General features: G+C 35.3%; 2 protein-coding genes, 1 long non-coding RNA gene and 1 other non-coding gene across 5 annotated transcripts; 1 reads left to right on the top strand and 3 right to left on the bottom strand.

The window, feature by feature from the left end:
• Positions 1-28,027: 28,027 nt before the first annotated feature.
• On the bottom strand, positions 28,028-64,221 carry LOC136025360 (transmembrane protein 53-like; the record flags this gene model as incomplete). The annotated part of the gene is made up of 6 exons (XM_065701309.1): positions 28,028-28,317; positions 42,059-42,236; positions 43,825-43,982; positions 56,612-56,722; positions 62,402-62,595; positions 64,203-64,221. Coding segments are annotated over 6 exons (816 nt in total), but the record flags the coding sequence as incomplete, so codon positions are not given.
• Positions 64,222-81,618: 17,397 nt separating this feature from the next.
• LOC136025361 (uncharacterized) lies at positions 81,619-90,603 on the bottom strand. Its single transcript, XR_010617078.1, has 2 exons — positions 90,475-90,603; positions 81,619-81,758 (listed from the first exon to the last, which is right to left on the bottom strand). It is a non-coding gene; the product is annotated as an uncharacterized LOC136025361 (long non-coding RNA).
• Positions 90,604-97,357: 6,754 nt separating this feature from the next.
• LOC136025358 (peroxisomal membrane protein PEX16-like) lies at positions 97,358-143,944 on the top strand. Of its 2 annotated transcripts, none has more exons than XM_065701298.1 (6): positions 97,358-97,440; positions 105,621-105,828; positions 108,882-109,131; positions 137,284-137,530; positions 138,854-138,957; positions 143,523-143,944. In XM_065701298.1, exons 2-6 carry the CDS (start codon positions 105,729-105,731, stop codon positions 143,761-143,763), a joined length of 942 nt encoding a protein of 313 aa, XP_065557370.1. In that variant the 5' UTR covers positions 97,358-97,440; positions 105,621-105,728; the 3' UTR covers positions 143,764-143,944. The 2 variants fall into 2 exon arrangements, with proteins under 2 accessions (XP_065557370.1, XP_065557371.1); XM_065701299.1 differs by having other exon boundaries at positions 97,394-97,440; positions 105,719-105,828.
• Positions 113,736-113,808, bottom strand: Trnav-aac (transfer RNA valine (anticodon AAC)). The gene has a single exon. It is a non-coding gene; the product is annotated as a tRNA-Val (tRNA).
• Positions 143,945-144,179: the final 235 nt, after the last annotated feature.

Raw genomic sequence — 144,179 nt, 5'->3', positions numbered from 1 at the left:
GTCGTTTTCCCTGATTCGACCGTCTAGGGGGCTGAAGGGAGAGGAAAAATTAGAAAAACTGAGGTGTTTTTAACTTACGAGTGGGTGATCGGATCTAAATGAATTTTGATATTCAGAAGGACCTCATGACTCAGAGCTCTTATTTTAAATCCCAACCGGCATTAAGCCTCTGATTTTCCTTTTAAATCAATCTATTGATTCTTAGAAGTTTGCTAGAGCTCATACCATATGAGCTCTTGGCTCTTCCGACCTCGTCACAAGTGCCACATGAGCTCTTAGCTCTTGTTTTTTAATAACACTGGAAAATCCAGCTCCCTCTTTATGGAAATTCTCTTCCCACACGATAAACTCCTTCATGAAAAGATCCTCCCACGTAACATCCTCCCGCCGACCCCCCAGAACTAGAAAAAATCGCCCCTGAAAACGTCAGTATACTTCCCAATAACCAATACTATATGTAAACAATGGGATAAGTTCATAGCTTGCAGCCCTTCCCCCTGGGACTGTGGGAGATTAAGTTTTCCTCATAGACATAGTTATCAGATTTTCGACTATACGGAACAAATTAGCTATCTCAAAATTTTGATCCAGTGACTTTGGGAAAAATGAGCGTGGGAGGGGGCCTAGTTGCCCTCCAATTTTTTGTCATGCCAGAACTTTTGATTTCCACTAAAATGAGCCATTTTGCGACGTTATAGGATCACTAGGTCAATACGATCACCCCTGAAAAAAAAAAAAAAAAAAAAAAAAAAAAAAAAAAAAAAACACGCATCCATAATCTTTCTTCTGGCAAAAAATAAAAATTCCACATTTTTGCAGATAGGAGCTTGAAACTTCTACAGTAAGGTTCTTTGACACACTGAATCTGATGGTATAATTTTCAATAGTATTCAATGACAATTAGGTGGTGTTTCCCCCTTTTTCGAAAATAGGGCCAATTTTCGCAGGCTCGTAACTTAAGATGGGTTAGACTAAACTTGATGAAATGTATCAAGCAATTCGTGGTAACAAACTATAGTAAGGAGCGACCCTGCTCAATAGTAACCAAAACTCTAAAAAATGGAATTTTGATACCAATAGTTACACCAAAAGAATCTCATTTTAATGCTGATTTTAAATATATAAGTTTCATCAGGATCAGTTATACCCATCAAAAGTTAAGAGCCTGAGAAAATTTGCCTCATTTCAGAAAATAGGAGGAAACAGCCCCTAAAAGTCATGCAATCTTAACGACAGTCACGCCATCAGATTCAGCGTACTAGAGAACCTTATTGTAGATGTTTCAAGCTCCTACCTAAAAAAAATGTGGAATTTCGCATTTTTTTGCCAGAAGACAGATCATGGATGGGTGTTTATTTGTTGTTTTTTTTTCCAGGGTGATCGTATCGACTGAGTTGTCCTAGAATGTCGCGAGAGGGCTCATTTTAACGGAAATTAAAAGTTCTAGTGCCCTTTTTAAGTGACCGAAAAAATTGGAGGGCACGTAGGCCCCCTCCCACGCTCATTTTTCCAAAGTCACCGGATCAAAATTTTGAGATAGCTAATTTGTTCCGTATAGTCGAAAAATCTGATAACTATGTCTATGAGGACAACTTAATCTCCACAGTCCCAGGGGGAAGGGCTGCAAGCTATGACCTGATCAAAATTCTGAGATAGCCATTTTATTCACCATATTCGAAAAACCTAAATAACTATGTCTTAGGGACGACTTACTCCCCCGTAGTCCCCGTGGGAGGGGCTGCAAGTTACAAACTTGGACTTGTTTTTCCATATAGTAATGGTTACTGGGAAGTATACAGACGTTTTCAGGTTTTTTTTTGTTTAGGGGGAGATTTGAGGGGGTCGGGTTACGTAGGAGGATATTTCCATGGAGAAACTTGTCATAGGGGAAGAGAATTTCAATGAAGGGGGCGCAGGGTTTTCTAGCATTATTTGAAAAAAACAAGGAAAAAACAAATATGAAAAGTTTTTTCTACTGAAAGTAAGGAGCAGCATTAAAACTTAAAACGAACAAAAATTATTACGCATATGAGGGGTTAACCTCCTCGTTATACCTCACTCTTTAGGCTAAAGTAATTTTTAGTAATTTCAACTATTAATTCTACGACCTTTGTGATTCAGAGGTCATTCTTAAGGAATTGGGACAAGATTTAAGCTTTAGGGTAAAGAGCGAGGTATCGACGAGGGTTGAACCCCCTCATACACGCAATAAAAACATACGAATATAGAAGTTTGTTACGTAAATTGATTCGTAAGTTACATATATTTTTTACCAATGAAAACGTTTGTAAAAAATTAAAAGTTCTAGTTGCTTTTTAAGTAATCAAAAAATTGGAGGGCAATTAGGCCTCCTCCTTCGCTCCTTTTTTCTCAAAATCTTCCGATTAATTGCAATTAATTAATATGCACATTTCGTTTTAATTATTTATGTACGGAGAGCCAAGATCAAAACATGCATTAATCCAAAAGCTTCCAGAAATTAAATAAAAAAAACAAGTTTTTTTTAAATGAAAGTAAGGAGCAACATTAAAACTTAAAACGAACAGAAATTGTTCCGTATATGAAAGCGGCTTTTCCTCCTCAACGCCCCGCTCTTTACGCTAAAGTTTCTTACTGTTTTAAAAATAGAGTTAAGAGAAAGATTCACACTTTAGCGTAAAGAGAGGGGCGTTGAGGAGGAAAAACACCTTTCATATACGGAATAATTTCTGTTCGTTTTAAGTTTTAATGTTGCTCCTTAATTTCATTTAAAAAAAACTTGTTTTTTTATTTAATATATTTAGAATCAGCATAAAATTATGATTCTTTTGATGTATATATTGGTATCAAAATTCCGTCTTTTAGAGTTCCGGTTACTATTGAGCCTGGTCGCTTGGTCGCCTTACTACAGTTCGTTACCACGAACTGTTTGATATACATAACAGTTAAATAATTTTGAAAGTATGAATTCTATACTCTTTATAGACCTATCTTTCCCTGGTGTTACAAAGTGTGAATGGGAGAACATGACGCTAGACTTGTAGCATAAGAAGGTTGCTTCACTTGTTAAAACGTCTTAGAAAAACCTCACCTGCGCTAATTCATGTAACACTTTTGACAAACTTATATTTACAACCCTTCCCATTCAAAGGTGTTTCAGGGGGGAGGGGCGTTTACACCGTCTGTAGGAATTCCAGAGAGTGTAAAATTTCAAGGAAATAATCTGAAGGTTAGATTCATTTTGTAGTTTTTAAAAGTGTATTTTTATTAAAATAAAGTAGAAGATGCGGTTAACAAATGGAAATAATCAATTAATGACTAATGATTAAAATAATTATATTTAAATAACTAATCATAAATATATAATTCAAATAATAAATTAAAACAAAATAAAAAAAAATAAATTACTAATTAATTAATAGACTGAACATAATTATAATAATCAATGAGTGTTTTTTTGATTTGGGGTACACAAGATTTTGTCCCGGGGGGAAGGGAGGTCAGAACCCTACTGAGTCCATTAGGTCACTTAGGTTCCATCAATTGATTCAATCCACTTCCTCTAACCTTATTTAGACCCCAAGATACTTGAAACTTTCGATTTCTCTATTATGGGGTATATCTTCACTCACAGGAGAATAAAACTTTTGTCTTGAGTCTGTTTTTGTTATGTTTTTGATGCCTCAAAATACATTTTTTCTTCGAATTCTGCGAAATATAACCACCCTTTTTGGTGTGTCGCAGCCAAACTGGAGCCACAGGTTCGTCCAAGGTCATGATGGAGAGGTCCTGTTGTCATTGCTCACGGTAACTGGCGTGGGAAGCAACCAAATGTAACTAGGTCTTTTTTCCTAATCCCTGAATCAGCCTTGATCTGAGAAACATGTCTATTTACTCACCACAAAAAAAAAATACCTTTATATTACTCAGAAAAACTGCAAATTTACTTAATATAGGAATTGCCTCTTTCAGCAATTCAGTCTGGATTACTAGAATAACAAAATAAATCCCTCCCCCCGCAAAAAAATCATTTCAACGACAAACAATTCATTTCATATCGACATACCGAATTAAAAAGCGAAAATGTTTATTAATTCAAACATTTTGGGAAGAAATACGTTAAAATTCTATAGTCAGGTTAAAGGGGTCAATCCAGGAGGTCTTTTTTGGGATACCAGCCCCCTTACAGAACTATGAAAACTGTACTACTTACAACGGCCAAGAGACGAAAATGCCAATGGGAGAGCCACAGTTTCAATGGTTCACCCCCTCCCTCCCTGATGAACCCAAAATCTGCTCATGGTCAGGCAAAACTTATTTGAAGGATTTCATGTAAGATTCAAGTTCTAAAAAATACGAGTTATATGACACGTATAGAGAAATATTTACATTCACATACCCAGGATTTTTTTGGGGGGGGTAATAAAAAACTCAGTAAGGCGGGACAGTAAACAGCACATTTTACTTATTTGAATTATATTTGCACAGAAGTCCAATACAATTAGGATTTTTAAGAGGGGACGGGCCCTAAAGCCCTCCTGATTACGTCGCTAAATGCTGGAAATACCTTGACATTGCTGATGGGACTAAAACCCAAATGACACCCTAGTAAAGTGTCTGATTCGTCAATGTCTTCTTTTGTCAAATTAAATATTTCTATCCCCCCCGCCCTCCATAAACAACTATTGCAGCATTAACGTCTTACAAGATTAATGAATAATTCAAAGATCTTACCCAATACGGAGACTGAGGTTTGGACGGAAAATGATGCAAATGGAAATTCTCAATTTGCAAGTTATGCTGTACCACTTAAAATACTTCCACGTATCATCGAGTACGCGGAAATATTTGTAGAAATGAACCAATTAATAACTATCAAAACCGTTTGACAATAATGAGACACAAATTTCATCAGATACATCACCAATTTATGAAATACCTTAGCTAGATGAATTGTGAATTCATAACACACAGAATGAAGTATGCTTTGACGAAACATTTTTTTTCCAGGAAGAAATGAAGCAGTTTATTTAAATTTATTTTAAGTAACAACTTTACTGACAAAAACGAAAAATCCGTTACACATCAAGCAACATAAAAGCTAAGAATAGTAAAAATGTGGTTTAAACAGTGGACTTGCCCCCGCGCGGAAATTATAAAATTCCCACGTGGGCATTATAAAAGGTATGGTACTTACGTGTTATAGCGACCACATCCAAGAAGTGAACTAAAATTGCAACATTATCAGAAGGTCATATCAGGCAGGAGCGGATCCAGGATTTTCTTTTGCGGAGGGGGGGGGACATAATGGGTTGCTTCGATAAACTTGCGACCAAAGATATACAAGCAGTTCAAAAGGAACCTCGACAAATATGCGTCTTAGGTAGGTAGTGAAAATGGTCGTAAAATCCTAATTCTGATGAGGGTTAAAGTTCTAATAAATCTGTTTAAATTAAAATGTTATGAAAATATTGATACAAAAAAAATAGTAAATTATAAAAAATACACCCCGCCATAAGAAAAATAAAAAGCTGTTCACTATCTATAAAAAAAGTATAGTATTTAATATTTTCTGCATATTTTTTCGCCTTTGCACTTCTGACCGCTGTAGCGAGTGAGTAATGCCTTGTATTGTCACAAGAATTGGCCTTGAACCATCTTTTGGGGTAATGCACTCTTTGTGACCATTTGTACTGGTCAAACTATTTAATATGTCGCCCAATTATAGGGCATCATTTAGTAATTACGATGAAAACGAAGAGTAGGAAATGAGGATTAAGATACAACTGGTATATTCGTAAAAGATCTATTAAACATTAAATATCAGTTCTTTTAGAGGTGTAACAAGAAGATAGAACAAAGAGATAGAAATACATAGATGACATTAAAACGAGGGTTTTAAGTATAGGCAATAAAGCATTAACTAATCACTATTTCTTTTTAAAAACATAATTTTAATAAACAGTTTCAACTTTGACAAAATTCCAAAAATTACTAATGAAAATTTTACTTTTCATAACAATTTAGCGTATCTTTCCACTTTTTAAAGTTCGATATATTTCGCTTAAATTAGAGAATTCACAATTTTACAAGATACAGTCTATTTCTTAATTTCTACCCCCGCCATATCTATGTATTACACGGTCGATGTCTACCTTAATATTTCGGTGAACGTTTATAATAGCTAGTCCTATCAGTTCAGAGCTCTTCGTTAGTGTTTTCTCCTCTGTTTATCTTAAAATATTCGGATAAAGACCAACATCGTCAGAAAAATATGAACTCTAATAAAGGTGCATGTAGGTATGCGCTTCAAACTAAGTATATGGGTCGAAATACTCATTAAAAACAAATAATTATGTGTTTGTTATTTTTTTTTATTTGATACGTAAACTCTCAGGGTTTCAAGCTGTGGTAGATTTTTGCCGATTTTTTTTTTAATTTTGAGATTTTCAAATATTCAGTTCAAACGTTTAAATCTCGATATTTCTGTTGAACACATAAAATAAAAAAATTAAATTCGGCTCAGATTTAGCATTAAGTAAGAGAATTGTGATGTCAAAAATTTGATCTATAAACAACTAACCGTGGAAATATGATTGGGTATCAAAATAATGTATCAGAAATAAGTATCAAATAATGTATCAGAAATAAGTATCAAATAAGTATCATGTATCAAAATAAGTACAAAATTCCTCAACGGTATACATAGCAGTTTATACAATTTTATGGACAAATATATGCAGCCTCTATACAAAAACATAACTATATTTTGTGACTGGTTGGTATTGAGAAGGTGAGGAATTCTGAAGTAACATTGTAGTTGCATTCCATTTCCATGGTTAACTCAAGTGGTGTGAATTTCCACTTTTTTCCAACATTTCATTAGAAAATGTTTGAAAAAAATTGATGCCATTCCACTTGATTCAAACAGAGAATTCAAAGACCCATCTATACCGGCTAGATAAAAAAAAAACGATAGTTATATGCCTTCTTTATAAATAATTTTTAAGTCCGAAATGTAAATGCCTAAGTCCGAAACGTAAATTAATAATATGTTTACACTTCTCAACATTCTATAATACAAAATTTTCTAGAAAAAAAACAACAATATTGTAAAAACCACCTCACTTCGCAAAAAAAGCAAACCCAAATTTTATGACAGCCAAAAAAGTAATGATATCAATTTCTTTGCCTCTCCACCACAGCAAGACATGAAAAAAAAATTATTGACAGTAAAAAGAAGTTTAAATAATAATAAGAAGTTTTTCAACCCCGTTGTGACAGTACAATCCTGAAATACCATTTCGATAGCTTAGAGAGGTTCGGATCGTAAATTTCCCCTCCTTATTATTATGAAATGAAGATTGTCACCTCCCAGTTGGCTTTTGTGGTAATACAGACAGATTCCCATGATAAGTCTACATTTGATTAAATACTTTTAGGCGGTATGTGTCATCAGTAAAATCTAACACAAAGTAACTGAAACTTTGCGTCAAACTTGTTTGCAAGAAACAGTTTTAACAACAAAAAACTTATGAATAATTAAACTATTAAACACAATTACAAGAAAATAACTTTCATCCCAACCAGAACAAGCGGTCCCAACCCCAAATCCACCACTACGTTAAGGGGGGGGGGCACCTGGATCGGCCATTGATATTAGGTTGTTTGACGTTCTGACGATGTAATATGGGTAAAATGATAAATAATGATAAAGTTGGACATCGACTATACAAACTGATTCTAATACTGAAAATTATATTTAAGAACGTTGTCGATATGCTGAGTAACAGCCCCCTTTTTTAAATAAGAAGCCAGACCACACAAACTAATTCGGAGAATTAAATTCCATTTCAGATTGTTGTGAATATGCCGAAAACGTCAAGTAACGAATAATTTTCGCACCGTACAAGAAAGCAATTGAGTGAATGAATCAGTATTTTTATTACAATAAGATATAAGGGATAATACAAAAAGATATTTTGGGCACTTCGCGAAATTCATCGTAATTAGCAAAAAAAGGCACTTCAAATCACTTGAAAACAAAGCATCACTTCGATTGGAATTTGACAGGAAACAATATCTTTTGAATAATCATAAAAAAAAATAATAGCCTTTTTAACCATGAGCACATTTTTCGCTACAATTACATCTGGCAGTGCATGGTAGATCTGCTAGTAAACATTTGCACTTTTGAACACAACCTTTTTTACAATTGCACTTGCAGCTCCTTACGGGCAGAAGACGCCTCTAGTAAAAGACTCCAATGCGGAACCCAGTTTCCACCTTTGTCTCGTTTCCATCCCCATTCTGAAGGATCAAGTTTAAGTGAAAACGTCTAAGTGACTAGTTCCAGAATTTGGCCTGGGAAACAGCGCGTCGGATACGCTGAAGTGTGGCTGCTTTCAATAGACGAATTTGATCCATTGATTTACCTTGAATAAACAGGTTTTTGCGAGCCTCATTGATACCAGCATCACAACTCATGCGAACATATAGAAGGATTACGACTTATTCGAGCTTAACAACAACGTCCTTATCAATGTCTTTGTCACATTCAGTTGCACTAGTCATTGACGATGATGTCTCAGATTAGATATGCCATAGATTCCAGCCTGGAGCACGGCCAACGTTTGCAAATGAAGCAGTGGTGTCGCAGCCAATGAACGCATGTAGCATTGGCAGTGCTTTTTCATTTGGAAGTCCCAAGCTTCTCAGCGATGCACTGTCACACCAACTCCAAAGAACATCCACAATTCCTCGACCTTCAAGTCATGAAAAAATCCAACTAGCCAAACGAGAACATCCGTGTCTATCGATGATCCACCAGGAGCTTGTACCCATTATCACTCACCACCTTCGCGTGTAGGATAACGCGTGCATCCGCCTCTTCATGTGTACAGGGACTTAAATTTCCAGTATCGATCATTCGGTGAGAACACAACACAAGTTCTTTCTTCGCAGCAAATAGCTCTCGATCTTTGCGTTGGCCGATATTTTCCGATAAAATTTCAGAAAGGAAGTCTAACAGCTCTTGCTTACTCTCATCAACTCGCAAGAAGTCTTTCCACTGTGACTTGTGGGGTATCCTTGTTGTGGACAAAACACGAGTTCTGATTCCCTTTCTGCGCTTTCTTCTCGTTCCAGATTTCAGGCAATCTTCCACGTACACATTCCACATGAAATCAAGTCTTTTGCATCACATGAGCTGAGACTGAGTATACGGAATGAATACATCGACTCAGTAATCACCAAAACTTTTGGTTTCACCAGAGGTCAAAATATGTACAATGACCCAAATCCATGGATCATGGATCACAATGGATCCAAAATCCATTGCGAACTAAACGGAGCTAAAATAGATATTGGTAACTCTGAACATGTTTCTACATTTTGAAGCACCAGTGGAATAAGATCAGACTTTGAGCTCCTCTGGGGTTCAACTTTGCTTGAAAGCACGGGAGGAAATATCTGATTTTCATGGGAGAAAAAGTTTGTCAGGTCAGTAGATCTAATTGGGCAGCAATACAGAGACTAGAAAAGAGGTTTGCATTCTTCCTCGAGGCATCTGGTTGCTCTTCACCGGTGTATTTGCCGTATGTCCTCACTCTTTTTATTTATTTCGACATCATTTCGAGAGATTGGGCAGGACAGTGGTTGTTAACTCAAGGCAAAGCGGTTCATCACGAATTCCTTCTACTGCAGTTCTCATTTCTGATGTAGGACTGAAACAGGTCATTTTACCTAAGCAATTCGTCGACTATCTGAGACAAGCAATTCGTTGGACCCGTCTTTGGATGGGTTTCCAAATTTTTCCATGACATCAGCAAGGTTCTTCACATCAACTAAAACTGCTTCTGTGTATTTTTCATTTTCGTCCTGATGCGTAGTCGGACTGTTTTTCGTCCCAAAATACTGGAGCTCAAACTCTTCAATCAAACTTGCAATTTCTGGTCCAGCAACTAAAATTCGTCTGAGATCCTGCTCGGCAGAGGTCTAAGATTGTACTAGTATCATAGTAGTAGTGGTAGCAGTAGGAACAGTAGTAGTAGTGATAGTGTATTATTATGTATGAAAACAAGAAAGGAAATAATAAATGAAAACAGAAAAATCAAATAGGTGAAAAACGAAGATTTTGTCAGCCAGTAGCAAAATATGGAGATCAATATCAAGCAAATATTTCGACAGGGACCTGTGTATTTCTGTGATTTTTCATTTTCGTGTATTTTGGTGTTTCATTTTTCATTTTCTCTGTATTTTTCATTTTCGTCCTGATGCGTAGTCGGACTGTTTTTCGTCCCAAAATACTGGAGCTCATCTTCAATCAAACTTGCAATTTCTGGTCCAGCAACTAAAATTCGTCTGAGATCCTGCTCGTCAGAGGTCTAAGATTGTCATTTTCGTCCTCATGCGTAGTCGGACTGTTTTTCGTCCCAAAATACTGGAGCTCAAACTCTTCAATCAAACTTGCAATTTCTGGTCCAGCAACTAAAAGTCGTCTGAGATCCTACTCGCCAGAGGTCTAAGATTGTACTTGTATCATAGTAGTAGTGGTAGCAGTAGGAACAGTAGTAGCAGTGATAGTGCATTATTATGTATGAAAACAAGAAAGGAAATAATAAATGAAAAGAGAAAAATCAAATAGGTGAAAAACGAAGATTTTGTCAGCCAGTAGCAAAATATGAAGATCAAAATCAAGCAAATATTTCGACAGGGACCTGTGTATTTCTGTGATTTTTCATTTTCGTATATTTTCGTGTTTCATTTTTCATTTTCTGTGTATTTTTCATTTTCGTCCTGATGCGCAGTCGGACTGTTTTTCGTCCCAAAATACTGGAGCTCAAACTCTTCAATCAAACTTGCAATTTCTGGTCCAGCAACTAAAATTCGTCTGAGATCCTGCTCGGCAGAGGTCTAAGATTGTACTAGTATCATAGTAGTAGTGGTAGCAGTAGGAACAGTAGTAGTAGTGATAGTGTATTATTATGTATGAAAACAAGAAAGGAAATAATAAATGAAAACAGAAAAATCAAATAGGTGAAAAACGAAGATTTTGTCAGCCAGTAGCAAAATATGAAGATCAAAATCAAGCAAATATTTCGACAAGGACCTCCGCCAAGTCGTCCTCAGTGCTAAAAAAAAAAAAAAAAATAAGAAAGAGGAAAAAACAAAAAAAAGCAATACCAAAATCTAAATTTCTTAAGTGAACTCTGCGAGAGGAGTCTTTTGCCCTGAGGCCTCGGGGGAAGGAGGGTTGAGGTCCCCAAACGCGTAATTACTGAATATTTCAACAATGCTGAAAACACAGATGTCTCAAGACTTTGTTTGGATATTCGTGTTTGGGATACGAAGGGCGTGTGAGGGGGGCTGGTTGCTCTCAAATCACTTTTGATTATTAAAAAGGGCACTATACCTTCCAATTTCAAATCAAATGGGCCCCATCTGAAGTTTATATGACAACCCATTCCATAATAACCTTATACACCCCCAGACATAACTTACAATCCTTGCCCCAGGGCTCTATGGGGTCGTGTCAACCCTGGAGGCAATGTTATATGTTCTTTGGACTATTTCGTTTTACAATTTTAATCAGATGCGTTCTACGAGAGTGTTAGTTGGGGGGCAGTTGACCTCCATCACTTTTAACTCTTAAAGCGGAACTAGAACTTCCAATTTTCAAACAAATGAGCCACCTCTTAAGGTTTATACAACTATCCCTTCAATAAAAACCTGAAATACCCTCTGGGTATAATTTATAAGCCTTGTCTCCTGGCTCTAGTGGTTTGTAACAACCTCAAAAGCTTTGTTATATGGTCTTCGGACTATTTCGAATAAAAAGGCTATCTCACAAATTCAATTAGACGCGTTTGGTGAAAAGAGGGGTAATCGAGGGGGGGGGAGGGCCTAGTTACCCTCGATCACATTGACTCTTAAAAGGGAACTATAACTTCCTATTTTCAGCCAAATGAGACTGCTCTAAAGTTTATGCAACCATCCTTTCCATAAAAACCTCAAATACCCCCGGATCACAACTTACAACCCTTGCCCCCAGTGTCTGTTTCAACCCCAAAGGCTTTGTTATATTATTTTTGGACTATTTTGAACAAAATTATTATCTCAAAATTTCAATTGGGTGCATTTCGGGACATTACAACGTTTGCATGTGAGGGGGGGGGGGGGGATAGCTGCCCTCTGATCGCTGTCACTCGTACCATTACGCGGTTCTTGTCGATAAGGCAGATATGTCAGGGTATAGCCGATGCTTTGAGAAAGAACACAATACTTCAGTTGTACAGAACAGTTGCGATTGGAAATGCAATTCTTGGTTTTAAGAGAATTGCGACTCCGCTGTTCGCTAGGTAGACGTGGTTTTGATCTGACTTTGTCAAACGTAATTGTGAATGATAAGAAAAGTTTCTTCATGCAGTTTTGCATGCAAAATTTGGCAACCAAAATAGACTTGCCCTAGCGCTTATAGCTTTCGAACACTTTTTTTTTAGCTTTTCAGGCAAAAACAACAGTAAAAGAAAAATCCTTCACAAAATGGGGGGATATTTCTATCAAAATCAATTTTTTTTAGTGTTTGGGCCAAATTTTCTGCGAGGGTAGGGATTTTCTGCGGAGAAGATTTTCCAAGGAGACGAATTCTGCGAGGGGGCGTCTCCCGATCTAATTAGGCAGTAAAACTATCCGGCTATTTAGTTCAATCGTTTCGGGGAAAAAGTTCCGACATAAAAATTTAAGTTAAAAAATTCTTAGCTCATCAATGATTTTAAAAAAAAAGCAAAATAGATTAGATACAAAAAAAGGACTAAAAATAAACAGTTCTCTCGACACAGCTTTAACTCGTGCTGATGTGCTCAGAGTGCTTTAATCCACATATTGTTTAAATAAAAAGGACAACAGAAATAAATACCATATGGTTAGGTGAAAAACCATACAATATATAGATGGTTAGATTGGAAAACTTTGCTTGGTATTATTAATCAATAGTTGACCAAAAGCAAGCAATAAAAATGGCAAGCCCACAATACCAATAAACTTTGTATTTACTTCACCTATGTTAGATCTGGCCAGCAAAATCTTTACTGGCTAACAGACCTACATAATCTGGGCTATATATTTGCACAAAAGGGGGAGGGTTGTTATATATTTGCACAAAGGGGGGTTGTTAGGTATGACCGAACTCATTATGAAAACGCTTTTCCAGAGCCTATCAAAAGATAAATCTGAGGAAGTGTGATCAGAATATTTTTGTGCTCCGCTGAATAGCTGAAGAGTGGTCCTGGGTAAGGTCACTGGGTAATGGTAGTTACCATCATTCTGAAATATTTGCATTTGCTTTTTCCATCACTGACTGACGAGTCCCCTTGTTGTTTTTTTGTCTTCATTTTATCTTGTATAATCGTTGAGGCTTACACTTTACCTTTTACCTTATACATATTTTTTATACTTTTAATCTTTAAACCTTCTTCTTGAATAAAAAAACTTTTTTTAATGGAAGTAAGGGGCATCATTAAACCTCAAAACGAACAGAAATCATTCTGTATTTGAGGGGGGCTATCCCCTTCTCAATCCCTCGCTTTTTACGCTAAAGCTTGACTTTTTGTCCTAATTTTTTAAGAACGACTATTGAAACACGAGGACCGTTGGATTGGAGTAAATAGAGCCTTTTATAAACACTAATAAAAATTGCATAGTGAGTGAGGGATTGAGAAGGGCGCAGCCTCCCTCCTCAAGGAGGAATGCTGCCTTCTCAAAGAGAAGAATTTCTGTTCGTTTTAGTTTTCAATGTTGTTCCTTACTATCAGTTTAAAAAACCTACGTTTTTTTTTATTTAGTGCATACTCGGGCTTTGGCTAAATGTAGGGACTTGAGAGATTAGTTCCTCCCTCTCACCTCGTTCTATATTTATCTGAAGCCTCACGGAGAGTTACACAATTTGGTATTGAAATGCGTTCTTTTAGGTATCTGAACGTCTCCCCACATAAGCAACGATCCACCAACCTCCTTTCATACTAGCTGATGCGCAATTATACGTCCCTAAACATGATTTCATGAAACATGACTACTGAATCAACTTAGTTTTAAGTAAGCATTAAGATAAATCTCCGTATCAATTATTTAACCCGAATCTACTACGTGATTTTTCGGGAACGAATGTGCCGACATGTGGCAGTACTTCCCGTGCAACTGGGAAGCTCGGTATAGTTTTTTGATACTTTTGATTCGATTGGTTATTTCAGAATATTTAATCGATAGCAACTTGGTCCTCTTTGGGGCAAAATCGTACTGTGGTGACACAAAATGGTAGAAAACACCCCTTTCCCGTGGCCCAATCTTCGTAGCGTAACAAAAAAAACATACATCGGTGATCTCTCTTCTGGTAATAAATATAAAATTCCACATTTTGTAGACAGGAGCTTGAAAGAGAAGGGTTTTCTGATATGCTCACTCTGATAGTGTGGTTTTCATTAAGATCGCTTGAGTTTTTGGGGGTAAATAAAGTTTCCCAAACCAGCAATAAACAAGAGCTAAGAGCTCATATGGCATGAGCTCTAGAAAAATCCTAAGAATCATTAGATTGATTTAAAAGGAAAGTCAGAAGCTTAATGCCGTTCAAGATTTAGAATAAGAGCTCTGAGACACGAGGTCCTTCTACGTATCAATTTCATTAAGATCCGATCACCCATTCGTAAGTTAAAATACCTCATTTTTTTCAATTTTTCCTCTCCCTCCAGCCCTCCAGATGGTAGAATCGGGGAAACGACTGTTATCAAGTCAATTTATGCAGGTCCCTGACACGCCTACAAATTTTCATCGTCCTAGCGCGTCCAGAAACCCGAACTCGTCAAAGCACTGGAAATCCCCCACAACTCCTCCAAAGAGAGCATATCCGGTTCAGTTATCTCAATCACGTATCTAGAACATGTGCTTATTTTTCTCATTAAGTTTCATCCCGGTCTCTCCACTCTAAGCGTTTTCCAAGATTTATGGTTCCCCCAACTCCCCTCAATGACACTGGATCTGGTCAAGATTTAAAATAAGAGACCTGAGTTACGAGTTCCTTCTAAATATCAAATTTCACTAAGATCCGATCACTCTTTCGTAAGTTAAAAATACCTCATTTTTTCCAATTTTTCAGAATTGACCCCCCCCCAAATCCCCCAAAGAGAGCAGATCTGTTCCGGTTATGTCAATCGTGTATCTAGGACTTGTGCTTGTTTTTCCCACCAAGTTCCATCCCGATCCCTCCATTCTAAGCGTTTTCCAAGATTTCAGGTTTCCCCCTCCAATTCCCCCTAATGTCACCAGGTCCGGTCGGGATTTAAAATAAGAGCTCTGAGACACAATGTCCTTCTAAATATTAAATTTCATTTAGGTCCGATCACCCGTTCGTAAGTTACCTCATTTTTTCTATTTTTTTCAAATTAACCGTCCCCCAATCCCCCTCAGATGGTCGATTTGAAGAATTAATCTGGTCTGGTTCCTGATACGCCTGCCAAATTTCATCGTCCTAGCTTATCTGGAAGTACTCAAACTAGCAAAACTGGGACAGAGAGACAGACAGACCGACAGACAGACAGAAATTGCGATCGCTATATATCACTTGGTAAATACCAAGTGTTACAAAAAGCGACTTTTGCAAAAAAAAAAAATAAATTAGAGAAGATAGTTAAATCATAGTGTTCAAAGAATACAATTTCGATACATTTTTTGCACCCAAAGAGGGCAGCATAGACTCTGTACAATTTAATACCATGAAAACCTCATTAAAATTATTTTTTTAACTTCTTTTCTTAATGTTAGCAAACTCACTGCAAAGAAAAAGAGAATGAAACATTTTACATTCCCGGTTCTTACAACACGGTGATCATCGAAAGAAATTGATGAAAGACAATTTTTGCAGGTCATTTTGAAGTTTCTACCGTCTCAATGTAAACGTACAAGGCAATTCTAATGAAGCAACACTATTTTATTAAATGAACTGAAATAAAAACCTGAAAAATCAGGGACGAGCTACATAATGTATCTGTAGCCAGATACATAATAACAATGCGTGGTGGGTGGGAAAAACGACAGCTCGTGCACTCAAAGAAATGTTCCTCGATAGCAACTGGAATGAAATCAATCGAGGAACTTATTATTGCTATGGGCGAAAGCTGATTGAAGCCACATATCCAAGGAAACAAGAGAAATTATTTCATCAATCAAGTCTTCTCATTTCAGTAGCTAAAGAATGAGTAGGAGCATTCCAAATCGGGAAAACAAGTAAATAAATATCTACAGTTCCCAGTTGACGAGCGAGTTTATTAGGGGCCATACCGATAATACTAAAATTCCAAATAATACAAAGGAAGATAAAGACAAAATTTTGGCAAAAACAGCTTCGGGGTTGGAGGTCAGACATGAAACTCTGGAAGACCTTCTTCTCGTTTGGCCACAAATGACTGGCCAAAAAGCACAATGTTTGACGGTCTATCATCCTTTATCACCGGCAATGCTATATCATTGCCTACAGTAAATGACATAAGGCTACAATGTTTTATTATTTTTTTTATAGAGGCACTTCATATGGACCGGATGGTCATATACACTTTAGAGAAGATTCATTCGATTAGAAACCGGAAGTTCTAGAACCCTTTTCAAGAGTCCAAAGTGATTGGAGGACACTAGGCCGTAAAGCACTTTCTCCCTAATGCATCTGATAAAAATTTTGAGGTAGCCACTTTGTTAAAAATAGTTCAAAAATCATATAACAAAAACTACGGGGCCAAAAGAGCCCCCCCCAGAACCCAGGGGCAAGTGTTGCAAGTTATGCCCTGGGGACATATATAGTTTTCATGGAAGGGATGGTCATATAAACTTCAGAGGGGACTCATTCGATCGGAAATCGGATGCTATAGTGCTGAGTAAAAGTGATTGGAGGGCAACTAGCACCCCACGCACTTTCCCCAAATAGCTCTTATAAAATTTTGAGATAGCCATTTTGTTCAAAATAGTTCAAATATCATAAAGCGAAACTCCGGGGTCGACTACAATTCCTAGAGCCTAGGGACAGGCAGTTTAAGTTATGCTATGGGAGCATTATATGGTTTTTATAGGAGGGATGGTCATATAAACTGGAGAGGGGGTTCATTTGATTGGAAATTAAAAATTCTAGTGGTCTTTAAAGATCAAAAGTGGTCATAAGGCAACTAGTGCATCCCCCGGCCATTTTTCACCAATTACATCTGATCATAATTCTGATTTATCTATTTTGACAGTGTTATGCCCCGGGGACATATACAAATTTTATGGAAGGGGAGGTCGTATCCAGCAAAAACCTTCTACGAGATTTAACATTTTTTCGGAAACAATATATTCTCAGTGACAACATACAAAAGGCACTAATATAAATAAATCTTAAAACGAGTAGAACTTAAATTGAATGTACAAATCAAGCTTAAAACGAACAAAATCACTACAAACAATAGTTCGGCTATTGCTTCCTTCCCTAGCGGTAAAAGTATAAAGCCTATTACATCACTGGCGCTTTACTGAAAACTATTTGTGTCTTGAACAGTTATGAAAAGAACTAACCCAGTTGAATTTAATATTTGATATATAACGATATTAAATGCTAAAAGCTCAACAATTCAAGGTTTTATTACACTGTAATTTTCCTTTTATTTTCAATGTCGTTAAGAAAATATGTGTAATATAATTCATTTTCAGTAAAATCTCTAAATATACAGTAGGCTTTATGCTTTTACCGTTATGGAAACGAATTTTTATTTTTAATTCTATATTCTATAAAATCCTAAAACTACTATATTTATCTTGAACACTATGCTTTTGTTTTTCATAACATCGGCGAAAACCAAATGCACAAAAACTGTAATAATCAAGCTGACTGGAAACAACTAATAAAAATAAACTGAATACTAATATATAATGATATTAATTCCTGGAAAATCAGCAATTCAAAACGTTATTTCCCGTTATTTCTAATTTTACTGTTCACTATCGTAAATGTAAAAGAAAATAATTATAATATATTTAGTTTTTAGTAAAGTGCAAATGACGCAACAAGTTTTAGACTTTTACGGTTAGCGAAGGAGGAAAAGAGCAGAAGTCAAAATCCTGTTTTCAGTAATTTTTTTCGTTTTAGGCTTGACTTGAGCAGTCAGTTTAAGTTTTGCTCAATTTAAGATTATTTGATCATATATATTAGGAACCATTATCCCTAAGTTCTTATGATGGTTAATTTTAATTTATGCTCGCTTTGGGTTTAATTTCTTCTTTAATAGTAATTTCTGGCCATTTTGAGATGAAATTATTGCAGAAACTTATTTCTGCTGATTCTAAATTTAATATAGCTCTTTTCTTTTCTTTGAAAAACTTCTTTTCAGAATTTTTTTTTGTAATTATTTTCTGTTCGTTTTTGATTGTCAAAGCTTTGTTTTTGGTTAATATAATTGATATTTCCCCAGGTTTTCATGTCTCTGGTGTAAGAATTTAAACATCTAGTTTTAATTTCATAATTTTAAACAGTAGCTTTTGATTCATTTCAACACTTTCCTCAACATTCCCTGAAAATTTCATAGTCGTTCCTGGGATACTTGCGACACGCGGTTTTGACAGCCGAGATGCACATAGTATCTTTTGATTAAATATTCTTACCCTTAGCTGCTCCTGAGATATTGCAGATATATCCTTTTTATAGCCTGGATGCATATAGTGTCTTTAGATTTAGTTTAACATCCCCTGAGCATTCCCTGGAGGTTCAAGCACTGTTCAACATGCCCCGAAAGTTTCAACTTAATGTTCTCAGCCGTCACTGAGACATTGTTGATGCCCCCCCCTTTAAGAATAAACATGCACATATTGTGTTTTGATTTTGTTCAGCATCCCCCTAGCACTCCTTGAAAATAGTCACATGTAAATGGTACTAAATACAAGCACTCACAGTCGCAAATTGTCACAGTTGGAAGTAGTGACTGTCGCAGGCATAACCAGTCGCATTTGCAGCCGCGGTAGTAGTAGTAGTAATAGTGGCCTTGAAAGTTAGCTAATACCCTTACCCGTTCCTAAGATATTGCAGTTAAGAATTTTCGATAGCTCTGATAAAGATAGTATATTTTGCTTTAACTCAACATACCTCTTAATCACCGGAATTTCGCCTAAACATCCTTAGTCTTTCGGACACACCCAGGATCAAAAATCCCCCCTCCCCTTTCCAATTGACAGGTCCTGTATATTAAAAATGGAAAAATAGGATAATTTACAATCCGTGCCCAGAGGGCTGTGGGGGCATGGCATCCTTAGAGGCATAGCTATTAAATCGTGTCACTATTTTGAATACAATGGCTTTTTGATATTCTATCAGTGTAAATGGAATCATCTAAAAGGACCAAAGGACGAGGGCTAGTTACCCTATATTCTTTTTCCAACTTCCCTCACATGCTGATTTTAAAGTTCCAACTTAATCCCATAGCCATTTCTTAGATATTGCTATTGTAGCCTTTTGATAGCCCTCTTGCACATAGTGTGTTTAGATTTTGTTTGACATCCACCTCAACATTCTCTAAAGATTTTACCTCAATACCCTAGATGGCCCCAAAGGCAGAGTTATTTGAACTTCGGACTATTTTTGATAAAAGCCTCTCAGAATTTTGATCGGATGCATTTGAGATAAAAGAGCTAGGGGGGCCCAGGGTCTTTTTTTTCTTAAAAAGGGCACGAGAACTTCCGATTTCTAACCAAATGAGTCCTTTCCGAGGTTTACACGACAATCCTTTCCATATGAAGTGTTTCAGTACGGGAAGGATTGTATGGATCCAGAGGAAAGATAGCGCCCTTTAGGAAATGGTATTGAAAAATGAGAATTTTCCTCATATGCATTAATATAGCAGACTATTGGAACTGAAGACATTTCATATTTAGCAATGCATTTTGATTATCACCGTGTAATTCTACAGACTATTTTTCCACCTAAACTCTCCCATATTTTGTCTCTTCAAAATATTCTGCACATTTTTTTCGAATTTTTTTCCCAATTTCTTTCTTATTTTTTCTCTTTTTTCCAACTTGTACGTTTTTAAAGTTCATCTATAGCATTTTTTAAAGCCTCCGTTTAGTTTTTTTTGCCAATTATGCTTTTACAAATTAAGCTTTTTTCACACTTTTTATTGATTTCGTCCATATAAACCCCATCTAAAATTTCATAGTTTCATTTTTTAAGTCCTTTTTGAAACGATTATTAAATAATTAAAAACATATTTGTTGTAAATTAAAGTATTTCCTAAAATTGTATTTTCTAGCATAAAGCATACAGGATAGAAAAAGGCTTATTTTCACCCGCTCACAAACACACAAAAAGAAGCGGAGAGACGAAAACGGACAACAAAAAAGGAAAAGAAAAAACATGAACATCTTAAAAAAAAGCAAAATACAAATGAATCACAGACAAATTTGAAGTGGATGAGAAAAAGTTTTTTACACTTTTCTGGCCTTTTTTGTGCAGCATTTTCAGCAGAAGCAATATTTGTTTTTATTTCCCTTCTGTATTGCTTAGCCCAAGGTTTCATATAAGTTTCAGGTCAATCTAAAAATTCGGCCCTTCTTGAGCCCCCTTTGTTAAAGGAGGGGCCAGTTCTTAGTTTAATTTCTTGTACATTAGTCTCCTTGGCCCAAGGTCTTCCACTTATGCACTGGGACGTAAGACAACTCTGGCCCCAGGGACTTGGGTTGTATTACAACTTCTAAAACACTTGGGTTGTTTCACAACTTCACAAAAAATGCACATACAAGTTACACACATCGAACTTCACATAAATCGACATAAGATGAAAACTTCTTTGTAGAAGTATTGCGATATGCAAATATTCTATCGATTTCCTTTTCTTCTTCCTTTCTTTACTTCTCCTTTAAACTTTTTTTTTTTATATATATTAAATTCCGGAGCAATTTCATCATCTTCTGCTTCTTCTTCAAGATCCACCATACGTTCCAATTTCAAATTTGAATCTGTGAAAAGGTCGATTGTCCGCACAGTACCATTTTTGAACTGCGGAAGTAGCTTTTAAGGGTGCCGAGGCATCTCAAATTTTTACTTAAATATCAGAAAAATATGACTGGGGTAGTTTTTCTTTATATCATTTAACTATAAATCGCTAATATACTATTTAAACTCTTAAATCATAGGAAAAGTAGAATAGGAAAACTGATCACATTTAGGAGACAACCCCCCCCCCAGAAGAAAAGTCTCTAATTTACCTTTTTCCCGGGGTAAGGGAAAAAATATAGCTAAAAATATTTTTGCACATTTCTTTTACGGTTTTTCCCTCAAAGATCACTTAAATATTCAAAGTTCAGGAAAATTTTCAAAAAAGATAAAAATTCTAGTTCGTTTTGTTCACACATATTTGCTAATTAACCCACTCGTTTGAAAATGCAATTCTTGTATTTAATTACTCAGTTCGGTTAGCTACTCAGTGAATTGTACTGCGATATCGTTTATTGCGCATGACACTTGACTTTCGCTTGGTTTTCGGCAGGTAATGAGTGTCGGGTGGGAGCTCTGCACTTTTCCTTATTTTTTCTTTCTTTGTATATTCTCAGCATTAGAGCCTTGCAGAGGAAATATGATGACTTAATTACCTTTAATTTTTAATTCATTGTTGCGTTTTTTGTTGAATTAAATTAAAAAAACAAAATTTTTTAAATGAAAGTAAGGAGCAACATTAAAACTGAAAACGAACAGAGGGGGGCGTTGAGGAGGAAAAGCCCCTTTCATATACGGAGTGACTTCTGTTCGTTTTAAGTTTTAATGTTGCTCCTTACTTTCATTTAAAAAAAACTTGTTTTTTTTAAATTTAATTTCTGGACGTTTTTGAATTAATGCATGTTTTGATCTTGGCTCTCCGCACATAAATAATTAAAACAAAATTTGCATATTAATTAATTGCAATTAATCGGAAAATTTTGAGAAAAAGGAGCGAGGAAGGAGGACTAGTTGCCCTCCAATTTTTTGATTACTTAAAAAAAGAAACTAGAACTTTAAATTTTTTTCAACCGTTTTCATTGGTAAAAAATATACGTAACTTACGAATTTACTTACGTAACGAACTTCTATATTCGTATGTTTTTATTGCGTATATGAGGGGGTTCAACCCTCGTCGATACCTCGCTCTTTACATTAAAGCTTATATTTTGTCCCAATTCCTTAAGAATAACCTCTGAATCACAAAGGCCGTAGAATAAATAGTTAAAATCACTAAAACTACTTTAGCGTAAAGAGTGAGGTATAACGAGGAGGTAAACCCCTCATATGCGTAATAATTTTTGTTTGTTTTAAGTTTTAATGCTGCTCCTTACTTTCAGTAGAAAAAACTTTTCATATTTATTTTTTCATTATTTTTTCAAATAATGCTAGAAAATCCTGCGCCCCCTTCATTGAAATTATCTTCCCCCATGAGAAGTTTCTCCATGGAAATATCCTCCCACATAACCCCCCCCCCCTCAACTCTCTCCCCTAAACCAAAAAAATCCCCCTGAAAACTTCTGTACACTTCCCAGTAACCATTACAACATGTAAACACAGGTCAAAGTTTGTAACTTGCAGCCCCTCCCACGGGGACTGCGGGGGAGTAAGTCGTCCCTAAAGATATAGTTATTAGGTTTTTCGACTATGGTGAATAGAATGGCTATCTCAGAATTTGGATCCGGTGACTTTTGGAAAAATGAGCGTGGGAGGGGGCCTAGGTGCCCTCTAAATTTTTTGGTCACTTAAAAAGGGCACTAGAAATTTTAATTTCCGTTAGAATGAGCCCTCTCGCGACATTTTAGGACCACTCAATCGATACAATCACCCCTGAAAAAAAAAAAAAAGTATCCATGATCTGTCTTCTGGCAAAAAATGCGAAATTCCACTTTTTTGTAGATAGGAGCTTGAAACTTCTACAATAAGGTTCTCTGATACGCTGAATCTGATGGTGTGATTTTCGTTAAGATTGTATGACTTTTAGGGGTAGTCTCCCCATATTTTCTAAAATGAGGCAAATTTTCTCAGGCTCGTAACTTTAGATGGGTATAACTGATCTTGATGAAACTTGTATATTTAATATCAGCATTAAAATGCGATTCTCTTGATGTAATTATTGGTATCAAAATTCCATTTTTTAGAGTTTCGGTTACTATTGAGCCGGGTCGCTCCTTACTACAGTTCGTTACCACGAACTGTTTGATAAATCTATTAATCTTTATATTATTAAGCTATTTACCAAGTTTTTTTTTGTATTTCCATGTCGAAGCGAAAAAGTTCCATTTCATGATTACGAAGTTTTTGCCCACGGAAGCCCCGATGAAAAATCCAGCAAAGATTGACAAGATACAGCAAAAGGGCTAAACATTTATTCCACATTTGCAATATTCTCCAACAAGACGTAATTATGAATGCCTCAGTTATCGTTTTTTGCCAAATTATAAGAAAAATCCATAACTACAACACCCCTCCGAGCTTAACGCATTATTTGATTATGAAAGAAATCACTAGCAATATTATAAATTCACCAGCGCGTCATTCGGCTCTGGTCGAGACAAGTAGGGTGGTAAAAGAATGTAAGTAAAATCGAAAAGGTATTCTCAACAAAAGACAGATGTAATAATACAAAAAAGTTTAAAAAGATAAAAACCAAAAAGAAAACAAAACACAATAGTAACAAGAGGAGATTTTCATAATAAAAGCAGATTCCCCCCCCCCCAAAAAAACACATAAGATTTGGTCAGGTCGATTTTTGACATTTTGAATTGACGAACAAAGATTAGGCTTATCACTATTTCAACTCAGCAATATAAGTTGAAGATATTTCAATAAAATATTATATATCTTACATATAATATTATTTTGCCAACACATTCCACCTTCCCATATTTTTGGCTTCTCACGGCCCATATTTATTTTCGTGAAAATATATAATCATCTATTACGAAAAAGTGGAAAATTCAACCCTTAGTTTGGGAGAAAATTTCCAAGCAATTTCAGTCATAAACCTTATAGAGACTTCATTTGCCATCTTTGTAAATTACAACCTGATAAATTACTTTCACGCCAGTGAGTATATCTTGAGCACAAGAAGTTTTTGCTCAGCTTCGCAAACATATTCAGGTCCGTCGATAAAATAACTTGTGAACAATGATAAGCGTACACAAGTCAACAGTAAGGGCAGTCCTACTCTATGATGTTGAATCGTGGCCCGGCAAAGTGGCTCACAGACGTGCTCTAGAGGTGTTTGACCACCTTTGCCTACGTTCAATTTTGCGCTTCCGGACGTCAAACCAGACTTCGAACGACAATATTCGCCGATATTGCTTCAACATCGACAAAATCTCAAGCGTCACCAATTTCCGCCAGCTCTCCTAGCTTGGACGTTTTGTGTCGTTCGGCGACGTTTTGCGTCCCCTTTCGACGCCTCAATAAACATATACTTCTCGTTCAAACTTATCAACATGACATAGAAGAAAAGAAGGGCGATTGAAAAATAGGTGGTCGCTCGCAAGACAAGATCTGGAACCTGCCGAATGTTTCTGTATATTCGGCAACAAACGAACAAGCAATGACTGAAGTTCAACGATGAATTGGCAAAGACCGGCCATCATAGGAGACTCTCATTCAGAAGCTTAATTCGGATGCCGGTTGAGGTGGAAACGCCTGGACCTGACGCAAGTACAAGTAAGTAAATACTTGTCTCTCGTCAATCCATAGAAGTGTAGAATGTCAAATATGGCTGTTGCTGTCACTATAAGGAAATTATCTAACAATGGGCAAATTTTAGAATATACATGATTTGCGAACTTTCTCCAAAGCAAATAAATTTTTCCCAAATAGAAAGGGGCTTTTATACCCCTTTCCAGGGCTATTCCCTTGATCTACCCATTTCCTTCACTTCTAATTTCCCCAAAAAGGAATTGATCAGTATTCGATCAGAGGCTCCGTGTGAAACATTATAATTATTGAAGTTTCAATGATTAAATTATTTTAATTAGTACCTGCTTCCGTTTAAAGGTATCGTACGTGATGAGCATTGCATTATATTGCAAACGAAATAAGAATAAAATTTGCTCCGAAGGATTATTCCATGCTAGCTTAGACAGTAAGACTAAGAAGAAGCAGGAAACACATCTTGTAAATATCAGAAACTTCAAATCTGCTTTAAAGATGGTGAATCGCGCAATCCCCCACCCCTGATTCTAAACGACTGCATGAACATTTGACTCCACCCAATTTAACTTAGCTACTTCAAAGTTTTCAGTAGAAATATAAAAAAATGTATTCCTTATTTTGGCAAGAAAATATTTTGACTTACATATTTTTCAGTGTATATCTTCTCCTTAAATTTCAACGGATTCCTCTGCAACTGTAGCGATTAGATAAACAGATGCATATGCAATTACAGGAATTTTCAGAAAAGGTATATATTTTTCTTTTTCATGGCACTTGGTATTAAGCAAGTGACATATAGCAATCGCAAATCCTGTCAGTCTGTCTGTCCTGGTTTTGCTAGTTTAGGCACTTCCAGATAAGCTAGGACGATGAAATTTGGCAGGCATATCAGGGAACAGACCAGATTAAATTAGAAATAGTCGTTTCCCCGATTTGACCATCTGGGGGGTGGAGTGAGGGGACAGTTAATTCAGAAATATTAGATAAAATGAGGTATTTTTAACTTACGGACGGGTGATCGGATCTTAATGAAATTAGATATTTAGAAGGATATAATGTCTCAGAGCTCTTATTTGAAATCCCGACCAGATCTGGTGACATCGGGGGGAGTTGGCAGGGGAAACCGGAAATCCTCCGGGAGGGTTTGCAGCTGTTTAATAATATACCGTTAACATGGTATTAAATATTGCGGAAATTTGCGCAATTGTAGCGATTAGAAAAACAGCTGCGTATGCAATTATATACAGGAATTTTGCTAATACAACAATCCCCCATGGAATAAATAACAGCCCATGCCATATACATAAAATCTGCAAGGACAGTGATAACCCTCAAAAGGACCTGGAGCTAATGCCTTAAAACTTACCATGCATAGAGGTAATAAGCGTCATAATAATATTAATTATCTCGGAAATGAAAAAATATGGAATCAGCTTCCATGTTTCGATATTTTTAACCAGTACATTGACTTTTGTGTACTTTACGTTCGACATATGTTTATCTGATAAATCCTTCCAACAAACAATCAATCTATTTTTATTGCTACTATTTTTTGGTCTATTTTAGTTTTACGTGAATATTTCCTTTATTTTTTTTTCAACCTACAACAAGTTTATAAGAGAAAAAACTGTTTAGATTAATTTCACACTTCAGAAAAGAATAAAAGCATTTTAACACAACCAAAACCAAAGGACCTAGTTGAAATTTGAAAATAAAGTTTTGTACTTTATATAACTTATGCAAAAAAATAGTTTTATATATACAGAAATAGAATTATATAGTTAACAGAAATTTATTTTCTTATAATATATAGTTTACAGTAATACTAACTTTTTATGGATTTTTCTTTATTAGGGACTAAAAGAATATGTTAAAATTACATTAACCCTATATTTCTCTACGGTGGGTTGCATTAATGACGGTTTTACGGAAGAATTGGTAAATTGATAGACAGCATTCCGGACAATGTTTATGGAGATTTTTACGAACTTAAGAAGTTATTTACGGAATTTTACGAATTTACCAAGCTTACGAATTTACAAAGATTTAGTCTGAAGTGGGCGCAAAATTTATCAGACAAGTATTGTTCAATTGAACAGCTGCTAAATTTATTTAAAGCGTTTGAGTTGAAAATCGTCCGATTATAGTGAATATTAGAGGCTATAGTATTAACAGATATGTTGCCCTTTTCCCATTCTTTTTCTTTGGCTTGGTATATAATATAGATTGAATGTTAAAAAATATAGGGTAAATAATTATTTACCATAAGATAAGCCTTCTCTACCAATTTTGCAGCTGACACATCTTCAACCTGTGTTAAAACCCCAATGGAGGACTTTTACTGAGTAATATACATCATTTACACTTAATGGCGAGTTACACTCAGTTCGGCCATGAGCAGGATGATCTACTATCACGATAGGTATTAATCTCCTTGTGTCTATTCTTCGCTCTGGCTGTTAGTTTCCTTAACTGAACTTTCAAATTTGTTTGAAACGAAGCCTGTACGAACAGACTTTTAAGAAATTAAATTCTACCATTGAAAACACCCACCAGAGTATTCCATCCGAACTGTAGAATAAAAAAAAAGATTAAAAATGGAACTTTCTAGCACAATGAATAAGAAGTTAAAATGACGTAATTGGAAAAAGCTCTAGCATACCTCTAGCTGGACATGGCAAAATGGCCTGCGGCTAAGCAAAAACCATTGAAAGTTCAGCCCTTCTTTGTTTTCTTGTGTCAACAATTTACCTGACCAGTGCTCTATTTAATTGACTGTATGAAGGTATTTAAAGCTAAACCTGAATAGATCAACTTTTTGGAAGTTTAATTCTATAATTAAAAACTGCTACTGAAACAGATTTTTTCGACCTAACTTACGGACTTTAGTTTGGAGCAAATAGGCATCACACATACATGATAGGTTTCAAGCTCAAATACAACGATTGGAGTTAAGCTTATTCATAGCTGGTCATATAAAAAAAGACACATAAAATCAGATATAACATGGCAAAATGCCAAAAAAATGGCCGAACTATTGCTTCAGTTCCCCCTTCCTATTTGATCGAATAGTGCAACACGCAAAAATACCATATTCCTTTATCGATCAAGAAGAGAGACAGACGAAAAAAAGTTTACATTTTTTATGTGAAGAGGGAGACTGAAGAGATGAAGAACTTGTCCTGTTTCCAGTCCCAAAATTTGGGAAGAAAATATTTAGAAGAAATTGAATACGTGCCAATGATTATATATGATTAATTAAATGAGCTAAATATTTGTGCCTGCAGACACTTCCAGGCCTAAACAACTCACGACACGCCTAAACAATTATCTTAATCAAAATAAAGTTAAAATTTTTTATTTGAGACCGGGAAGAATCTGTTCATGATTATAGGCTCACGCTCCAAAGAAACGAAAAGAAGGAAAAGGCAAAAACTAGAAATTGACAAGGTACCCAATATTTCCAAGACGATTTTTTAGAGTTTTTCCTTCATCTTTGAGACACAAGTTTGGAAGTTCTGAGGAACAAGGCCACACTGGGCCAAAAAGCTAACCAGCTCTGTACTGTATTCCTCTGGATGGTGATAGAAGTGACTCACATGAGGAGACTTTTCGAAGCACTTTGTCTGGACCTGAAATAAAAGTTATGCTTCTGAAACTATCGATCATTGATCAAGGGATAATATTCTAAATAGTTCATTGAAAATTTTTATGAATTATCGATCTTCTCAATTGAATTTATTACTCATTAGCTTCAATAACTATTAATATTTATAATTTCTAAAATAAATATTAAACATTTATAAATTCTAATAAATGCGTTTTACTTTTTGTTACTAATACACCCTTAAAACTTCCAGTCGAGGTTCCAACTGATACCATAGTTTTTAAAATTGGTGATTATCATGTTTCCCAAATTAATAAGCTTTAATGGGAAATACATAATAAAATGTCTAGCCCAGGAACATCCATAGGATTGAGGGAGGTACCGGTTTTATCGGTATCAGTTTTACTGAAATCTCATGATTTGTCATGGTTCTCCCTATATTTTACTATTATTATCACGCAAGTTGTCAGCTTTTTGCATTACTGCCCCCCCCAAAAAAAAACAAAATAGAGCCTAAAAATCACAAGGTGGGACCACCATTAGATGTTGTATTTAACACGGAGACCTCAAGAAATCAAATTCTGCTTTCTGATGTTCTTTCTTTTTTTAAAATTCACAAAATGGACAGTACTTTCCATACTTTTTCACACCAAAAGAAATAATAAATGAAAAGATTGTAATATATAAATTTAAAGATTCTTAAGATGAATTTTAATGTGTTGCTAAATAAAAAAAAACAGATTTTTTCAGCCCAAAGTAAGAAGCAACACTAAAACTTAAAACGAGCAGAAATTATTACGTATTTGAGGGGGCTTTTCCCCTCCAGAACACCTCGCTCTTCGCGCAAAAGTTTTACGGCAATTTAAACAAAAAAAATACTTATTGTTCTACTTAAACAATCCTTGTGTTTCAGGAGCCGTTTTTTAAGAATTGGGACAAAATGTAAACTTTAGCTTGAAGAGCAAGGCACTGAAGAGAGGAAAACCCCCTCATATATGTAATAATTTCTGTTCGTTTTAAGTTTTAATGTTGCTTCTTACTTTGAGCTGAAAAAATCTGTTCTTTTTATTTTATTTCTGATCGTTTTTCAAATAACGCCAGAAAATCTGGCGGAAAAATCCCCCTCCCATGGAAATATCCTCTCGACAATTCAATCCTTGTGAAAATTTACACAAGACAATTACACTTAACATGTCCACGCTTAAAATTGAGTCGGTAAAGAGAAAGCAAGACATAAAGAGAAATTTCGTATAAGAATTCTGGCGAATTCCCCCAGTATAAAATTTCCTCTGAAAAGTTCACCCCCTGAAAACTTCCATTTCTTTGGTAAATTCTCCCCGTGTAAAATCCCCCCAGCGAAAAATTCGTCCTCTCCTCCCTACCTGAAAAATGCATGCATACTTTCCAATAGCAAATACTATACGTAAACAGTAGGCAAATTTTATAACTTAGACATTTTCCCAGGGTCTATGGGGGGTCGTGTTATCTCCAAAGACATAGTTATTGAGCCTTACAACTATGCTGAACAAAAATAGATATGTCAAAATTTTGATCATATGATTTGGGAACAAAGCGGCGTTGTAGGAGGCATAGTTGTTCTCCATTTTTTTGGTCACTTAAAAAGGGCACTAGAACTTTTAATTTCCATGAGAACCCGCCCTCTCTCGATGTTCTAGGCCCACTGGGTCCATATGATGACTCCTGGACAAAAACAAACAAACAAATAAGCAAGCATCCATGGTCTTTCTTCTTTCAACAAAAAATACAAAATTCCAACCTCTTGGAATTTGAAACCTATTTAGTAGGGTTCTCTAGTACGCTGAATCTGATAGTATGATTTTCATTCAGATTCTATGACTTTTAGTGGGTGTTTACCCCTTTTTTCGAAAATCAAGCAAACTTTCTCAAGCTCGTAACCCTTGATGGGTAAGACAAAACTTAATGAAACTTATATATTTGAAATCAACATAAAACTCCAATTCTTTTGATATATTTCTTGGTATCAAAATTTCGGTTACTATTGAGCCGGGTCGCTCCTTACTTACAGTTAGTTACCAAGAACTGTTTGATTGCCAAGGATAGTGGAATGTGTGATCGGCCTGGACTTTAAACTAAACTTGAAATCTGCTTAAAAATTGTCTGGCAAATTGAAAAGCCCGAATATATATATACATTAAACTATAAAAAAAGGTGACAGTTGAAGATGTAGGGGGAGGATATAGGACGTTTATTTTGAAACATCCTCGTTTAATGAGTGGGAGCATTAATAGGGACATAATCCTTTGCTCACTGGTGAAGAGTAAGAAAACAACTATATTTCGTCATCGATTGCAGCCTACAACACAGATAAAGAAACATACAAATCAGCTGCCGTAATACAAAAAGACGATATGTGACGATCTTTGTCAAGAAGAAGATGCGAAGTCCATCCCCTTAAACCAAATATGGTCTATCAAGTATTTAATGCATTTTATCTTGTTTTATATGATTCTGAAGATATTCATATATATATATATATATATATATATATATATATATATATATATATATATATATATATATATATATATATATATATATATATATATATATATATATATATATATATATATATATATATATATATATATATATATATATATATATATGTATGTATATTTTTTAATCTGTTATATACTCTTTTCTCACTCACAGGAACAGGTGTGACATGAAGTTTCTGATATCCAAGTTGTTTTTGGATACCTAGGATATCTACAAAAAGCTACGTTTACAAGAACTGAATCTTAATAAAGAAAAAAAGATATCCAGTTCTTCTGCTCTCCTGAAGAAATAATATTGGGTAACATAACTCTTTGTGAAATACCATAACAGAAGTCATGCACATCCAGCCATTTTATTACTTTTCTTTTTAAGAGTATACTTTTAGTAGCGATCATAGACTGCGCAATATCGCTGCCTAAGCAAAGAGCAATGTGGGCACAACGTATTTTTTTTTTTGTAGAAACTTCGATAGGGGCTCATTCGGTTGGAAATTGAAAGGGCTAGTGCCCTCTTTAATAGTCAAAAGTGATTTGAGGGCAACCAGCCCCCACGCCCATCATTTCACCAAACTCATCCAATCGAAATTTGAAGATAGTCATTCTGTTTAGCGTAGTTAAAAAATCAGAAAATTATGTCTTTGAGGATGACATCCGCCCCACAACCCTTAGGGCAAGGGTTGTTAGTTATACCATGGGGGCATATAAGGTTTTTATAAAATGGGTGGGCTTATAAATGTCGGAAAGGGTCATTGGATTGGTAATCAGAAGTTCTAGTGCCCCTTTTAAAAGTCAAAGTTACCACAGGTAACAACCTACCCCATTTCGTATTTTCCCGAAATACATCTCAGAGAAATTTTGAGATTACTATTTGTCCAAAAAATTCAAAGGTGACATAACAAGGCCTTTCGGGTTGACAAAACCTCCCAGTGTCTAGGAGCAAGGGTTATAAGTTATGCACTGGGGTCAAATAAGGTTTCTATGGAAAGGGTAGTTGTGTGACCTTTAGAGAAGGTTCATTTGATTGGAAATGTATAGCTCTAGTTCCATTTTAAGAGTCAAATTTTTCGGAGGGTAACTATCCCCCCACCTCCCTGACACCATGTTTTTCCCAAACGCACCCGGTCAAAATAGTGAGATTAGGTTGGACACAACCCTCAAGAGCCCAGGGGCAAGGGTTATGAGTTATGTACCGGGGCATATAAAGTTTTATGGAACGGGTGGTCGTATGGACTTCGGATGGGAGGGGGCTCATTTGATTGGAAGTTCGTAGATCTAGTGTCCTCTTTGACAGTCAAAAGTGAATGGAGGGCAACCATTCCTTCCCCCACAAAACTATCATACTCCAAAACACACCCCCTCAAAATTTTAAGAAAGCTATTTTATTCAGCATTGTTAAAAGGTTCAGTAATTATGTCTTTGGGGATGTCAACCTTCTTAAAGTCCTTAGCACAAGGGTTGTAAGTTAGGCAATCCGCTCATTGTTTACACACAGAATAAGTTATTGCAAATGGTTTGAACTTTACTTTCCAAAATGACGAAAGGCATTCAGGTGAGCCTTTCAAAGAATGTTAAGGGTAGTGTTAAACTAAGTCAAAATATGTTATATGTATACAAATTGTCAAAAGGGCGTAACTCATGAATGACTGTGTATATTGATTTGGAACTTTCAGAAAATGACAAGGGAGATGATCAAAAAGGAATATTTACATGCTACCTTTAATACTACAACAGCCACCACTACTACTGCTACAAAAGCTACTACTATTACCACACTACTCCATTTACGATATTGAGGGAAAATTTGAACTAAATAAAAAGACGCTATGTGTACGTACATTTTCAAAAGAGCGAATATCACGAATTGATTTGGGTATTAAATTGGAAAGATACAAATTATTTTTGTTCCAAATAAGACTATTTCAATAAAAACGAACAGAAATTAATTTTTATTTTTATTATTTTTCACACAACAAGTTTTTCAAAGAAAAGTAAAGAGCTCTATTAAACCAAAAATGAGCAGAAATAAAGTCAAACAATCTTTCAAGTGTATTTTAATGAAAAAAAAAACGAATAACCGTGGATTGTCAGTTTAATATACATTAACATATACAAAACATATAAGGATATTTATTCCTTAAAGTTTCAATAATTTTTTATTTATTAAAGCCAAAACAGTAAAAACGATTAAAATATTTTTTCAGTAAAGTGCAAATTATGTTCTGGTCTTGAGAAAACATGGGGGTTGTCAGCCCTGCTCGTGTTAATTTTTGCTCGTTTTCAGTTCGAATTGGTTATTTATTGTTATTTCTGTTCGTTTTGGGTTTCATTTATTTATTGATGCTGATTTGGGGTAGTTTGACGCTTGGAAGATTATTTGACTTTATTCCTGCTCATTTTTGTTTAATTGAGCTCTTTACTTTTCTTTGAAAAAGGTGTTTTGCGGATTTTTTTTTAATTAATCAGTTGAAGAGGCAGACTACACTTTGATTGGCCTTGAGAACATCACCCGCTGTTACGATTAGTCAATATTAAAATTAGTCCTCTCAATACATCCTGCATAGATTACTGATCTTTCATAAAAATACAAACAAAAACGCATTTGTTATTTATCTAGTATATTCCGTGTATTCCAGAATTATATTTCGTAATATAGATTCTTTGAACTACAGTAACCAAGGTCTCGCACTTCCTACTATTGTAATTATTTTTTTAATAGTCTGAACTATTCATCGGTTAATTGAAAGGACAAACTACACTTTGATTGGCGTTAAGAGAATGATCCCATGTTACGATTCGTCAGTATTCATTTGATCCCAGTACGCACTGCACACATTTTGTTCAGCCCACTCAAACAGACTTCCACTTTTCTTGATCTTTCCCAGAAGAAAATTAGGTTCTCATAAATATAAAAAAAAATTTAACGTTTATAAATATACAAACGTTATCACGAACAAATAGTTATAACGTTATTTTTAGGGAGATTTCAGAGATCTCAATTTCCTTTTTGGAGAAATTCAGGGCTAGTGGAAGTACCGCATTTAGACTACATGATGGAAATTTAGAAATGCACAACAAGAATTTAAGGTAGACACACAAGGCATTATCGAGAGCTAGATATATTTCCAGGTTCAGATATATTTAATTCCAGGTTCAAACAGTAATAAATCTTAAACCAAATTTGATATGCGTCATTAATACAAGGAAATCAAAACAAATTTGAGGAAAATGTAAAAGTGAATTGATACAGTTCCATATCTCAACAACACTTGAGTATGAAATAAGCATACAATGTTGACCAGGAAAAGCGAGCGTTGAAAGAGGATAAAAAAAGAAAACAAAATGGCAGAAGTCATCAATTTTGATTATATTTACTAAGACTATATTGAGTTTCCATTTGAAAACAAACAAAGAGAAACAAAGCCTGGTCAGATGTGGTTTTAGGGGAGGGACAGAGAGGGCAATTGCCCCGAGCACAGAAATTTTAGGGGGCACAAATTTCAAATAAATAATCTAACGGTTCTAATCATTTTGTAGTTTTTGAAATCTTTATTAAAATAAAGTAGAGGGAGCAGTTAGTAAATGAAAACAATTAATAAATCATTAACGAATTAATGGAATAAAAAAAACAAACAAATTAAAAATAATTTAGTTAAAATAATTAAATTAAAATAAATAATATTATTTAGATAATTTTATAATTCAAATAAAGTACTTCAATATAATTAAAACTTAAATTAATTAATTAATAAATTGAAAATAATTTTGTTAAATTTGGCCAGAAAATTTTGTGGGAGACAAGGGGGGAGGGAAACTAATCAAAACTTCCCACGGACGCAAGAGAGGCCAGAACAGCCACTGAACCTGGTAGATAACTTTCAATAAAGAGAATGAAAGTAATAGGCAAAAATACGCACCAAATCGAAAACGATATCAATAAACAGTAACTAATAGATAGCAATGGGCAACAAGAATTTCAAAATTACGTAGGGAGTCCTAAATTCAATAGAATATAAAAAAAAACGAGGAAAACTAAGTAGCCAAAAAACCGTAGAAAAAAAATTATATAACCTTCTATATAAACAAACTATAAATAGACTCTAAATCAAATAGCAGCTTATAGTGCAAAAGCGTATAGGTTGACTGGAGACAAACATATTCAGCCCCTCCTCCCAACACAAACTGTGAAGTCTCTGTGCTCTTCCCCTATCCCTCTCCTAAATACGTGAAAATTTCAACCTTATCCTCCAAGCCGTTCCCAAAATATTGCAGATATGATATCTTGATGGCATGGATGCAAATATTACCTTTTGATTTAATTGTACCCCCTCCTCCAAGTCTAGTTCAGAGTCCACTTTTAACACCCATAGAGCAAGAAGAGCCGTAAAGCAGACTGAAATGCTCTACTGGGCAAAAGATTATACACTATCAGTACGGTATATGTACATACTATATTGTATCAAATATGGTAACATTGTCTTTGTTGTGAATGTATAGAAAAATGGAGGAAATTATCAATACAGAACAATTACTTTGACCTAGGAATAAATAAACGTATTTTGAAAAAAAAAGAATTGATTTTCCTATTATTCAACATCAATGAAGCGTGTTGACTTCTTGAAGTAGTTAATTCGATTATTCCAGATTGGGCAGGCTTAATTCAGCCAGTTACGGTACATGTACATACTATATTTTATCAAATATGGTAACATTGTCTTTGTTGTGAATGTATAGAAAAATGGAGGAAATTATCAATACAAAACTATTACTTTGACCTAGGAATAAATAAACGTATTTTGAAAAAAAAGAATTGATTTTCCTATTATTCAACATCAATGAAGCGTGTTGACTTCTTGAAGTAGTTAATTCGATTATTCCAGATTGGGCAGGCTTAATTCAGCCAGTTACGGTACATGTACATACTACATTGTATCAAATATGGTAACATTGTCTTTTGTTGTGAATGTATAGAAAAATGGAGGAAATTATCAATACAAAACTATTACTTTGACCTAGGAATAAATAAACGTATTTTGAAAAAAAAGAATTGATTTTCCTATTATTCAACATCAATGAAGCGTGTTGACTTCTTGAAGTAGTTAATTCGATTATTCCAGATTGGGCAGGCTTAATTCAGCCAGTTACGGTACATGTACATACTACATTGTATCAAATATGGTAACATTGTCTTTGTTGTGAATGTATAGAAAAATGGAGGAAATTATCAATACAAAACTATTACTTTGACCTAGGAATAAATAAACGTATTTTGAAAAAAGAGAATTGATTTTCCTATTATTCAACATCAATGAAGCGTGTTGACTTCTTGAAGTAGTTAATTCGATTATTCCAGATTGGGCAGGTTTAATTCAGCCAGTTACGGTACATGTACATACTACATTGTATCAAATATGGTAACATTGTCTTTTGTTGTGAATGTATAGAAAAATGGAGGAAATTATCAATACAAAACTATCACTTTGACCTAGGAATAAATAAACGTATTTTGAAAAAAAAAAATTGATTTTCCTATTATTCAACATCAATGAAGCGTGTTGACTTCTTGAAGTAGTTAATTCGATTATTCCAGATTGGGCAGGCTTAATTCAGCCAGTTACGGTACATGTACATACTGCATTGTATCAAATATGGTAACATTGTCTTTGTTGTGAATGTATAGAAAAATGGAGGAAATTATCAATACAAAACTATTACTTTGACCTGGAATAAATAAACGTATTTTGAAAAAAAAAATTGATTTTCCTATTATTCAACATCAATGAAGCGTGTTGACTTCTTGAAGTAGTTAATTCGATTATTCCAGATTGGGCAGGCTTAATTCAGCCAGTTACGGTACATGTACATACTACATTGTATCAAATATGGTAACATTGTCTTTGTTGTGAATGTATAGAAAAATGGAGGAAATTATCAATACAAAACTATTACTTTGACCTGGGAATAAATAAACGTATTTTGAAAAAAAAAATTGATTTTCCTATTATTCAACATCAATGAAGCGTGTTGACTTCTTGAAGTAGTTAATTCGATTATTCCAGATTGGGCAGGCTTAATTCAGCCAATTACGGTACATGTACATACTACATTGTATCAAATATGGTAACATTGTCTTTTGTTGTGAATGTATAGAAAAATGGAGGAAATTATCAATACAAAACTATTACTTTGACCTGGGAATAAATAAACGTATTTTGAAAAAAAAAATTGATTTTCCTATTATTCAACATCAATGAAGCGTGTTGACTTCTTGAAGTAGTTAATTCGATTATTCCAGATTGGGCAGGCTTAATTCAGCCAGTTACGGTACATGTACATACTACATTGTATCAAATATGGTAACATTGTCTTTGTTGTGAATGTATAGAAAAATGGAGGAAATTATCAATACAAAACTATTACTTTGACCTAGGAATAAATAAACATATTTTGAAAAAAAAGAATTGATTTTCCTATTATTCAACATCAATGAAGCGTGTTGACTTCTTGAAGTAGTTAATTCGATTATTCCAGATTGGGCAGGTTTAATTCAGCCAGTTACGGTACATGTACATACTACATTGTATCAAATATGGTAACATTGTCTTTTGTTGTGAATGTATAGAAAAATGGAGGAAATTATCAATACAAAACTATCACTTTGACCTAGGAATAAATAAACGTATTTTGAAAAAAAAGAATTGATTTTCCTATTATTCAACATCAATGAAACGTGTTGACTTCTTGAAGTAGTTAATTCGATTATTCCAGATTCGGCAGGCTTAATTCAGCCAGTTTATTCATATAGAAAGTGCCTGCTTTAATAGCACTTTACTACTGCTGCTACTACTAACAACACACCACAGCATCAAGCCGCCTGAGGCCAACACAGCTCCGCACGCTCCTCCTCCATCCCCATCTATTCAAAGCCTCCTTCTTTACACCCTCCTAGGACGTTCCCATTACCTTAGATAGTTGCTTACGACTCCCACCCACCCCAACCGAGGATGACCAGCTTTCCGTTTAGCTCTAGATGGTTGGCCGAAAAGGACAATCATTGACAATCTGTCATTCTTCATCCGCTGAACATGCTTTAGCCCTCTCAACCTTTCTCTCACGAAAAATTAAGCAAGAAAAAAGGTTTTGATTTCAACAAAGCAGTGAAAAAAAAACAACAAACAAAACAAAACTTTTAATTTTTAAAATTCTCGCTTATCCAATCCAAAACTCCCTTTCTCAAATCCCTTCACAATCCCCCAGAAAATGTAACAGATTTTCATTTCTAATTTAGAAACTATATAAAATTTCCCGCAGTAAGAGGATATTCTAAAATATTCAATTTGGACATGCTTCGGTATTCGATATTTTTAAAAGATCGTTTTATATTACAAGCTTCTAATCGTAATGTCTCTTCTAGGATTCGGTCACTACAATATAAAATTTACCTACTAGAATTCCTGAATCCAAGAGTATAATAAAGGGTTCTCAAACCTCCTTAACAAGGGTCCTAAGCATAAGTAATAAAACCCCCATGTTCTGATATATTTGACAATAAGTCCACCGGTTTTTTGGGGATTTTGCTCTAAACCTGACCATCCGAGGCGGAAATTCACAAATTTGCTGAAAACTAAGAAGACTATGAATCCATAGAAAACCTCTTGGTGGCAAAAGGAAACAGTCCATGCCACTTTAGGCTCCTGAAGAATAATACTACTGAGTTGGTAAAGAGAGTAAGAGCCCAGCTGTGTGCAAGATGCTCGCTCTGTTCGCCAAGTCAGACTGTGAGACATGCAGGAGTGTTATTATTGTTTTGTTGTTGTTTTTCTATTGTTTTTATGAATTACAATGATCAAGTAAAGAATTTCTTAGACCATACTACATTTCCATTCACAGAATTCAACAAATGAAAATACAGAGACAAAAGTGGGTATAATATTTAAACAAAGCAGTGGACAAAAGAAAAAAGCTTTAAATAATAAAAATCCGAATATTTCGACTATACGTCCGGGAGCCTTTATCAACGGAATTATGAATTAGGCTAAATTAATGACGATATATAAAAAAATAATCGTCACATCTTATTAACTATCAAAATCACTGAACCAATATCAACATCACTTCCAATAGTCTGATGGTGTAGACAATAGAATGATTCGTGCTGCTTGCACTATCAGTCTACTGGAAGCGATATTGGAAGAACAGGCTTGTCCCCTTAGAGTCTCAGGCGGATTACTGTGTTTTAGGATTGACACATGACAGATAGGTCCCCTGGACTCGCAGGCGAACGGGGAGACCTATAGTTTTCCAAGTGGTTTGGTAAACGGCACGGACAAACGGCGGGAGTAGCCAAATTAGTAGCCAATTACACTCAAATTAGCCAAATTAGCCGGGAATAGCCAATTACGCTCAAATTAGACACATAGTTAGCCTTTGATGCCAGTTTTTTAGCTTCTTTTTTGCTTTTTTCACCCACGTTTTGTTTTAACTTGGCAAAGTTTCCAACGGTTTTGGAAGTTTTAAGATGTGAGGATTGTTTCTTTGTTTCTTTTTCTTTATACGTAATGTTTAAATTGGCTTAATTCATTTTTTCTGTTGAGAAAGGCCGGACGTGGTGTATACGGATCATAAATATTACACCAGCCTCGTCTTTTTCTCTCTACATTTCCATTTGTTAAATTTTGCCAATGATCAAGAGGGAGAGTTATGGCCAGGATATTCAAAGATTCAATAAACAAGTACCCATAGCGCCAGTCCATATGCCAGCGTCCATAGTGCCAGTATGTCTATAGTGCCAATGCCATATATGGCCAGGAGATTGAAAGATTCAACAGACAAGTGTCCATAGTGCTTTATACGCCAAGTCGGGCAGTAAGAAATGCAAGAGTAAGCATGCAGCTAACTCAAATAAATCATGTTGTTCAAATAACTCAATCCAAGTCCTGACCTGAATTAAGCCCTGAATTTAAGTCCATTCTCACTGATTTAGGTCTCACAACGCCCACCACTGTCGGCTTGTAACTTATGGGGCAATTTTTTTTCGCTGGTGGAGCTTATGAATGAATCTAGAAGACAAGCCCCATCTAGAACCCTTTCACGAATATACTTTTGTCTATCTGAAATATATGGGCAGGAACCTTGAGTTAAGGGGACAAATTTTTTGTACGGTTTATTTGGCTCCAGTTTGATGGTCAAAAAAGTGCAATTTTTGTTAGTCCTTCATTTTTAATCTATTAAAAGTGGCTCAATCCTCTTTACCTTTCCTCATTTATAGCCCATTGTCATTATAGTTCCCCTACATTGGGAGGGGAACTTCTTGGGCAGAATGTTTGAATAAATTGGGACAGGTGAGTAGCGTGTACAGCTGTGTAGGCATCAGGCGGCTTGGCGTTACAGTAAGTTAGCAGTAGCATTAGTAGCAGTTTAACTGACGGTATCACTGACGAAAATATGATACTAGTCTGAAAATGTCTTAATTTTGAAACAACCGAAAGGAAAAAAATCTTTTGAAATAGAATAAAACGGTTTTGCAGTATGAAATGACCTGAGATGGATCCAATGAGAAAAATGTTTTCATTTTGACGTCCTTAGTTCTTCAATAATGTGGGTATCGATATCGACAGAAAAAAAAGTAAGGTTTCTATTTTCTCCTAGAGAAAATACGGTGGCCAAATATTTTGCACCTCAAGCAAAATAACACTATGAAATTTGTAGGGGCGATAGACATTCCAACGAAACTTCCGAACTGAAGATACCAGGTGAGGCGGAGGGCAACTACTTCTGCTCCAAGGACAAGATAGAAATTGTCGCTTACAATGAGCTTTTGGCTCTAGAAAGACGGACTTACAGCTCAAAATTGTCCTGGGATTCGCTGAAATGCATATATGTGGATAAATATGGCCCATGATCGGTGAAAAGAACGACAAACTAATCAGAAAAATATATCTATTCTGCTAATTTCCAAATTCTAGAGCATTATCATCTTATCAAGCTCTATAACGCATAATTTTCAGTAGTTGTTCCGGAATTTTTTTCGGAAAGGGTACTATACTTTTTTTCTGAAAAATGGCGTACTATCATTTTACGAAGTGAAAAAACAATCCAGATAGGTCACAATTTCTGCAAATTCGCTTTCCCCTCCCAGCCCCCTTTACATTTTCCTAAACCATCTGCTGACTGAAATTAAAGATCCGTGAAGGTTGAAAGCGTCGAGCATAAGCAGAAGGAATTTCAAATTTTTTTTTTTTTTTTGTTGAAATATCAGTTGATTCAAAGCTTTTAGAGATATACATTCCTGTTTGATGGCTTTTAAGTGAGTCTCAGATTCCCAAATGTTTCGCATTAAAAGCTAAGCATTGCGGCACAAGAATTACAGTAATAATTTGTATGCCAGGGGACTGAGCTCCGCCCCATGAGCATTGTTCGCTTAATAAAATAGTTCGTAATAAGATAATTGTTCGTTTTCTAGTTTCGTACAAAAGCCACTTCAATAAAGACAACCCCTTTTATTTGACAGTGAAAGAACAGCAAAGATCTTTGGATAATTCGGTCGCATATACAGTGGCCGTCATCGACTGATAAACTAAAATGATACAAATAAAAGACCAACATTTATACAAAACAACAAACTAATTTACATATTGCTTAACGTTCTTATTTTCTTCAAAGCAGTTACAGATGCTAATCTCTTTGATTTCCAAGTATCTGATTGGATTTCCCAGTTCATTGATTCGATTTTCTGGCGTGAAAATATTCACTTTTTCGGTGGTAAAAAAAAAAAACCTATCAAAATTATGGAAAAATTTGTTTAGGGCCAGAATTAATTTTGGAAAAAAATATTGATTAGACGAATGACGTCACAAATACTCTAACGTCCAATAACCCTATGGTTTTGCGTTCTAGAACAAATAAAATTTACGATTCTTTGTTATTTTCACTTGTTTTGTTGTTTCAATGTGATTTTCATAAAGCGAGGCTCAATAAATGCGTTCATTGAAGGTTATTGCGGTTGAATTGCGTCTACTGAAAATGACCCTATCCTAGAAATGATATATTACGGAAAGAAAAATGACCAAACACGGAATACTGAGATTTATTTAAAATTGTCTATCTCAGATATAGTAAATTGCGTAAATGAAAAACCTCCGAATACGAAATATGGAAATTTGCTTAAAATGATCTTACCCATGAGCTAACGAATTACAGACATTACGTTTTTAAATACTCTATAATCACCTGAATTCCAGCGTTCTCCCAGGATTCTTTCAATCGTAGGTTTCCTTCTTCTGTTCCAATTGGGTCTGCTTTTGAATATATAAAAAGAGCAGGAGCCTTAACTATGGTACCATGAAAAGACATCGACGACTGCATGTAATGAGTTGTTGCCTTGTTTTGCATTACTTTCATATGATATCTAAAATAAAAACATATTAACATTACTTTTAAAAAGTTGTCACACGATTAAGCCACCTTTAACCGGACATTTTCAACCTCCATACCACCAATTTCGAATCTTCTGCTTTGGCAACCTCCTAGAAGATCCAGATCTACCAAGAGATCCATATCATTAGACCAAGAAAACCAAGAAATTTATAAATTTGTACATAAACATTTTACAGGTTGTCTCAGCCTTACCCGGAGGGAGGACGGAAGAGGGGTCAGCATTTCCCTTGTCATCTTCAGTGCTAGTTAGTGGTAATTATTTGTTGGCTACTAACTTCAGTATTTACAAGAGATTTATGTAGCTTATTTACGATTTCGCGTGGCATTTGACTGAATATTTCATTTTTGGGACATACTAGAAAGATTCACTGAAACAGGAAGTGTGATTCTTAAGAGATCACAAGCAACAATGCATGTCGCGCTGCGTTCCCAAGACCCCGCCAGCCCTTCGATGCAAGCGGCTACGCTGTGTAATGGACAGTTGCGACGGAGAAAAAAACCGTGGATAAATTTCGGGACAGACTTTGTGTAGTAAAAAATTAGCGTTTCTTAACTTGTTGAGGACAACATTGAAGCTTATTTCGAAAATTGATCTCAAAACGAAATAATGGTGAGCCTGCGTTTCTCCTCAAAAGGAGACAAAAAAATCTAACAGAAAAGGAATTTTGTAAATTTTCCCAAAATCTAAATAACGAAAAACAATAAAGGTTGGTAAGAAAAAAAATCCAAAAAATGAAGTTATTACCATAAAATGAGCAAAATGCTTTTCCAAATTTATTCGGGTTCGGCATGGTGTTCTCTGGAGGCAGACACATTCTTTTGTTTGAACTATTTTTTATTGGTTATATAAAAAAAAACAACATAGGACTAGGTCAGTATGAAGAATGACAAGCAGCAGACAGCCCACTCATATTTCTGTTGGCTACGGTTTTAGCGTACTCTTTACTTTCATTCAAAACTAACTGAACTAAATAAGCCTAGCCTGGCAAAAAATTAGCCTGAAAGTTTCAAATAGAAAACAGATTGCGTCGGCTCAGCGGCAATGTTGAGCCTAGTAGTATTTAGTGGAAATAGAACATAAACTTGTGAGAAATATACTTAAAATATAAAAGCATTATAAAAAACAACCAAACAACAAAAACATGTACCATGATATTAGGATATATATTCAATTACATATATTCATATATATATATATATATATATATATATATATATATATATATATATATATATATATATATATATATATATATATATATATATTCAATGACACTGTACAGATTTGACAAACATCAAGTACCCTCCATATCTTCTATTTTCAGAAAAATGATACATTTTGCCTGAACTTCTGACAAAAATCTCAAAGACAACTACGCCATCAAAAAGATATATTTTCTTAGGCCTTTTAAAGGCATATGCTTTTGGCTTATTTTCTGCTGATTTTTTTACTTTTTACTCAAGGTTTTTTTTTCTTTAATTTGGAACTCGCTTAGTTCGACCACCTCCCCCGATGCTTATTTAATTTTCTGGTCCCTGGGTATCTTAAAACAGCTTACCTAATATATGCCTCCATAGCAACCCTAAGCGGAACAAGCTTAGGAAACATTGCTCTTGATAGTCCAGCAGGAATGCCCTCAAAGTCAACTGCACTATCGAAAACTTGGGCTGAAATAGAATCCAAAACGGGCCGGAAAGAATTGGGTTGATTTCTAACCTATAAAACATGACATTCAAAACAGGCAATAAAAAAACAATATACTAAGCAAATTATGGGACATTATTGGATGATTCAATATTAAGGTGAATTAAGGTGATACGGTACCTTTAAAATCATTGCGTGTGCTTCAGCGTCAGCTGACCATCACAGAGACAAAATGTCCACTAGCGAATTTTCCCATGGGACTACCCATCGTTGAGAACAGTCAAGAATTTTTAGTTTTAAAATGAAATTTGACGAAAAAGACAGCAAGACTTTATGTTCCGTTTGTCAGCGAGCTTGTCAATCAAAGTACCCTCAAGCAGTTACCTCCAGATATATATACATATATATATATATATATATATATATATATATATATATATATATATATATATATATATATATAGAGAGAGAGAGAGAGAGAGAGAGAGAGAGAGAGAGAGAGAGATTTGTTGTCAACAACTAGTTTCCACTATTCTCCAGAATTTGAAATCATAAAGACTCTTAAATGATATTGATAAAAGGCTCTAATTAACAAGAGCTAAGAGCTCATATGGCACTTGTGACGAGGCGAGAAGATCTAAGAGCCAAGAGATCATATGGTATGAGCTCTAACAAAATTCTATGAATCAATAGATTGATTTAAAAAGGAAAATAAGAGGCTTAATGCCGGTCAGGATTTAAAATAAGAGCTCTGAGTCACGATGTCCTTCTACTTATCAAAATTCATGAAGATCCGATCACCCACTCGTAAGTTATAAACACCTAATTTTTTCTAATGTTTCCTCTCTCTTTAGTCCCCCAGATGGTCGAATTTGGGGAAAACGACTTTATCAAGTCAAATTGTGCAGCTCCCTGACACGCCTACCAATTTTCATCGTCCTAGCACGTCCAGAAGCACCAAACTCGCCAAATCACTGAACCCCCCCCCTAACTCCTCCAAAGAGAGCGAATCCAGTACGATTCTGTCAATCGCGTATCAAGAACATTTGTTTATTCTATCCACCAAGCTTCATCCCGATTCCTCCACTCCAAGTGTTTTTTCCAAGATTTCCCCCTCCAACGTCAAAAGATCTAGTCGGCATTCTATTCTTCCCATCCAGTTCCATCCTGATCTTACCGCTTTAAGTATTTTCTAAGATTTCCGGTCCCCTAACTGCCCCCCTCAAATTACGCTTGATCCGGTTGAGATTTAAAATAAGAGATCTGAGTTACGAGGTAGAGATATTTAGAAGTTACGAGGATCTTCTAAATATGAAGTTTCATGAAGATCCAATCACTCCTTCGTAAGTTAAAATACGTAATTTTTTCTGATTTTTTCAGAATTAGCCCCCCGCCCCAAGAGAGGATCCGTTCCAATTATTTAAATCACGTATGAAAGACTTCCGCTTATTTTTCCCAACAAGTTTCATCCCGATCCCTCCAATCTAAGCGTTTTCCATGATTTTAGGTTCCCCCACCCCAAACTTCCCCAATATTACCAGATCCGGTCAGGATTTAAAATCAGAGCTTTGAGACACAATATCCTTCTAAATATCAAATTTCATTGAGATCCGACCACTTTTCGTAAGTTAAAAATACCTCATTTTTTCTAATTTTTCAGAATTAACCCCTCCCCCAACTACCCCAAAGAGAGCTGATCCGTTCCGGTTATGTCAATCATGTATCTAGGACTTGTGCTTATCTTTCCCACCAAGTTTCATCCCGATCCCACTACTCTAAGTGTTTTCCAAGTTTTAGGTTTCCCCCTACCAAATCCCACCCCCAATGTCACCAGATCCGGTCAGGATTTAAAATAAGAGCTCTAAGACACGATATCCTTCTAACATCAAATTTCATTGAGATCCGATCACCCGTTCGTAGGTTAAAATACCTCATTTTTTCTAATTTTTCAGAATTGATAAAGGCCCTAATGATAGAAAGCTCTCTCCATCATTTTTCTTTTTTTGTATTAACATTTTTTTTCTCACTGTCACTATTAAAAGATACTCGTTTCAATTTTAAACTTAGAGCTAGACTCTTTCCAAAAATGTTCATAACTTCCCCATGGTTCCCTTATTTCTCTACCAGCGATTTCATGACGCCAAATTCCTTGATTGCCAACAAATGAATGAAGGAGAAGTTGGATTCTATGAACTTTTCTAACAGCTTCAAATAAAGGGGTTTTTCGCATGTATTTTCAAGATCAATTTACAGAGAAATGTGTTGGACGAAGATTCAAACCAAGCACCCCCCTCCCCCCATTGATGCAGTTGTGTTCATTTGAGAGACATCATGAGCAATAATCCCAAGTAATTTTTCCAAAATATCCTCCTGAACAATCATCCAAGGTCATTTTTTCAAAATTTGTTAGCAGTGTCACACTTTCAGCATAAAATTTTTCAACGTTTGCTAAAATTTTACGTAAATTTTTATGGCACTTGGTATTAACCAAGTATGGCACTTGGTATTAACGCAAATTCTGTCGGTCTGTCTGTCGGTCCCGGTTTTGCTACCTTAGACACTTCCAGGTAAGCTAGGAAAATGAAATTTGGCAAGCGTATCAGGACCAGACCAAATTAAAATAGAAATAGTCGTTTTCCCGATTTGACCATCTGGGGGGGGGGGAGTGGGGGACCGGTTAATTCGGGAAAAATAGAAAAAATGAAGTATTTTTAACGTATGAGCGGGTGATGGGATCTTAATGAAATTTGATGTTTGGAATAATATTGTGTCTCAGAGCTCTTATTTTAAATTCCGACCGAATCTGATGACATTGGGGGGAGTTGGAGTGGGGAACCTAAAATATTGGAAAACACTTAGGGTGGAGGGATCGGAATGAATCTTGGTGGGAAAAATAAGCACAAGTCCCATATACATGATTGACATCATCGGAAAGGATCCGCTCTCTTTGGGGTAGTTGGGGGGGGGGAAATTCTGAAAAATTAGAAAAAATGAGGTATTTTTAACTTACGAACGGGTGATCGGATCTCAATGAAATTTGATATTTAGAAGGATATCGTCTCTCAGAGCTCTTATTTTAAATCCCGACCGAATCTGGTGACATTGGGGGGGGGGAGTTGGGAGGGGGAAATCTAAAACTTAGAAAACATTTAGAGTGGAGGGATCGGGATGAAACTTGGTGAGAAAAATAAGCACAAGTCTAGATATATAATTGACATAACCAGAACGGATCCGCTCTTTTTGGGGTAATTGGGGGAGGGGTTAATTCTAAAAATTTGAAAATATGAGGTATTTTTAACTTACGAACGGGTGATCGGATCTCAATGAAATTTTATATTTAGAAGGATATCGTGTCTCAAAGCTCTTATTTTAAATCCTGACCGGATCTGTTGACATTGGGGGAAGTTTGGGGTGGGGTGAACCTAAATCATGGAAAACGCTTAGATTGGAGGGATCGGGATGAAACTAGGTGGGAAAAATAAGCATAAGTCTTACATAAGTGATTTTTATAATTGGAACGGACCCGCTTATTGGGGGGGAGTTGATTCTGAAAAATAAGAAAAAATGACTTATTTTTAACTTACGAAGGAGTGATCGGATCTTCATGGAACTTCATATTTAGAAGGACCTCGTAACTCAGATCTCTTATTTTAAATCTCAACCGGATCAAGCATAATTGGGGGGCAGTTGGGGGGACCGGAAACCTTAGAAAATACTTAAAGTGGTGAGATCAGGATGAAACTGGATGGGAAGAATAGAAACCTGTCTAAGATACGTGACTTACATAACCGAATCAGATCTGCTCTCTTTGGTGGAATTGATGGGGGGGGGATAATTTTGATAATTGAGGTATTTGTAACTTACGAAAGGGTGACCAGATCTTTTAATGAAATTTGATATTTAGAAGGATATTGTGCTTTAAAGTTCTAAATTTAAATTCCAACCAGATCCTGTGACATTGGGGGGAGTTGGAGGGGGAAACCGGAATTCTTGGAAAACGTGAAAATTGGGGTATTTTTATCTTATGAATAGATGATCAGATCTTAATGAAATTTGATTTTTAGAAGGAATCCATGTCTCAGAGCTCTTATTTCAAATCCCGACCAGATCTTTTGACATTGGGGGGAGTTGGAGGGGGATATCTTGGAAAAACACTTGGAGTGGAGGAATCGGGATGAAGTTTGGTGGATAGAATAAACAAATGTCCTTGATACGTGATTGACAGAATCGTACTGGATTCGCTCTCTTTGGAGGAGTTAGGGGGAGGGGTTCAGTGATTTGGCGAGTTTGGTGCTTCTGGACGTGCTAGGACGATGAAAATTGGTAGGCGTGTCAGGGAGCTGCACAATTTGACTTGATAAAGTCGTTTTCCCAAATTCGACCATCTGGGGGGCTAAAGGGAGAGGAAATATAAGAGAAAATTAGGTATTCATAACTTACGAGTGAGTGATCGGATCTTAATGAATTTTGATATTTAGAAGAACATCGTGACTCGGAGCTCTTATTTTAAATCCTGACCAGCATTAAGCCTCTTATTTTCCTTTTTAAATCAATGTATCGATTCATAGAATTTTGTCAGAGCTCATACCATATCATCTCTTGGCTCTTAGCTCTTCTCGCCTCGTCACAAGTGCCATATGAGCTCTTAGCTCTTGTTTTTTCCTAAAGTTGTCACTGCTTAGTCAGCTTCTCGATTGTTCGTGTTTTGTCTTGATTTGACCACAATTCCATAATTGCGCCCATTCAAACTCTCCAAATAAAAACCAATTATTATATTTACAATGTCAGTTATTTCACCGAGAGTAATAGAGGCTTTTATGTCTTTCATCAGAGTCTCCTCGTTGAGAACAACAAGGATAGGAGGAAATTATCTATTGCGCTATTCCAGTATTCCCGGGAAACACTTTCCCAGCGGAAAGATTTCATTCAAATTGACTAGTCGATATAAACAAGAAAAAGCTGCGAATAGAAAAGGTCTTTTGAGCAATACGTTTCATAGAATGTAATAAAAAACCTCCTTGAAAAAGAGACTAAAACAAATACAGGAGGTAAAAATAGAACAATTCCAGGTTAATAAAAATAAGAGAAAATCTTGTACTCAGGTTTTCAAGCAACAATTTCCAGGGATCATTTTTGGGAGAAAATCCTAGTCTCAAATAATAATTTCTATATTAAATAGTTAGATCCAGGTTGATATCACTAAATATAGTCTCATTGATCATTCCATTGATCATACCTTTTAATCTATTTAAAATATAACAGCTACCCCTGTAGATATACAATAAATTGTTACTTTATTAACATATTTCCTTTGCAAGCCAGAGGGTCTGTCCCATCTGGCGCCAACCACCCCCAAAACAACTTCGGACAATCATACTGCTCTGGCACCAGCATGTCCGTTAGTGGTCTTTAGCCAGTTTCAATTTGCCAACCACCCCCAAAACAACTTCGGACAACCATACTGCTCTGGCACCAGCAGGTCCGTTAGTGGTCTTTAGCCAATTTCGATTTGATTGATAGCTATGTCTCTGGAAAACTTTCTATAGCTTAATATCTTGTATATAGGTTTTAGTAATTTCTCCTCTGTTCACCTGGCTTCCAATTGCATGAAGCAGGTAGCTCACATGTCAGTATATCTGGACAAACCGTACCCTGTTATTTTTTTAATCAAAGAGTTTTCAACACATTCACCGTTAATCATAAAGTCACACCAGATTCCTCAGTAATCGCAAAGCAAAATCACATTGTTTGGTCATCGCAAAGCCAATCCCGTGTTCTTGCTTCTTCTTTGATGTTCTTGGCTGAAATGACTGATATGGAAGATGTCATGGAGGAAGCAGTCGTCCAATACTTTACGACTCTCAGGGGCCATGTTTTACATTGGCTCAACCTGACAGAAGCACTCAATCCTCCAGTCAGTCGACTTTGGGCAAACAAAGTACTTCAGGAAAATTGAGAGAATAAAATGTATAACTTATTGTTAAGTGCCAGACCTTTATCGCTGACTGCTCAGCTACCACTCTCTTAACAACTGGCTATTCAAACTCTCCAGTGGTTTGATCATATTCTCTGAATACCATCAGAAAATCTTGCAAAAATTGCACTGAATTTCGACCTTCCAGTCAACGAATGGAAGTGACCGCAAGGAGACCTCGGGCAAGATAACGGGACAGTTTCTGCATTTTTTTACTCGGGCGAACGTCGTCCCAGAATATGTCCCAACACTGGATTAAGACCGTCAAGCCTAAAGGGAGCTAGTACCGCCCATCTTTACGGTGGTCAATGGGTATAAACCTTAAATTAAAATTAAGTCATCTTGACTGAACGATTCCTTGACCTTAACTTTTGTCTTAATCCTGATAACAATTAAACGTTGTTGTCAGTCCTAATGTGCTGTCTTAATCATACTTCGAAATCTCTTATTGCATCTTGATTGTCGCTTTCAGTTATTCTGAGTAAAAACCAGGGCCATAAATGGAAGGGTTATCCGGTTGGAACCGGATACCCCGGAAGCAGGAACCGTTCTGGGAAATGAAAATTACTATAAAATAAGCAATCCTCATTTTTATTTCCAATTGGATCAGCCCCCCTAACTCATGCGTCAAAACCATAAGCAGGCACCAGATGGAAACATTCACCCTCTACGGAATTCCTGTCATTATTTCAGTTGGTAAATAAACCAAAGATACAAATCCGATATTTGGCCGAATTAAAACAAGTTGATAAGCAATTAGTGCTAAATTTTGTTTAGCAATTTTGCTTTATGATATAACAAATTAAAATTCGGCTTATCTGAGCGTATGGATAGCGACCATGGGTATGAAACCAGAAATCCTTAATCAAAATCTACTGCCCATCTCTGCTATTAATATTCTGCTGTTGATATTTTATCGCAAATAAGCCTTTATTGCCTTGTTGTGAGTAATAATTATTGATTGTATTCATAGGTTTGTCAATTCCAAAAATAATGGTTTAAAACTAAAACCTCAAGAAGGAGGGGGGGATGCTAATTCCCGTCCTTGGCACCCATCTAAGAACATTTTGTAGAAGTTATGTTAAAATGCGTGAGCTCATGATAATTACGGCTAAAATTGTAATGCCTCCCCCCCCCCTACCAACAAAGTTTTGGCTGGTTATCAAATGACATTGTATGAGGTTGATAAAACAATGAACCTGACGAGTACAAGTGAAAAGAAGAGACGCTGCCACATAAAATGCCTTTGAAAAGAGGAAACTTAAATAATTATTATCGTAAATAACACAACAACATCAATTCCAGGTCATTAAAATCATCGGGGGTCAAAGAGGATGAATTTACAACCAGCTATACATAATCAAAACATATGCTTAATATTTTTCTGGGTTTGCAGCATAAAGCTATGCTAAAAGAATGAAATAATGTATTCTAAACATGACAACGCTGCCTACTGGATGATGTACGTTAAAAACAAAAGAACAATGATTACACAATGAATTTTCACTATATCACTGGGATTCAAACAAAAACAAATAAATTTTATCTCTCCAATCGGTATGAGGTAACTGTCCAACTCTAACTGTGTTTTCCAAAAAAAAAATAATACAGATTATATAATAAAAATCGAAAAGGGGCGATATTATAAAACATTTTGAAAACTTTTGATGGACCTTTCGCATTCCTGTATAAGCAGTTACGGGACGGAGAAGAAACGAATATGATCTATGATTGGTCAGAAAAAAAAAACAGGATCTAAATTTTTTCACTTTAGCCACTGCAAAATTATCAATTATCTCATCCCAAATGATTGCTTCTAATTCTTAGCGTTCTATGTTCGTTAACGCTGAATCATTTAGTCACTCCTGGCCCACAGTCAATCTGAGGTACGTTAACATTAATTTAAGTTTACTAAATTATAAATAAACAATTACTAAAACAATTAATTACTAATATAAACATTACTGGTCACCGATGCTTCAATGGCTAATAGTGTTTGATAGACCATTCTTACGTTTGTGAATACCCCTTCATCTGCACAATCAATTCTAGCACATCTGTAGGTTTCTTTAACTAAATGTGTCGGTGGTGAATTATTTTTTTCATATCATGGAACATGGGGGTTCATGGAACAAATATACAGAATCTAATTCATCATATTTTTCACCAAGTTTGAGGCGATTCGCTTTGATATTATCAACATTCGTGCCATCTTAAAATGACTCTTTTGTAATTAGTATTTTGTATTTTTTTGTATTTATACATAAACCCAAAATTTGTGTTCAAATTTGAAAGTCTTTTGAAACGGTCATTGGCTTCTACAATTATTTGACCAATGCTGGTACCTATAGCTTTTTTAACCCAGTCTGTTGGATCGAGTCCTCTTGCAAAAGGTGATCTACTTTCAGTAGATCAGTCTACTTTTTTTATTTTCAAAGGAGTGGTTATAAAGATATGGGGAAAATGAAAATATTGGATTCATTTTACGTACACTTAACGAAAACTGCACCCTCTACTTTTTCAAAAATAAAAAATTCAAAAACTAGAAAATGATTACAACCGTTAGATTATTCATTTGAGATGAATGCGTCCCTAAAAATGTTGCGTCCCTAAAATTTCGGCACCAAGGGCAAGTATCATCTCTGACCCCCCCCCCCCCCCTCACAAAAAAATACTCTGAGCCAAATAGTCTAAAAAATTACATTTCCATAGTATAGCTAAGACTTGCCAAAATTATGTAGTTTTTCATAGAAGATAGTCTTTCATTTTATAACATATAAGCTAAGTTGATGATAAACAAAATTAAAAAAAAAAAAAAGAGTGAATAACCAAATGTCGGCAAACAGGGCTTGATAGCGTTTGGGATTCAGCGGATAATGAACTCAGTTTCATCGGTTATATAGTAATGTTATTAGATTTTAATCTCTCTTGAAATGTTTTATCACAAATACGTCAACGCCATCTAGCAAATCTAAGATATGGACAAATTGAACATAAAACAAAAAATAATTATTTCAAAATTAATTTAACTAAAATTAAAGCAGCAAAAAACTAAATTATTTAAAAGTGGCATTAGAATAGTCAACTTGTCATTAACAACTTTTAATTTAATTCAAGCGATTGCCAAAAACCGTTTTTGAAGAACGATAATTGTGTTCTCTGCCCTAGATGAATAGCATAAATCGGGCAACTCATAATTTTTGTCCCTTCGAATTCAAAAGATAAGCCTATTAAGCTACAATAAACGAATACACCACATCCACCTTAAAAAAAAAAGACCATCCAAATGCCAAGCAAGCCGTAATACTTTTTATTGTCAGTGTTCATAATCATTAACGACGTGTGTGTTCGTCTATTTTACTTGTTAAAAACGATGCACTTAGTCTGACTTTGGCCATAACTATAATTGTTTTGTTTTTTTAAATAAATACTTGCGCATTTTTGTTGTTGTTTTTTTTTTTTTTTTTTTTTTTTTTTATTCGTAAGTTCGTGGCACCAAGTACATTTAAACACCTGACTTGCCACTAGTAATTTTATATCGCTCTATCGCGATGTTTTAGCTGAGAGTTAAACCTTCTCTTGAAGGAATCTGCCACTAGTAATTTTATATCGCTCCATCACGATGTTTTAGCTGAAAGTTAAACCTTCTTTTGAGGGAATCCGCAGAGAAACGTTTAGGCGAAATGTCCCCCTGAAGATCGTTCCAAATTGGAGCGCAACGTCGAATCAAGCAGTTCTTCAAGAAATCTGTTCTTGGCGTCTCCACCTTAAGATATCAAGTTGTGTGCTTTGGCGTTAGTCTTGTTGGTTGGGCAGAGAAGGGCATAATACAATATAGCTCTAGAGAAGATTAACTAATGTTCTTGTAGAAAACAGCCATTGACGCTACTGAATCTGCCATCAACGCTACTGGAGCGACTGAATCTGTCCTATTCTGGATCTTTTGAAGTGGTGCCAAAAACGTTTTCAAATGAAAACTGCCATCGACGCTACTGGAGCGACTGAATCTGTCCTATTCTGGATCTTTTGAAGAGGTGCCAAAAAAACTTTTCAAATGAAAACTGCCATCGACGCTACTGTGACGACTGAGTTTGTCCTATTCTGGATCTTTTGAAATCGTGCCAAAAAAACTTTTCAAATGAAAACTGCCATCGGCGCTACTGGAACGACTGAATCTGTCCTATTCTGGATCTTTTGAATTGGTGCCAAAAACGTTTTCGGAGCACCAGCATACAGCGGGCATCCAAATTCAGCTATGGGTCTGATGCAACACTAGTGAAGTGGAGTGATTAAGCTTGGCAGTAGAAGGTCTTTGCAGTGAAAATCGATCCCCAGCTTTCTTGCACAGAGAGTTCTCCCCTAATAGAGGAGGATTTTTTAAGAAAGATCTATGGAGAAGTGTATATAGATGTATGAGTTGGATGTTGGAATTGGCCTAACAAACCAAAAGGCTCTGTGTTCTTGTCGTTTGTTTTTTACTTGTGTGTAGTAAATGATACTCCTTGAAAAAACTGATAATTATTCTGAGATCCTGCACTTATTTGCCCGGAAATCCATTAAAAAACAATTCAATTCAATGAAGGATCTCTAGTCTTACTTCTACGTTCTTCGGCAATTTCAGACAAACGCGTGAATAACATTAAAGTATCAACGCCACCCAGTTAAAAATATTTTTCCGTATGTATTGATTGTAACAATCTTGTCAGAAGTAAGGGATTACCCACTCTGCGCAACTCGGTGTACAGTTCAGAGCACTGCTTGTTCCGCCAGTTACGGCATACCTCTGCCATGTGGCACTTCTTCGTGTCCCACATGGTACACTTAGTGCATCTAAATATATATTTCCACAATCTGGTAAAGATTTTCCATTACTAATGGTAACACCATTAAGGCACACCATTAAATGTAAACAATTATTAGCAATTAATTATTTCAATTAATGTAAACAATTATTACACCATTATTAGCACACCATTTAATGTAAACAATTTTTGAAAGCAGGGCAGCCCCTCGGTCACGCTTTTTTTTCCTGTGTTCTATTTTGTTGAGTTTTTGTTTCGTATTTTTCGGCTGCAATATTTTACAGTAATCTCACCTTTTCATCTAAAAATAACTTACCTTATTTATTTCACCCATGAATTACTTATTGAAGTCAAAAACGAATTTTAATTTCGCAAGATAAAAAAATGACCAGGCTGTTTATGGTCAATTGTGCCATGGTCTAACTATCAATGTTCAGACAAAAGGCTTTTTTTTTTTAGGAAAAACATTTTTTATTCCTGACAACCACCATTCTCTAAAAATTTTCTTTTGCTGTTTCAAACTATGGAGATTTAGGGCAACATCATATTTTCCCAGTTTTGCTAGGAAATATTTCCCCAGTTAACTAGGGAAATAAAGAAGCAGAATTAATTTGAAATATGACAACGCTTGTCGTCCGTAAAAATTCAAACATAAATAGCCAAGTGCTTACCAAGACAACTACGCCTTCAAAAGAAAGTTATACCTTCTTGAAATGTTAAACGCCGTTTATTTTTAGCTTATTTTCCGCTGAGTTTTCATCCACTTTTTTCTTTTCTTTTTTTAATTTGGCATCAGCTATTACAAAAAACTTCGTAATTGCATAGAGGTGTTTTCTGTTTAGAAATGAATTCCAGATTTTTTCTAATTTTATAAGATATATGGATGCGTACGTTTCCACTTAGCAAATTCAAACCTTCAGATTTATTTTTCACAGTCCTTGGCTATTAAATCGGTAATTTTTCCTGAATTAGAAATTACAAGTTTCAAATTTTATTGTTTTAAAAGACATGATTCTATCTTCACTGTACTTAGTATATTCAGTGTAAAGAAGTCTTGTAAAACATTATTAGCACTAGAAAATTGAAATATTTTTGAGATACTTTAAAGTACTTCGAACAAGGCATCAATTTTGATGAAAATTACACTATCAAATTCAGAATATCCAGACTTTAAACACAAAATAACGGAAGTTTGTATTTTTTTTTCTTTCAAGAAAGCTGGTCAAGTACGCATGTTTATTTTTTCCTCAGGGTGCTGTTTGCAATCATTGATGGTAGTATGCTGCAAGTTGGTAATTTCCGGTAATTGTTAATTTGTTGATGCTGGTAAAAATTAGTAATTGATGATTTTCCAGCTTGGTAATCTTATGCTTCAAATTGAATTGGAAATTTGTCCTGGGTTTGTAAATCTACAAACCTATGTCTGTCTATACATATATAAACAGGCTTAGGTATATATATATATATATATATATATATATATATATATATATATATATATATATATATATATATATATATATATATATATATTTATATGCTTCGCTAGAATATATATTGAGTATAATAAGAAATGGAAAAAAAAACTGTAGGTAAAATTGATACGTTAAAGCCAAAGAGCCATGCAAAATGAAAGACTATCTTCTAATTAAATCAATCATGATTAGTTCTGTGAAGAATATTAAATGTGTTTAAATAACATGCTAAGACTGCTATGAAAATTACTGCTAACACTGATGAGATTTTCAGATTTCGACGAAGGGATTATTAATTTGATACTAAACGTGATTTTCATTAGGCTCATTGACAATCTTGAAATGCGAAAGCTAACGGCTATTATTTTTTTTTTCTTGTAGCAGTAGTAGTAGTTCTAAATAAGTTCTAAATAAGTAGTAGTTTAAATAAGCTCTAAAGGATAAACATACATGAGTTAAGACCTCTCCAAAAACATATCCACCAACTGAAAAGCCGTGAACCACCTTTGGCTTAAGTTCTTTGTTCGTATATAGAAATTTCAACAGATCTGCAGCAATGACCTGAAAGCAAAAAATATATAATAGAAAAAAACTACCCTAATATAGACTATAGGACACTCTAGTGGTATTTCCTGATATTGACTTTAGAACACTCGAGGAGTACATAGCCGTGGTATTTCCCTGTATAGATATTAGGATATTTAAGGGCTAGATAGACGTGGTATTTCCTTCTAGCGTTTTAACAGTGCATAAGTGCGAATGATAAGCAGGGTCTTCTATCCAAAAGGCAAACAGATGTTTTTAGAAAAACATTTTAAATTTGTAAGCCATCACCGCAACAAGCAGCATATTAAGCAAGATTGGCGGACCTTAATAGTCTTCCAAAATATTTTATTGAAAATATTCAGTTTTCCCATTACAAGCATTGTAATTTACAAGCCCATTACAAGCATAGCTTCTTGGGCCTATTGATTGATTTACTTTTGTAATAGTTTTCTTTAGTATTAACAAATTGATTGATTACTGAGTCAAACTCTCAAACGCAAATAAGTCAGTGTAAAAAAAAAAAGAAAGAAAAAAAAAAAAAAAAACAAAAAACAGAATAAGCGTAAATCGAGATGAAATTCTTACGTTATAAAACTGACGTTGGTAATGAATAAATGAGGCCTTTTTAAATTTAAAAATGCTACGTCTGCCCAGCATTGCAGATCGTTCGTCACCGGTGACAATAATTTTCAGAATCTACTTGGAGTTTTTTGCCGATCCAACCAAGACCAACAGAACACATCATAGGAAAACTAGAATGGTGCATCTAGCGAGCCAAACCAAAAAATATTGAGTCTATTCGTTCAAAGGTGAAAAGAACCTTTGATGACTAATTTTAAGTTTCAGTCACCAGTACATAAAAATACGGTTCTGATTTTCATATACAGCGCAATAGCGCTGCTTAAGTAACCTAAGTATATGGCTTCAATATTTACTGTAAATAAAATCAATCGTTCGTGGTTCATAAGCTGATTGTCTTACCGCGGACCAACTTATGTCTTGCCTCTAATATCACTGCTCAAAAAGAAGTAAATAGAAAGCTCTATTTCTTTGGCGATAGGACTGGTTAATTACCACGAGTATTTTAAGCATGTTTTTACTTTGGTTCAACTTCGATTTGAAACTGGTGCCTCCCTGCTTGCCTGCTAGAACAGAGTTATCTAGTCGAAAGCAAAAATATGGATCGATGGAAACGAAGCTTGGCTGCATAACTTTAGATGGTCATCTCCACTGTAAGTCTCCACTTCAACTCACACACTCTTGGCTCTTGCTCAATGAATAGCGAAAACTATCCTTTTTTTGGCTGTAGACGAAAATTGTGCGTAGCTTTCCAAAATTTAACGTCACATTCATCAATCCGGTCTGAAGTCATACTTTCTGTAAAAACCATGGAGGTCAAACCCTTAGCCCATTTTCGCTCCTGTAACGCCATAAGTAAAATGAATAAAGCGTCGTAAATCATTTTAGAAGAGCTTCATGTATTTCATTGTCAAAGATTAGACAAAACAAGAGCTAAGAGCTCATATGGCACTTGTGACGAGGTGAGAAGAGCTAAGAGCCAAGAGATCATATGGTGTGAGCTCTAACAAAAGTCTATGAATCAATAGATTGGTTTAAAAAGGAAAATAAGAGGCTTAATGCCGTTCAAGATTTAAAATAAGAGCTCTGAGTCCCTTTTGCCCCCCAGATGGTTGAATCTGGGAAAACGACTGGGAAAAGTCAAATTGTGCAGCTCCCTGACACACCTACCAATTTTCATCGCCCAAGCACGTCCAGAAGCACCGAACTCGCCAAATCACTGAAACCCTCCCCCCAACTCCCCCAAAGAGCGCGAATCCAGTACGATTCTGTCAATCACGTATCAAGGACATTTGTTTATTCTATCCACCAAGCTTCATCCCGATTCCTCCACTCCAAGTGTTTTTCCAAAATTTCCCCCTCCAACTCCCCCCAATGTCAAAAGATCTGGTCGGGATTTGAAATAAGAGCTCTGAGACATGAATTCCTTCTAAAAATCAAATTTCATTACGATCCGATCATCTACTCGTAAGATAAAAATAGCTCAATTTTCATGTTTTCCATGAATTCCGGTTTCCCCCTCCAACTCCCCCGAATGTTACAGGATCTGGTCGGAATTTGAAATTAAAACTTTAAAGCACAAGATCCTTCTAAATATCAAATTTCATTAAGATCTGGTCACCCTTTCGTAAGTTACAAATACCTCAATTTTCAAAATTACCCCCCCCCCAATCCCACCAAAGAGAGCAGATCCGGTCCAGTTATGTCAGTCACGTATCTTAGACAGGTTTCTATTCTTCCCATCCAGTTTCATCCTGATCTCACCGCTTTAAGTATTTTCCAAGATTTCCGGTCCCCCAACTGCCCCCCCCCCCCCAATTACGCTTGATCCTGTTGAGATTTAAAATAAGATATCTGAGTTACGAGGTCCTTCTAAATATGAAGTTTCATGAAGATCCGATCACTCCTTCGTAAGTTAAAAATACGTAATTTTTTCGTATTTTCCAGAATTATCCCCCCCCCCCAATTGAGCGGATCCGTTCCAATTATGTAAATCACGCATGCAAGAGTTCTGCTTATTTTTCCAACCAAGTTTCATCACAATCCCTCCAATCTAAGCGTTTTCCATCATTTTAGGTTTCCCCACCCCAAACTTCCCCCAATGTCACCAGATCCGGTCAGGATTTAAAATAAGAGCTTTGAGACACGATATCCTTCTTAATATCAAATATCATGGAGATCCAATCATCCGTTCATAAGTTAAAAATACCTCATTTTTTCTAATTTTTCAGAATTAACCCCCCCCCCCAACTACCCCAAAGAGAGCGGATCCAGTCTGGTTATGTCAATCATGTATCTAGAACTCGTGTTTTTTTCCCATCAAGTTTCATCCCGATCCCTCCACTCTAAGTGTTTTCCAAGTTTTAGGTTTCCTCCTCCATAATCCCCCCCCAATGTCACCAGATCCGGTCGGGTTTAAAATAAGAGCTCTGAGCCACGATATCCTTCTAAATATCAAATTTCATTGAGATCCGATCACCTGTTCATAAGTTAAAAATACCTCTTCTTTTAATTTTTCAGAAATACCAACCCCCCCCCCCCCCCAAACAACCCCAAAGAGAGCGGATCCGTTCCATTTATGTCAATCATCTATCTAGGACTTGTGTTTATTTTTCCCACCATGTTTCATCCCGATCCCTCCACTCTAATTATTTTACAAGTTTTAGGTTTCCCCCTCCCAACTCCCCGCCCCCATCACCAGGTCCACCCAGGATTTAAAATAAGAGCTCTAAGACACGATATCCTTCTAAACATCAAATTTCATTGAGATCCGATCACCCGTTCGTAAGTTGAAAATACCTCATTTTTTCTAATTTTTAAGAATTACCCCCCCCCCCAACTACCCCAAAGAGAGAAAATCAGTTCCGATTATGTCAATCATACATCTGGGACTTGCGCTTATTTTTCCCATCAAGTTTCATCCCTATCCCTCCACTCTAAGTGTTTTCCAAGATTTTAGGTCCCCCCCCCCTCCAACTCCCCTCAATTTCATCAGACCCGGTCGGGATTTAAAATAAGAGCTCTGAGACACAATATCATTCCAAATATCAAATTTCATTAAGATCCAATCACCCACTCATAAGTTAAAAATACTTCATTTTTTCTATTTTTTTCGAATTAACCGCCCCCCCACTCCCCCCCCCCAGATGACCAAATCGGGAAAACGACTATTTCTAATTTAATCTGGTCCGGTCCCTGATACGCTTGCCAAATTTCATCGTCCTAGCTTACCTGGAAGTGCCTAAAGTAACAAAACTGGGACTTTGGGTTTTTCCCCTCCAACTCCCCCAATTACATCAGATCCGGTCGGGATTTAAAATAATAGCTCTGAGACACAATATCATTCCAAACATCAAATTTCATTAAGATCCAATCACCCGCTCATAAGTTAAAAATACTTCATTTTTTCTATTATTTGCGAATTAACCGGGCCCCCGCTCCCCCGCAGATGGTCAAATCGGGAAAACGACTATTTCTAATTTAATCTGGTCCGGTCCCTGATACGCTTGCCAAATTTCATCGTCCTAGCTTACCTGGAAGTGCCTAAAGTAGCAAAACCGGGACCGACAGACAGACAGACAGACCGACAGGATTTGCGATTGCTATATGTCACTTGGTTAATACCAAGTGCCATAAAAAAAATAAACAACATATAATCATTGACTGTATATACTCAATTGGAGGCGTGTCGGAAAATCACGTCTTGGGAAAAGGGTGAAATAAGGGGAAATCTTTCTAGCCTTCCCTTTTTCAATACTACGTTGTTTGAAATACGAAAGTTAACCTCTTATTGGATTCTTAGTGTGGACGGTTATTCAGAAGATCAGAACAGGGGTTCAGTGTTGTTCAGAAGAATCATTCAATCAATCAACAAGTCAACCAAGGAAGTGAGACAAAACCAACTACTTGTGTGCTGTTCCAGGCCCATGACTAATCGTGGCGTTTGAGTCACCAGGATTTTTCATAGTTTCTTGAAACTTATTTGAATGCACTGTACCCTCTGTCGAGTTTTAGCCAAGCCGATCCTTGGTTAGCTAAGATCTAGAATTCCAAATCCTTCCCATTAATGAGGCCGTGTATTCGTAATTTTCAATCACCAATAGAGGCAAAGGCGGAATCTGAAGATTAAGGGTTCTGAGTGAAATACCATTCCTGAAACAGCGGAAATGAATTTCTTTATACAGTTTTGCCCAAACTAGCGTCAGAGAGCTTCAAAAAATTGCTAGTTTAGATGGTAGAGTCCCTATTATTTGGTACAAAAATGATTTCATTTTTTGGCTTAGTTTACTTGGCGTATATGCATGATCAAAAACAAATGTTCAAGAATGTTTTTAGGAAGCTTTTTTACGAGGATAGAAAGTCAAAAGCCTCAACCATGTTCTTTGATATAGAATCTCCTGAAGAAATCGATAAAGGTAAAAATAACTAAAATTAGGACACAACCCGACGTGCAAAAAGTGGGGTAGCAAAGTAGCAATGCTACTCGGCAGTTTAAAATTTTTTTGGCAGATTTGGTCTGAAATAGCATTTTTACCTGTTCATATAATACTTTTTGCTCACAGAAAAGCTGTCAAAACACATATTGTTCTGTTAAATTGTCGGCAGCTTTTGGAATCCTGTCGTATTCTGCTACTGGCAGCTTTGGAACGTTTTCCATACCTGAACACAACACTAACAAACTTATATTTTGCATGATAAAAAGGAGAGGTTAGTTTGACAGTAAACTTACCAGAAAGGAGAAGCTTATGTATACGCTCACGTTCACAATGTCAAAAGCAATTAAAGCCTTCCATATAGGAATTAATTTCATAAAACCATCCAAAAAAACGAAAGAAAATGAACAAACCTGACTACCAGTTACAGGAAAAAGCAGCTGCTTCGGGCTGACGTTTACATTGATAACGTCAAAACCATTGGAAACATAAAATTTTGAAAATTTGGCAACATGCCTTTCCTTGGCAAGCATCCAAGAAAGTACCAAAGCTACGGGTCTTTCATTTTCTGATGTAATCACTCTAACCTTGCTATGTCTCTGCGCCTCTGAAGGAACAATAAGTGTATGATACAAAAACAGTAAACAAAAAACACATATAACCATGGTTAAATATAACAAACCTGGCTGCCAGATACTGGAAAGAGTAGCTGCATCGGACTGATGCTTATATTGATCACATCATAGCCATTGGAAATGTAAAATTTTACAAACTTTGTGACATGCTTTTCCTTGGCAAGCATCCAAGAAAATATCAAAGCTATAGGTCTTTCATTTTCTGATGTAACCACTCTAACCTTGCTTTGTTTCTGCGCCTCTGAGGAAAGACGAACATTAATAAGCTTATACAATACAAATACAGGCCTAAAACACGACTACCTTGAAAAGTTTTATTAGAGTACCAAGGAAAGTGAAAAAAATTTCGACTGTTAGAACTGATTAAGTGGAAACTAACATAACCGTATATAAACCATAAAATTGGTAGTTCGCGGTTTTCAGGCACGCATAGAATTAACATAGGCAAAGGCGGCAAACATGTTTTTATTTTGATGTCCTTTGCGCTTCAGTAACTTACTGATTAAAAGCATCAGTCCTATCTTACGTTTACGACAGTAAATAGTTAATATTTTTGCTTTATTCCTCATTGAAACATCATTAAATGTCACCTTTTTTCCCGTAGTCTTATGATTTGATTTTTTTTTATTATTATTATTTTCGCCTGCATTGACCATTTTGATTGAATCTTAACCATCTTAGCTATATGAAACATGGCCACAAGCAACAGTCAAATGAGGTTTCAAACTCAAATGGACTAGATCGATTATCTCTTTATGCTCCGACAAATACTCGAGCACTTCAAAAAACAGAGTGATACCACTAGTGTCATCTTCATCGATCCCAAGACTAGTTTCGGCTTAATCACTGGATATGACATATGGGCTGTGATGCAGGAAGGCGGTATTCCAGCGAAGCTGACACCCCTCCTCCAGTGATATTATCACCGCGTTCGTGCCTGCGTACTAGTTGGTGAAAAATTATCCACTCTTCAACAACAATTTAGGGCGAGACAGGGGTGTGTTCTGTTCCCCATAATGTTCAAATTCATATTAATTAGATAATAATTTTTTCTTAGTCCTAAGACGTGTTGGTAAATGATATCCCTCTAGATGGTCCTCTTTTAAAAGTTGTCAAACAGTTTTAATATTTGGAATCTAATAGATATAACAGATAGTTAAGATCAGGCTCAATGAAGTCAGGACGGATCAGAACTTTCAGTTTTAAAATTCAATCTATATAGATAAAGAGTCTGATGAGTTTTTATTGGGATAAATTTTTATGCGAAAGCAATTTTTTATTTTCTTTTTTTTATGAATTGAGGTCTCCCTGGTCCAAGGAATTTCAGATGTATGCTCCAAGGCAATTGAAAAAAGTATTTGGCCCATTTTAGGGGGGCCACGCTACCAATATAAATATGTTTACGTTCATTAGGGTCCCCTTGATTCAGACACTTACGTGTGTAAATTTCCATCCGTTTGGAAGAATAAATTTCGAACCATATTTCGGAGTAGAAACTATTTTTTACATTTTATATTTTTACTGGTCGTTGAAGCCCTCTTCGTCTGAAGGACTTGAAATTTTTTTTTAGCTGATAACAAAAATAAAGATCTGCGAGTCTTTTAGGGTAAAACTAGTGGGAAATACCCTCTTTTCATTTCATTGTGCAGGCAAATAGCAATGTTTGCTTTTTTTCTTTCATATTGTGAAGCTTTGTTTTTTAATTCAAGTTCATCATCATAAGGAGGAGGCTTCAGTTCTCTATCTCAAGAATCAGTCATTCTTAAACTAAAAAGCGAATTGATCAAGTGGAAAAAAAGAGAAGGAAACAGACAAAAACAAAGAGAAATAGATAGATAAGGAACTTACCTATCACCAGGTGAGCTATAAAATTGAGTCAATACACTTTCTTTGTCAGCTAAGACAATAAGTCAAAATTCACTTGCAAAGACCATTAATCCTATGTCTAATAAATACTCTATCGGTTTGTTCCTCTTTTAAAAAGAAATGGATGAAGGATATGGAAAAGGATACGGATACGGATAAATGAAATGGAAAAGGATAAAATGCTCAATTAGGAATAAAAATTCTTTTGCAGAATCAAACAAAAATGAAAGCTAGAAAGAAAGTCACAGCCTATAGTTATCTGCAGTATCACCTCCTTGAGAGGCTAGTCAACCCTCCCCAAGAATCATCACAGGTAAATATTGCGAGAAATAAACCGAGCATGCACATTTTGGCATCACCCCAGATCCCATGTGTATAGGTTTTAAGTAATTTCGGTGGAAAGGTTAAGAACCAAAAATATTCATTTTATGGGCCAGTTATTTCAAAAAGTGGCTCCTTAGAGCTAGTTTTAGGGACCCCTACCCCATCCTTCATGCAGCATATATTGTGCTAAATCAAGGGGTCCTAAGGTCCCAAAGGGTATTTTAAGTCTTTTGTAGCTCTTTCCGTTGGTTTGCACATCATTAAAAAGACTTGATAACTTTTAAAATATAACTTTCAAAGAACATGAATTTACTTTTGAATGTCTACTGAGAAAATAGTACACGGGAGGAATGTAGCTCTCCAGATTGTCATATGTAAGAAATGTTGATGGTGGGAGTGATAAAGAGGTCTTTTCTACTTATTTATAAGCTTCAAACGAATGTATTGATCCAATTACGACTTTGTTCGTAATGTGCAGTATTGCCTGGTGTTGCACTAATTTTTAGGGGAGGGGCCAATGTATCTTTTTGTGGGGAGAGGGTTGCTAGAAGCCGCAGAAGTTCATTTTTAGGGCAAAGGCTGATGCAGTTTTATAGTTTTACTATATTAATTTAAATCTGTTAAATGAAAATTCGGAGGAAATGCCATGTTTATGTAGGAAATGTCCTTTCAAGGTTCAATTATTATGAACTTGCGATTAGTTTTGCTAAAAATCCGGTTCAAGGCAATGACCTTTGGAGGGAGGTTAAATTCGACAAACTTGCCTGGAAGCATCTGTACAATCTTCCTTAGAATTATCGAATTTAGTTTGGTTTCTTTGGCAACAAACACACACAAACATACAAGATGGACACAGAGACAGACACTCACACAGTCAAACACACAGGCACGGTGAGAGAGACAAAAACACACACAAACACACGAAAATACACAAAGAGACAGGCAAACACACTGTCAAACAAAGGCACGGCGAGAAAGACAAAAGCGCACACAAAAACCCAAAATCAAACACACAAATACACAAATACACAAAGATAGACACAAATACATGCAAACACAGAGTCAAATACACAGGCATGGTGAGAGTCAGACAAAAAAAACACAAACACACTGAGTCAGACACACAAATACACAGTCAAACACACAGGCACAATGAGAGAGACAAAAAACAAATACAAACACAAAGAGTCAGACAGACGAACACACAAAGAAAGGCAAAAATACAGTCAAACTCACAGGCACGGTGAGGGAGACAAACAAACACACTAAGATAAAATCAAAGGCAGGCAAACACACAGGCACGGTGAAAGAGAGACAAAAAACACCCAAAAACATAGTAAGTCACACAAACACAGAAATACAGACAGTTGACCACTAAATGTACTACCTCCCACAGCATGGGTACCTCCAACCCTCCTATAACTAACCCAGGTACCCGCAACCAACTTGTCGCACCCCGGATACCTGCAATCGATGTGTTTCAACTGATTGAAAAACATATGGTTCATACAGGTATTTCATACAAACTCACACCATTTTTTTAAGGATTCGGCCTTTTTCTTACATTCTACTACGCTCTTCCAGTAATTGATTTTCACTCCCACACGTCAAATATTCTTGGAATAGGAAACAAGTGATCCACAGATTATTTCAAAACGTTGCCGTTAGAGAGTATTCCCCGAATCATAATATTGAGAAGGTTTTACTTGTCCAGCTGTCTAGTGCACAGTTCCATTGGGGGAAAATCTTTTTTCGAATCCTAATGCGGACAAAAACCTTTGGATTGCAAAGATTCCCCAAGATGAAAAGGAAAAACACCTCGATAGAAAATAAAATCTCGAGGGGAGAAAACACATCGAAAAAATCTCTATTGGTATTATGTAACATCCACGCGTAAAACGCTATTACGTAACACTCAACGAATGTGTCCTCCTCAGTTACAAGCAGGCCCATGCTGAAATTGGTTGCTAGGCCCCCCGTGGAATTGACTACTACGGACCCGTTGTAATTGGTTGTTAGGACCCCCGTTAGAATTGGCTGCTAGAACCCCAGTGGAATTGGTTGCTAGGCCCCCCGATGGAATTTGTTGATAGCGGCCCCTGTGGAATTGACTGCTAGGGACCTGGTGGAATCGATTACTAGGGCCCATTGGTTGCTAGTATCCCATTGGAACTGGTTGCTAGGACACGACATCTTGAAGAAATCATTCCCTATTACGCAAGAACTACAGAAATCTTGAAGAACAACATTTTGAAGAAAAATTTTTTTAAAAACTTCTTGAAATATCTTGAAATGTCTTAAAAACGTCTTGGAATGTGTTGAAGGGTCTTAAAAAACGTCTTAAAGACTCTCTTCAAGAAAACACTCCCTATAATATAACGCCTACGTTTGCATCTTGATTTGGCGGTGCCCCCTGAAGGTTTTTCCTGACCCTGGTAGGCCTTTAAACAGTCATGGAAAAAACACGAAGTAGCATCTACGTTTGCAGCTTGATTTGACGGGGGCCTTCACGCAAGTCCTATTATGTAACAGCTAAATGAATCATGATTTTACGGGCCCTGAAGAAAAAACACCCCCTATTAAATTAACAAGTACCTGCATCTTTTAGATGAAATTCCCTATTACTCAACAAGCACCTGCATCTTGCAAAAAATAATTAAAACCTGGGTCTTGAGCGAACTGCCGTTAAGCTTCTTCGTAATCTTAAACCATTAAGGAAGAAAAGATTAGAGGCTATGGTCCCTTTAGAGTCATTGAGGGGAAACTATTTTTGTTGAACGCTTATAAAATGTACGTCTAATATGTTCCTTGCCAATTCTTACTTTGTATTATGTTAAATCCTAGCAGAGGAGTGAAACTCCCAATTCTTTAATAATATTATTAGATTCTTTCAAGCAGGAACATATTAGCCTCAACAACGAAATTTCCCTTATAGCCAATACAAGAACAAGAATTGATCAAGATTTCTGAGATTGTGAATAATAAATATTGAATTTTCAATCATAGTGAAATAACTGGTCAACTAAAATTATCTTCTTTGCAAATAGACTCTTAAGTTTCTCTATACCTGTATTGTCTTGTTTATTTCATTACGAAATTAGAGTTTTATCATGGGTTAATTAATTAGGGTGTGGTAGAGTCCCATGGCTAAGTCTGGACATTTGAGTAGTCGCCAATAATTCCCCCACATCTACCCCCCTCCCTACAACTAAAAATCTGTTGTACAAAAAAAGTCCTTAAAATTATAGTCAATACATTTGCTTTCAAAATTTAGCCTGTAAAATGTAATGGTAAGAACCCAAGTGAGAATTTCTTATTGAAAATCGAAGAAACTTTATCAGTTTGAAAATAAGTTCAAGCTACTAAAGTTCCATATAACAAAGTAGTAAAGCTAGTGTCCATAAGATAGGGGAAGATGAAAAATGGAGTCCGGTTGTATTACTGATTTCAGCATGAACTTATATATTATGCATTAAGATCAAAATAAAAAAGTATTGGAATCAAAATTTTAAAAAAATCAAAATTAAGTATTGGAATTTTTCTCTAAATGCAAGAAATTCAAAAATACTATAAAAAAAATTAAGAAAGGTTAATCGATGAAGAGTTTTAAAAGGTTTTTTGGCTAATTTTATGTAAGATAAACATAAATGGATCGATACAGTGTTGCCCTAAATATTAGGTAAGAGGTCACTGTGTTTTTTGTGGGTAGAAGGATGCCTGAGACCTGAAAAACAGATTTTTAGGCCTAAATTTGGTGTCCTTTACTTACATTTTATACAAATCTGCAAAGAATATAATTCTAACCCTTGGAAATTCTAGCCTAGAAAACTGTCGGGCTAAACAAAAGTCATCAAAAATCTGGCCAAATATACTAATATTCTAAATTTAGCCAGTTAGATGTAAAGGTCAAAATCCAAGTTTTTGTTTATTTTTAAGGCAAATTTGTTAGATTTAAAAACAGATGGGGGGTGTACTATCGAAATTACTAACGACTCAAGACCTTATTACGCACATCTGGCTCTTACACAATACTATAGTGCAACTGTAAAGGTATAGTACATCTGATTGTAACATAATGAGGCTTGTTTATTTATACAAATGTTTTGTTTGGATGTTTCGTATTAGGATTTGTAAGAGTTCAGGGGTCGATAGTCAAGCGGGGAAGTCAAAATTGTAAAAAAAACTGATCGTGGTCCAGTATTTACAGGTGAAGATGACGTGATCTCAAGGGACATTTTTTATTCTGAGAAACCTCTGTAATTCAGTAAAACTGGTTTTGAAGGTCAACGACATGTACCATGTTGCATATTAGGGTTCAATCAACTCAGTATTGAAAAATGAGTTTAGAGTGCCAACATCGAAGATATTATTTTTGGCATATTCTTTAGTAATGGATGCTTTTACACTATTGGATATTGAAGGCGCTAGCGATAGAAAAATGAATCCTAGAATGCCTATCTTAGCAGTAGAAATTACAAGGGGTGTTCGGCTAATCATAGAATGAAACGAGATACAATATCATTAAGCAAATTCAAGTCAGAAGAACAGTTATGCTTTGGGGCAAAAGTGAATATATTGCATATACTAAAATTAAAAGACGGATTGAATATATCAATGAAATATATTAAAGACAACAATCTGAATCAATCTATAAAAAAGAAGTGAGTTTCTTGGATATTTTACTAGCAAGAAAGAATCTTCATTCGTTGTTAGTCTATTATCGATAGTGAAAGTGTCAAGACTGAAAATGTTTGGCTTCGAAGAATAAAAATCAAACAGAATGTAATGACTGGAAAAGCATTTGATTCTAGAATAAGATTTTCAAGAGTTACTTCCTAAAAGGAAAATATTTTCTCAAAGAATACTTAACGATATAAAGAAAAATGATTATCTGCTTCTGGACAATTGTATGAAACTTTTACGTCATGGTCCAGATGAATTACTCAATTTACTGACATATTAATTGAAACATAACAAAATGATATTTTGGATTTACTTTTGAGCCCTAAATGGAAATTCGCAACAAATAATTCGACATTTTCTATATCATGTCTTAAAAAAAGTATAACTGATTTGATGTGTGACGTCACTTGATTACTCCTCGCCCTAGAAGACATTCATTTTATTGATAACGAGCCAGATTCTTTTTGGCAGTGAGACCATCAACATTGAAAAAATATTTTACACATGTCTATTATATTTGTTATATTGGGCAGCTAGTCAACCTGTGAGAATTGAACTATTGTTAATCACTATAACGAAAAGTGCAGAACTACGAACTCCATGTAAACTACATAGAGGATATGCAGTTCCAATAAAAGACTGTTATTCCTTTTTTGAAGACATTTTTCAGTCTAACACTAGAGGCTTTCTCTGTTCCAATGGCCAGTACGATAAATGTGATCAATGGAAAAATCCTCAACCTTGAATGATTACAAAAAAAAACGTGACTTTAATTTATTTTCAAGAGACTGGTATCGTCATGGTTTTAAATTGTTTTGGGAGGAAGAACCTGGACTAAGCTTAAATTGCTGCAATAATAAGAGAGTTTGGTTTTTACGACAACGCTGTAAAGATACTTGCTACTATGATTATACACCTACTGATTTTTATTTTGCTGTTACAGAAACTGATTCTTCATATGAGAAAATCGTACGTAACCTTGCTTCAAATAAGCAAATTGAAACACGAGAATAAAAATAATAAAATGAAGATAAAATTATATTGTAGAAAGAGAACTTGACTTTGCATGCCAAGATGAGTACAAGTTGAATCCGGACGAGCTGCCATTACTTGTCATCACCGATGGTTACCTACAAATGGCAGAAGAAATCTAAAGGACAGAGATTTTTTATTGTATATACATGTTTTTTAATATACAAATTCGCAGATATTTTTCAAGTATTTCACTCTTAGGGGCACTGCAATTTATATCCGACGCAGGGACCTTAGTAGTCAAAAAGCGTCGTTAATTCTTAAATAATAATAATAAGTGCAATTTACATTATAGGAAGTAAAGAGTATTTTCAACTAGAAAGTCGTTCAATCGATAATTGTCTGCATAATTGCTGAGAAATTGAATGCACATCCAAGGTACATCCGCAAAATCAAAAAAATTAAAAATAACAGCGCATGAAAACCACAGCTTTTGGTTGATAAATCTTGTACTTGGATCCTATTTTGAATAATAGTTTCCACTTCGCACAAGAAAGTTTTTAATGGAAGGCGTGTAGAATGCAGACGGCAAGCCAAGAAGATGGAAAAATTCAATACTGTTCGCTGTTTGAACGATACATAGCCAATGTCCCGTCTTTACAATTGATGGGCTACTATTCACAATGATAAGGGTATTAGTGACACTTTGAATATGGTCGAAGATATCCGAGTGTATACAATAAGAATTGTATTTGGATATGAGGGGATCCAAAATGAATAAATTGACAATTCAATTTGTGTTCATGATGCCAACTCTAAAAGAACCCTGTCATCAGGGGTAATTTCCCAATAGTTTTCAAACTAATTTAGCATATTAATGCTATACTCTCCTCCAGTGGTTCGGCAAAGGTACACTCTAAACGTAAAGTGCCCATTTGGACAATACTCAAATCTTGAGTACCGGACAAATTCCAATACAATAATACCAGGAGTTTCTTCAAACATCGGTTATACCAATTTCAAATAGTTGAGAATCTCGATCTAGAGATTGCATTTCCAATTATATAGGGTCCTATAGAATTTATCAAAATAAATTGTAGAGTGGAATTCTATCCACCTTACATACAAGAGATGAAAGTCCAAACATATCAGATTTATGGGGAGAATTTGTCTATAATCCTATGGAATTAGAACTTTTTACAAAAGCCAAAGCGAGTTTCGAAGGATTTCATCATTTATAAATGACGAATCGGTGTAGGTACGTCTACCCGTAGCGTCATGTCGTTGATTCGAAATTGTATGCGGAGCGAGCGGTTGGATATTATTTCCACTAGCTCTTACTTTTTCAATTACCAAAGCAACAAAGTTCTTAACATGTTGTTTTCGTACCTGTACAAAGTTCATGGTGAGAGACTGTTGTATCAGGTGCAGGAGCGACTAGTTTTCGCAAGATAAACTTGGACAGAGAAAGTCGTAGCTTTATATCGATCTTAACATTTGGAGGCATCCATTGAGGTATATTAAATATTTCCTAATTTTCCCAAACAACTGTAAATCTTTAGTTGTAATATTTCGAAGCATATTGCTAGCGTCAGTCTTCATTCTACATGCCTATTCAATAGCTAAGCCTCTCAATTTCTTAAAGGACATTGGAGTCATCAAAATGAATTGTATGTAACTTGAATAGTTAGAAAGATTATTGCCTGTGCTCACCAACGTTCCATTTATGTAGACACTAATTTGTCTAAACAGATTGTATAGAACACAATTTTCATAGAGTAGCCCCTCGGCTGCACTATATTTTGCATGTTTAAATATTTTGGAAATGTACAAATTTGGAAGTGAAATCTATAAAATAGTATTCATTGGAATAAATTTGAAAATGTTCGTTTTTACAGAGCGGTTGTAATGGATAAAATTGCTCAGAGTAACCATGTTTTACACTCCGATCAACAGTTTCTGTATTGGGAAGATTTAGAGATGAGGTGATGAAGGATGAGATTCTTTATGCGGCAGATATGCCATTTCTATGAAGAGAAATCCTTTTTTCAATTAAACAATTTTTACTAATGATTTCTTTTTCTTCTTTGACAAGTGATGTTTCACACTTCTGACCTGAGCTGAAACTGTTGAGTAATGAGGATTTTCTGGCCCTTTTAAAACCTTTTCTGCTTTGTTGGGATTGCAATTACCTGCCGATGGATCGCACGCCGGAACTGACATTTTGTGAAATGTTTTCTTTAAAATCCTTCCCAGATGCCCAATCCTGTAGTTTCTGTGAAGCAAAATCTGCGGCTACCGGAACAATATATTTTTTTAGAAAGGGGTAATGCAGAGCGAAACAACATAGCAAATCAATTGCCAAGACCTTAACCGGACATTAACGAACGACTCCTGAGATAATTCATTACATAACCCAATTGTTGTATTCACCCAATTTACTTCTTAATATTAACTGACAGAGTTCCAAATACGAGTTATTTACTGGAACATTTTGAAGGTGCTTTATACTATGGTAGTGAATGTGTTTGTGGGTGGTTTTTCATTTAAGAAAACGGAGCAGAGGGACATTGATATTACCGACTCTCGATGTCTCAATAAAGGGCGTATAAAGAAATATACGATTGTGTGATGAGAAGCCGCTTGGACAATCTCCAAAAATAGCACATTCCATCTCACTGATGGTACCAGGACCTTTACCATTGATTTTATTCTGTTTAAAACTTCAAGCATCTCTCAGATAATCTTTCATATGAACCATTTCATTCTCGATGGGAGATTTATCCTTAATATGTTCCAATGAATAGTTAAAGTGGAATGCATCATTCTTGCGAGCTGGATATTCTTTTAATTGCACGAAACAAATCAGTCATACTGCCATATTCTTTGTATTTCAGAGACATGTGGTTTGTCAGAGTTAAGTGATTTTATCCATTCGTCTTCCTCACCATATACCGGCCAATCGTTGGCTTTAACTTCTGTATCATTAGGAGGATCCTTTCTAAGGATATCATAGATATTTTTAAGAATGCAATTAACAGGAGCAACCTAATACTTCCCATCAAATTTGATGGTGGGGGAGATGTTTGTCCAAAAATCGCTTGCCTTAGTCAAATCTTCATGAATAAGGTCAGAGACATCGGATATGAGTGTTAAATAAACGGGAGTGTCACATTGTGAACGTCTTCAACAGCAATATAAGAATCAAAATCAGATTTGTATCCTAGCCAACGAACAAGCAACTGTCTCTTATCCTAACGAGTTTGACTTTTAAATATCTTTTCAGTTTGAAACATTCCGCTGGTTTTATCTTTTTGTAATTCATACTCGTAAGAACCGACAAGAATCTTGTCATCTTTCATCTCAAGGTAGGCGATAAGTCACAGGTAGGCGATAAGTCACAGGTTTAGTGTCTAAGACTTTTGACACTTTAAAAAATTCAGTAGACCACAAATAATTCCCTTTTTTCAAAAATATTACTTGTTCGATTGACTCGAACTGCACAACCAACATTAAATTTCTTCTTTTTCACTCGCCTCCGTTCATTGGGATGTTTTTTAGGAAAAATGTCACGTGTATTTGCTACTGTGGTGAACTTTAAGGGGACTAAGATTGAACAGGGATCGATGAGGGCGTTCATTATAAATCAAAATGATTTTATCTAGATCTTGAATAAATGCGGCAGTATTTTTAAATGTACAATATCTCGAGATTAAAAGACTAATTATTCTTATCAATCAATCAGCCACTGTCGCCTTTGATTTCGATGAAGAGTGTAGCTGGGTTCATTCTGTAAATACTCCGTCACTAGCTTCTTTTCAACTCCAGCAACTTGGGCAAGTATGGTAGGGGAACCTAATATTCCCGCTTCACCAATATTTTCATAAACACATTTCAAACCTTAAACCATTTTGAACGGAAACGAAGCGTTCGCTACCCTTTGGCAAACTAACAAGTGATGCACTGACATTAAGATGCATTCGTTTGATACCTTCTAAATATTCACCCCCACTTGGCACGCTAGTTTTTTCTGAAAACGATTTTAAAACATCTTTTGATATTTCTCCATATTCCCTTAACCGATTTAAAATACGTTTATTCCCAATAAGACTGTTTGGAAACTTTGATGACTATAAATTTTATACAAATGACAATCAAATGATTCAAATCTTTTACGATTTGCAATCAAATCTGATACTCAATCAATTAGACTGTAACTCTTGTCATTGATTATAACTTCACTCTTTTTCTCATCAATTTGTATATTTTCATTTTCAGCGAAATAGTTCAAGAGTCTTTTACTTTGCTCACGATATGAATGAGACATTAGGTCTACAACACTTGATAAAACTTCTTCTTCTTGTTAAGGCAGTTTCAAAGTTTCATAGCTTGGATGTTGAGGTTGATCAATAACATTTACTTTGAGTGGTCTTTCACGGTAAGGTTTATGCTTGTCGATACTTCAAAGGGCTTTTTGAAGCAGAACTAATTTTTCATCGTCGGCAGTTGTCTCATTGTTAATAAATTTATCAAGATTATCTTTAAAGTGCCCTTTGGTGAAAGAGCAAATTCTATTGGCGTTAATTTGTAAGGTTTAGCCATTTTTGAAGAATACTGTTTACAAGCCAAGTTACAAGCCATGTGATTATTGGCAGTAACAATGAAAAGAAACTACCACTCACTTGAACAAGCCGTTTTCTTTTAAAAATCTTTTCCCTTATTTTTGAAAGCTAGAGCACGTACAAGTGGACGATGTTTTGCTTTGTCTCTTGATTAACTACTTTTGGCAGTTAAAAATTTCCTTCAGCTGGATTTACACAAAGCTCAGATAGGTAAATATGGTAAATAGGTAAATATGATGTATGGTAAATGGATTGTAACCATAGAGTTTATTTGTAGCTTGATTGTACACCCAGAGTAAAAATTTCGGTTCACCGGGACATATTTGTCTGTTTAAAGTTATAAGAGAAGTTGAATCACGAACAACCGTATAGATGATATAGTAGGTTAAATTCAAAGCAAGTGTTCTCATACACTTGCTCTGATGAAACAGATTGTGTAGAACTAGGGCTACGAAAATCTGTTCATGATGAGCACGGATAGTGAACAGTTATAACATCTCCCGAGACCATTCATCAATGGATTCAGCTAAATAATCAATAATCAACCACGAGAATAAAAATGTAAAATCCAGGTATGAATTTTATGTCTGGCGCAATAGTCTTTATTTTAAAACTGGACTCTTGCCACAAATTGTAGTAATAATAGATATTTCTAGAATTTTCAGAAAACGTTTTATCACAATTTTGAATTATTTTACGTAACCACACGTAAATCCTCGGGCGTGTTTTGTGTGAGACCCAATACATTGTAACCATAGGGTCTATTTGTAGGGTGATCATATGCCAAGAGTAAAATTTCCGGTTCTCCAGGATATATTTGTCTATTTAAAGTTATAAGAGAACTTGAATTACAAACAACTCTATAGATGATATAGTAAGTACGATTCAAAGCAAGTGTTTTCATACATTTGCTTTGAAAAGGAATTGTAGAGATACAATGGCTACGGAAATTTTTTTCATGATGAAACCGTACCATGAACAACTGTAACATCTCTTGAGACCATTCTTCAAAGATTCAGCTAAATCATGCATAATCATCCACGAGTTTGGTGCAATGATATTAAACAGGTCAAATCCCGTATGAATTTTAGGTCTCGTGCAATGGTCTTTACTACATCATAGGACTCTTGCCACAAACGCCAGCAATAACAGATATTTCTAGGAATTTCTAAAAACATTTTACCATAATTTTGAATTGTATTGGTCAAAAGTTCTGTTTTGCCAGAACTTTAAGGTTCGCAAAGAAATGATCTGAATGGAGTTTTAATTTGATACGTATTAATCCTCTCCTAACTGTCAAAATACAACTAACCGAACCTAACATAAATCTGTTGAATAAACACTAAAAGATGAAAAATAAAATAAATGTTTTCTTTAATATAAATAAATGCACAACATATACATATAAGTAAAATAGGTACTTGAATATTTTTACAGGGACATTTTTAAACACTTGGAAATTTAAAAAAGCACTTGAAGTTGCCTCTCCCCAGAGACCAGAGCCACCAGCCAACAAGGTGGTCGGAAGGCCTGGTGCCCACTACTGTGACCGAAAGGCACAGTGTCTGCTGCGGGCCGGTCGGCACGAGGGCAAGAAAAAATAATAGTGTAATATTAAGCACTTTTTTTAAATGCATCGATTCCGCCTTGCGCCAAAAAAAAATAAATAAAACATTAAAAATACTAGATATAAAAAACACACTGTTGAGCTGAAAACTGCCGAGATGGAGACTGAGAAAAAACTAAGGATAAAAAATGGACCCTCCTCCAACCAACTCAAAACCAAGGTGATGTTTGTACTCTACAAATACATATCAATCTGAAGTCAGGTAATGACCATGTGGCAGTACTCGCACATCGTCCGCACATATAGACTTTGTCCGATATGGCTGACATGGCATATTTCTCAGCTCTAACTATGTAGTTTTTATATTCTTAAGAGCGAATCACCATGGCCTTCGCTCATGGAAGTAACTTATTTTCAACACAGCTTCTAGAAACACTTCGAATTTTTCTTTACATAGTGCGAAGGCACCCCTTGGCAGACTTTTTTCGATATCTTCATTGTGCCTTTGCACACAGTGTACCTTCGACCCTTCAAGCACACCATTGGATGTAAAAAAAAAGTCTGCGAAGGGATACGACATTTGCCCGAGTCGCTGGAGTTGGAAAGAAGTTAGCAACGGAGCATCTAAAGAATGAACTCAGCTACACTTTTCATAGATTTTTTTCAGTCGTATATATTACAAGCAGATCTTTTGAGTCTAGACGAGATTCAAAGACGCCACTATAGCCCGAACAAGTATATTTTACTTGCAATCAATTTTTTAGTCGCTACGCATATGACTTTCTATTGCGCTCAAAGAGAGGTGATGAAGTTGAAATAGCCCTTGAATCTATCTTTGAACATAATTCTTATAAAAAAATTCAGCGACCAGCGTATTGAATTTGTTAATCCAAATGTAAAAATAGTTTTATTGAAATATAATACATTACTCTATCATAGTCACAGTCCGGTAAAGGCGGTATTGGCTGACCAATTGGTAAGTACAATTCAACTTTTAGTTTCGAGATGTCGTATACTGAAAAATAATGTTGCTTTTATTCAAAATTTAGATAAAATCACGTTGATTTATAATCAACGCCCTCACCACTTCCTGTCAAATCATACTCCTCTTGAAGTTCATCATAGTAATAATACACTTGACACTTTTCGGAAACATTATTCCAATGAAGGGAGGCGCGTGAAAAAGAAGAAATTTAATGTTGGTGATACAGTTCGAATCAATCAAACAAATAATGTTTTAGAAAAGGAAGATCACTTGTGGTCCACTGAGCTTTTAAAGTGTCAAAAGTCTTAGACACTAATCCGTAACACGTACGTCTACGTGATACTACTGCTATTACTACTACCAATAACTTACTGCAGCACCAAGCCACCTGAGACCAACACAGCCATGCAAGCTCCTCTTCCAACCTAATCTATTCAAGGCCTCCCTCTTTACACCCTCTCAGGAAGTTTCCTTTTCCTTTAAATCTTTATTTATGGCATCCTCCCAACCCAAACGAGGACGACCTGCTTTCTGTGTAGCCCTTTCTGTTGTAACAATCTTTGGCAATCTGTCATCCTTCCTCCGCAGAGCGTGGCCTAGCCATCTAAAGCTTTCTTTCATTATAGCCCTAGAAAGTGGGATTGAATCACAATTTTCGTACAACCTACTGTTTGAAATACGGTCAGTCAGCCGGATACCCAGAACAATCCGTAGCCAATTTGTCTGGAAAATATTTAGTAAATTTTCGTCTGCTTTATAGAGCACCCATGCTTCAGAGCCATATTTGACCACTGTCATCACTGTAGCTTCCAATAATCTAATCTTGGTTTGCAGACTTATCTTCCTATTCTTCCAAACTTTTTTTTAACAGTAAAAAACACCCTGATCCTTCGCTATACTAATAGTACTACCAAGGTAATTGAAGCTGCCGACATGATCATTCTTTTCGTTACCCAACGTCATCTTTTCATCTTGACTTATTCCTACCCTTAGTGACTTGGTCTTCTTAACATTAATATTCAAGCCTATTCTAGCACCCTGAATTCACAAAACCTCTAAAGATTTGTTCATTTTGCTCACACTTTCATCTAATATGCCTAAATCATCAGCATAATCTAAGTCCACGAGCGTTTTTCCTCCCCATTTGATTCCGTGGTCCCAAATAGCCTTTCCTGTGCTCCTTAAGACAAAGTCCGTCAAAATGATCCATATAAAGGGGGATATAACACAACCCTGATGACTCCTGATTTAATACAAAACCAGTTGCTAACCTCATTTCCTACCTTAACCACAGCAGTATTATTCTCGTACACAGCACAAATCCCTTTAATGTATTTTTCTGGTATACCATATAAAGATAAAACCTTTACTACCGCTCTTCTATCATCAGAATCAAAAGCTTGCTCATAATCAATTAAACTGAAGACCAAAAACTTGGTCTACACATCCTCTACCTTTTCTAAAACCGCACTGTTCTTCCCTTAAAACATTATCTGCAGCATCTCTCAGTCTAAAAAGTAGCATATTACTAAGTAATTTTTTTACCAGACTATTGCATCAATAATTACGACACTCACTCTTGTCACCTTTCTTATAAAGTGGTTTAATTAAGGTTTTCCTAAAATCTTTAGGTACTTCCCCTTTTTCAAAAATCATATTCATAATCTTCAGTAGCTTATTTTTAACCTCAGAGCCACCATACTTAAGAAACTCATATATCACACTATCAGCAAGCACCAAGTTCCTTATTATTTTTCCATCCTTTTAGTACTGTCGCTAATTCTTACTCACAAAACAAATCTTCCTTGACATCCAAGGTATCACAAACTTTTTCATTTTCATCTGTATATTTTCCTGCAACTGAATCTCGGTTTAGCACAGTCTCAAAATGTTCCGCCCATCTTTCTTTAAGTTTTTCCTTATCAGTAATTGTGGTCCCATTCCTATCTTTAACTGGGATTAGTCTGGATTAACTACTCCCTATCAATTTATTAACATACCAGTATAATATTTTACTATTATGCCGTCTAGTTGCATCTTCCAGATCCTCAGCAATTTTAACCGTGGTAATTGTATCCGTCTACATGATATGAAAGATGACATGAATCTTGCGGTTTTTACGCGCATGAACTACAAAAAGTTAAAACCCGTGGAGTGCATCGAATTGAAAAGATATTAGAGTCAAACTCGCAAGGGTAAGAGACTGTTGCTTGTTCGTTGGCAAGGATACAACTCTGATTTTGATTCTCGGATTGCTGCTGAAGACGTTCAGAATGCCTAATGATTTCTATTTGACATTCATCTCCAATGCATCTGACCCCCTCTATGATGATTTGAATAAGACAAGCGACTTGTGTACTAAGCTCTCCCCCACCATCAAATTTGACGGAAAGTGTGAGGTTGCTCTTGGTTGTTGTATTCTCATATAGAGTGCCTAAATATAAGGCACTTTTACATAACTATTTACTTAAAGATTTAATTTGATAAAATCGTCAAATCGAAACGTATATGCCGACAATTTTCCTTGCAAAAGCAGATTTTAAAAACACCTCTTTTTGGGAATTAATTAGCGACTTATAATTACACTCGATCTATGCCCCCTTCCCCGTATAAACATTGACTAGTGAAACTAGATCTGGCTGAATTTCTTCATATGAAAATAGTAATCATAACCAGCTCCACCCTTCTCGCGAATAAAAAAAATAACTCATAAACTTGATGAGAAGAATATTTCTAAATTATGAACCGTTTGCCCAGGTTAAGCGCTAATAGAGTGGTTAATTTAGCAGTCAAAAGGGATGCCCTATGTAATAGTCTGCACCCGCCGTTTTTCGTTGTGTTCCCATCCATTTTAGAAAATTGACTTGTACGTTCCAGTTCTAATATAGGACTGAAGAAAATTTCCATTTAGTACCCAGTTTTATACCCCCGAGAACAAAGGAAATTACCCGGTTCTTCAAAAAGAATAACAAGAATCCTTTGTTCCTAAAAAAATAATAGAGGATCCCTCAACGCTTTGCTCCGTGCTCCTGGAAATTCCCCAAAAAATTCTTTGTTTGCCAAGAACAAAAGGCTCTGTGCGTGAAGCCGAAAAATATTGGGCTATGATCATTTGGACTATGTCCCTACTTGGGAGGACCCTGAAAATTTTTCCCTACACCTTAGGTTTTTAAACAAACAAAGAAAAATTATGATGCAACATCAGTGTTTGCGTCTTGACTTGGCAGGGACCGAGAAGGTTTGTCAGCCCTATATCCCTAAGTTTTAAACAATCATAGAGACTGTTACATAACGGGTATGTTTACATCTTGAATAACGGTCCCCGAAGGCATATTTCTGGCCCTCGCAGGTTTTTCAACAATTGAAGAAAAAAACAATGATGTAACGTCAACGTTTGCAGCTTGACTAGCAGAACTTGAACTCCAACAAGTGCTATTAAGTAAAAATCAAAGAAAAAACTTGCATAAGTAAACAAGCCCCTATTATGTAACAATTAGGTACTATTCCGTTACAGATGCGCTATAGTATTACGTAAGAGCCTGGTGCCTGTAATAATGTCTTGAGGGGCTAGTAGCTACAATAGCATACCCCTCATCTGGCCGATAGAAGGCATAGGTCCGTCACTAATATCCACCTATTTTTTTTTATTTATCTATTACCTAGTGTAGAACCATAATCTTTCCATTTAATGTTTGAAGATTGAACATCCTAATTTACATATAACAGAGATACCAATTGGGGGTATAGAAGTGTGGCTTATCCCCTTCCCTGATTTAGAAAAATTTATCTTCAAACCAAATTGGAAAAAAATCCATCACCTCCCCCCCCCCCAACATTTATACTAATTAGCTCAACTATCAATAAAAAGTTAGATATTTAATTATCACCTGACTTGTCTAACATTTATATTGTATCCAATATCAATAAATAAATACATAAGATGCGAAATATATATATACATATATATATATATATATATATATATATATATATATATATATATATATATATATATAATATATATATATATTATATATATATATATATATATATAGCTCTAATCTTACCTTCATTATTATACTCTAATCTTACCTTCATTATATACATATATATATATATATATATATATATATATATATATATATATATATATATATATATATATATATATTATATATATATATATATATATATATATATATATATATATATATATATATATATAGCTCTAATCTTACCTTCATATTTTTGGAAGGATCTTTCAGATATGGATTACATGCAGTTTTGAGAGGATTTTCAGAGGAGGTGACAAGCTTGATGTTATTTGTGACAGGGATATTCACCATGGTTAAATGTCTAGCTGACATCAAACAGCGCAGTGGGAACTAAAACAAAAAAAAACTATTCAAGTTGTTATTTAAGGATTTCTGAGGTAGTTGACCTTAAATTTCAGTCTAATGCTGCAATATGAAGACTAAAAACTAAAACAGGTTAAGTATACATTTCAAAAGCGGAACTTTCAACCAAACGTGGAATATAAAAATTGATTAGCTTGGATATAATAAGTCAAAAACAAATATTAGAACACGGAAGACCAAACTGAAAACCTATTAGTTAAATATTTGGAAACAGTGAACATGTTACTCTTTGCTAAAACTAGAGTGTTCTAATAGAATTAATAGAACTCATAAATCTATATACTAGGAGGGTCCAGGATCAGCGCCAATTTTCCCTTTCCCTTCTCCAAATCCCTTAGGAAAACTCATAAAGCAAGCCAAAGGAAAGGAAAGAAAAATAGGCTCTTAAGAAAGCCTTCAGATCAACGGCCTGTAATGTCCAACTCCCATAACAGTTCGGTTTTTGTCTTTAACCATAATAACAAATTACTTTATAATAACATAATAACAAATTGTTTAATTTAGCAATACCTGAGAAATAATTTAGCAACAACACTTGGCTAGATATTGTGGTACCCAATACTCTATATGATACTAAAAGTATTGACTCTCTGTGGTAAATTGTTAGTTGATCAGTCCTCTTGGATGAGTATCAATATTTCTGATACATATATTTCCACCTATGTCTGAAATATGGTTATACCTCTACTATTTAAACGTTAGATGAATCAGAGCCAAAAAGTGATCTTTTTTTGCTTAGATAATCCCTCCAGATCATTTTAATTTAATGCATGTTTGTAAATCCTTTTGACAACCAGCATGCACATGGTGTGTTTTGATTTTGTTCAATATCCCCCTGAACATCTCCTGAAATTAGTCACGAGTGGAAGTAGTTAAACTAATAGCCACGGGTAGTTTCGACAGCAAGAAGATTTAGTTGCAATTAATTGCAGTCACCATTGCAGTCGTAGCATTAGTACTGGCCCTGAGAGTTTCTAGTTCATACACTTGGTCACTCGAAGATGCTGCAGGTACGCCTTTTTGATAACCTGGATACACATAATGTCTTTTGACTAAGTTCAACATCCTTCTCAACATTCCCTGGCATTTTACCTTAATACCCTTATCTTTTTGGACACACCCAAGATCAAACATCCCTTCCTTCCTCAATGAATAAATCCTGAATGTAAACAACTGAATGTTGTGGGGGAAGTGGAATCCTGGATTCATAATTATTAAACCTTTTGATTATTTTGCTCAAAATGGCACTTTTAAAATTACAATTGTTGACAGGAGGCATATAAAAAGCAGGGTTGCCCTCTGATCACTCTTGAACATCCCCTCAACATGCCCTGAGGGTTTCAACCTAATACTCTTGCCCATTCCATAGATATTGCTGATACACCCTTTTGACAACCAGCATACACATAGTATGTTTTTATTTTGTTCGACATTTCCTGGAGGTTTCACCTTAATACACTGAGCCTTTTTGGAAACACGGGATCAAACATGTCCTTTTTTCCACCAAAACCCCCAATCTGTAAACAATTGGCAATTTAATAACTTACAGCCATTACCCCTGGAGATTTGGAGGGTGACGTCACCCCTGATATTCATACTGTTCTGTAGCTAAAAATGGCATGGAAGAAGGGCTAATCACCCTCTGATCAATTTTGAAATTTAGCACTAGAACTTTCAATTTCCAATCAAATGAGTCCCTCTGAACTCTCTATTATCACTCCTTTCATATGAAGTAGCTCTGGTAGAAAAACAAAATAAATAATAAATAACTAATTGAAGCTGTATGGCTCTTTACTCTTGACATCAATAGATTTCCTATATTTGTAGAATTCTGAAGAAAGAGTACTTAACTGAAAACTGAGCTTGCTTGAGTTTTTCTTCTAGAGGTTTATACTAAAAGTTAATGAAATCATGGCCAGTGAAATACTATTGAGAGCCTTATAATTTAGTTTTCCATTTGCGGCAGGCTAATCAAGGACTTTTCTACTGTTAAGAGAATACCGGTATGCTTTTTTTGGTGGCCTTCCAGTTTTTTTCAGAACTCTATAAAATATTGTGAGTATGCATATTTTTGCTAGTTTCGTAAATATAAGTTATTTAAACTGCAAAGCAATAATTTTTGTTTGTTCAAAGTTTCAACTTTGTTCTTCACTTCCTTCATAAAAACAAGAGCTAAGAGCTCATATGGCACTTGTGACGAGGCAAGAAGAGCTAAGAGCCAAGAGCTCATATGGTATGAGCTCTAACAAAATTCTAAGAACCAACAGATTGATTTAAAAGGAAAATCAGAGGGTTAATGCCAGTCGGGATTTAAAATAAGAGCTCTGAGTCACGATGTCCTTCTAAATATCAAAATTCATTAAGATCCGATCACCCACTCGTAAGTTATAAATACTTCATTTTTTTCTAATTTTTCCTCTCCCTTTAACCCCCCAGATGGTCGAATCTGGGAAAACGACTTTATCAAGTCAATTTGTGCAGCTCCCTGACACGCCTACCAATTTTCATCGTCTTAGCGCGTCCAGAAGCACCAAATTCGCCAAAGCACTGAACCCCTCCCCCCAACTCCCCCAAAGAGAGCGAAAAAAGTACGGTTACGGCAATCATGTATCTACGACATTTGCTTATTCTATCCACCAAGCTTCATTCCGATCCCTCACTCTAAGCGTTTTCCAAGATTTCCGATTTCCCCCTCCAACTTCCCCAATGTCAACAGATCTGGTCGGGATTTGAAATAAGAGCTCTGAGACCTGAATTCCTTCTAAATATCAAATTTCATTAAGATCCAGTCACCCGTTCTTAAGTTAAAAATACCTCATTTTTTCTAATTCTTCCAAATTAACACCACCAGCCCCCGCTCCTCCAAAGAGAACGGATCCGTTCCAATTATGTCAATCACGTATCTAGAATTTGTGCTTATTCTTCCCATCAAGTTTCATCTTGATCTCTCCACTATAAGCGTTTTCCAATATTTCTGTTTCCCTCCTCCAATCCCCATGTCCCCGGATCCAATTCGAGCCAAAAATAGAGCATCTGATACACAAGATCCTTCTATATATCAAGTTTCATTAAGATCCGATCACCTTTTCGTAAGATTAAAATACCCCAATTTTCAGGTTTTCTAAGAATTCCGGTTTCCCTTTCCAACTCCCCCCAATGTCAAATGATCTGGTCAGAATTTAAAATAAGAGCTTTAAAGCACAAGATCCTTCTAAAGATCAAATTTCATTAAGATCTGGACACCCGTTCCTAAGCTACAAATACCTCATTTTTCCGAATTACCCTTCCCCCAACTCCACCAAAGAGAGCGGAGCCGGTCCGGTTATGTCAGTCACGTATCTTAGACTTGTTTTGTTCTTCCCATCCACTTCCATCCTGAACCCTCGGCTTTAAGTATTTTCTAAAATTTGCAGACCCCCCCCCCCCAACTACCCCCTAATGACGCTGGATCCGGTTGAGAATTAAAATAAGAGATCTGAGTTACGAGGTCCTTCTAAATATGAAGTTTAATTTAGATCTGATCACTCCTTCGTAAGTTAAAAATACGTCATTTTTTCTAATTTTTCAGAATTAACCCCCCCCCCCCCCCCAATAGATCTGATCCGTTCCAATTATTCAATCACGTATCTAAGACTTCTGCTTATTTTTCGCACCAAGTTTCATCCCATTCCCTCCACTCTAAGCATTTTCCAAGATTTTAGGTTCCCCCCCAAACTCCCCCCAATATCACCAGATCCGGTCGGGATTTAAAATAAGAGCTTTGAGACACGATATCCATTGAAACATTAAATTTCATTAAGATTCCATCACCTGTTTGTAAGTTAAAAATACCTCATTTTTTCTAATTTTTCTGAATTAATCCCCCCCCCCTCAACTACCCCAAAGAGAGCGGATCCGTTCTGGTTATGTCAATCATGTATCTAGGACTTGTGATTATTTTTCCCACCAAGTTTTATCCTGATCCCTCCACTCTAAGTGTTTTTCAATATTTTAGGTTCCCCCCCCCCAATGTCACCAGATCCGGTTGGGATTTAAACTAAGAGCTCTAAGACACGATATCCTTCCAAGCATCAAATTTCATTAAGATCTGATCAACCATTCATAGGTTAAAAATACTTTATTTTTTCTATTTTTTTCAAATTAGGTTATGGACCTTGGTTAATACCAAGTGCCATAACAAAACTTAAAGCTAAAAAGTATGTTCTGTCAAATTTTACCAAACCTAAATAGCCAGAAGAGAAATGGAAGTAAGCTAGGACAAATATACAACAGTACTTGTCCTAGATTCCCCATGAGCTAGAGGGATCTGAGCATCAGGCTTACAAAACAGAAGACACAAGTCCTTTTGCACTGGTACTGACAATAGAAGAATGAGAAATGTAATCAGTACATGATGTTGTAAGAGCGAAATTTATAAGAGGGTTGACCCAAAAAGTGGCTACCCTCTTATTTAGTAGGTGTAGAGCTTTTAGCTGATTTTTGAGTAAATCAAAGTGGCTAACATAATACCTACAAAATCGGAATGGAGATACTAGATTGAACAGACTTGCTAAAGTTGCCTTAGCAATTACATACAAATGCTCATACAGACAGAGACTGTGACAATAATAGACTGGGAGTCAATTGTTGTGCTTCTAATTGCTTTTAGCTGATGTATGATATATCCTACATCAATGTCCTAATCCTAGATATGTCCCTGATCAAATGTTGTGTACCTTTTCACTAGATAGTTGATTGAACATTTTATAATTTCTTTAATTTGTGCTACTGATCCATTCCTGGAAGTTTTGTTTGCAGAGGTAGATAATTTAAAAGATCTTCCCAGGATATAATTTAGGCTCAGAGCATATTCTGGAAGTTTCATTTGTTGAACTCAGTTACCTTCTGGACTAACAAAAAGCCCTTCATCTAGAACCTTACCCTAAATCCTCATTTATATAAAGTTTTAAGTTTTCAGAAAAGCGTCTTGAAGTTGAAACAAAATCTTAAAATTTAAGCTTCTACAGGAGGTTTCAACACTACCTTAACTTGCTGGCCAATGCAATTTAAGGTAGAATGTTTTCAAAATCCAGAGTCAAAGAAAAGTAAACTCAGAACAAAATTAATAAGAAATATAATCTTTTCCAAAGTTAAAATATCAATAGCATAGACCAATGATCTATGTAATTTCTTAAGCCTAAGAAGTGGAAGCAGTAGAGATAACCTTTTGTGATGCCTCTGAGAATAGTGGGCACAAATAGCAGCATACTATTACTAATTTCAGTCAGTGTTTGATCAGTAATCTGAGGGGGCATTAATCACCCAGCAGCTATTAGTGCTATATTTTTTCTCTTTTAGGGGGTGGGGGATTGTGTGGAAGTAATAGGTATTTGTTGCCTGAGCATCAATTCAGTTTTGCATGTCTGCTTATTAGCATTATTTTGGACAGACAAGTCAACTGAGCAAAAACTCAAGTCACAAGAGTTCATTGATTCAATACCCCCACCCCAAAAAAACACAATTAAGAGATTGCAGGTGATATTGCTCTATCCTTATCATATATCTTTCCAGCTGTCAGACCTTAATCTCCACAACTACATCCTTTAGTTTAATATTCAACTCACAGTGTCTCCAGATGGTATTAAATGAAAAAAAAATTTTTGACTGAAAGTAAGAAGCAACATTAAAACTTAAAATGAACAGAAATTAATCTGTATATGAAAGTGGCTGTTCCCTCCTCAACGTTGTGCTCTTTATGCTATCTCAACTATATTTTAGTTTTTGTAAATAGGCTATTTTTTGTGTATTTGTGTGTAATTAATTACTTCTCTTCATTTTTTTATACTTATTCTTTAATTTGACATACTTTTTCCATTAGAAAATGTTTGTCTCTAAGCTTAATCAGATTAAAAAAAAATTAAGGACCAACATTAAAACTTAAAACAAACAGAAATTATTACATATATGAAATCAATTGCCCCCCCCCCTCCTCAACACCTGGCTCTTTGCACTATAGTTTTTCAGCACTTCAAAAAAGTTACTTATTGTTCTATTTAAACAAAACCTGTATTTCAGGAGTTGTTTGTAAAGATTTAGGACAAAATTTAAACTTTAGCATAAAGAGTGAGGTGTTGAGGAGGGGGCAACCCATCTCATATACATAATAATTTTGTTTGTTTTAAGTTTTAATGTTGCTCCTTACTTGCAGTTGAAAAAAAAACTTGTTTTTTCATTTATGAACTTATGGACATATAGTATTTGTTATTGGTAAGTATACATACATTTTCAGGGGGGATCTTTTTCTGGTTGGGGAATTGGGTTACATGGGAGGATCTTTCCATGGAGGAATTTTTCATGGAGAAAGATAATTTCTATGAAGGGGGTGCTGGATATCCCAACATTAATTAAAAGCAACCTGAAAATAAATTCAAAAATTAACAAGTTTTTTCAATTGAAAATAAGGAGTAACAATAAAACTTAAAACAAACAGAAATCATTGTTTATGAGGGAGTTTGTCCCCTCGTCAATACCTTGCTGTTTACACTAAAGTATTTTTGGCAATTTCAAAAGAGCTATTTATTCTAATTAAACTGCCTTTGTGATTCAGGGGTCATTCTTAAAGAATTGGAACAAAATTTGAACTTTAGCATTAAGAGTGATGTATTGATGAGAGGGCTAACCACCTCATATTACATATATGAAGAAGTTTGTCCCCTTATCAATACCTTGCTCTTTATGCTAAAGTTTGAATATTGTAAAATAATGGCTGATATAAGCAATAATTTGTTTTTGTTATTTCCCAGCCAATCTTAGCATTCAATTTAATGTTGAAGCATTTGATGGATATTTTTGAACAATATTGTTGGTTCTGAACTTGAAAACATTTAATACCTTTAGACTCTATTGTTTATAAAAAGTAAACATTATTGAACTAGTTTGTTAAAAGTAAAACATTAAAACTAAAATTAAGAAAATGAATAATTTTTTAACTCAATATTTTTAATCTAATTTTGAATACACAAAACAATATTCTCAATAAATATAATTACTCTTGGATAAAAAATTAATGATAATAAAAAACAAAAAACATATCCATTCAGAGGGAAAATACAAAAATTCCCAACATTCCATTCAGGAGAAACATTTTTGATTATAGTGGCTTCATATATCAGCTCATGGGTACTCTTGCAATACAATCAAAAGTTGACAGCATATTTTTACTGAAACTATCCTTATTAAGTTGTTTTCCTTGTGTTTTCTATAATTATACAAACTTTCTTGTGTACCAATAACTGCACTAATTACTAATAAACAAATACATATTTAGGATCGCCATAAAAAACTAATTCTTTTATTGAATGTTACCAACAGTTAGGCTCTTATACTTTTGTTATTGACAAGGATCAGTATTTACTTGTCATTCATTACTATCAAAAATGTGATTTTTTTTTTTTTTTTTGCTCCAACTAAATCATATAGAAAAAATGTTTGTGGAAAACTGGAAAGGGGTGACTCAGTCACAATTAAAAACTTATATTTTGCTTATTAAGGATAACAATCTAATCTATTGGCAGGCAGCCAACAAGAGGACAGCACACACTTTTTCCATGGTTTTTCTCTGTTCAGCTCTTGTTCCTTTGATTTCCTTATAATTACTTTATAATCTCAAATTTCCAGGGGGGCCATGCCCCCTCCCCTCTTGCCAGCACCCATTCATTAATGGTTCTATATACAGCCAATCAAAGTAAAACAAATATGTTCTTACTTTATTCTATGCAGCATATTTACATAAGTTTGGATACTCATGTTTCCTCATGTTAATACTTACATTTTGCACTAATTTAGAACAGATTTCTTATACAATATTCAGCACAATGCCTCAGGCCAGCATAGCTGGTTTCATAAAAATCAATCCATGGAAATAACAACAAGAAGTATATTATTAGGGCTATATGTGTGTCCATCAGAAGGGGGAGGGGATTGTCAGGGTAATATTATGTTGAAAAGGAGCATAAAATAAGAAATTGAAAAGTAACATTTTTACATGATGTTAGTTTTGCATTTAGCCTAAGATTATCTTTGGGACCATCAGGGGGATGGTGAATTATCATAAATATAACTTTAATCATGAAAATAGCAGTAAAATTTCTGATTAAGTTAATAATGTGATAGCCTAGCTAAGAAATAGACACAGGCCTATCTTTCAAGTCAGAATTTCACTCTGAATACATTTCACTTGTGTTGGAAAATAATTTCATCCTCAGCCTCTTCATGTGTAAAAAAAATGTTGGCTACCCTTAACTGTATAGGCTATATGAACTGAATTCCCTGAAAGTCATTCTTTTGTTATAATTGATTTAAAAGTTTTTCAAATCTTAATAAAAATACTTTTTCCTCTTTTTCAGCTAGCCTATAAGAAAGTAGGATTAAAAACACCAATTCTTGCTTCATTAGCCTATACACAGAATAATTGTAGTTAATGCATTTCAACTGCAAGATCCACTATACTTTACCCCACTACGCTTATGCACAAATATGTAGCTCAGATTATGCATTTCTCATGGGCTTTCTGGTTCTTAATTTTGTCACAACTTACTCAATGGTTATAGAGGTTGTGACAACCTTGAAATAAGGTTGTCACAACCTTATCCCGAGAATTAGGTTAATGGAAAGCACCTTAATATAGCCAAAGAAAGATTTCAACCTTAACAGCCTTGTACATATGGCAAATAGCGGCAAATTTCATCATTTAGGCCTATCTTTTATTTGCCTAACTCGAAACCTCCACTGACAACAAACCCTTGTCCCAATGTTGCCAGATATAGCTGCGGAAAAACGTCCTTAAATTTCGAAAACAAGCTAAAACAATCCCAAGCCCACTCAGCATAGAAAAATATAGTAATGAGAAAGAACACTGGTGGCCATTTCCCAAAGGCCCATATTATATGATAAGTATGCACAATTTGCGGCACAGCAAGTGTTGTAGGCCTTATCCTTATCATAACATTCATACAACAGATGTACTACAGAACAAGCCAAAGCAACACTACATAACTAAAACTAATAAAGCCTTTGAAACTAAATAGACGGTAAAAGCGATCTTTTCATCTCGATATCCATTGGTATTTGTTCTCCTTGCTATATTTTCTATGCTGCCCGTAATTGCTTGGAGCACTTCTCTTGTGAGTCCTCCAGGAGTAATGAGTTGCACCAGCAGTCAAAGTCACCGGCAACTGCATCCAATTGAAATAAAGAGCGTTTTCAATATAAAAAACGCTTCAAAATATGTTTATAGGCCTTTTTTACTTTCTATGAGTTAAAACAAAAATTTGGTTAGGGGGTGGCTCTTACCCAAAATCCCTCTCCCCCGTAAATATGGCTTTGGTTTGAGATTTTTTGTATTGATTTGTATTTGATTTATTCATATTTGATTCAATTGGTTTGAATGGAAATGTTCAGTAAAGTTGCTAAGTTTTTCAATGCACTTTCACTGTTCCACTTTCTCTGTGTAAGTATCTGATTATCAAAAATGTTGGTAAACATTGAAAAAATCATGGAAGACAAAGTGCAGGATTTTGCGTGCACCACGAGTTTCAATAGCTTACACGGAGGTACATCGTGGTTATCTAACTATCTTTGTCTACCGAAGTATACGTGATAACGGGGTTAATACAAAAGCCTTCGTAATCCCAAGAGGAAGTGATACGTGCAGCTAAAGACCGATCATTAATAAAATAGACAAGGGCTAACCAAGAACGCCTACAACAAATAAACACATTTTTTTATCGTTCAAGTAAAAAAAAAAGGCACTTAGATCCATAAGGCACTAAGGAATTTAAGACTTAAAAGAGGCTAGGATACTATCTAGATCAGTTGTTTGGTCACCATTTTCTTTGACTTCACAACTCTTATAAATATCACTGTTGAAAAGCAGCATACACCATGTAGGCTCAAACAAGTAACAAGAGCCACAAGAGCCACACGCTCAAAATCTAAAGCATTCGGTTTCGGAGCATACTCTTAAAGATCTTCATCATAGAAAAGAATCGTTCCACTATCATCTTGCTAATTGGCAAACTCAACAAAGTCAATGCCCACTTGGCTCTTTAACGAAAAGGATATGTGATAGCAACAATTCTCAATGGCAAGTCTCCGCATTGGGGTCGTCATTGAAATAAGTAAATCGCAGAAGATATAAGTATGAATTCGAGGAGCAAATCCGGAGCAGGAGGAATTTGTTTAAGCACCGCTTTAGCCGCATTTTTCAGGAACACAAAGCGCTGTATTTTGACCTCGTTTTTCTGTGCTTCTGAAAGTTTAGAGTTGGCCAGTTCAATCAGGAAGTCATGTCCATAATCAACTTGATATGGCGGCAAATAGTTGATTTCGAAGTCTATGTTAACCGTCACAGACACTGCAGATGAACGGAGTGTCCTATGCAAGAGACTTATTATCAAACCTTGCCGTTCTTCAAAAAGACGAAATTTGTCAGCGATTGTGTACTGAAACAGCAAGTTGCCCCTTTCAAACTTGAACAGTGATTGCTTCAAGAACTAAATGAATATTCTGTTTTGCTCATCTTAATATATAGCATGTAGCGCTCTGACAGTATAGCAACTTTCTTTCTCTTTATCTAGACTGAAGAGTGTGATGAGCCCCAAGCAATGCACATGTATGTGAACCAAGGACGTTTAGTGGTACTCTGCTTGCTTCCTTCCGCCTTAACGCAGAGCTATGTTGAACTATGTTCTCTAATCTGAAAGCGCTGCAGAATAGATAGCGTTCTATGCGTTAAAGGAGTTCTCTTGTCGTTTTGGTGTAAAGCCACGGCTGAGCCATAGTGATTTGGAATTTTCGTGCGGTTTCGAAAATTCAATCAAAGTAAGCCCAAAATACGCCCATTTAAAAAAAAGCCAAAGTTCTCGCCCTATTTCCACTCCGAAATTTAACCCCTGCCTGACGGCTAAAACAAGCCCACGGGACAGAAAACAAGCCTATCTATTAGATAGGCTAGGATATTTGATTGCTTCTGAAAGTTTAGAGTTGGTCAGTTCAATCAGAAAGTCATGTCCATAATCAACTTTATATGGTGGCAAATAGTTGATTTCAAAGTCTATGTTAACCGTCACAGACACTGCAGATGAACGGATTGTCCTATGCGAGAGACTTATTATCAAACCTTGCCGCTCTTCAAAAAGACAAAATTTGTCAGCGATTGTGTACTGAAACAGCAAGTTGCCCCTTTTAAATTTGAACAGTCATTGCTTCAAGAACTAAATGAATATTCTGTTTTGCTCATCTTAATCAAACAGTTCGTGATAACGAACTGAAGTAAGGAGCGATCCGGCTCAATAGTAACCAAAACTCTAAAAAATTGAATTTTGATATCAATAGCTACATCAAAAGAATTGCATTTTAATGCTGATTTTAAATATATAAGTTTCATCAAGTTTAGTTTTAGCCATCAAAAGTTAAGAGCCTGAGAAAATTTGCCTTATTTTGGAAAATAGGGGGAAACACCCCCTAAAATTCGTAGGATCTTAACGAAAATGACACCATCAGATTCAGCGTATCAGAGAACCCTACTGTAAAAGTTTCAAGCTCATATCTACAAAAATATGGAATTTTGCATTTTTTGCCAGAAGACAAATCACGGGTGCGTGTTTATTTGTTTTTTTTTTTTTTTTTTTTTTTTTTCTTTCCAGGGGTCATCGTATCGACAAATTGGTCCTAGAATGTCGCAAGAGGGCTCATTCTAACGGAAATGAAAAGTTCCTGTGCCCTTTTTAAGTGACCAAAAAAATTGGAGGGCATCTAGGCCCCCTCCCACGCTCATTTTTTCCAAAAGTCAACAGATTAAAATTTTAAGATGGCCATTTTGTTCAGCATAGTCAAAAACCATAATAACTATGTCTTTGGGAATGACTTACTCCCCCACAATCCCTGAGGGAGGGGCTGCAAGTTACAAACTTTGACCAGTGTTTACATATAGTAATGGTTATTGGGAAGTGTACAGACATTTTCATGGGGATTTTTTGGTTCGGTGGGTGGGGTTGATGGGAGAGGGCTTTGTGGGAGGATCTTTCCTTTGAGGAATATGTCATGGGGGAAGAAAAATTCAATGAAAAGGGTGCAGGATTTTCTAGCATTACTATAAAAAAAAAAACAATGAAAAAATAAACATGAAAACGTTTTTTCAAATGAAGTAAGGAATAGCATTGAAATCTAAAACGATTATTACGCATATGAGGGGTTCTAAAAATACTTTAGCATAAAGAGCGAGGTATTTAGGAGGAGATAAATACCTCGTTCTTTATGCTAAAATATTTTTAGTGATTTCAACTATTTATTCTACGGCCTTTTTGATTCAGGGGTCATTCTTAAAGAATTGGGACAAAACTTACGATTTAGTGTAAAGAGCGAGGTATTAACGAGGGTACAAACCCCCTCGTACACATAATAAAAATATAAGAATATAAAAGTTTGTTACGTAAGTTAATTCTTAAGTTACGTATATTTTTTACTAATAAAAACCTTCGCTGAAAATTAAAAGTTCTAGTAGCCTTTTTAAGTAACCGAAAAATTGGAGGGCAGCTAGGCCTCCTTCCCCACCCCTTATTTCTCAAAATCGTCTGATCAAAACTAAGAGAAAGCCATTTAGCCAAAAAAAAATTAATATACTAATTTGATTTCAAATTTATGTGCGGAGAGCCAAAATCAAACATGCATTAATTCAAAAACGCTCAGAAATTAAATAAAAAAAAACTAGTTTTTTTAACTGAAAGTAAGGAGCGACATTAAAACTTAAAACGAACAGAAATTACTCCGTATATGAAATGGGTTGTCCCCTCCGCAGTCCCTCGCTCTTTACGCTAAAGTTTGACTCTTTGCCACAATTCTACTTTTTAAAGCAAATAAAAACTTTAGCGTAAAGAGGGAGGGACTGCGGGGGGGGGACAACCCATTTCATATACGGAGTAATTTTTGTTCGTTTTAAGTTTTAATGTCGCTCCTTACTTTCAGTTAAAAAAACTAGTTTTTTTTATTTAATATATAGCATGTAGCGCTCTGACAGTATAGCAACTTTCTTTCTCTTTGTCTAGACTGAAGAGTGTGATGAGCCCCAAGCACTGCACATGTATGTGAACCAAGGAATTGTAGTGGTACTCTGCTTGCTTCCTTCCGCCTTAACGCAGAGCTATGTTGAACTATGTTCTCTAATCTGAAAGCGCTGCAGAATAGATAGCGTTCTATGCGTTAAAGGAGTTCTCTTGTCGTTTTGGTGTAAAGCCACGGCTGAGCCATAGTGATTTGGAATTTTCGTACGGTTCCGAAAATTCAATCAAAGTAAGCCCAAAATACGCCCATTTTTTTAAAAAAAAGCCAAAGTTCTCGCCCTATTCCCACTCCGAAATTTAACCCCTGCCTGACAACTGAAACAAGCCCACGGGACGGAAAACAAGCCTATCTGGCAACACTCTGGTAACGCAACTATTAGACCTTACGACTTTTGTGAATCAATTGGTATTTCAAAATGTTGACTAGTGTTAAAAGGGTTGAATATTTGAAATTTCAAGAAGGTCTATGCCGTCCAAGCATTTTCCAACATTCCCTGAAAGTTTCAATTTAATATCCCATCTGCTCCAGAAATATTGTTGATGCGCTTTTTTGATAACCAACATGCACTTAATGAGTTTTAATTTTGTTCAAAATCCTCCTCCACATTTCACGAAGGCAATTCCAAGTTGAAGTAGTTGTAGCCACAATCAGTCGCAGCTGCAGCCGTAGTAGTAGCAGTAACAGGAACCCTGAAAGTTGTAGCATCGAACGGTGAATTTAGTAGATTGTCTATTCCTTCACTATCAAACAGTTTATGGTAGCAAATTGTAAGTAAGGAGTGACTCGGCCCAGTAGTAACCGAATAAATAAAATAGATACATCAAAAGAACCGGCTTATTATGATGACTTCAAATATATAGGTTTCATTTGGCTTAGGATTACCCGTTAAAAGCTACGAGCCTGAGAGTATTTGTTCTATTTTAAAAAAAAGACCCCCTAAAAGTTATGGAATCTTAAGGAAAATCACCTATCAGATTCAGCGTGTCAGATAATCATATTGTAGAGCTTTCAAGCTCCCATGTGCACAAAAGTGAAATTGTTTATTTTTCTAGAAGAAAGATCATAGATGTGTGTTTACTTGTTGTATTTTTTCAAGGGGTGATCGTATAGAACCAATAGTCCTAAAATATTGGGAGAAGGCTCGAACGGAAATAAAAAGTTCTAGTGTCCAAACCAAAAAGATTTGAAGGCAGCTAGCCATCTCTCACGCTGCTTTTCCCCCAAAATCATCTGATCTGGATTTTTGGCTAAACATTAAAACTTACATAGGTTTTATATATGATACACATTACAACAATACAATATATTACAAACATTAATAAAGTATTTCAGTTTTAACAACATATGTAATACTGATACAGTACATAATTTAAACTTGTACTTCTAATAAAACATCCCAGTGCAGACACGGATATATTAAATGTCCATGGTTGAGCTGAAGAATGGCCATCTACTGCCCAAAAACTGAAGGCACCAAGCAGCTTTACAACTTTTCTTCCTAATATTTCACACTGGACACTGTAATTTTTGCAGGTCATTATAACATGGTGGACATCTTCATATACATTACATACACTACAATTAGGTGATTCAATTAATTTCCACTTAAAAAGAATAGCATTAACTTTTGCTCGGCCAGATCTGACTCGAAATATTGTCGTTGAAATTTTTCTTTCACTGTGAATCAGGTCTAATGGGGAGGGCTTAAAATCATGTAGATCCAAGATGGTATTTGAAGACCTTCTTGGAAAATCAGCTTTCTCATCTTCTGCTGAGTGAGCCTCATAACCCTGAAATAAATTCACTTATAGATAAATTTACCTTTAAAATTTCACCATTGCTACAAGCTCATTTCGCCATTTTATCCGCTGCCTCACTTCCAGGAAAACCTGCATAGGCTGGGACCCTTGTCAACTCTAGACCAAAGCCATGTTTTAGCAAATCATCCACTACTATTTCAATCTATGTAGCAATTTCTTTGTCACAATTTTGTTTCACAGCTAAATAATTTATCACGAGCAAAGAGTTGGAACGAATAAGAAAACTACTAATTATATCATTTGACTTAATATACAAAAGAGCTTGGTGAGATTTGACTTAATATGCAAAAGAGATTGGTGAAGAGCCACTATCCCTGCATAAAAAAAAACAGTAAGCTTGTCAGGTACTTTAAACCCAAAGGAAATACCAGTTGAAGGGACGATAAAGGCAAAGCCCATACCAGTTTCCGACTTTGATCCGTCAGGATATATGTGGGAAAAGTCAGCCCAATGTATTGTCAGTCTATTCCACTCTAATTTTAAGCTCTCCATGCTTGTTCCTGTCATCTAAAACTAAATTAATTACATTACTGTAATTAAATATGGGGTAAAGTAGAGATTTTCAGTGAAAGTTTGATTTTTTCAAAGAAAAGGCTAAAAAAAAATTCTGCAAGATCGCGTATGCTCAGTTTTTTAAAAAGGTTAGAAAGCAACACTGGCATATGCTGTTGCAATTGCCAAAATTTCAAAAAGTTGAAACTTGGAATAAATTGGAATTGGCTATTATTTAGGTAATGATTGCAGTATTTTTAGATGTTGAAAGTGCCTTTGATTCTCTAAACCATAGAAAAATTTTGAATGGTATTATTGAAAGTGGTATACGTGGAAGACAATTAAAATTTGTCAAGAGTTAGGCTAGCCTACCTGGAAGACAGGGAAATTCACATTAGAGTAGGAAATACCATATCTACCAGCACATTGAAGGTCAAAAGGGGTGTGCCAGAGGGCTCAGCACTAGGACATGTTCTATATAACATTGGCATGTATGATGTAGGCCTACCACTAGATGATGGAACATCCAGAACAAGCATATTTGCAGATGATAGGCTAAAGTTTTTTGGATCACAGTAAGAATCGTCAGTGAGGTCACTAAAAGCATAAAAGCAGTATTGCAACAACTAGAGAATTGGGTAGCCAGTATTGACATAAATTTTTCCTTACATAAAACCAAAGGTAGCCTATGCTTTTAACTAGAAAAATTGCTATTAGTGCTACAACATTGACTTTAGGGGGCAGGAAAATTGACTATGTTAATCAAATGAAGTTTTTAGGCTGTATTATTGATGGAAACCTAAATTGCAATCCTAACATAGAATACACTAAAGCAACATGCATCAGAAGACTAAATGTCATGAAATCATTAACAATGTCCTCTTGGGGTAGTAGAGTGAAATTCCAGATTGAGTTTTATCAAAAATATATTTTATCAAAGCTTGAAAATGCTGCAGCAATTTATCAATCAGCTCCACAATCAACCCTTAAAAGACTAGACACAATCCAGAATTCAGCTCTGAGGATTTCCTTCAGAGCAAAGAACACAACACCAATACCATTACTACTATCAGAGAGTGGCCTGGAAGACCCTGAAGCAAGAAGAAGTACAACAGTGTTAAAATATATCAAGAAACTATGGGCAGCTGACAGAACACATCCAGTAAAATCAAGAATAGTAAAACCAGGTATCTTTATCACAGGCAACAGCCAAAAGAAATGCAATCAGAAAAATATTTTTTAGAAAGTCATTGAACTCTGATCTAAATTTGATTACTGTTTAAAAATAACTGATATGCTAAAGGTCCCAGAAAATGTGCCATTACCTCCTTGGGAACAGAGTCATCTTGAGTGTGTAAATAATATTGGTGAAGTATCCTGGTTCAATCTTGCAATCAGCTTTAGATTACATATTGCCAACTTATATAGTGACTTTGTACACACACACATATATATATATATATATATATATATATATATATATATATATATATATATATATATATATATAGGCTATATATATATATAGGCTATATATATATATATATATATATATATGTATATAGATGGATCAAAAATTCAACATGACACACCAGTGGGGGCTGCATTTGTAATCCCTAAGCTGCAAATTATAAATCAATTTAAGTTACCTATTGAAACATCTGTATTCCAAGCAGAAGTTATTGCTATTAAGAAAGCCTTGGAATATATAGGAACCAATCTTCAAAACTATCCTAAGATAGTTGTATGTTCAGATTCTAAAGCCTCTATTGATGCCATCAGTAATGCAAATAGAAATAGGATGTCCATAATGGAAGTAATTGCTTGTTATTCTATGTTTATATCTGTCTGTAAAAAACACAAAGTAATTCTACAATGGGTACCAGCTCATGTTGGGATTGATGGTAATGAAAGAGCAGACAGAGCTGTAAAGCAGACCACAAAAATGACAGGCCCCTTTACTGAATGTGATTCTCCTATGAAAGTTAAGATGATTGACAAAGTGATAAAGAATCTAGATAAATTCTCTTTTGAGGAAAACCGTAATTTGTCAGGCAACTATTTTGTCACCTGCAAAACCACAAGGAGCCATGAATTAAAAACATATGACAAACTAACAAGAAAAGAGAGAGTTATTTTGTTTTGGCTAAGATCTCAACATGCAGGGGTTCAATCCTATCATGGAAGATTTTTTTGAGAGGATGAATATTGCACATTTTGTAACAATGAAGAGACAATCACACATGTTCTTCTAGATTGTGATAATTATCAACATCAAAGACAAAGTTTTGTAAAGTTCCTTACACAGAATTCCTTACAATGTAATATAAACCTTCTTTTGGGTGGAGGGGCTGACAAAAAACTTAGTATACAAATTTTTCAACTAGCAGTTCAGTTTCTACAAAACATAGGAGTGGACAAGAAGATATAGACTAGTGTGTTGTTTAAACTTGTCAGATGTTAAACTTGCAGCAGATAAACTGCTGCTATTATTTAGGTAGCCTAGTTTTTGTTTTTAACCTCTCCAACTCCTTCTCCCTCTATAGGGCCCAGAACTTTGATGACCTTCAAAATATGTTTGTTATAAAAGTGAAACCTTGCAAAATAGATCTTCTGCTTGAATGAAGTACAACAAAATCGTTTTTGGCTTCACAACTTTGCTCAATCCCAATTTATAAGGTTTTAAAGATATGCATACATTTCCTAAATTTTGAAAAAAAACCATTGATATTGGTCAGAATTCTACTCAAATAACAGGAATTGCATTTTCAGAACTAAAGGCAGAGAAAAGGCAACTGGTAACTAAAAATTGAGGTAAAATGTTGTTTTGTAAAAATTTCAATAGGTATAGGCCTGTCATGTAGGCAAATTCCAGGGCTCAATAGAGGTAGAAAGGAGTGGAGGTGGGTACTTTAAAATACCTTCCCGGGATATGCTTTAGCTTGTAGACCCATCCCTGAAAGTTTCATTTTCCTAACCTAACCCCTTTCTAAGATAGCAAGAAGTAACTCAACTAGAATTTTACCTCTTTTGTTTCTGATTAACCTTTGGTTGACAGGCAAAAGATAAGAAAATAATAATTTCACAATGCTAAAATTTTCTAGTTAGAGAACCTCTGGCCTCTTTAGGAGTAAGATAGACATAGAAAAACATTTCTGCTACTTAAAGAAAATAAAGCAATTTTGTGACTACAGTAGTTTTAAACAGGTTATAAGAGTATGAATTTAATTAGAAAGTAAGAAAATATAATTTAAACCATGAAAATACAGCTTTGGACTTGATAACTGGCAGGCAGTGATGTTTTATCCAGACACAAAATGACATTCTTAGCTCAAAAACCAAAGCAGGACATACCAGATACAGACCTGGACTCAAGCTACAATCTGATCACAGAAACAAGTAATATACAGAATTTGAAAGACTTGTTTCTAGCAAGTATGGTCCTGACAGATGTTGACCTACGGTTGCATCTCCTATACAGCACGTGTGCCAAAAGTTAGGGACAGATGCTGGTGCTGTTGCAAATTATGGCTTGGCAGAAAAGAGTTGCATTCCATACTGTCTATCAAGGACCCTGCATTCTGTTCCAAATAGCTATGAACACCCTATTCTTAAACTGATAAAAATCAAACAATAATATCTATTCTCATCTTTTGTTCATATCCACTTGCCTACCTTTTGCCATCTGGAATTCTGTAAAATCTACTGTTTTAACATGGCCTGCAGCAAGGTAAACATACCAAATTAAAGTGTTTTGTCAAGCTAGGTTTATGGAGAAACTTCCTTTGTATTATTTTTACTTGGGCTGGTCCTCCTAGGTCCCTCCTATGTGGAGCAAAACTCTTCTAGTGAAGAGTTGTATCAGGAATTTCTTTTTCCCTTTCAAGTGGTATTTCAAATTTCAAGATTATCATGCTAGGCATGCTTTGTTTTGATTTTTGCAAACTTCAGCAATGCAACCCTTGCAAATATTTGTCCATCTTTACATCATACTGTAAACCTAATTTACAAAACATATAAATGAGGTAGTTTAAGTTAATTGGGGATGTGTATGTTAATGCTCATGAGCATAGTTTATCATGGGTTTACTTATTTTGTGCTGTTGTACAAGTAACTAAAGAGACAAGTTTTAATGACTAACAAAATACTTTTTCTCTCGACTAGAGACATGCAAAGCCTGTCTGTAGGCCAGTGTACTGACTCGGGGAAGATAATTTTCAACTTATATCAAGTTCTGAAAGACAACTGGAGGATAACAATTCTGAAGCAGCTCCACCCAAAAAAGTAGGGTTTAGGTCAGAATTCCCAAAAGAAGAAATTTGACCTAAAGTTTGTTGACAAGTGGCTTCAGTTACCAATTTTTAAAAGTTGGATAGAGAAAAGAGTGTCAAACAAGTCAAAGAAAAAGACTGATGTACCATACTGTAGGTTCTGTTTGAAGTATGTATTTTGTGGAAAATCAGAGTAGACCCAGTATGCTCTGACCAAGCAGCATATAATAGCAAGCAACAAAATTGAGTCTAGCAGTGGCAGCATTGAAAAGCTTCTGACTGTAGGCTGTAATTCCAAAGAAATTGAACAGTGCTTCTGCATATTTGTGGCAGAACATAATCTGCCATTACATCTTGCAGACAGCATGATCCCTCTCCTTAGAAAATTATTTCCAAAAAACCAGGCCTTAGTAGAGGTTACTCTGGGTAAACAGAAAGCTAAAAACATTTTGCAACAAAATTTTTCTTTGGTACTACACAACCAGTTAGCTGAGTTCTTCAAAACTACTGTTTTCTCTCTGATAATTGAAGAAACCACTGATTGTACTGTTGATAGTCAACTAGCTATCATTTTAGTATTTTTAGTGAGAAAGTTCTAAAACTTCATGTTGAAGTATTGGACATGGTTAAGTGTAGTCATGGATAAGCTAAGGGTCTGACTAACTGCATTAAGCGAGTCATTGAAAAAAACTTGATTCCCTGGAAAAATACTGTTGGATCTTGTGCAGATACTACTAATATCATGCTTGGAGTGAATAGATCTGCTTCAACAATAATGAAATCAATGGTGCCCCATATCTTGAATATGAAACGTTTGTGCCATCTTATTCGTTTATATTCATCCTATGCATGCTTGTTGCTCCCCAAGACACTAGAAGACTTGAAACAAAACATATATGCCCACTTTTCCCAGAGTGCTTCCAAGCGGGTATGTATGTCAAATTTCAGGAGTTCTTTCAATGCAAAGCACTTCCAATTTTTGCACCAGGACAGACTGGCTGGTTGTTCTTTCAGGCTTGCCTAAATAGGTTTATTGAGCATTGGGTTGCTCTTACTCACTATTTCATAGAAATCACATTTGATGACCCAACTGCAACCAATAACTTTATCTTGTCAACATTACAAAGCAAGTTGACAAAGCCATACATTGAATTTATGGACTCTAGTGAAATCAACACACAATCTGAGCTTCCACTTTTTCACTCCCTAAATGCAAATATCAGCAAACTTGTGAATGATGTTGCATCTAACTTCATGGAACTAAACTATATTTGCAGTGTTGGTTTGTTTACTGAACCAAATCCTTACCTTTTAGTGAATACCTGCCTTTAAACCAGATATATGTGGGAATAGGTGCAATCAATTCAATACAGGTATCGATCAAGTGGCCCTAGAATGTCGCAAGAGGGCTCATTCTAATGGAAATGAAAAGTTCTAGTGCCCTTTTTAAGTGACCGAAAAAATTGGAGGGCACTTAGGCCCCCTCCCACGCTCATTTTTCCCAAACTCAATGGATCAAAATTTTGAGATAGCCATTTTGTTCCACATAGTCGAAAGCCATAATAACCATGTCTTTGGGGATGCCTTACTCCCCCACAGTCCCTGGGGTCCCACAGTTACAAACTTTGACCAGTGTTTACGTACAGTAATGGTTATTGGGAAGTGTACAGACGTTTTTAGGCGGAAATTTTTTTGTTGGGGATGGGGTTTAGGGGAGGGGCTATGTGGGGGGATCTTTCCTTGGAGGAATATGTCACGGGGGAAGAGAAATTCAATGAAAAGGGCGCAGGATTTTCTAGCATTACTATAAAAAACAATAAAAAAAATAAACATGAAAAAGTTTTTTCAATTGAAAGTAAGGAGTAGCATTAAAACTTAAAACGAACAGAGATTATTAAGCATGTGAGAGGTTTTAAAAATACTTTAGCATAAAGAGCGAGGTATTTAGGAGGAGATAAATACCTTGCTCTTAATGATAAAGTATTTTTAGTAATTTCAACTATTTATTCTATGGCCTTTCTGATTCAGGGGTCATTCTTAAAGAATTGGGATAAAACTTAAGATTTCGTGTAAAGAGCAAGGTATTAACGAGGGGACAAACTCCCTCATATACATAATAAAAATATAAGAATATAAAAGTTTTTTACGTAACTTAATTCTTAAGTTACGTATATTTTTTACTAATAAAAACGTTTGTTAGAAATTAAAAGTTATAGTTGTCTTTTTAAGTAACCGAAAAACTGGAGGGCAACTACGCCTCGTTCCCCACCCCTTATTTCTCAAAGTCGTTTGATCAAAACTAAGAGAAAGCCATTTAGCCAAAAAAAGAATTAATATGCGAATTTAATTTTAACAATTTACCCTTCCTGTTTACCTTCGCCAGATTTCTCCAGGTACCCATTTAAAGCTGGGTCGACTCTGGCTAAGCTTACAGAGTCACGCCACTGACTCCCGTCCCAAACTGAACAATTGGTTACACTGGGATTCGAGCCCGCGTCCTTTCAGACAAAGGATCCCAAATCCAGCGCACCAACCGACTCGGCTAGACATCCAATAATATTGGATATTAATGATTTATTTCTTACCTACTATACAACAACACAAGTGGAGTAAAATGACATAAGCAAGAACAAAAAAAAGCAAGGATATCACAACAAAAATCATACTCTCTAGTAGATCAGACAGATTCCATTATGGAAAGGGCATAAGGAAAAAACTGCATTTTCTTTCAGCTTGGTACTTAAAGACTCAAAATATGAAAGTAAATCAGTCCCACTATGTCTTTGAACAATAGTGATGTTATGATACCTTCTTGGAAGGTAAAGCAAATATTTAGAATATATAAAATAAAGTTTGCAAATCTCGCTCAGATTTTTTTTCAGATGTGGGTGAAGCTCCACAAAAAAAAAAAATGATCATGAAACTTGAGTATAACTTAGCAAGAGCCTTCCAAGAGTATTGCCTGTGGTTTGGAACATTCTAAGCCTAACCAATTTTAAGCTCTCTTTTAACAATTTAATTTAATTTTTAATTTTCAATTTAATTATTAGCTGTCCTTCAAGCTTCCCTAAGCAGATGAGTGTGCAGGGCTGATTATGCTTGTTTAAGCTCTTAGCCCCCATATATGTGAACTCTTAGCCCCCATATATGTGAACTCTTAGCCCCCATATATGTGAACTCTTAGCGCCCATATATGTGAACTCTTAGAATAAAGCCTGCAATTCAAGCTTTGATAAACAGACTTAAAATTGAAAACGAAAAATTCACACCTCTCTTTATTCAGTGAAAGTCCAATATACCAGAACATCTGAGAAAGTAGTTTAACAAAGGATGATAATCTAGTTTTAGCATGGCTTATAATCAAATGATCGTTTAGCATAGGCAATATACAGTGCATCAGAAGAACCAAAAAGACACTTAGTAATTCTTATTTTTGGGAACATTGAGTTGGGGAGTAAAAATTGTATTCTTTTTGTATATCTAATTATTGTCCTATAAGCGAAATTAACCAATTTTCTTAAAATCTACCTAGCCCTGGAAGTAGAGAAGGCAATAAGGCCTTAAATATCTTTTATTGGCTTTAGATCTATTTCTATGGAGTAGCTATATTCTACTCCAAGTGTAGTCACTTTGGATTATGGCCAAAAATAATTTTATGGTAGCATTGGCGATCAATATAACTACATTTCAGATAATAATATAAACAAGGTTCTAACTTTGGATGAAAATATCTAAACGATAATTGAAAAGGAGCCCTTCAACTTGCAAATGTATCACCAGATAGACCTATTAAAGAGTTAAAACATAAAAAGAAAACAGTAATTTTAAGCTTTTATTATAAACTCTTTTTTCTATAAACGTCTCACTACAAAAAATGTGTTATTTATATTTTTTATGCACGAGCTTCAGTTTTTTAAATAATCGAGAAATCTGACATATTTCACTAAATTTGCCACACATAAAAAAGGAACATTTTGCATTTGTATACAACAATTTTGCATTTGTATACAACACCAGCAAGCTGTCTTTGATGCATATGAATGTCCATTCGCTCATGAATCAATTCAATTTAAGATAATTTTTTGTTATTTTAATCTTCCAGCCATTCTCTCTAATATCTATTTTTTACTATAAAATATCTATTACAGATTCCTCATAACATAAAAGTAAGAGAATTGTAAAGGTGTTATTGGTGTTCAAATTAAATCAGTATCTTTAATGAACCCTTCTTCCTTTTCGTAAAAAGAAGGAGTGTAATGGATGTATGCTCAAACTACACAGCATGGGTTTTAAAGAACCCAGTATTGGCTGGTGAACTTGAAGGTCTCTCAAAGATATTGGCTCTTATTGTACCAAGTAAGTACCATCATTTAACTTCGTTTTATTCATTTATTTGTGTAATAAGAGTACAAAACAAAGTAAAGTGTAAAAAACACTATGTTAACTGTCATGTGGGAGGGAAAAAATGCATAAATAGAGCTTTTAACTTTTTAAAATTTACATTGTCAACAATGCACACCTTTTATTCACTCAGACACTTGGGATTTTTGCCGAACAACTTTCAAGTTTGAGGCAGTTTAGATGCACCAATTCTATATCTTAAACATAGTGATATTATATATTTGTTAAATATGAAATTATTTATACCTAGATTTTTTTATGTGATGCTTTTATTATTATTTATTTATAACTCTTTTATACTTATACTTAGCTGTAATTGTGCATGTGATATGCTCAAAAACAGTTTTTGTTTTCATAGATGAAAAGTAAGGGTTTGAAATGGAAGTTCTGAAGATCTTGACATTTTGCAGCACCTTAGCCACAATGAAACCATTCATTACAAATATTGGTTTTCTTTTCATATAATGAAATTTCTTGTCTAATATTAATAAATAATTAAATAAATTCCTATTTGGAAGTCATTTAATCTTTTTACGAAAAATTTTAACATGCATTTGTATATAATGGGTTTTTCCTTAGTGTCTTTCTAGTAGATTCTTCTAGGTCTTTTAATAACTGTCAGTCCTGTTTAGGCAAGGTATAAATTTTCTATAGAGAAATCTTCAGGTGTCAGAAATTTTTATGAGGAGGGAGGGGGTAATAAGTATGAACATACATATTTGAAAATGTGATCCATTTTAGGGGTCATGAAGGTAGCAGGACTTTCTTTCAGTACCTTAAATCATTAAATTGGACTCTGTTTCTCATCAGGACAAAGGGAAATTACATTTTGAAGTGAAATGAATAATTGATTACTAACATTTTGGCATTTACAGATATTTATTCTCTCAGTTTTCCTTTAAATTAAGGGGGTGAATTAAATTTTGAAGTTGAAATTACATTCCAGTTGTAACAAAATTCAGTTACTACAATGACTTTAGTATTGCCATTTCGTAAAGCTGTTGCTTCTTAGAACTTATTGAATGTTACAGTTACAGTATGTACAGTTATGTTACATTTTAATGTTACAGTGTGTACATGTTTACATTTTCATGTTTTTTTGTTATACATTTATGTTTATGTTACATTTATGTTATATATTATGTTATGTTTTACATTTTATTTTATGTTTACATTATTATAGTATGTACATTCTTGCTTTAACTAGGGCTTCTATTTTCTTTTGATGTACCACAGAGATATTATGTAGTCTTGGCTAAATTAAATAATGGAAATTCCTGTCTTCTAATGCAATGAGTGGCAATAAATAGGCTGGCTTTACCCCCTAGGGATGCCACCTGGACATTTATCTGTCCAAATGATAATTTTAACCTTCAGATGTTCAATTCCTGCTTATGTCTGTTTCCATTTGCTGCTAATTTTAGGGTGTGAAACTGAGATGTTTTTTGCAAAAGGGACTTCTTAGGGTGTTATTTGTAAGCTGAAATGTGAAGCCAGCTTAGCTTTCTATTGTTTATTTTTATTATTTGTGAATATTGGATAGCTGCCAAACCCTTGTGCATAAGAAGACAAGAATTAGCATGGCTTGGAAAGCCAATCCAGTCTGCTAGTGGAAAGTATTTCTGGCTAGTGGTTCTTAGTTCTGAACTGAAATTATTACACTCATAACTTGAGTTAAATTTCAAGTTTTGAAATTTTCCTTCACTCTATAGTCAACAACTTTAAGAAATGAGTTGGAATTTTTGAAAACCTAACAAAATGATAACTGAAACCAATCTTCAATGCTGGTTTATTGATGGTAATTGGTTATGAAAATGAAAGTGTTGTCAATAATAGATTGCTTTTTCAGTCTTTATTGGCAACTAGCCAATGTATTTTTCACTAGCCGGTCTTATTAGCCAACTTTGTTTTCTTTTTTTTTGTAACTGGCCCTTTTTTGCTTGCTAAGACATGGCTTGTTGCGAATAAAAGCCTCATATAATAAATATAGTTTTTACTTTAGACAATATTTTTTACTTAATAGATATTTTTTTGCTCAACTATTATCATACATTTTAATATGATTACTAGTATTTCAAAATCCTACCACTCTATTACCTAAATTAATTGTTTGGCTTCTAATTAACATACTTTTAACATACTTTAACATCAACATATCTAACATTAACATACTTTAAACATCAAAGAATACCTATCACCTTCAGGAGTTATCTAAGTGTCTTTAACAGCAACTGTAGCACCATTTTGGGAGTTAAAGAATTTGTGTTTTGAAAACATCAGTCCATTTTCAGTGTCTCTTTAGATTTATGCAGGCAACTATGATATCTTGACTGATGTGGTGTAGAAAATTGTGTAGGAAGTTCTGGTATTATTGTGTTTCTGGTTACTGCAGAACACCTGGTAATTGCCAGTTTACCATAAAAACATCATTTCCAAGGGCAATCTCAATGAGCAATCTAATTTTTAGAAGTTTGCAATTTGCCATTTTTCTGTTTCGAAGTTCATTCTTTTTTTTTCTTTTTTTTTGAATGTACACAGTGCCATGCAATCTTTTTAAACTGTAGGCAATGACTGCTTGCCTTCACGTACAAAAAAAAAAAAAAAATCAAAACTTGTACTCATTTTGATTATCAACAGTAAAATGTAGGGGGGTAATATGTATTTTTCAATATCTATGGGGGATCAGTTTTATTATTTTCAATTTTTCAATGGAAATACCAAAAAAACAATTTCTAGGGCAATCTAATGCACCTCCCCCCCGCAATTGACGCCCTTTTGAGGAAACCAACTGATAAATGGTAAAATCTCTCCTGAGATATATGTAATTCGCTTGTAAGATTACTTCGTTTTTTTTTCAGAGCAATAATTGGTTGTGTATTATGGAGATGTATTGATTATTTGAATTAAGATAACATTATCTGCTTGGAATGATGAAATTGATGAAACTTAACTTTTTACATGATAATTAATGTATTTCTTTTTTTCTGACTATTTGAACGTTTTTACAGGCAAACTACCAAACTCAACCCTGTTTTCTGAACTGTTTTATGCATTTTCAAATACTTTCACGCTGGTAAATAGTCAAATTATCTTGAAAGCTCATCTGAGGTCTCCTGACAGATTTGAAGATGTAAAGTACAGGTTTCAGCTCTTTTTCACTGTAGTTGACTATATGTCAGCATTTTTGGAAATTGGAGCAGAGCAACTAAAAGGAACTAGAGGGAAATGGGTTGTAATTACTGTCATTCAGCTTATGAAGTAAGTAAATTTTTTGGTTCAAAAAAAATCTGGAAAGTAAGAAGATGGGAAAACTTTATTCCTAGATAAAAAATCATTAACGCTAGCTAACGTATTCGGTAAATGTTTAGTTTCGTTCCAAGTGCTCTAAAGTGCGTATTACTGCATATCGCAAGATTCTGATGATCGCATATTGTTCCTTTGTCATTATTAGAGAAGCGTATCCATTTTTTAGCTTTCTAAAATCTCCCTCCAACGAAACTAAAAATGTATAAAGTGGGCTTGCTTACAGGTAACATTACCTATAGAGCAAAGCGTATTAGTCTATGAGCCCAGCGGGCAGCGCGGCGAGGTCTGTATTCTATATTTATTCAACAAAGAGTGATAAAACTCAAAAAAAGAAAAAACCTCAAATGAGGTTTATTAAATAAATATAGAATAGAGGAATAATTTTGTATAAAATTCAAAGTCTTAAAATGGCACAAAAATACGTTTGAAATATTTCCTGTTTATGCTTTTCATCCCGCCTATCTTAGTATCTGGTAAAAAAAAAGTGTATCGAATTTTCCGTTGTATTGGGTGTATCGATACAATAGCAAAGACGTTGGGATTGATGCCAGACACATTTGCGAGTGTTTGTTCTTGGTGAGGTTTCAGGAAAAACTCAATATTAGTGAATTAGGAAAAGGTGGGAAGGTTGATCACATTTTACATTGGAACATGCAGAGTAAGCATGAAAGATAAAAATTATTTTGCATGGGGGAGAGGTCCTATTTGCTATTCTATCATTCGACATTTTCTCATTGAGTTTTCGGTTATTCATATTTCTAATAGCTTTCAATAGGTATTATTGAAAGTTAATAAAATACCATTTGCCTTTATGCAAACGTTGATGACACACACATAATGGCATGATGACAACATTAGGGGCACTGTCATAGATATAGTACTACTTGACAAACAGCAGAAGCTCAAGGAGTCCACCTTCAAAAAAAAACATACCCAACAATTTAGTTGTGCTAATAGTAACCAAAATTCAGAAAGGAGGAATTTTGATGATAGCATAACAGATGACAATATATAGTCCTAAAAAAACATACCCAACATTTTAGTTGTGCTAATAGTAACCAAAATTCAGAAAAGAGTAATTTTGAACAATATATAGGAATTTTGATGACATTATTACAGATGACAATATATAGTAAAAAAAAAACTTACCCAACAGTTTAGTTGTGCTAATAGTAACCAAAATTCAGAAAAGAGTAATTTTGAACAATATATAGGAATTTTGATGACATTATTACAGATGACAATATATAGTAAAAAAAAAAAAAACTTACCCAACAGTTTAGTTGTGCTAATAGTAACCAAAATTCAGAAAAGAGTAATTTTGAACAATATATAGGAATTTTGATGACATTATTACAGATGACAATATATAGTAAAAAAAAAATTACCCAACAGTTTAGTTGTGCTACTAGTAACCAAAAGTCAGAAAGGAGGAATTTTGATGACAATATAGGAGGTAAAAAGATCAGCTTTTTATAGTGGTTACAAATATATAAAACTCAATAAATTTAAGATTAATTATCAGAAGTTACAAGCCAGAGAAAATGTACTGGATTTTAGTAAAACTATTCAAATTCAATACTTGTGTGACGCCACAGTCAAGACAGATAGAAGTATCAGCGTCAGTAAGGAGGGATGGCAGGGGGCGCCATCCGCCCTTGCCATTTGCACTTTTAAAGAGAAAATCGTGTGATTAAAACATATACGGATATTCAAGGATAAAAAGTATTTCCATAGCCCCCTCTCCAAAAAAAATCAGCTTACGGGCGTCCATGGATAGAAGCAGAATCATTATTGCAATGCTCCAATAATATTTTTGTATATTTGAAAGTGAAATAATACTCTGTATGGGTTTAGTTACTGAATAAAATGATTCATTCATACTCAAATAATATCCTATTTCCTATCTTAAAAAAAGAGAAAAGAAAATGTGGGGGAGGAAAGTATTTAATGGATCTAACGAAAGCACTTTGAGTCAATTTTGGAGTTCATAGTATAGAGAATCGTCAGGACCGAATTTTAAAAATTGTAGTGTTAAAAACCACAGTAATGAGTTCAGGCAAGTTCAGTGCAGAAGTGTAGGCATAAAAGAGGTAAAAGGGGAATATGTTGACATTTTTCTGGGAAACTGCTTAAGGACAACAAATTAAAGGATAAAAGGCATCTCTTAATTAATTCTGGTAAATCTTAATTAGCTCACCGATCATTTTTGCGGGAATAGTCTAAAATAATATTTTATTTTTATTTAGTTTAGTTGATCAAATGGAAAATAGTTGCCAAACTGAGACTTTTCGGCTAGTTTGGAGGATATCTTAATGTGTACAAATAAATGCAGTCAAATGTACTAGCGAAAAATCAAATGTACTAGCGAAAAAAATCAATGTACTAGCGAAAAATCAAATGTACTAGCGAAAAAAAACAATATACTAGCGAAAAATCAAATGTACTGGCGAAAAAAATCAATGTACTAGCGAAAAATCAAATGTACTAGCGAAAAAAATCAAATGTACTAGCGAAAAAAAATCAAATGTACTAGCGAAAAATCAAATGTACTAGCGAAAAAAATCAATGTACTAGCGAAAATCAAATGTACTAGCGAAAAAAATCAATGTACTAGCGAAAAATCAAATGTACTAGCGAAAAAAATTCAATAAGCGGCTGCAATAGTGTACAATCAGGTCTGTTGAGAAGGAAGCATGCTAAGATTCTTACTTCATAATATCCAGACAAATTGTAGCTATTCATTTCTAAAAGCGCTCTGTTTGCTTTATCCCCAACCCAACCTAATGTGCAAATATATAGCCCAAATGAATAGCCAAAATATAATGTGCAAATATATTATATAATTTCCAAGCATTTTGTCACATGTCTCTCTTTTGTTTCAATATAATATCTGTAATTGAAGCGAATTTGACAAAATGAAGAAACGAAAAAAATGCATGGGAAGTATATGACTTAGGCTATATTTTTGCACATTAAGGGGTGGGGTTGTAAAAGGAAGCGCTCTTAGGAATGATTAACTACAATTTTTCTGCATATTAAGAAGTAAGAACTGTTTCCTTTTCATGTTTCCTTCTCAACCAGCCTAATTGTACACTGATACTAACGTCAATTGATTTTTCTTATTTCATGATGTACATCTGATAACATCCGATTTTGATTTGAGCATACCTGAAATTGATGATTGGATTCAAAGATTGTATTGGAACTGCATGAAGGAATTTCTCTTGAAGTAAAACTTAAAATGAATCAACGTTCTAGGGTCCCCAGAACGTCTAAACGTCTATAGAAAGAAAACGTTAAAGTCTTGAAGTCAAAAATTTGTTTTTAGGTCCTAAAATGACCCGATCAATATTGGACTATCTTTTGATAGAAGTACGGGAAACGGGGCGCATAACCTATAATACAAGCAAGTATTTTGTTAAAGTCGTTACTTAACTTTGTTTTTGCATTGAAGATTTTCGCATTCCCTTTCTTCTGTTCTGTAACTCTGCTTCCTTTTTAGTTGGGAATGTGAAAATAAAATTATACAATCTTAGTTTAGGCTAATAAAGATCAGAGAAATATAAGTAGGTACTTTTGTATTATTCAGAACACACTCAATAAGTGAGGTTAGGTTAGGTATCTTCTATCACTGTGCGTTACTTCTCGTAATGTTCCTTCTTGTAAGAGTATAAAGTTATGTTGTGTCCATTGACGCACTGTATTGTTGGGGGCAACAACCCCTTATCCCCCTATCCTGTAAAAATATAATTGCCTCTTTTTCAGTCTTTGACAAATCCCAAACCTTCATTTCAAAATCCATGTTTAGACACTATCTTCTATCACTATGCGTTGCAAACTAAATTGAGTTTTGTCTTTGTGGCTATGAAACCATTTTTCCTCATAAAATGCACCTGCATAGTAATTTTTTTCACGAAAGAACCTGATTTCACTTATTGAGTATGTTCTGAATAATACAAAAAGTACCTATAAGTACTATTACCAAAAGAAAACAAATGATATCTCGTTTTAATTTTGTTTTTTCTTTACATTTTTAATTTTAATTCGCAGTTTCTTTCAGAATTACATATGTATTATAGTGACCACATTGTTGTTTTTGATCTGGTGGAAAACCGGTTTCTCTGTATGCACTTCAAGCTAATCAGCTCGCCCGGGTTGAAATTATTTAGAATGAAAAATGTCTGGTGCTCAAGCACCAAGAAAGGGCTAATGGCTTCTTCGGTAGATAGTACAAATCTGGTGTAATTGCTAAACAAGTTGAAACTCAGATCTCGATGGATCATGCAGGGTAAATGGTGGTCGAAAGTTTGTTTTATTCATGGATTTCGACAAGTAAGCTCACTTCAGATGAAAACGGAATGTTTTTTTATTTGTTTGTATAAAAATTAATTTAGAAATCGGTATTTAATCATTTCCGATTTTTAAAGCAGTATAGGCTTTCTTTGTTGATAATAAACCGTGTAGATAAGGTACAGATGTACACTACGACAGTTGTGTATATTTATCATGGCAATTCTAAGAAATAACTTGTTTTTTGGAATAGAAAAAAAAATTGTTTCCACCCAGGATCGAACTGGGGACCTTCTGCGTGTTAGGCAGACGTGATAACCGCTACACCATGGAAACTTATATGAAGTTGATAATATTAACTATTGCTATTCTTCGATATGGTATTTCTCAAAAACCAAATTAGGTATCATTCTGGTCTACGGGCTCTTCTGAAGAAAACGCTATAATCATAGTATCAATTAAAAGGGGTCAATGTTTCTCCTAGATTTTGAAAATCAACCCTCTTTTAGTATTGCCATTGAAAAATGCCTTTTTTGGGTGTTCTCATTAAAAAAAAATTTAGTCTAGCAGAATTACCAGTTCCCCCTAATTTTGTTGATTGCCACCACTGGCTACAATAACAAAAGAATAGCCTAAGTAGCCAGAGCTGTTCCTAGTCTTGGGATGGCAATCTCCTCTAAGTGGGCAATTCTCCAATCACTCTCGCCTATACGGCTATAACTATTTTAACGCTCGGCTATAAGCCATTATCTTTTGAAAACTTGTTCATTATAGTTTAAAGTTTCCCAATAATTGCGTTATGGATAATAGTGACGCGTAACCCTGACTTACATAAGGGGATTATCAAATGAACTATTTGCGCATTAAGAAGTATTGAAAAGAATTATTGAGTTATTATTATTGAATCATTTGAATGTTCATTTTACCAACAAGCGAGCAGAAGAGGGGTTGTTCCACTGCTTCAAGTTTGATTTTTTTTTTTTTTTTTTTTTTTTTTTGCTTCGGAGTCAGTATCATACTGCGTTCATAATTCCAGCAAAAGTTACTGGCGGTCGCCCTTCCGGTGGACTAGCCTGTGTCTTTAAACGGAACATTCATCTACCCTCCCCAGTACTATTCTGCTCCGACGAATTTTTCTTGGCTGTGCGTGTCGGCAGTACCGTATTTATAAACTCTTATCTCCCATATGAAGGACACTCGATCAGATCCTTGACTAAATTCGCAAAGGCCTTCTGGTCTGCCGAAGAATCTTGTGAACCAAGTTCTGTCAAACTCTCTACAGGACAAGAAAAGACTTATTGGGTGTGTTATGTTTAACAGATAAGCACCAATGATTTTTCACTTGACTGACGAATAACTTGTCAAATCTAGCGCTTTTCGATTTAGTTTAAAAGAGAAAAAAGCTACTTTATTTGACTTAACGGAATTTTTTTTACTATTCTATATAACTATTATTTAATCTGTTCTGTAGATTTTTCCACTCCCCTTTCGAAGCTTCTTACGAGTTAGAGTTGCCATTCCTTTATGTTACCTAAGTTACCAAAGATAGTCATATAACCATAGAAGGTACTTATGTATTATACGAGAAATACACTCGAGAACTTGTATCACGAACATGAGACAGTCCCGTTTTTCATGGCGTTAGTACTAGACAATTAGCTGCGGCTCGGTAGAAAAATACATTGTAGCTATATTCTAATAAAATATTTAGTTGGTATTTTGGTTAGGTTAGATTATGTATTTGATATAATGCGCTCCGGGCACCCTCCCCCCTCCATAATTATTTGTTATAGTTTTCTTAGCCAAAGCTAATTGTCTCGTATTAACACCGTAAAAAACGGGTAGTGTTTCATATTCGCGATGCAAATTCTCGAGTGTGTTTCTCGTATAAAACAGAAGTACCGTTTCTATATACTTCCAAATTTGGTGCAAAAAATCACTAGAATCTGATGATTTTAATTTTCACTTGGTGGCAGTCCTGCTAAAAACTGAGACTTGTTAACACTCAGAGCAAGGCTATTTGCTTCAAAACATGTGTAATAAGCTTATTAGTTTTACCTAAGATGACCTTTAAGGTAATATTCATGAAGGTCTTGTATGATGATTCTTTAATTTGATAGGCAATGTTCATATATCTAATATCATATACCATAATAATACTTCTCTATTAACAGTTACTGCAGTAAAGTGGCTGTAGGACTTTCAATCAAACAGTTCGTGGTAACGAACTGTAGAAAGGAGCGACCCGGCTCAATAGTAACCGAAACTCTAAAAAATAGAATTTTGATACCAATAGTTGCACCAAAAGAATTGCATTTTAATGCTGATTTTAATTATATAAGTTTCATCAAAACCAATTATACCCATCAAAAGTTACGAGCCTGAGAAAATTTGCCTCATTTTAGAAAATAGGGGTAAGCAACCCCTAAACGAAATCACACCATCAGATTCAGTGTATCAGAGAACCTTTTTGTAGAAGTTTCAAGCTCATATCTACAAAAATGTGGAATTTCGCATTTTTTACCAGAAGACAGATCACGGATGCGTGTTTATTTGTTGTTTTTTTTGTTTGTTTTTTTGTTGTTTTTTTTTCAGGGGTGATCGTATTGACTGAGTGGTTTTAGAATGTCGCGAGAGGGCTCATTCTAACGGAAATTAAAAGTTCTAGTGCCCTTTTTAAGTGACCAAAAAATTGGAGGGCACCTAGGCCCCCTACCACGCTCATTTTTCCCCAAAAGTCACCGGATCAAAATTCTGAGATCGCCCCGCAGTCCCCGTGGGAGGGGCTGCAAGTTACATACTTTGACCTGTGTTTACATTTAGTAATGGTTACTGGGAAGTGTACAGACGTTTTCAGGGGGATTTTTTTGTTCGGGGGGGGGAGATTTGAGGGGGGTTACGTGGGAGGATATTTCCATGGAGAAACTTGTCATGGGGGAAGAAAATTTCAATGAAGGGGGTGCAGGATTTTCTAGTATTATTTGAAAAAACAATGAAAAAATAAATATGAAAAGTTTTTTCTACTGAAAGTAAGGAGCAGCATTAAAACTTAAAACGAACAAAAATTATTACGCATTTGAGGGGCTTACCTTCTCCTAATACCTCAATCTTTACGCTAAAGTATTTTTGGTAATTTCAACTATTTATTCTACGGCCTTTGTGATTCAGAGCTCATTCTTAAGGAATTGGGACAAAATTTAAGCTTCCGAGTAAAGAGCGAGGTATCGACGAGGGTTGAACCCCCTCATACACGCAATAAAAACATACGAATATAAAAGTTCGTTACGTAAATTAATTCGTAAGTTACGTATATTTTTTACCAATGAAAACGTTTGTAAAAAATTAAAAGTTGTAGTTGCTTTTTTAAGTAATCAAAAAATTGGAGGGCAACTAGGCCTCCTCCCTCGCTCCTTTTTTCTCAAAATCTTTCGATTAATTGCAATTAATTAATATGCAAATTTGGTTTTAATTATTCATGTGCGGAGAGCCAAGATCAAAACATGCATTAATTCAAAAACGTCCAGAAATTAAATAAATAAAAAAAAGTTTTTTTTTAATGAAAGTAAGGAGCAACATCAAAACTTAAAACGAACAGAAATTACTCCGTATATGAAAGGGGCTTTTCCTCCTCAACGCCCCGCTCTTTACGCTAAAGTTTTTTACTGTTCTAAAAATAGAGTTAAGAGAAAGATTCAAACTTTAGCGTAAAGAGCGGGGTGTTCAGGAGGAAAAGCCCCTTTCATAAACGGAGTAATCACTAAATAAATTCATTCATTCATTCTCACAGAACTTCGTTTGGTTACGTTTAACCTGTATTTTGTTACGTTTAAGTTACGTATATTTTTTACTAATAATAATTTTCGTTAAAAATTAAAAGTTCTAGTTGCCTTTTTAAGTAACCGAAAAATTGGATGGTAACTAGGCCTCCTTCCCCACCCTTTATTTCTCAAAATCGTCTGATCAAAACTAAGAGAAAGCCATTTAGCCAAAAAAAAAAGAATTAATATGCAAATTTCATTTTAATAATTTAAGTCCGGAGAGCTAAAATCAAACATGCATTAATACAAAAACGTTCAGAAATTAAATAAAAAAAACTAGTTTTTTTTTAACTGAAAGTAAGGAGCGACATTAAAACTTAAAACGAATAGAAGTTACTCTGTGTATGAAAGGGGATGATCCCTTCTCAACGCCCCGCTCTTTACGCTAAAGTCTTTTACTGTTTAATAAAGTAGAATTGAAAGAAAGAGTCAAACTTTAGCGTAATGAGTGGGGCGTTGAGAAAGGATCATCCCCTTTCATACACGGAGTAATTTCTGTTCGTTTTAAGTTTTAATGTCGCTCCTTACTTTCAGTTAAAAAAAAACTAGTTTTTTTATTTAATCTAAATAGAAGGATTGTAATTCGAATCACTGTGTTGTAGGCTAAGAGCACCGCACTTATTAGTTTATAATAAGCTATTAGTTTTACCTAAGATGACCTTTATGATAATATTCATGTAGTTTCTGTATAATGATTCTTTAATTTGATTACATAAAAAAACTAGTTTTTTTTTAACTGAAAGTAAGGAGCGACATTAAAACTTAAAACGAACAGAAATTACTCCGTATATGAAATGGGATGTCCCCTCCGCAATCCCTCGCTCTTTACGCTAAAGCTTTTAATTGTTTTGAAAAGCAGAATTGTGGCAAAGAGTGAAACTTTAGCGTAAAGAGCGAGGGATTGCGGAGGGGATGTTTGATTTTGGCTTTCCACACGTAAATTATTATAATGAAATTTGCATATTAAATCCTTTTTTCGCTAAATGTCTTTCTCTTAGTTTTGATCAGACAATTTTGAGAAATAAGGGATAGGGAAGGAGGCCTAGTTGCCATGCAATTTTTCTGTTACTAAAAAGGCAACTATAAATTTTAATTTTTAACGAATTTTTTTATTAGTAAAAAATATACGTAACTTAAGAATTAACTTACGTAACAAACTTATATTCTTTAATTTTTATTATGTATGTGAGGGGTTTTGTACCCTCGTTAATACCTCGTTCTTTACACTAAATCGTAAGTTTTGTCCCAATTCTTTAAGAATGACCCCTGAATCAGAAAGGCCGTAGAATAAATAGTTGAAATTACTAAAAATACTATAGCATAAAGAGCGAGGTATTTATCTCCTCCTAAATACCTCGCTCTTTATGCTAAAGTTTTTTAGAACCCCTCATATGCGTAATAATCTCTGTTCGTTTAAGTTTCAATGCTACTCTTTACTTTCAATTGAAAAAAACTTTTCCATGTTTATTTTTACTTTGTTTTTTTTTATAGTTATTTTAGAAAATCCTGCGCCCTTTTCATTGAATTTCTGTTCCCCCATGACATATTTCTCCAAGGAAAGATCCTCCCACATAGCCCCTCCCCTCAACCCCACCCCCAAAACCAAAAAAAAAATCCCCTGAAAACGACTGTACACTTCCCAATAACCATTATTATATGTAAACACTAGTCGAAGCTTATAACTTGCATCCCCTCCCCCAGGGACTGTGGGGGAGTAAGTCATTCCAAAAGACATAGTTATTATGGTTTTTGACTATTCGGAACAAAATGGCTATCTCAAAATTTTGATCTGTTGACTTTGGAGAAAATGAGCGTGGGAGGGGGCCTAGGTGCCCTCCAATTTTTTTGGTCACTTAAAAAGGGCACTAGAACTTTTCATTTCCGTTAGAATGAGCCCTCTTGCGACATTCTAGGACCACTTGGTCGATACGATGACCCCTGGGAAAAAAAACAAAAAACAAACAAATAAACACGCACCCGTGATTTGTCTTCTGGCAAAAAAACGAAATTCCACATTTTTGTAGATAGGACTTCGAAAATTTTGCTATAGGGTTCTCTGATACGCCGAATGCGATGGTGAGATTTTCGTTAAGATTCTGTGACCTTTAGGGGGCGTTTTCCCCTATTTTCTAAAATAAGGCAAATTTTTTCAGGCTCGTAACTTTTGATGACAAAGATTAAATTTGATGAAACTTATATATTTAAAATCAGCATACAAATTGATTCTTTTGATATATATTTTAGCATCAAAATTCCGTTTTTTAGAGTTTCGTTTACTATTGAGCCGGGTCGCTCCTTACTACAGTTCGTTACCACGAACTGTTTGATAGGCAATGTTCAGATATCTAATATCTTATACCATAATAATACTTCTCTATTAACAGTTACTGCAGTACAGTGGCTGTAGGACTTTCAGTCTAAATGGAAGGATTGTAGTTCGAATCGCTGTGTTGTAGGTCTTGTGTTGTAGTTCGAATCACTGTGTTGTAATAGCACCGCACTTCTTTCACATTGGGCGATCGATTTCCCTGTTTTTCTCTTTGGAAAAAACAATGATGATAACTTAAACATAATGGTTTATAATATGTATATAATATTATAATATTATTATATAATATAATATTATAATTATACTATATATAATATTATATTGTAATATGTTTTATGCTCAGAGCAAGGCTATTCGCTTCAAAACATGTATAATAAGCTGTATTTACCAGGCTTTAATATTTTTTTTCCCCTGACCACCTGGTTGATGGTACTCAGTATACTCTAGTGAGAGCATTTGCAACGTGAAATTGATGAATATCCTGTTGCACAGTTTCTGAATTTGGATCAAACTGATTACTAAGGAGACATGGACTATTATACATAGACCTAAAATTTACCTTTTATTGCCCAATATAAGTCATTAGCATTAACAAGATAGAGGAAACGACCAAGGATGGAACCTTGTTGAATTTTAAAGTAAATATCTGTCTTAAAAATCGTACCCTATATCAAAGGAAAACTGGATGGACAGTGGAATATAAAGTAGAGGAAATATAGATTAACAAAAACAAAATTATTTGTTTTTAAATATAAATTGGGAAAAATTGACGTAAATGTGAAAAATTCTAGTATTTTTTTTTATTTTCTTAGGTTCTGTTTTCATATGCTCCGAAACGAAAGATTTTCATTTTTAATAACTCGGGTTTTCGCAAAAAAATTGATTGTGTATTTTTGAGAAATCAAAATATTAGTAGCCTGGCTGAAGAAAATTCTTTTTTTGATAAAGAAAAGTTTTGTGTACACAGATGAACTAGAAATCAAGTACTTGGTTGGGACACGGAGACAGAAATAAAGTGAAGGGAGGGGACAAGGCGACCTAAGGCCCGGAAATGAAGAAAAAATGAGAAAAGAAATGGCACAAATTATAAATTCAGATTTTTTTTTAGGCAGGGAAACACGGTTCCAACATTCCCTTTCTTGTGTTCCTGCTTGGCATGATGACTTACATTCATTTCTTTGATTTTAGTTATTACAGCATTGTTATTGCGCTGAGCACTTTTAAAATGACGTCATCATTGTATCTAGTTGAATATTTGAAATGACTTGATCATAGATGCAACTATGACGTCATTTATCACTTATAAGGAGGTTTCATCACTGAAAATTAACATTTCAAGATGATGAACTCAAACAAGAACATATGTGAATTGAAGCCTCGGAGGCGATTTTCATTTTCGGACAACCTAAAAAATCCATGTGAGAATGAGCCAGTAATTTGGTCAGCCCTTCCTAGTTTTATGCTTAAAGATGAGAAGAACGAAACTTTCAGTGAAAAAGACGATGGAAATGTACCATTAAATTCTTTAACTGAAGTTAACGAAGAATATGATGGAAAAGGAACAAAGGAAGTTAGTGATCAACCAATACATGAGGAAGCACTAAAATCGTACAAAAATCCTGGTTCTTCAAAAAAAGTACCTGAAGTACGTAAGACTGAAATCATTGCTGATGACCCTTTTTATCCTGATTTTATGTTAGCATTTAACACGGAGAATGAAAAAAAGCAGATGCAGAGGGAGATTAGCGCCGATATTGTTAATAATAAGGGAGTAAATCCGAATAATAAAAGTAGCCATCACTTGTTATCTGAGAATCAAGGAGTTTTAGCCAGTGAAGCCACTTTAGTGACTAGTGAAGACAATTCACAAACCATGACAGATGGCGACATGCAAGAATTTTTAATCAATTCAAGTACTCTTGATCACCTGTCAAAAATAAGGGATGATGACAATGTCAAAGAAAATATAGTTTCAGAGGAAGAACCGCAGAGAGGAGAAAAGACAGCAAAGAAGGAGAAGAGCGACAGAGATGACTTTGGACTAACAGGCGTGAAATTAGTTTCTGAGAACCAAGGAGTTTTAGCCAGTGAAGCCACTTTAGTGACTAGTGAAGACATTGTAAAAATCAATACAGGTAGCGACTTGCAAGAATGTTTAATCAATTCAGGTGCTCCTGATTACCTGTCAAAAATAAAGGACGAAGACAATGTCAAAGAAAATATAGTTTCAGAGGAAGAACCGCAGAGAGGAGAAAGGACAGCAAAGAATGAGGAGAGCGACAGAGATGACTTTGGACTGACAGGCGTAGAATTAATAGAAAATTATGAGGCTGAACAGGTTCAAATAAATGGTGAACCCAACATGGAATTGGCGAAAAAAGTTTGCTCTACAGATCTAGCCTATGTGAGAAATATATGGCAGTCAGAGATGGAAGGTACATATCTTCAAGAGAATGTAGTCCACAAAGATGACAAAAAAATAATAGAAGCTCCCACGACTGCTAACAAAAAAGGAGATTTCCCTATCCATGTAGAAGGGACCAAAATAAAATCGTACCCAGCACTTCTTGGTGCTTTGGAAGAAGAAAATGATCATTTAGGTCTTCAAAAGGAGATGTTACAAGACAAGTCTTCCAGATCAGAAGACTCATTTACAGACAACGCTGACAATGCTCATAGTGGAAAACATCAGCATTCAATATGGTTTCGCTTTAAAAAATATTTATCAGACAAGCTAGGGAGTAGTAGATTGGCACAAAATCAGTCTGGTAAAGAAAAAGAAGGAAAGAGCGATGATGGAAAGTTAAGCTCGAACGGAGAAGAAATTCCTACTCAAGAACTAGGGTTAGAAGCCAACTATGACGACGCATTTTTTCCCAAGTCTATTGGAAATGAGTCAAAAAGAGATGAAATGCGTGTCCGCTTACTTTCTACTATTAATAGTTGTAAATCAGCTGCAAGTAATAAACAATTGGCCATTAGTGGAGCTGCTGGTTTGGTTATCCTATCAGCTCTTGTTTACAAGAGAATTCGATAGAATTAAGCAGAATCAGATCAGCACCAATGAAAAAGAAAACAGAAGGTGTTATATGCAACTGTGCCAGAGAATGGATATACGAATATCTTGCATAATCAAAGTACGTTTTGCTATAGAGTGATATTTTATGACGGGAGCCTAATTAAGTTTGAATGTAAATTTATGTATAAAGTTTCCAATAAAAGTTTCTATGGTACTTGTGTATTCTATGAGAAACACACTCGAGAAGTTGTATCGCGAACATGAGACATTACCCGCTTTTCACGGTGTTAGTACCGGACAATTAACTTTGGTTCGGTGGAAAAATACATTGTAGCTATGTTTTAATTAGATATTTAGTTGGTATTTTGGTTAGGTTAGATTAGTTTAGGTTATGTAACTGAATGCACAGTGAACAATAATTTTTTTTCGGGGAAGGGAGGGGGTAAATAAAAAGGAAATTAAAGGGAAGTTTTGGTTTCAGGGATGATCTTTCCCCTTCCATCCTGTTTACTTTCCTGAGACCGGTCCTTATTATTGTCAGATTCATGATATTGGCTTACTAATTTTGAGCAGACCATTCAACATTTTAAAGTGATTTTAAAGATTCTGGGGTAAATGCAGAAGAATTACGACCAAACATATTAATCGTTCAAAAACAGTGAATCATGGGTTTTGACAGGGGGCAGGGGGGAGCAATTGACCACCCCCTTAGACTTTGAAAAATACCTTCTTATTCCTATTTCATAGGTATTTTTTATTTTAGTTATGGGCTTTGGGGACATAGGACATTTTACTTCTAGGGACATGAATACAGAAATAAAGTGGAGAGAGGGGACCTAAGGCCCAGAAATGAAGAGAAAAGAAATGGCACAAATCGTAAATTTGGAATTTTTTGCGTAGGGGAACACGGTTCCAACGTTCCCTTTGTTAGTGTTCCTGCTTATCATGATGCCTTACGTTCATTTCTATAGTTTAGTTTCTACAGCATTGTCATTGCGCAGAGCACTTTCAAAATGAAGTCATTATACCTAGTTGAATTAGGAATGAAGTGATGATAGGTGCAACTATGATGTCATTTATCAGTTATAAGGAGGTTTCATCACTAAAAATTAGCATTTCCAGATAATGAATTCATACAAGAACATAAGTGAACTGAGGCCTCAGATGCGATTTTCATTTTTTGAGAATTTAAAAACCCATGGGAGAATGAGCCAGTAATTTCGTCAGCCCTTCCTAGTTTCATGCTTATCAAACAGTTTGTGGTAACGAACTGTAGTAAGGAGCGACCCGGCTCAATAGTAACCAAAACTCTAAAAAACGGAATTTGGATACCAATAGTTACATCAAAAGAATTGTATTTTAATGCTGATTTTAAATATATAAGTTTAATCAAGTTTAGTCCTACCCATCAAAAGTTACGAGCCTGAGAAAATTTGCCCTATTTTAGAAAATAGGGGGAAACACCCCCTAAAAGTCATAGAATCTTAACGAAAATCACACCATCAGATTCAGCGTGTCAGAGAACCCTACTGTACAAGTTCCAAGCTCATATCTACAAAAATGTGGAATTTTGTATTTTTTGCCAGAAGACAAATCACGGATGCGTGTTTATTTGTTTGTTTGTTTTTTGTTTTGTTTTTTTCTTTTTCCCAGGGGTGATCGTATCGACCCAGTGGTCCTAGAATTTTGCGAGAGGGCTCATTCGAACGGAAATGAAAAGTTCTAGTTCCCTTTTTAAGTGACCAAAAAAATTGGAGGGTATCTAGGCCCCCTCCCACGCTCATTTTTTCCCAAAATCGTCGGATCAAAATTCTGGGATAGCCATTTTATTCAACATAGTCGAAAAACCATATAACAATGTCTTTGAGGACGACTTACTCCCCCACAGTCCCCGTGGGAGGGGCTGCAAGTTACAAACTTCGACCAGTGTTTGCATATAGTAATGCTTAGTTGGAAGTGTACAGACGTTTTCAGGGGGATTTTTTGGTTGGGAAGAGGGGGTTATGTGGGGGAAACTTTCCATGGAGGAATTTGTCATGGGGGAAGAAAATTTCCAGGAAGGGAGCGCAGCATTTTCGAGCATTATTAAAAAAAAAAACAAAAAAACAAACAATGAAAAAATAAATATGTAAAAGTTTTTTCAACTGAAAGTAAGGAGCAGCATTAAAACTGAAAACGAACAGAAATTATTACGAATATAAGGGGTTCACCTCCTCCTAATACCTCACTCTTTACGCTAAAGTATTTTTAGTAATTTCAACTATTTATTCTACGGCCTTTGTGATTCAGGGAAAAAAAATTATTAAGCTTTGGTGTAAAGAGCGAGGTATCGACGAGTGGACGAACCCTCTCATATACGTAATAAAAACATAAGAATAGAGAAGTTTGTTACGCAAGCTAATTCGTAAGTTACGTAAATCTTTTACTAATAAAAACGTTCGTAAAAAAATAAAAGCTATAATTGCCTTTTTAAGTACCCAAAAAATTGGAGGGCAACTGGGCCTCCTCCCCCCTCCTTTTTTCTCAAAATAATTCGATCAAAACTATGGGAAAGCCAATTAGCCAAATAAATAAATATGCAAATTTCGCTTTAATTATTCATCCGCGGAGAGCCGAAATCAAAACATGGATTGACTAAAAAACGTTCAGAAATTAAATATAAAAAAAACAAGTTTTTTTAACTGAAAGTAAGGAGCTACATTAAAACTTAAAACGAGCAGAAATTACCCTTATATGAAAGGGGCTGTTCCCTCTTCAACGCCCTGCTCTTTACGCTAAAGTTTCTACTGTTTTAAAAAGTAGAGTTGAGAGAAAGAGTCAAACTTTAGCGTAAAAAGCGGGGCGTTGAAGAGGGAACAGCCCCTTTCATATACGGGGTAATTTCTGCTCGTTTTAAGTTTTAATGTCGCTCCTTACTTTCAGTAAAAAAAAACTTGTTTTTTTTTTTTATTTAATGAATGAAAAGAACGAACCTTTCTTTGAAAAAGGAGATGGAAATGTACCGGTAAATTTTTTTACTGAAACTTACAAAGAATATGATGGAAAAGGAACAAAGGAAGTTGGGGATGGATCAAAACATGAGGAAGAACTAAAATCCTACAGAAATCCTAGTTCTTCAAAAAAAGCACCTGAAGTAGCCTAAGTAAGACTGAAATCATTGCTGATGACTCATTTATCCTGCTTTTATGTTAGCATTTGACATGGAGAATAAAAAACAAGAGCTAAGAGCTCATATGGTATGAGCTCTAGCAAAATTCTAATAATCAATAGATTGCTTTAAAAGGAAAGTCAGAGGCTTAATGCCGGTCGGGATTAAATAAGAGCTCTGAGTCTCGAGGTCCTTCTAAATGTCAGAATTCATTAAGATCCGATCACTCACTCGTAAGTTAAAAATACCTCAATTTTTCTAATTTTTCCTCTCCCTTCAGCCCCCCAGATGGTCGAATCGGGGAAAACGACTTTATCAAGTCAATTTGTGCAGCTCCCTGACACGCCTACCAATTTTCATTGTCCTAACACGTCCAGAAGCACCAAACTCGCCAAAGCACTGAACTCCACCACCTAACTCTCCAAAAGAGAGCGGATCCAGTCCGGTTACGTCAATCACGTATCTACTGCATTCATAAGCGTTTTTCAAGATTTTCGGTTTCCCCCTCCAACTCCCCCAAATGTCAACAGACCTGGTTGGGATTTGAAATAAGAGCTGAGACACAAGTTCCTTCTAAATTTCAAATTCCAATAAGATCTGGTCACCCGTTCTTAAGTTAAAAATACCTCTATTTCTCTAATTTTTACAAATTAACAACCCCTAGCTCCCCCAAATACCAATTATGTCAGTCCCGTATCTATAACTTGTGCTTATTCTTCCCATCAATTTCATCCCGATCTCTCCACTCTAAACGTTTTTCGATATTTTAGCCCTCCCCCCAGTGTCACCGGATCCGGTCGCGATTTAAAATAAGAGCTCTGAGACATGATACCTCTCCAAACGTCAAATTTCATTAGGATCCGATCACTCCATCGTAAGTTAAAAATACCCCTTTTTTAATTTTTCAGAATTAACCCTCCCCCCTCCCCACCTCCCCCAAAGAGAGCGGATCCGTTCCGGTTATATCAATCAGGTATCTAGGACTTGTGTTTATTTTTTCCCACCAAGTTTCGTCCCGATCCTTCCACTCTAAGCGTTTTCCAAGATTTTGGGTTCCCCCTTCAATTTCCCCCAATGTCACCGGATCCAGTCGGGACTTAAAACAAGTGCTCTGAGACACGATATCCTTCCAAACTTCAAATTTCATTAAGATCCGATCACTCCTTCGTAAGTTAAAAATACCTCATTTTTTCAAATTTTTCAGAATTAACCCCCCCAACTCCCCCAAACAGAACAGATCTGTTCCGGTTATGTCAGTCACGTTTCTAGGACTTCTGCTTATTTTTACCACCACATTTCATCCCGATCCCTCCACTCTAAGCGTTTTCCAAGATTTTAGGTTCCCCCTCCCTCCCTCCAACTCCCCCCAGTGTCACCAGATCTGGTCGGGATTTAAAAGAAGAGCTCTGAGACACGATGTCCTTCCAAACATCAAATTTCATTAGGATCCCATTACCATTTCGTAAGTTAAAAATACTTCTTTTTTCTATTTTTCCGAATTAACTGGCCCCCACTCCCCCCCCAGACTGTCAAATTTGGAAAACGACTATTTCTAATTTATTCTGGTCTGGTCCCTGATACGTCTGCCAAATTTCATCGTCCTAGGTTACCTGGAAGTGCCTAAAGTGGCAAAACCGGGAGAGACCGACAGACAGACCGAAGAATTTGCAATCGCTATATGTCACTTGGTTAATACCAAGTGCCATAAAAAGCCGATACAGAGAGAGACTAGTGGCAATATTGCTAATAATAAGGGTTACTCCCTTTAAGTAACCATTACTTGTATGTATCACTTTCTGAGAACCAAGGACCAGTGAAGCCACTTTAGCGACTTTGAACTAATATTGCTAAACCACCCTGCTTTTTTCGAGTAGGGCTTACATGGAAAATTTGGAAATCGATAATTTTAATTTTATTTGCCAAATTTTCATATGAAAATGTTGCACAAACTCCAAGAATATTCGTACCCAATTCAAATAAAAGAAAATTACAGTAAATAAAATAAAAATCAAATAAAAAAATTTTATTTAAAAAAAATAAATAAACTCAAAAATTACAGTTGCACCTTGCCTGCTCCTCATACCACGACAGTTCCAAAAAGATGTTATCTTCATATTTAGGTTTTTATAAACTATTTCATGAGAAAACTAATATGTATTTGGGGGGGGACTAAAAACGCGTTTGAAAGTTCATTATTATCATGGGCTAGGGGCGTTTGGAATATATTACTAAAAAGGGCTGAATTTCTTTCAAATTCTTCCAGCTTAGATGTAGGGATCACGTGAACTTGACTAATAATTATCGTGTACTGACCTCACGCCAAGGAGTACTCCCCCATGCCTTAAATGGGTCTATTCTCGCGGAAGATGTCATGTGATATCTCTCAACTCTCGTAATGTGAGATAGCGAAAGAATAATTAATGAAGAAAAATAAAAACGAACCTCAAAGAAGAAAAACGCAACTTTTAGATAAAGACAAACAGAAACAGCAATCGTTATAATCAGCAGAAAACGTACAGTATAACCACGCACGAGGGTAACCAAACTCTCAGCCAATTATTGTGTTGCGAGAGCAACACTTTGGTTTTGTCCCGTTTTTTTTTTTTTTTTTTTTTTTTTTTTCTATGCCGCCGATCTCGGCTTATTCCTGGAAACTGGTAAGGGTCTAACCTGTGCGGTTTTTACGGAAAATGTGGACCTCAGGCCGGATTGATGACTATGGCATTACACTTTGGAAATCTCCGCAGAACTCTTGCCTGGGGTCAAAAAGGATGGTTTTTGCTTGTCCACGAGCCAGAGACTATGGTGTGCGAAAGCTCTGTTCTAGCAGGCAAGCAGGCAGGCACCACTTTCAAATTGAAGATGGACTAAAATCTATAAGTGTTAAATATATGCGGCAGTTACCCGGCCCCACAGCAAATATATCTTCTTTGAGTGATGAATAGAAAAATTTACCGAAGTAAAAAAGCGGCATTTTCCACGGGTCCGAAAGTGCTGCCGTGATTTCGGCTGGGTTTATCATCTGTTTTTTTTTTGGACTTGGGATTGAGGTAGAGAAATGTTATCACATGTGCCTCTTAAATTTTTAAAGTTCTGTCATTGCTAAAGAAATTTTAGCTTATCCTTTGCTCCTTTCTAAGTGGTGACGTTAAAAAGTTGGCCTACGGCAAAAAAAATCAACTTTTGAACTAAGAAAGATATAATTTTTTTTTTCGATGGCAATCGATAGCTCTTGACGAGCTGATCAAAGTATATGTCATCCATTTTTTGGTACAAAAATTCCTTCACGAGATATACTAGTTTGAAAGTTTCAAGGGGGTGACAACTTCAGTAGTAGGGTACATACTGAAACCAAAAATAGGCCGATACCAATTGTGAGACAAGTAGAGGACTCGTAAGCAACAGTCGGCTGTTGAACCATAATCATCTTCGGCAATAAGGGGTTTGCAACTTTGGCTAGTTGGTGTACTTATTATTTGTTTCCGGTGTATTTGATGGTAAGGCCAATTTAGTTCCATTGGTAAGACATGCAGGGGACTTGTAAGTAAAAATCGTCTGTTAGACTACAATCATCTTCAGTGAAGAGGGGTTTGTAACTTTTGCTATTTGGTGTAGCCTGCCCATACTCACTGTAACCTAGAATTAAGTGTTTACGCAACGGGTACAAACGATAACGTAAAACAATGAAAGCGCTGAGGGGTTTGTAACTTTTGCTAGTTGGTGTACCCATACTCACTGTAACATAGAATTAAGTGTTTACGCAACGGGTACAAACGATAACGTGAAACAATGAGGCAGTTTCGTAATAATTAATAGAGTTTCATCTATGGTATTTTGATCCTGAAGAGTTACGGATAGCTTTATAATACCAACTAGATTATGATATTGTTCCAAGTCTTGATCCGTCACGTTGTCTACGATTGAAAAGGATAAAGTTCAACTGGCTGCAAATTCAATTTAGTCCCTTCTTTTGGTATTATAGCTTGTCATGAGCTGACCAAAGTATATGTCATCTATTTTTTGGTACAAAAATTCCTTCATGAGATATACCAGTTTGAGAATTTCAAGGGGTTGACATCTTCAGTAGTAAGGTACACACTGAAACCAAAAATAGGCCGATACCAATTGTGAGACATGTAGGGGACTTGTAAGGAAAGGTCGGCTGTTAGCTCATAATCATCTTCGGCAATGAGGGGTTTGAAAATTTTGCTATTTGGTGTACCTACTATTTGTTTCCAGTGTATTTGATGGTAAAACCGAGTTGGTTCCAGTGGTAAGACATGTAGGGGACTTGTAAGTAATAATCGTCTGTTAGGCTACAATCATCTTCAGTGAAAAGGGGTTTGTAACTTTTGCTAGTTGGTGTAGCCTACCCATACTCACTGTAACCTAGAATTAAGTGTTTACACAATGGGTACAAACGATAACGTAAAACAAAGAGGGAGTTTCGTAATAATTAATAGAGTGTCATCTATGGTATTTTGATCCTAAAAAATGACGGATAGCTTTATAGTACCAACTAGATCATATAAGATACGGTTTCAGGTTTTCATCCGTCACGATGTCTATGGTTGATAAGGATAACGTTCAACTGGCTGCAAACTCAATTTAGTCCCTTCTTTCGGTATTATCGATAGCTCGTGATGAGCTGATAAAAAATATGTCATAGTAGTTTCTTCATAATTAATAGTGTCATTTATGGTATTTTGATCCTGAAAAGTTAACAGATAGCTTTATAATACCAACTGGATTGTATAAGATATTGTTCTAAGCTTTCATCCGTCACGATGTCTACGATTGAAAAAGATAAAGTTCAACTGGCTGCAAAGTCAATTTAGTCCCTTCTTTTTATATTCTTTTGTTATTGTTGTTTTTTCAACGCTGAGGAATAGCCTTTGATCATGTGATTACTGATCGCGTTCTTCTTTGAACATAACGTTTTAAAAGCTTCGATAGGCTGACATCTTCAGCGTTTAACCGATAGTAAAGAAACAAAACCAAAGTGTTGCTCTCGCAACACTTTTCAGGCAACGTAGGTCTAGTTTTCACTACAAACCTTTTCATAGCCTCTCAACGACGATGTAGTTCTCTCTCAATTGTTTACATTCATACAAAAAATACTATATTCTTTCTCCCGAATCGATCTCTTTAACTACGCTCACTATGATCTTGTCTAATAGCCGGTCTAGCAAGTTCATTAATTGGATCAATCTGAAAATATTTAGCTATCGGTCCGTCAGGGCGTCTGATTTGCAAAGAAGGGGGGAATGATTTAGATATCCGTGCATCAAAACCTGCATCACGTAACTGGGATCAATTACTAAGTAGGACTTTTCTGGCTCGGTGTAACTCGGGAGTTGCATCATCAATTAGAAACAATTCGTTGAATGGACCAATAATCTTATTTTTTTAGGTTGTTTGCACTGCGTAATAGGCCTATTTTTATTTCCTTGTCACCAACTTCAAATTTAAAAAATTGTCATCTTTTTTACACTGGATAACCCTAAATGTTGAAACTGTAGACTGTTCAAGGTCAATTGTAATAATATCTTCATACAAATCAGTGACAGCGTTTTTTCTCATAGGCTGCGTTCCAAACAATTATATTTTTATCCATCTGATCATTTTCCAGTTTAGAAGCCCTATCCGACAAATCTAAAATTGTCTGTGACTGGGTTTTAGCTTCATCCACAAGAACTGTTATTTGGGATTTCAAGGACGTATTCTCATTCGTTAGAAATGCAGTTTTAGTATCAAGGCTAGTAACTTCAGAACATTGCTCCAACTGGGACACCTCTGATTTGGAAACACGGACGTCTAGCGCTGTCAGCTTATCATTCACCATGTCAAAGTTTCTTTCCATTTTCTTGAATGGCTACTAGCACCTGGTTAAAATTTTGTGACAAAGTATTCATGGTAGCTTGGGCAATCGAGCTTCTGGTGCTAGTAATTGTACAATTCAAAGGGTTCTCGGGGTCTTCGCCAAGACAATTACGTTTGCAATTACACCCCAGACCAAATTGAGATAAAAATTAAGATTAGATATTCGCCTATCTCGAGTAAGATCAATTATTTACCCACGGTGATCTTATCGTGCTATCCGCTTTGACCGTTAGTTACTCGCACGGCTAACACCAGTCAGTACCGTGTGCCTGTCGGCAGTACCGTATTTATGAACTCTTATCTCCCGTATGAAGGATAATCGATCAGATCCTTGACTAAATTCGCAAAGGCTTGTGGTCTGCTGAAGAATCTTGTCAATCAGGTGTTGTCAAACTCTCTACTGTATATAGTAGTTGCTGACCTTGATACTAATATTAATCAATCCTCTTTTAGAAGTGATTCGCTTTTTGAGTGTATTCCATCGTACCTCTTCGTACCCAAATCTCAAAAATTGTCATATGTTCATAACTCTGGAATTACAAGCGATATTGATCGTATTTTTTGCACGCTTGGTATTATCTCTTCTTCCGCTACTGTTCATGTTAACGAACAAAATACTGACCACATGCAAATTTCAGTGACATTTACAATAGACCAACTGTCTAAATAATAGTCCATCAAAAACCAACTGTTCGCGAGAAAAATCAAAGTGGTTTGAAAAAAGTAACTGGAGCAAAGCAAATATACCGCACTACATCTCTACTTTGACAGTTCTTCTTTCTACCATACGTGTTCCATACCATCTTTGTCAGTGCCAGGTACCTACGAATGGTAAAGCCGATATTGACTGTTATTATAACCAACTTGTGATGTGTATGAAAAGGGCAGAAGAAGCTGCCGTACCTCGGCAACGTATTCGTAAAAAAAAGGGGTTCGATGGATCCTTGTTTAAAGTCGATAAAAAAAAATAAAGCGAAACTATAGCTCTAGATATGGAATGAATGTGGTTGGCCAAGTTTTGGGTGTGTGGCTGATCTCAAACGTAAAAGAAAAACCAAATATAAACGCTTTCTGAGGTTGGTACGTTACCGCGGTAAGGATTTTCCTGTGAATAGGGTTTGTCCCCTCCTCAACGCATCGCTTTTTACGCTAAAGTTTTTTATTGTTTTAAAAAGTAGAGTTATGAGAAAGAGTCAAACTTCAGCGTAAAGAGCGTGTGTTGAGGAGGGGACAGCCCTTTCATATATGGAATAATTTCTGTTTTGTTTTAAGTTTTAATGTCGCTCCTTACTTGCAGTAAAAAAAAAAAATTAATAAATAAAAAAATCCGGATTGGCTATGCAAAGATTGTTGCAAACAGAGGGAAGTATAACATACGTGCACTGGCCAAATCCACTTTCTGTGATCATCCTGTCCTTTATGCTTCAGGTCTTTTCTCCCTTCTTAAGAAAGGTAATTTAAAAAGAAAACGGATAAATTATTTCAAATTTTGCATATTTCATCTATATTTTCCACCTTGGACAAAAATCGGATTCTTGTTAGCAAATTTTCAGTTCCTGATATAACTTTAAAGTTGAATATTCCACACAGAAAACTCTCCAGTGCAGCTTATGCGCGCCTATCCCCTCACAAACGTCTTATCCGTTTCTTTCGTTGATTTTGTGTGTATAATTGTTCTTCTCTTTGTGTTTTTTATTTATTCTTACTCCGTCATATTTACTTTATGTATCGTGTGGGTAATAAATAAATTAAAATAGACGACGCATAATACTGCTTCGATAAACTTACGAACAAAGAAATACCAGCAATTTAAAGGGAACTTCGACAACTATGTATCGTAGAGAGAGAGAGAGAGAGAGAGAGAGAGAGAGAGAGAGAGAGAGAGAGAGAGAGAGAGAGAGAGAGAGATAGGTAGTGGAAATGGTCGTAAATTTAATCTAGAATCTGGTGAGTGTGAAAGTTCTAATAAATCTGTTGAAATTAAAATGGTTTGAATATATTGATACAAAAATAGTAAATTATAAAAACCACCCCGCCATAAAAAAGTAAAAAGCTGTTCATATATATGTGATATTTTCTGCATAATTTTTGACTTTGCACTTCTGACCAATTTAGCGAGTGAGGTAAGCTATGTATTGTCAAAAAAAGGTCTTGAACCATTTTTCGGGGTCATGCTTTCTTTATGACTGTTTGTATAGGTCAAATCATTTAGCGTGTCGCCTAACTTTATGGCATGGCTTAGTAATTTGGATAGTAATGAAGAGTAAGAAATGAGGATGGAGATACAACCTGTATATTCGTTAAAGATGTATTAAACATTAAATACTAGTTCGTTTAGGGGTGTAACAAGAAAAGTAGAATAAAGAGATAGAAATACATAGAAGATATTTAAAACTAGGGTTTTAGGTATAGGCAATAGGACATTAACTAATCACTTTCTTTTTAAAAATAGTATTTTAATAAATAGAGTCAACTTCGACAAAATCTGAAAAATTTGCTAATCAAAATTTTACTATTCATAACAGCTTAGCTTATTCCGCTTAAATTACAGAATTCACAATTTTATAAGAAAAAATCTATTTCTTTCTTTCTACTCCCGCCATATCTAATTATTACACGGTCGATATCTACCTCAATATTTTGGTGAACGTTTATAATGGCTAGTCCTGTCAGTATAGAAACCTGTCAGTTTAGGGTTCTACGTTAGTATTTCCTCTTCTATTCATCTTAAAATATTCGAATAAAGACCAAAATCGTCAGAGAAATATGAACTCTAATAAAAATGCATGTAGGTATGCGCTTCAAGCTAAGTATATGAGTCGAAATACTCCTTAAAAACAATTAGTTATGTGTTTGTTATTTTGTTTTTATTTGATAAGTAAATTCTCAGGATTTCAAGCTGTGGTTGATTTCTAATTATTTTGCTTTTAATCTTGAAATTTTCAGATATTCAGTTCAAACGTTTAAATCTCGATATGTCTTTTGAGCACAAAAATAAAAATTTCAAATTCGGCTCAGATTTAGCATTAAGTAAGAGAATTGTGATGTAAAAAATTTGATTTATAAACAACTAACCGTGGAAATATGATTGGATGCCATGTATCAAAATAAGAACAAAATTCCTCAACGGTATATATAGCAGTTTATACAATTTTATGGACAAATATATGCAACCTCTATACAGAAACAGAGTTTCAAGCTGTGGTAGATTTCGTATTAATTTTGTTGTTAATCTTGAGATTTTTAGGTATTCAATTCAAACGTGTAAATCTCGATATGTCTGTTGAGCACAAAATAAAAATTTCAAATTCGGCTCAGCTTCAGCATTAAGTAAGAAAGTTGCTCCGTAAAAAAAATATTTACAAACAACTATTCGTGGAAATATGATGGAATGGCATGTATAAAAATACGTATAAAAATCCTCAGCTGTATATATAGCAGTTTATACAATTTTATGGACAAACATATGCAACCTCTATGCAAAAACATAACTATAATTTTTGACTGGTTGGCATTTAGAAGGTGAAAAATTCTAATATTGTAGTTACATTCCGATTCCGTGTTTGACTCCGCTTTTTTCAACATTTCATTAGTAAATGTTTGAAAAAAAAAATCAACGCCATTCCACTGATGCAAACTGAGTATTCAGAGGCCCATCTATACCGGCTAGATAAAAAAAAAAAATAACAGCTTAATTATTTGCCCTCTTCTATAAACAGTTTTTTCAAAAATCTATCTTTCTTATATGATTACTCCGACCTTTGAAGGAGTATTTCGACTTATATACTTACTTTTAAGTATATACTCATATGACCCTTTATTAAAGTTCGCATATTTCTAAAGAGCCTTTATTTTAATGCTTTAGGATGGACAGGGGAGGGGATATGTCATATAACACAGAGCTTCAATTAGATGAAAACGGGAAGTAAATTGGCCACCATTGGCTTACCGAAATGCAAAACGTGAATTAATAATATATTTGCTCTTCTCATGCTTTTAATTTCTGTTATACAAATCTCCTAAAAAACAACAATGTTGTAAAAACCACCCCGCTTCGCAAAAAAGCAAATCCAAATTTTATGATTGCCAAAAAAGTATTGATATCAATTTCTCGCCTCTGTGCCATAGCTCGATGACAAATTCGAAAACCAATTCTGACGGTAAAAAAAAAGGTTAAATATTAAGTTTTTCAGCCCTGTCTTGACAGCACAGTCTTGAAATATAAATTTGGCAACCTGAAATATAAGTTGAAATATAAGTTTGGATTTTAAATTTCTCCTCTTTGTTATTACAAAATTTTTCGCCTCTTAGTTGGCTTTTGTGGTAATACAGACAGATTCTTTTGATAAAACTAAAATTAATAAAATGCTTTTAGGCGCTTTGCGTCATCAGTAAAATCTAACAGAGACCACACAAAGTAACTAAAACTTCGTTTCAAACTTGTTTGGAAAAAGAACCATCTTAACAATCAAATACTTATTAATACCTCAACTATTGAAAATCAATTTCTAAAAATAACGTTCGTCCTAAGCCCAACCAGAGCAAGCGTTCTCATCCCTGAAATATGCCACTACTTTACGGGGGTAGGGCACCTGGATCAGCCACTGGACTAGACTGTTACCAAAATATTGCTTCTCTCCCCAAGACAACATTCGAGGCCCGCTTAACTCTTCTAACACTTCTTGAAAGTTTCAACTTGACTCCTCTTAAATGATGTCCGCTTTTCTGCATTCAAATCCTCTAAGGATTAAAAAAACGAAGAAAAAACGCGTTTACCTAATGGCGCCCAAATAGATAAACTCCCGTGCCCCCCTTGTTACGCCACTGATCATTACTGCCACTTTTACCTTAAAAAATGTGTCTACAACCCTTAGATTGTGAATGGGGCTGCCAACATTAAATGCTGCACTGCCTAAAATATATGCCTATACCTTTAGGTTATAAAACCTAAAGTGTTGCAGGATGGTATCACATTGAACCTAAGGAACACAGATTTTGACCATTGAGCATAACCAAAATTTTAAAGGGACTTAATTTATTCCTGGTCTAAATTGTCAAAACATTCCAAAAGTTAACTCATTTGACAAAAGTTTTGTCGAATGAGTTACTGTTGAAGACATTGGGGTAAGCTTTTGTTTTTCAACCTGAAAAGACGAATTTATCGGCTCCTTGTACACATATCTTAAGTCATATAGAAAAAGAAATCAAGTTTCTACGAAGGGCAAGAACTAAAATAATACCAGCAAAATATATTTAAATAAATTTTGATGCGTTTTTGCCCAGTGTCTTCAACAGTAACTCATTCGACAAAACTGTTGTCCAATAATTTTATTACCATTTTATACCTTTTTATACCTGACAAATATTTTATTTTATACCTGACAAATATTTTAATACCTGATATTAATACCTGATTTTAATACCTGATATTTTAATACCTGATATATTAATTTTATACCTGACAAATATTTCCCATTTCCTCTGTTTTTAGATTTCATTCACTTAATCATTAATATTATACTCTACGTTTTTCTTAGTTATTCTGATAAATATTGCAGGGGAAAAAACAGCTTCTTAGTAGTTTATTGTAAAAGTAACACAAATTTGCTTCCAGGACTGTTTGGCGATTATTAACTTTATTCAAAAGTAAGATTGGTCTTTCTCAAACGCGGCCAGTAAATGCACGGGCCAAAAAAGCGAAGACTTTCGAGGGACCTGATGCCTCTGATGATGCCTTTTTGACCCTGCGCTCTGGAAGACGAATAAGAACAATATTTCCTGGAACTATTACGCTTGATAGCAGAAATACTTCTGATGTTTCTTCCCCAACGATTTTGCAAGGGAAATATGCATTTGCAGAGGTTAGCATTTAATTATTGAGTCTAAACAAAGTAATGTTTTATTTATCTAGTCTTTTTCTTAAGGAATAAGAGCAACCTCTCTGCCAAATTCTGATCCCAATTATATTTTTTGTACCTTACCAAATCTCTAATAGATCGTTTTTAACTTAGAATATCAAAGCGCTTGATGGGATTATCGGCTTTTTACTTGTAGATCTTCAATTATAGAGAATAGACCAAGATATGTAGAATTTAAAAAATATATAATCATCTTAGATCGTCTTCAGTGGGCTAGTTAGATTTGATCTTTAGTGGGTTAATGCTGTGCATAACCTTCTCTTTTTCTTTTCTTTTTTGCTAATTGACTCTCAATGTGCATTTCCCAATCATATTTTTGGAAAGCTATTCTTGTTATCCATTTATTTACCTTGTTTCCAACCCGTAGCCGAGAGAGATTTGAAATCCTTATTTACAATTTATTTTTCTGTCAGCTGAGCAAGGCATTTTTAGAAACACGTGATTTAAAGAGCGCTGTTATACGCAACGTAAATTCTACAGAAAATGGTAAAAATAGATTTTGGGTTTTTTAACAGCTGTTGAGGATAAGATATTTTCATATTGCGTTTTTTTTATCGGATTTTTCAAATACAAAATAACAATTATGATGTCAAAACTTCCAATTTTCTTCTATTTCTGTGAGCTAGAATATGGGACACACGGTAATGCATTTTGGATCACTCAAAACCTCTTAGAAAACTTCAAAACTTCCAATAGAAGGGGAACTAGAAAATGTACTGTAAATCAGATTGAACCAATTGCTCCGCGATGCTTAGCTTTTGGTTGTAGAGTGTAAATCTCTGTTTAAAAAAAACTATACCACATAAGACCCTTCGTTTCGATTACTCCACCTGAAGGGCTGGTAAATTTTTTTGTCAAAGATGCCTGTTGATATAATTTTGATTGCTTTCTATATGCTTTTGTTCCGTACCTGTCCTCCAACGGTGGAACATAAACTGGAAATCTATTTGAAAAAAAAACAGTAATGGAAAGACCCTTATAGAGGGAGTAGAACGTAATTTTGGGAAAATTATAGTAATAATATCCCAAGATTATATATACTTATTTATAGGCACATATATGTTGGAGTATATAGAAGTGACACCAGAGGGGTGAGGGTTATGCTTCAGCATTGTTGATACAGGAGGGGCTATCAAATTAGAAAAAGTGAATTTAATGTCATCATTTCTAAATTGTTCGATGAGGGAGGGGTACATGTCTATATGTTAGGGATGCCTGCCTAGCTAGCATGAGGAAGTAGATTATTGATTCTTGTTTGAATTACAGATTCTTGATGCTCTCCGGCCTATGATACACCTGAGTTCGGCTTCATATTTTGGCCTTAACAGTTGGATTCCGTGGCTTATATCTCTTCTTATAGATAGCGCCAGGTAAGTCATCCTCTATTTGAGAACATTATAATATCTGAATTTGATAGAAGTATAGCCCTCTCGAATTTTAATACAAGTTTTAGATTGATACTCTTAATTGGTCACGAAATATTGCAGATACGCCCTTTTGATAACCTGGATACATGTAGTGTCCTTTGATTTATTGTAGCAGCCGTCCTCTTCCCCTCAACATCCCTTTGGATTTTCAAATTGAAGGCTTTAACTCTTCGTGGGATATCGCAGCTCCGCCCTTTTCACAGTATATGTTGATTCAGTTCAACATTCCCCGAAAAATTTAACGTAATATCTTTAGCCGTTTTCGGATATTGTAGTTATTTCTTTTTGACAACATGGACGCACATAGTGTCCTTTGATTTAGATCCAACATGCCCTTAAAGTTTCAACTTAACCCACTTAGTTTTTCTGACATAATTCATATACGCCGTTTCGAAAACATAGATGTGTGTAGTGGCTTTCGGTTTAGTTCAACGACCCCCTCAAAATATACTAGAAGCAACTTCAAACCCTTATTCAATCCTTAGATACCGTAGATACGTCCTTTTGATAAACCAGAGGCACACAGTGTCTTGATTTAGTCGAAATTCCCCCTCAATATGCCCTAAAAGTGTCAACTTAACGTCCTTAGCCGTTCAGAAGATATTGCGAATGCACCCTTTTGACAACCTGGATGAACATAGTGTTTATTTATTAGCTTTGCATTCCACTCAACATGACCTGAAAGCTTCATTTGAAGACCCTTAGCTATTCCTGAGATATTGCAGATACACCCTTTTAACAACCTGGATGCGCATATTGTCTTTTGATTAGTTCAATATGCCCTGAAAGATCCAACTTAATGCTCTCAGTCGTTCAGATGGTATTTCGGATACGCACTTTGGCAGCCTGCATAAACAGAGTTTGTTTGACTTCAGCGTTTCCTTTCACCTTAATACCCTTGGCCTTTTTGGAGTCCTAGGATCAACAACTCCCTCGTTTTTTAGTGGCAAAACCCATATGCAAACAATGGACAACTTGTATAATTTACAGCCCTGGTTCCAGGGACTGTGTGTGGTCATGTCGCCCTTGGAGCCACTGCTGTTGCACCTTTCGACTATTTTGAACAAAATAGCTGTCTTAGAATTTTCATCGGGCATCTTTGGAGGTTGAGCGAGAACGAAGAGGATGTGGGAGGGGGGCTTGTTGCTTTCCAATCTATTTGAACCTTAAAAAGGGCACTAGAACATTCCATTTCCAATCGAATAGGCCACCTCCGAAGTGTCTACGACATCTTGCATACGAAGTGGCCTGGTGAAAAAAAAATATAAGTTGAAATCGTACCGCTCTTTTTATGCAATGCTATTGCGGTGCCCATGATTGATATTATGAACAAGAAACTTGAAAAATTCTAAGAATCTTCTAGACGAAGGATTTGTCTCCAAGTTCAACGAAAATAGTCAACGAGTATACACAAAACAACTTCAAAGCACATTTGAGTATAAAAAAGCGGGACTAGCGAAAGTGGTTTCTTATATGGGGAAAGGAATTTTCTCTGGCCCCTAATTGGCAATAGAGGAACTCTGCTCCGTAAAAGAATAATAAAGAATTTTATTATTCTTTTATTCTTTCTTATTTATTATTTATTATTCTTTATTTATTATTATTCTATTATTTATTATTATTTATTATTTATTTATTATTCATTATATAATTTATTATATAATTTATTTATATAATTTATATTATTTATATAATTTATTTACTATTCTATTATTTATTATTATTTATTAATTATTATTCTTTTTATTATTCTTTTAAAATAAAGAATTTTATCAAATGTGTTTTTTTTTTTCTTAATCACGGTTCATTAGAAACAAAACAAATAAATGCATAAATGCGATATCGTTCTTGAAAGTTGTGAGAATATGTCCAAGACAGACAATTTACCATTGGAAGAGGGCAAATAAGGTGTATTTTAAAGTGGTGCCTTGATTCTCCAGCGGGGGCATAGTGATCAATCTAACGGACCCACCCCATCGCTCCATCAGAGAAAGTATGAAATTTGACTTTAGGTTATTTAACGCGTGTAGTTAATTTATACGCGTTAGGCTAATAATAAGTTAATAATACGCGTGTAGGTTATTTAACGTGGTTTGACGCGTGTAATGTAACAATACAAGCTTTTTTTAATTTATGCTATAAAAATTATGTGCCTTAAAACAGTCATGCCAAACTTGTTTATCACCACAGCTAAAATTTTCTATAAAGCATCACGTTTTGGCATATATTAGCCATAAACAACAACAACAACAAAAAATTTCTCACAAAAAATAACACATTAATTGCAAACAATTGTTGGTGTGAAAATCGGTCAAAATTGAATATTTTCTTCATCAATTTTGTTGGTCACATAAAGTGGAAGATTTTGAAATTAAAAGCGCGAAAGTGTTATTTGCTGATTGTTATTTTGAAAGTGTTATTTGCTAAAGATAAAATACCAACCGGGGTAAAAGATTGAGGCTTTTGATAACAATGAAGAATGTATTTGATTTTGGCTATAATGCATCTTTCTTCGAACGATAGGAGTAGAATTTTTTTTCGCTAATATCTTATTGATCCTCAAATTACGGACTAAGTTTTTTCTCACATTCAATAAAGCGTCTACAGGCATAATTGCTGGAATCGCGAGAAAATTTTGGAGTTGTTGCTACTAATCTTAATTATATGCTTACCACTTGTCAGTAGGTCCAAAGAGTATGGAAAACTTCAAAGAGTGAGAACTGGTGGTAATGAAGACAAAAAAAAACCCTCAGCGCCATCTACCGTTTGGCAATACTTGTTTTTTTTCACTGTAACAGTAAGAATAATTTATTTAATTTATATAATTGGTAAAATGAGTGTAGCAATTGAGTGTCGAATCTCAGTTCATGACAGAAAACCGATTAAAGAGCTTGAAAATGGTAAGAATCACCAAATGCGTCGGAGTATGTCGTTTCCAGCTTGAATGACTGAAATGTCTGCCTTGGAAGGAAACAGAGACATCATTGCAGCACCGTTACAAATGGGACCAAGGAACCCGAATTTTCCATACTAACACCAAGCGTATGCGCAAGAGTTTTTTGAGGAGGGAGGGAGCTATAATAAAAAGGCAATCTTTGTTGAATAATTTAGACTAAGACCGTGATTAAGTGAACTGATGAACTCGAAAATACCATGTTAAAATTGAAAATTATATTTAAAAAGTACTTAAGTATTCATTGGCGGAAGATACCGCTTTTAATATCAGGCCGTAGCTTCTTGAAGATGCTACAAAATGTTTGCTAGGATTTTGCTCTATTTCCTCTAATTGCTTAGAAATCTTAGAAAATGTCTAGCTCTTTTTCACAAGTGCACACTATGAAGGATATTGCTTTTAGAACAAAATTGGTACTATCATGAGCAGAAGACAATAACCTGTAAGGTGATTGCAACCCTTTTTCGATATATTTTCCTATTTTCGAACAGGACCTGTTTTCTTGTTTTCTTGTTTTCCTGTTTTCGGTCCCATAGAATATTTTCAGCTACCTGAAATTTTTGCAAGTTTTTTGCCAGAAAGAATCGTTTCAGATCCCCCTAGAGACCAAATTGACAAGCTGGTATAATTAACCTGCTATTTCCGCCAATGAGTAAGTGCTATTTGAAGGGTTTTTGACAATCGACAGTCTCTAGAGAATGGAGATACAGAAGGCTACCCAAACTTCAATTTTGAAGCTCTATGTTATCAAGTTGACTTAATCATGGCCTTAAAATGCTCAGAAATGTGAGATTTCTATATTCCCCTATTTTCGCGTTTATTTGAGTCCTTTTCTAATTCTGGTCTCCCAAATCTTGCCTGTATCTCCTACTTCCAGGGGAGATAATTTGGAGGGGTGCATCTTTTTTCTGTATTTTTCTTTTAAGTTTCTGCAAAGAAACTAGAAAGAAAAAATCATTGCCCTCTCCCTAAATTTTCCTGAATTGACGCCCTTGTCTACTCCCTATGATGTAAATATGCATCTGCAAATGCAATCAGTGAATAAAGAGACCTTGCTCTTTACGTTAGAGTTTGACTCTTTGTCACAGTTCTACTTTTTAAAACAATAAAAAACTAAAAAAAAAGCGGGGTGTTGAGGAGGGGACATCCCCTTTCATGTATGGAATAATCTCTATTCGTTTTAAGTTTTAATGTCGCTCCTTACTTTCAGTAAAAAAAAACTTTTTTTTTATTTAATGAAAGGAAGAGGTGATACTGAATTCTCAGCTGCTATTCTTGGGAGACGTCTGACAGTTTACAAGTGGCCACGGAATTACTGTGTTGTTTTAAAATCACTTTTCTGTGAATAGGCAGCGCAGTGGCGGAGTGCACCTGGCACTTTAACGATAAATCACATCAGTCCAGCTTTTCTTAAGATAAAACCACTCTGTGATAGTTTATTGCGTACCCTGGCATTGTGCGCCCCTAGGCCTATTGGTAAATCCAGGCCGGCCCTAATATGAGCTAAACCCTTTCACTTTGCAGACAGCAAACGTTAATTTGTTTTCTTTTTTAGTTTATTGACATACTCAGACATAAAGGGTCTTCAGCCTAGTGATCGGTCAGAACTATTTCGTCGAAGAGTCAGTCTCCTACTATACCTTTTCAGGTCACCACTTTATAACAGATTCACTAAAGATCAAATCTTTGCCTTTCTTCTGTTTTTGTCAAAAACTGTACCACTTGCAAGATTTGTGTGTTTACCGTTACTCCAGTATATTCCTATATATCAAAACTTGTACTTTTATACATGGTGATTTTTATTATTAAACGTTGGGATTTTTATAAATATACATGTCGGTTAAAGTGCATTAATATTGTCGACTATATCAGGCAGTACGCAGGGGGAGTGTGAGTTAGTCCCACTCTAATAGCAAGAGAACAATGATTTTCCGGTGACTTGTGTTTTTTTTTTCCAAATAAAGTGTCTTTATTAGATTTTTTTTAATTTTATCTGTTTAGGGGACGAAAAAAAAAATCAAATTTTCCAACAATCAAAAACCCGTTTATGGGCGTGATTTACTTTTCACTTAAGGCTCTTGCTTAGCAGGGTTGCCATTATAGAAAGAACTATTGACAGTGCTGTCAGTCCTCTCCAAGGTGGCCCTCTCCAGTACTAGGGAATTGGTTGATACCTAGTTTTGGTTGATACTGCGGGCGAGGTTATGCTGCT

The sequence above is a fragment of the Artemia franciscana genome, chromosome 3, assembly GCF_032884065.1.
Source record: "Artemia franciscana chromosome 3, ASM3288406v1, whole genome shotgun sequence".
Taxonomy (NCBI): Eukaryota; Metazoa; Arthropoda; class Branchiopoda; order Anostraca; family Artemiidae; genus Artemia; species Artemia franciscana.
This window is presented reverse-complemented; position numbering and strand designations above follow the sequence as displayed.

Bases quoted from the DNA above. Each gene is read 5' to 3' on its own strand.
- LOC136025358 (XM_065701298.1), top strand. From the start codon at position 105,729: ATGGATGTATGCTCAAACTACACAGCATGGGTTTTAAAGAACCCAGTA. The intron at 105,829-108,881 runs GTAAGTACCATC...ACGTTTTTACAG, and splicing joins ATTGGCTCTTATTGTACCAA to GCAAACTACCAAACTCAACC. The intron at 137,531-138,853 runs GTTAGCATTTAA...TTTGAATTACAG, and splicing joins GGAAATATGCATTTGCAGAG to ATTCTTGATGCTCTCCGGCC.